The following is a 119372-nucleotide window of genomic DNA, read 5'->3' as shown; positions in this document are numbered from 1 at the left end:
CGGTTGCAGCGGTGGCGGTCCTTCGCCTTGCCGCTGGCACGGACGGCGGTGGCGCCAACCGCCACCGCTGCGGATGCTCTGAGTAATAAATATATGTATCTTAATGCCAATGCATATTAGTATTAGTGTTATTTTTGGCGTATTCAAATAATCAAAATGGTGTTTGAGCACAATTATTTATACTTGCGGACACCATACTTTAGTGACTTCGATTTAACATCCATCATTTATTTATATCCACGTATTCTAAAGATTCTACACTAGTATTTAAGTTTTTACGAAAGTAGCAATAAGATTAAGTTTCAATATTTTAGAATTTGTTGTGAAGTCATAGTCGACTAGCCCAACACATGGGCTTTTGGACTTTTGGTTATGCAAAATGGTTCTTCACTAATCACTATTGAACAAATTTTCTCTTTTGGACTACTATTTAAAATTTTTGAACCAATTTTCTTTTGTTCTATGAGAAAGCTAAATTTCTTTTGTTTTCAGTGTCACCCTATTTCTACAGATTTATTAAATTTGATTAATTCAATAAAGTAAAAATAAAATAGAAATGAAACATGCGTACAACAATATATATGTATACTAAATTAAAAGTATCGATTGATCCAATGATCTAAAATAGTACTCCTATAATATAAACAGTGCCCAAATCAATGTAGCAGTGAATCTTCACGAGTAAGTATAATGTCTAAAAAGACCAGAGTGACAATCCTAACACCAAAAAATCAACACAACATAGTAAAACTCGAAATGCAAAAACACACAATAGTATCACATCACGTCTGACCAACTTATAGCACTCATCATATCTGAAAAATATGAGCGCTTTAATGCACATGAAATTAGTCTAACATGTACTTAAAGAAACAATTCTTCTCTCGAACCACCAATAAATGCCTCCTCCTATTCGTTATTTTTAATTAATCGAGTGCTAAATAACTTACTCAAAATATCAAAATAGAATTCGACATTTAATTGTGGATTCATCTTTTCACAAATCAGGACTTTTTTTTACTACGGAAGAAGAATGAAGTATAACAACATTTAATAATTTGGATATTTTAAACTGTGATATAGTAGTATTTAGATTTTACATCAATATTTGAAGAACTAAGTAGTTGGTGAAAGGAATTTTCAATGAAAAAAAATGCCCCAACATGGCAACACCAAATACCACTTTAGGACCACTTTAGGATGTTGTAGAGATCATCAATTTAGTTCGTCTTACTCAATATTTCCACTTATATATTTTGAACTAAATCCTCCTATTCCCGTTCCTCATTCAAATATTCAACTATATTTTTTCTCTACTTACTTCACTTAACAACTCCTTCTAAAATCTGGTGTCACTCAAGAATGTAGATTTTGAGTGGGACGAAGGGAGTACATAATTGTTAAAGTAATAGGTAGATAAAAAGAAAAGGTGATTGAAGTATTGTTAGTGGAGAATGAATCCTCCATCACTAAAGAAAAAATGTTTTTTAAAAGAGAAAGTTCATAATTTAAAGGGACGAGACAATATGAAAATAGTTCATATTGTTAAGGGACAGATGAAGTATTATAATAAGATAAATTCCAACTGACCATAGTTTACATACAATAATATCTTAGTCTTAAACATCTCGAAGGGAAAAAATCAACATGACATCGACCACACGTACCAAAATTGATCGCACCTTGACTTTGTATACAACAATTAAATTTTCTAAATTGGAACCATGTATACCAAAGTCGAGTACCTCGGGCCTTTGCATTGCCCAACCCTCCCCCAGTACCCATATAGTTGGGAAAACCATGCTTATAGAAAACCATTTCTATAATTTTGTATGAAAAATAAAAGAGTACAACTCCTTTTTTGTCCAAAACATATGGTCAAATTACGAATTTTGTCCATAACATTCATTTTCAGGTTTTCGGGTCCATAACATACGAAAATCGCTCTCGGTTAGGTCCTTTTTGGACGGCTCCGTTAAAATACGCAAGTCAACCGTTACTTAGCAAAAGTTTGACTAAATTAAACAAAAAACTAGATTATTAGTGACTAAATAATTTGCTAATTATTTTCTTAAAAAACACCAATGATCTTTTTTTCTTAAAAACCAATTATCTGCCTTCAACTCTCATTTTCAAAAGAAGAAGGCAAAGCGTCGTTCTCACTTTCAGGGCGATACATTCCAACTCTTAGGCGATCTTCCGGCGATTCGAGGCGATATACCATTGTTCCAGCCATGAGTTGGGAATCGCCGTCGCGAAACCCACCTGAACCCGAGAATGAAGGCGAGAAGGGTCATGGTTCGTGTGTAGCTAACCCTAGTCCCAAAGATGGGTTGGCCTCGTTGAACCTTAGCCCCGTCGCGGAAGTCGAAGTGGAGCTACATTCCGGTAATTACGGGTCTATGTCAAACCCTAATTCTTCGAAGGCTGACCGACGACCTCCGACTGACGCCGATTTTCCCAAAGTAGAGAGGAGGACGAAGATGAGACTCGACCACTCGGTTTCTCTTAAGCCGCCACTTCCTCTGAAGGAGAAGGCTGCTGCTTTTTCTTCGAAATTCAATTTGAGTTCGCTAGTTGAAATCTTTAGAGATAAGCCGCCATTTGAAATTCCAGTTCCACGCCCTCGAAATCCACTTCGAGAAGGTTAGTTTCGAACTGGGCATATGAGTTATTTGTTGCATGTAAAAACTAGGGTTTGCAATAATTGGAATAGATTGAATTGTGGTCCCATAGAATATGTATGTAAGTGTGGTCCCACCGAATATAGATTGAATTGGTGGTGAGGAAAACAAGTGGATGGTCTGGTTGTAGGGAAACCAGACGACAAGGATGAATTTTTTTGTCTTGATATGTGTTGGACTAATAGGGTTTGTTGTGTATAAATGTTGGACCACTTTATGTTTTTATTGTTTACTTATGGTTGACACCTTTGCTTACAGATGATACATTCACTACGAGGATCCACTACAATGGTGTTATGGAGACATTGGAAGGGGGTAGAAAGCGGTATGTAAATGGTGAGTGTGATTACATTCATAAATGCGATATGGACAAGTGGTCAAAACTGGAGGTTGATGATGCTCTGGAGAAACGGGGGGTAGATGTCAGTGGTTTGGAGTACTTCTACCTGTGGCCAAGGATGTCTTTGTGGTGAAAAAGGACACAACAAGAGGAGATGTCCCTAAGCCACTGATGCTGCCGATGCGCCTAATGGTATTTCACTAACATTGACTCTTCTTGAATTCTGAGTTTTTTATTTGTTGTGCTATAATCTATTCACAAAATTAGTTTGATTCATTGATTATTGTTTTATAGAGCCAACTGTGAGAAAGAAGCGGAATCGTGCCGAGGAACTACCAAAGTGCAGTTTGTGCCGCCAGCCGGGACACAATAGGGCACTTTGTCAAAGTACGATCGCGAACATGCTTCCCGAAGGAGGTGCCTCTTCCTCTAACCCTCTCAACAAGAAACGTGGTTCATCCTCACTCACTCGGAAGAAGAAAGGAGGGAAGAAAACAGATTGATGAAGAAAACAGATTGATTTAGTGTGATCGGTTTTTTGTCATGTAACATATACAATGAATACTTGCTGGTTTTCTTGCCTGTTGCTGGATTGTTGGTTTTTGGATTTGAGTGTTGTTTTGTTTTGGTATGTGAAGATGCAACCAGCTGCAAGTAACGTAACGTTTGTTTAGGACCAGTTTGAAGTACTTTATGAATATGAAGGATGGCTTTCGCATGTATATTTTTTGCATATTTATGCCCCAAATTCCAAACCCAATTTCAAACAAGAACATGTTCGAATGCCAAAGAAGAAGAAGCAAGCAAGCTAGCTCAAAAATGCATCGAACTCAAAATACAAAATTCAGACAAAACGGTATGTGAAGATGCAACCAGCTGCAAGTAACGTAACGTTTGTTTAGGACCAATTTGAAGTACTTTATGAATATGAAGGATGACTTTCGCATGTATATTTTTTGCATATTTATGCCCCAAATTCCAAACCCAATTTCGAACAAGAACATGTTCGAATGCCACAGAAGAAGAAGCAAGCAAGCTAGCTCGCAAATGCATCGAACTCAAAAAACAAAATTCAGACAAAACTAGGATTTTCATCAAATTAATTCACCATACAAAATAACCCAACAATAACTACAAAACATAGAGCATATACAACAACATACACTAATTTCTCCAATTTTGCCTTCATTTCTGCTTAATTTCGTCCAACATCAACTCTACAACCTCAATGTTTTCATTAATTTCTGCTAAAACCAACCCTAAATCAGAAGCAACAACTGAGGTTGACGAAGAAGAGGCTTCGCCTTGATTAATGTCGCTACTGACGATTCGGAGTGCCGCTACCTCCTTACAAAAGCAGCGCAGACTCCTAAATCGAAGGTCGCACCAACCGCCGTTGTCGCCGGAATTGCCGCTGGAAGTCGACCGATGCATTTCAAACGGTTTGTCGGTGTGTTGCAGAAATGAGGGAAACCAGACGAAGAATTAGGGTTCTTCGCTGATTGTGTGGGGAAGAAAGAGAGTAAGAGTAATACAAGAACAAAATGTTAGTGTTTTTTATTTTTTAATACAATTAATAAATGTTAGTGTTTTTTAAGAAAAAAAGAAAATTGGTGTTTTTTAGAAAATAATTAGCAAATTATTTAGTCACTAATAATCTAGTTTTTTGTTTAATTTAGTCAAACTATTGCTAAGTAACGGTTGACTTGCGTATTTTAACGGAGCCGTCCAAATAGGACCTAACCGAGAGCGATTTTCGTATGTTATAGACCCGAAAACCCGAAAATGAATGTTATGGATAAAATTCGTAATTTGACCATATATTTTGGACAAAAAAGGGAGTTGTACTCAAAATAAAAAAAATGAAATGTTTATAGAAAAGAACTTTAATTATAGAAATCGTACTAGTACATAAAAATAGCGCAGTCATTCTGCGTCACAAGTCTGTCAAAAAGTACTCACATTGTAACCCTAGTGTGTCTTTCTCTCTCCACAAATACCCTCCCGCCACCTCTCCCCGCCGCCGCCACCACCACCAAATTCACCTCACTCTGTTTTTACCTAAATTCATTTCCAACAATTAATTCGCCCGCATAACTTTGATTGTTGATTCCCAAGCAAGGAAGGGGATGGGGGAGAGTGACGGCAGCATTAGTGATCAATTCGATAGCCACAACGACGTCGTTGTCGGCGCCCCCTCCAAGTCGCCGTGGAAGACCCCCGCCGCTGTTTCTCCAGCAGCGGCCTCCGATTCCGAGTCCTGGCCCGCGCTTGGCGACGCGCAACAGCGCCCCAAGTGCAACGGGGTTATCGATTTCAACTCCGCCAAGTCGCCGCCAGCTCAACCACAGGCTGATGCTGATGGTGGTGAACCTCCGGTGATGCGGCCGGTGAGTGTTGTAGCTTCGCTGCTTCTTAATTTCATTTTTATCTCTCTCAATGCAGGTTGTTTTAGTCCAAATTTGTTGTGTCATTGTGCATGCAGTCTGATCGGGAATAGATATTATATAAAGTATGAACATCGGAAACAAGACTTAGTATTGTGAAATGAGGAATAATTTTGTAAGCATTTGAGGTTTCATTATCAATATAGCCGATAAATGTATACTGTTTGAATATATAGTAGTTACTTATTTTTAAGTTGGAAAATGAGTAAATGTATAAAATAAATCCTTTTAAGTCCAACAAAAACCTGAAAAAGTTTTCTATTTCAATTGTAGCAAAACGTTTTGTTAACATTGCCGTGAGTTGAGCTATTATGGGCCAATATTAAAAAACTACTCCCTTCGTCTCACCTTATTTGATGCGTTTGAGCACATGATTTAAGAAAATGGTGTTTAGTGAGTTTGCTGAGTGAGAATAAAACTGGAGAGACCAGCTTTGCTTTGGATTGGAATCACTCACATTTGAATGTTGTAATTTTCCTGCTCTTTTAAAAAGCTAGCCAATTAAATACACATATTATTACTGTATTAGTTATTGCAGCAGCTTCCCTGACAGTTATTTGCTCGTCTTTCAGGCTCCAGAGCAGCAGAAGTTCCATGGACGAGGCAATATCAGATCCCCCCGGAAGCCCACTTATCAACAAAAAACTGGTTCCAAGCACCATGGCCCAAATGGTGCATCTCCATTACCTGTGCCCTTACCCATTTATCCACCACTTTTTCATACTATGGTTCCCATTCCCCCTAATTCAGCTCCTGGATACCCTTATCCATTCCCTCCTGGAGGTTTTCCCAGAGTTGATGGTCGGTTGGTAAAGCCTGGTGGTGATGCTACTTCAAAACCCTTTGTTCCTCCAGTAAATGGGGACATGCAGACTTTGCCACGTGCTAATTCAAATTCTCATGATTTCAGTTCTGTTGAAAGAAAGCCTAATGTAAAAGAACAGGATGGCCAAATGAATCCTTCGTGGAATAATCAAAGGCCAGCTGGTTTTAACAACAACTTCCATTTGCAACCACCGATGGTTCCGAGACCTTTCATAAGACCTCCATTCCTTGTCCCTGCAGGCTTCATTGATGGAGCAAACTTCCAAGGTATATGAATGAATTAATTAAATATGATGCTGTCAGTATGTGATAATTTGTAATCCCTAACAAGGTTATCTGTTGTACAGGTCCTCCAGGAACTGTATATTATTTTCCTGCTCCTCCTTCGGGCTCTGTGAGAGTACCGTACCCTCCAATTTTCGTTCCACATCCTTTGAGCTCTGGAATTCCAATGCCGCCGCCTTCACCAGTCTTAGCTTTGAGGGCTAAAATTGTGAAACAAATTGAATATTATTTTAGGTGAATTGAAAGATCCCATCCTTGCCAATGCTTCAACATTACTGCAATGCTAATGGATTACAAAATTAACATTTTCAAACTCCCCCATCCCCCCAACAACGTACAATTGGAAGAGTCTTATTCAGTCTGTGGAGTGGAGTATGTTATACTGCTTTACTGAGGAGTTATGATGTTAACCTGTTTGTAATGAATCGATGGATTGTATAATCGAACATGTGGAGTCTAGTTTAAAATTTTAAATACGTCAATATTGAGTGGTCATGATAATTATTCAAATGATGCATCTGTGTCCTGAACCTCCCACGTTTTCATTTGGAACAGTTCATAATTCAAAAGAAATTATGATGAGTAGGACGTGCTACTATCTTAGTGGAACTGTCCTTATGCTTTGCTAATTACACTAGTTAATTGTTTTTATGTCGCAAATGATGATGACTGAGCTTTCAGAGATTACTATTTTTGGCAGTGATGAGAATCTGCAGACTGATCCATACTTGATTTCCTTGATGGACAACCAAGGCTGGGTGCCAGTGTCAGTAATTGCTAACTTTAAAAGGGTAATATACTAAAAGTTCATGTACATGATATTGCATGCCACCGACACATTTTGGTAGGGTAAGCACAAGTTGGATTATGTTATCTAAATTTCTTTTTCAGGTTAAAAGAATGGATGCAGATGTACCGTTTATTCTGGATGCATTGCAGGCTTCAGAGGTCATCGAAACACAGGTCAAATAACATGCTTCTCTTGAGTTCCTCACAATCAGTCCCATACATTTCTTGCTTTTGCCTCATAAACTTTCCTTGTGATTTTCCTTTTGTATTTGGCCATTTCTCTGAATAAACTTCTCTTGCTTTGGTTTTCAATCACTGTAGGGTCAAAAGGTAAGGAGGCTCAATGAGTGGTCAAAGTGGATTCCGACCTCTGCTGATCACCAAATTTCTCCTGGTTCAAGTGATGGGAAGAGTGATGGTATCACTGAAAATAGAGGTGACTGCGCTGAAGGCTTAAAGGAAGTACCTTCATCAAATGCTCTGGGTCCCATGCAATTAGGTGAAAACTGCACAAGTGAATCAGTTGGTGACAACACTGATCAAAACAGGGGTAAGGCTTCTTACAGTGGTAAAACATCTGGAAATAATTCAATCATGGGGATGGATTTTCATCTTGATAATATTACATATGAACTGAACTGGATAATGAATAAAATTTACCAGATATCTCACAAGGGGCTGACTCAGCAAAGTCAAGTGTTGATAAAAACAGCAAAAACCAAAGTATGCAGACTAATTCGCGCCACAATGTGCACCTGAATGACTTATCTAATGATTTTTCAAGCACATTTTTGCTTGACGAAGAGCTGGAACTCGAGCAGGGAACAGAAAGAAGCGATAGACCTTCTACCTTGGAGAGGTAATTCCTGCTTTCTGCAGTCTCTTGATAAGTTTCTGTGTTTTGAAAAGAATATAGAAAACTCAGATTGGATTTTCTGCTTTCTGCAGTCTCTTGATAAGCTTCTGTGTTTTGGAAAAGAATATAGAAAACTCAGATTGGATTTTCTTAAAATTGTTCAAAACACTTAAGTTTGTTCCAAAGTCCAAATGGTAATTAGAATGGAACAGTTTAAGATATTTTGGTCTATCTTTAATGTACGGTTTTATATTTGTACCTGGAACAGTGTAATTTCCATTGGTTTGTTTATATGTTTATTATTCTCCCTGATTGTCATTTTGATACTAACAATTATAAGGGAAACTTTGTATCTATTATTCTTTCATTTTCACCTTTTCGACCTCGCTCTGGCGTTTTATTGGTATGGTGTCATCTTTTTAATTGCTACTCATTATTTTTTATATATTGTCAATTCTGAAATATTTTCAGTAATCAAATGTCATCCATATTGAACTGCACAATATTTTTTTGTTGTACAATTTTTTTTATCATTTCACATCCTATCAGTTGTGCTCAAGGGCGTTACTTGCCTCTACAAATCAGGTTTGACGATGAAGATGAAGAGGTCGTCATGGTTAACGATCAAGCAGTTGAGAAGCTTGTGATTGTCACTCAGGTAAGGCCACTCTTTTTGGATGCACAGGTTGTCTGCTGATCTAAGTGTGCAGAGATAATTGATGCCTGTTTTTGTGGCAAATTTCAATTTTTTTTGTTCCTTTAATTCACAATATTTCAAACTCATGCTAGGATGAAGACTTCCTCAAGGGTATTGTTCCTTGTTTAAATCTGATTAGCACTAGAGGATATTATCTTCCTTATGCAGCTCAGCTCAGCTAAATTTGCATCTTACCCTCTTAGGGATACTATCTGACCAGTATAATGAAGGCTAACAGCCTAACTCTAGGGGTCAGAATATTTACGTTCTCTGTAATTTGATTGTGTTATCCTCCATCAAAGGACATGGCCCTAACTATGCGTGTGGTCACCCCATAACTTTCCAAAGACTGGCCCTTCTTGCACCGTGGCAATATTGAGTGGATCATTGCAGAGATGTGCAACACCTTTGGTTTCAGACGAGTTGGATAACCTCAAAAGTCTCCATTACTTGGATAAATTTATTGTTTTATATAAGGCATCACTGGTTGAAATCTATATTTGTACTTGGAGTATGTCAGACTCAGATATATGTGTATGTAACTTAATTTTTAATGTAAAAGTCCGATTTGCCTTATTTAGTTAAGGGAATTGAATGATTTAGAACTAGCTCATGAGATTGTATGGTGCAGAATAGGCGAAAAGGTGAGAGACCTGGTGAGGAATCGGAGGCCGTATGCAGTGAGCTTCAATCTGCTATGATAAATGATGGGCTCTACTTTTATGAGCAGGTATTAAGATTGTTTTATCTGTTTCGTGTTGCTCTTGTATAAAAAGTTGCTGCAGCATTCAATGTCATCAATTTGCAGGAACTAAAATCCCATAGATCTTATAGTAAACTCAATGAGCCTATCATCGGCAGCAGAGATGAGAACTCCAAATACTTTGCTGGTGATACTTCTCTGATAAATCCAAGAGCTGTTGATTGCTCTACTGGGGGAAGTAGCAGTGAAGGACATGGAAATTCTAATTCTCGAAGGAAGCAAAACAAGAGCAATTCCAAACATCACTCCATTCATAAGCAGCGGCTCTTCCCTGGCAACTTCAAATCTCATGGAAGTGGGCGGAACTCCCATGGAATAGTTTCTGAAAGTTCTCCTAGTGATGCTATTGGCTTTTTCTTTGGTTCAACACCTCCAGATAGTAATACGTGAGCATCAAATTTCTGTCTTCTTCATTTTCGTTATAAACTATGCTATGTGAAGGAACGGTGAAGGGTAAGCTCTATTGTGATTGTCTTCTGACCGCAATGCTTCTACTTTTGCTTCAGAGTAACCATTTGCTGGCAAACTCCACTTGACTTAACTTGTGCTAAACTTTATTTTGCAGGCTGAGGCCTTCAAAATTGAGTGCTTCTCCTCACAGCCATTTGTTAGGAAGTAGTCCACCAGTTGGATCAGTGCCAAAGCCATTCCCACCATTTCAGCATCCAAGTCATAAACTTCTAGAGGAAAATGGTTTCAAACAGCAGCTGTAAGAAAATTTCACTTATTAAGTGAAATTGCTGCTCTAAGTTTGCATGCTTAAATTTACACTTCCCTGCAAAATTCCATGGTTGTGCCTAAGTTTTTCTCGAAATGTCCTCCAGTATTCAACTAAGTTTAAGAGCATTTTCTCAGGTACAAGAAGTATAACAAGCGCTGCCTTGCTGAGCGGAAGAGGATGGGTGTTGGTTGTAGCGAGGTATCTTCATTAACTTTTGATCTTGTGCTGTATATTTTTATGATCTTTTTCAAACATGCCCATATATTAAGAGATGTCTTCTTTAATTAACCAATCTCTCTTCATCTTGGAATACTTTTTCCTGCATTTTTATAAGTGTAACCTAGCCTAATTTAGAACTGTATGACATGACAAACTAAAATTGGCAAAGGGCAATTTCAGTGGTTGCTTTAGGTTTCGTACAATTTCAGATTGGCTGTCAACTGTAATTTTAGTCTACACTGGTGTTCCCAGATACTTTGAGCCCTTTTTTTCTACCAGGCTTCAAGATGCTATTTCTTAAATTTTTTGTAAATGGTATCCCTAAATCTGAAAGGCCAGCATATCATATATTTCAGAATTATGTCCTTTCAAGTTTCAGCATGACAACAGAGAAAATAACAAAGAAAAGAAAATAAGTCCCTTGGTTTGTGGTAAAAGATGCATGTAGCACCATCTTTCTAAAGACAGCCTCTGAAAACCTGTTCACCAGTCATCATTTCCCTGGTTGGTAAGGGTAATAGTTCATTTTTAATGCCAAAAGGTACCAGACTATATGAAAGGCTGGGGTGTGAATCGTCGTGTTGTTAAACAAATCGCGGTGTGAGTCGTGAGACCCAAAACCTGATACTTGGCTTTTCTAGTTTCATCTAAACTTTTCGTGTCATATCAAGTTCCTTGTTCTGATAGTTCATCTGTATATGTCTACTCCAATGTGCCAGGTGTTGCGACCAAAGAATCCTGTCACTAATGTAAAATGTATGATCTTTTCTCATGTGTAAGTACTGATGTTTAATGACATGGAACTCCATAATTGCAGGAGATGAATACTCTTTATAGGTTTTGGTCATTTTTTTTGAGGGACATGTTTAATCCTACCATGTATGCTGAATTCAAGAAGTATGCTATAGAAGATGCTGCTGCTGGTTGTTACTATGGAATGGAGTGCTTGTTCAGATTTTATAGGTGGGGTTTGAGTTTTGTTTGACACATAAGGATCCTTGATTTCCTTGCATTTTTCTCATGGGCAGTTTCTTGTTCAATGTAATTGCCTCTTGTATGCTGAATCTCAACTTACCCTTTTTGTTCTTATTTTATCTATGTAAGTTATGGCTTGGAGAAGGAATTTAGACGGGAAGTATATGAGGACTTTGAACAGCTTACACTTGATTCTTATAAGAAGGGGAGCCTGTATGGTTTGGAGAAGTACTGGTAATCTCGATTCCTTCCCTTATCATATTTCTCATACACCACATCACAAACACCTTCGATTACAGGGAAAAACTAAGTACCTTCCAAAAGGATGTCACGTCGCCAATTTCATCCCAGTCCGATTTTGTTACCTTAATTCATAGCCTTCACTTCCTTTTGATATGCAACAATAAGTTGGATGATTTAACTTCAAAGTCTTGTGCTTAAAATGATAGAATGAAGTGTCATGAGGTAGGTCATTCTGGTGTCACAATGCCATTTTCTTATGATGCAGGGCATTTCACCATTACCGGGCGGATGATGAACCAGTGGTGAAACATCCAGAACTGGACAGACTGCTTAGAGAGGAATATCGTAGCATGGACGACTTCAAACAGGAAAAAGCTAAGAGTAAAAGAGGTTAAGCATTCATATTATCACAGGTATGGTGAAGTGCCATCGCAAATTTTGGGAGAGAATTCTAACAGTCATATAGAGCAAATCTAAATCTGGTAGGGGTTCCAGTTTGTTTTTTTTACATGGGAATCAAAGCTGATTCCGTAAATACAAGTTGTCGACAAATCAGTCATCGAGATAAACAAGCTATTTGACCCCAGAACTTGTAACAGTTATTTTCTACTGCCTGCCTGTTGAGGGAGGCACTCTGTTTCTAAAGTAGATTTAACATGTACTTATAAATTACAACAGACGACTTGATGAGGTTTTTTTTATTAATAGAACATGAAACTCTTGTAACTTGTATCCTAATTTGTTGTTATTGGTTCGCAACATATAAACTTGTCATAACTAGCGATTAGTTGTTGTGAATGACAGATCGTTTATGTTAATGGTAACGTATATAGAATCTTGGCGCAATAATTTTCATAATATATTCGACATATACTAGAACTCAATTTCTGAAGAAATTCCCTGATTGCCTTCACATTGCAATTCAAGTTTTCTAATTAGTAGGCCCAACAGTGGTGATAGATGTCACACTCAATGGCGACGAGATTTTAAGAGATATATTGTGAGTTACGTGAAGAAAGAAAATACAGTTTTATAGTCTATTAATGTGATAACTTTTACTAAAAAAAGAAAATATAACATTTTTTTGGGGGTCATGTTGAAGACCTTGACTGACGAAGTAACCGCAAATTGGTCTTATCTCATGCTATTAAAGACACAAACATTGAGATCATCATAATGAACAGGCAACCTCCAAGGTAAGCTGAGCACTAATACGATTCCTGGAAAAACCCCAAGTGTGATACATAAACATGCCAGATCGAAGAATGTTTCGTGGTACTATGGAAATAGTTCCATCATAAAGGTGAAGTTGCTTTAGAATCAACAATGAGGCCTTCCTAGTGACAAGCAGCAGTTACCTGCTCTGCACAACAAGATCCGAAGCAAGCTCGTCCAGCACCAACTTTCAAACACTCATCAAGCCTTCGATAATTATGAGGCCAATGGATTCGCAACACAGATTTTAAGCATGAGGGGAATGAGAACATGATACCAAAAGTAAGATTTTTTTAGACCTAAGCTTGCCAAGAAGTATGGAAAGTAAATTTGAGAAATCAGCTCAAGGAAAACTTATCAAATCCACAATTTTCAACCAAAGATGGGGGACCATATGAAAGTTGAGGGGTCAGTTGAGAAAGTCAACCACCAGAAGAATTACTTTACTGTTTTTAATGAAGACTGTAACTTTTTAGACCCAAGCACATTACTCATTCAAAAGCATCTTTCTGAAAAATCTGATTCAAATAACAGAATAAATGATGTGGGGTTAGGGGGGGGGACCCTGAAAGTATTAGTCAACATCTCATGTGCAATGAACAAACAGCAAAGAATTGGCAGTTGCACTGATATGCTATTAGTTGCCATGCTCTATAAGTTCCTGCAACAAAGCTGTTAAAAGATCAAAGTATTATGAATGTTAGTAAAATTCAAGGCATTGAAGATGCTAATCCATCCAGTCATCTACTTAGATATCAATGTTAGAAACACAAACAAGGATTAGATACTAAATGTAGTTTCTCAAATAAATCAAACTGAAGTTGAAAGTAAAGATACATACTTAACCAACACCCCAAATCTCAAGAGACACAGAAGTGTGAATCAAGTCACTAGTTATCAACCTTTTCGAAAAGTTGTTATTAGACTGAAATAGGACATTTTAGAAAATATTCAACATATAGAAGTAATAGATAGAGAAACAAGGTACACATTTTAGATTCTAGTCCTTAGGCAAATGGAAACTTTTTGCTACAAGGAAAGACTTCATTAGCATGATTGCCCGAACTTCAGAAGAATCCCAGAGTCCAAAACTAAAAGATTGATGCATTTATGAAGAATCTGCACAATGAAAAAAACATAAAAAACTAATTTGAAAAGCAAAACAATTTTTGCTCATAGAAACAAAAAGGCTGAAGCTGAGTCATAGTAAAAGTTTAACCATAAGAGGCATATTGCAAACTCTTAAAATCATGAAAATTGAAACTCAACTGCATTAAATTGTGAAATCTGGGAATGTAAATTACTATCAGAAGCATGTAGACGGTTACCAAACTAAAAATCAATGAGACCTGGATGAAGAGAACAAATATAATTTTTCGGCACTCGGCAGTATAAGCATGGCAGGAGTTCCAAACATAATTACACAAACACATATAAACTTCCACTACTGTAATCTAAAAGATCTCCAATGGAGGAGATGATCAAGAATTTTTAGTCCAACTGATTCTTTCTTCACCTATTTGTTGGACCCCAAGTTCCAGATTGAAAGTCTCTCCACTATATGAATATCGGTCAATTTCAATCAACTTAAATGTCAATCCACACAGCTCCAAACATATTATGGGTATGGCTGCAGACGTCTTCCTATGGCATGAGAAAACAATATTCACATTTAAGGGAGATCAGTTTCCTAAGCTCCATATTTTCATTATCCAGGATAACTAAAGACCATGAGTGAATATTAAATATGTTGTTGAGATTTGCATTATAACCATTTCCATTGGTAATATGGAAACAGAGAACAATAACTAGTAGGGAAAAATCCCTGTAAAGATTACCTAGTGTTCATGTTGGTGCCTAGGTGGAGGGGCAGGATATAGATTTCTACAAAAATTTGAGAACTCCATTTTTTAAACTAAAGAAATCATTTTCATCTGCTTCCATTAAGCAACAGAATTTACTAAAAAGCAACTACTGTGTAAGACACTCTAGAGTCGGTATGTAATTTGGCACACTAATTGATATGCTCAGGCATCACAACGAAAGTTGCTAGAATGTACAGACAGGAGTAATATAATAAGTATGAACGTACCTCCGCTTACCTAGTGACCATGACCCATATAGGGTGCCCCACCCTGATGTGGCCTTACACCACCCTGACCCATCTGTGGCTGGCCACCATAACCCCCTTGCATACCAGGTTGACCTCCATAGCCACCAGCACCCTGACCTCCGTAACCTGCATTGTTCATCATAGGTGGTACACCCTGTGGATTTCCAATCCCCCCGAGCAAATTGCCAATTCCCAATCCAGCCCCTTGAGTGGCCAGCAGTGCTGCCACAGCCTGTCCTATAGCAGCAGGGGCAACTGCTGGATTAAACCCTACAGAAGGAACAGCAGGTCCGGCACTTGGAGCCATCAAGTGTCCACCTGTATGCCCCACACCACCACTACCAGCATATCTCCCTTTCTTAGCTTGATGATGATAATACCCTTGGTGCCCCTGGTGATGATGTTGCTGCAGCTGCGGCTGCTGCTGACCATGCTGCTGGTTGAAGTGACCCTTGCTGTGTTTTGGGCCATCAATTGCTTTCTGGCAGTGCAGTATCTGACCCTCAAAATGCTTGTGCGGCTCATCCAGTGCCTTTTGCGCACTCTCAATACTCTTATACACAAACAAACAGAAACCCCTAGGCTTTCCAGTCTGTTTATCCAAACCCAAAGGCCCATCCTCGATCTCCCCAAATTTGGAGAAGTAGTCCAAAAGCTTTTTCGGCTCAAGTTCGGCAGACACATTGCTAACGTATATCTTCCTCTGTGTGTACTCCGACGTAGGTGGTACAGAAACGGACGGTGCTGCAGTCTGCACGGGAGTCTGAACCGGCCCAGCCGACGCCAGTTGGCAAGAAGTCATCCGGCCTTCAATCAACTTCTGAGGTTCCTTTAGGGCGCGGCGAGCCCCATCGCGGTTCTTGAAAAGAATGAAACCATATCCCTTCGATTTCCCGGTATTCTTATCTCTAACCACCTTACAGTCCTCAATTTCGCCATACTTCCCAAACACCGACGTAATCGTCTCCGCATTGGCATCCCAACCAAGGCCGTGCACAAAAATCTTGCAGTGGGCAGGGTCGGAGTCGGCCATCCTGTGCACAATCTCAGATAGATCTGGGTGTTTTTCAAGCGCTTCTTTGATTAGAAGAGTGAGCTGGTCCTTAGAGAAGGGCTCGAGAAGCTTCTCCAAAGGCTCTTCCTCAAAATCCTCATCCTCCCCTTGAGCACCAGCACCACCGCCATTCTCTGAAATGACGTTCTCGGAGGGCTCCTCTTTAATTTCAGCTTTAATTTCGGCACTCGTCTCCGGAATATCCTCGTCCTTGTGTTCCTCCATGTTGTCCGATTGCTCCTCTTCCTCGTCGACCGCTTCTTCTTCTTCTTCCTCCTCCTCCTCCTCCTCCTCTCCTTCCCCTTCTTCCTCTTCCTCTTCTCCTACTGTTTGCTCGGGCTCAACCTCCTCGACCTTGACCTCAGGCTCGGGCTCGGGCTCCTCCTGCTGCTCGATCTCGGGGTCCTGAGGGAGTTCAGCAGCGCGGGTTTTCCGTTTCCGAGCCATAGAAATCGGTGGGTTAGGGTTTTGTTTGGTGGTGGCTAGGGTTTCACGATAAATGGATTATGACAATTTGGGGGAAAATGAAAAGGGGAAACTTTACTAAACATAAAGGGAGTCTTATATAGGTAGATAGCTGCGAGACTCAAGTTTTACCTTTTTTTCAATATCATATGATTCATATCCAATATAGTGACGTGTATTTGATTTCTTATCACTATAAACTTATAAATTGTGAAGGATTTCATAAATGATATTTATTCGACTATTTACATTAACACAATACAAAACAGCTCATAATTATCCAAAATTATACTATTCCTAACATAGTGATCAATGCATAAGGCTATCTGAATGTTGTCTCTTATACTTCCCTTAACTGCCTCTTAAATTACTATTCTTGGATCTCACTGTACTTTTTTACTCCATCTCTTAACTAAGGGACAGAACCTGCAACCCTTCATCTCTTATTCGTCCCTTAACCGTCTCTTAAATTACTATTCATTCAATTTCATTTTTTAATTTTTATTTCCAACAAATTCAATTAATAAAAACACACTTCATTAAATAAAATAAAATTACAACATAAAATAAAAATACAACTTAAAATTCAAAAAAATAAAAAAAACACATAATTAAAATCCTAAAAAAAATTACATAATTTAAAATACAATTTTATAGAAAATAAAAAAAACTACTCCGTTGGCGAATCATCCCCCGAAGGCAGTGGAGGTGCATTGAAGCCACCTGGAGGCGGAATACCAAGTTGTCTTGCCATAAACTCAATTCCGGCAAGATAGACTTGGTATTGGGGAGGCGTCATGCGGGAAGTGTCCGCCATTGTGGCGATAATGTACATGGACATTACGGAGTTCGAGGGTGCCCCCGAGCCCGCCTGGCTTGATTCGGCTCGGCCCCTCCTCCCTCTAGCCGCCTTCGCCTTGCGGCCGACGGCACCCACGGGAGGACCCCCCCGGCATCGTCTGTCGTGCCCTCAACCTCCTGCGAGGCAAACTCTTGTGCGGCGCTGTCCGAACCGCCCTCACTAGACGAGTATTGGCCACCCGTCGTGTGCTTCGTGCGCTTCGAGGTCGAGCCCGAGCTGGACCGGACACCGCCGGCCCACCTTTCCTCGTCTTTGACGACCTCCCAAACATCGACATGTTTGAATTGTTTACCGGTGTCGTCGAAGTAGACTCGCAAAGCCGACCTCAGAATGTCGGCTCCCGTGGCTCCGCTTTGGTAATGAGCCGCTTCACTCTTGTAGATGGCGCATAATTTTTTGACCTATCTGTGGACTCGGTCAAAGTAAGTGCGAAGCATCTTAAATGTGCGGCGGCGGGACCCCTTCGGCTTAATCTCGTGGTAGGCCTCAGTGACCTTTTCCCATAAGCACTTCCAGGATTGTTGATTCCCGACGATGGGATCGTACGAGGCGCTGATCCAGGCGTTGTACACAGCCAGCGTTTCCTTGGGGCTGTACGGATGTCGGCCTAGATCCTCCTCCTCCCCCTCCTCGTCCGCCTCCGCCCTGGAGCTTCCACCGCCTCGGCCTCCTTCCGGAGTGGGTTCAACCGAATAATCCTCCCGAATCTGGGATAATCCCTGCGAATACCTCGGGGACGGAGGGGCGGGCGTATGCATCGACATCAAAATGGGGTGGTTGGTACCCCCGGCGTCGACGAACCCTGGGTGCCCGGCGTCGACGAACTGGAACCACCACCCAGGACATTGTACATGCCCCCCAGTCGCCGAACGAGTTGATGTCAAACCCATTGGAGCCGCCACCGCCAGAGTTTCCGTCGCCGGACATTTTGTGATAAGAGGTTAGATGAAAATTGGAGAGGAAATGAAGATGATTTGGGAAGAATAGATGTGTATTTGTGTATGAAACGAGGGTGAATTAGGAGTATTGATAGAGTAAATAATAAAATAAAAAATAAAAATAAAAAATAAAAATAAAAAATAAAAATAAAAATGGTAATATTAACGGTAATATTACTGTTTTTCGATTTTTTATTTTTATTTTTTTTAAATTCAAATTTAAAAAAATAATTTATTGCGTCAACGTGACGATGCCCACTCGCGGGCCGGCGAGTGGGCGTCACGCATGGCGCCGGAGTGCGCCACACGCGCGGGCGCGTGGCGAGACGGGACGCTCGGCGGGCTGGGGACGAGATGGGACTCTGTAACGCGTCTCGCCGCCGTCTCGTCCCGGCGTGACAGGTTACGAGCCACCCGCGTTACGCGTTGCGGGTGGCCTAATCACATCTTGATAAATAATCATAGACTAAAACATGGAGTTCACTATAGAAGCGTTTTGGTGGTTCACTCCGTTTTCAAATTCGTGTTATGAACTAAAACATTCTTACAGTGAACTAAAATGTCTTTATAATGAACTTCGTGCTTTCAGATTCAAAATTTGTTAGAACTCAATCTCAACCTTCCATTTTTTAATCTTCTAGTTAAGATTTGATCTCTAATAATAGCGTATTGGATTTTGTGAATGTAGTTAAGTTTTGCAACGATCAAGATTTTTTATTTTGTCAAAGTTTTTCTTTTTCTTTTTCTTTTACATTATTCAAAATGAGCTGAAGAATCTTCAATTTTATTTTTCTTTTTCTTTTACATTATTCAAAATGAGCTAAAGAATCCTTGAAGAAGAGATTGATAAGGTAGGATTTATGTTCAAATAATTATTGATTAACATTTCATAAAAATAGACCATTTAGGGTTGACACATGAAAGAGAAGAAAAATTAGTTGAAATTGTGTAATGAGTGATGGGGTCCATAAATAATAAAATAAAAAGAGAAAGGCGAAAAAAAATATCATAAATGGATATGAACAATTTTTATGAGACGAACGAAAAAAGAAATAGGAAGAATAATATATACTCCCTTCGTTCCATGTTAATAGATGCGTTTCATTTTTTTGCACTTGTTTTGAAAAAATAATAGATTAGTTTTTCCATTTTGGACCGTCCCTCGAAATTAGACAACGTCTATATAAGGAAAGTTTTGAACAAACACATATCACTAATAATGTGGACCCCACAATCTACTAACATTACTTCTACTACTTTTTTTCCCTCACTATTTCTATCTCTTTCTTATTTTACCAATTGCATATTTTATTAAAACCCGTGTCATATATAACTTTAACAATTTTTGGAGGATGAATAGAGTATGATTTTTTAAAATGAGTGCAGAAAATGAAACGTCTTTATTAAAGTGGATCGGCGGAATATATTGATATTTAATAATCATTTTGTTTTTTTTATGTGTACAAGAAGTGTCTAGAAGTTAGCAAGAGGAATTACAAAAGTAGAGAAAAGAGAATTGGAATTCTTGTAAGTAACGTTTGAGTCTATCTTTACACAAGATTTTAGTAGTAGGCTTTATTTGGGATCACTTTGATTAATTTGTTACATACTTTGAGTGTTATTTGATGTGATCCAATTTGATGATTGTGTTATTGTTTGAGAGGAGTAGGGAAAGCAAAATTAATTTTTTTTAGATATATGATATGATGTTGGCATTGATTATTCAAATCAATAGATTTAATAGTCTGATTTCGATGCGGCTAGTGTTTTAAAAATCGAATCGGACCGGCCGGTTCGACCGCGAATCAGTCCGGTCCGGTTCACCCCTAAAAATCACTAGCACATTGAATCGCCGCGAATCGGTGGAACTGGCCGGTCCGACCGTGAACCGGAAACCGATTTTCCTCTTTTTAAAAATATTTTTTTAAGATTTGTTGTTGCTAGGACTTGACACATGACCTCATCTCTAAATACATACTTCTTTACCACTCTACCACATGGTCATTTTGAAATATTATGAACATTAATTATCCTTATACATTAAATCTGAAATTCTTTTTCCATCGAAACTAATAATTCATTTTAATTTTATATTCTTTTAAGAAATTGTTAATTATAATATATTTCTTATATTTTAATTATACTTTTACAATCACTAATATTTTATAATATAGGAGTTTATAATTATACATAGAGTTTAATACTAGTTTTTAATATTGTGTATTATAATTTATTATTGTATTTAAACTTAACGTCATTAAATATTCTAATATACTAGTACAAGACTTTTTTCTATAATAATACTATTAAATGTATAATACTATAATATTTATTGATAAAATATGTAATTAAATTTTATTATTTACTACTATATATATATATATATATATATATATATGGATGTATTCATTTCCTTTTCCTATATTTCCTCCTTTTTCCTTCTTAATATCAGCCATTAGATTAGAGAAATGGACGGTCAAGATCAACATTGGGTAATTAATCATGTGTTGCATTATTTGTCCTATTTTGTGCATTATGAGGGTACAATAGTAATCTAATAATGGCTGGAAACCGCTACGAATAATGCACCACATGGTCACGAGTAATGCATATAATTGCCTATATAATGCACAATATGTGAACTGCAATGCATACGAACAAGATGTGCTGTGTTATGATGTTTGACACACGTTTCTTGTTTCCCCTAAGGGTTTAATAAGCTTAGGGGCTAGGGTATAGTACGTAGACATGTATGTAATCTTCACATGGTAACGAGTAATGGATATAATTGACTATATAATGCACAATTTGTGAACTGCAATGCATACAAACAAGATGTGCTGTGTTATGATGTTTGACACACGTTTCTTGTTTCCCCTAAGGCTTTAATAAGCTTAGGGGCTAGGGTATAGTACGTACGCATTAATAACAAATTATAAAACGATACGAATAATTCACCAAATTATCACGAGTAATGGATGTTATTAACTATATAATGCACAATATGTGAACTGCAATGCATACGAATAAGATGTACCATGTTATGATGTTTGACACACGTTTCTTGTTTCCCCTAAGGGTTTAATAAGCTTAGGGGCTAGGGTATAGTACGTAGACATTACTAAATGCACGTATGTAATCTTCAATCCGTTGATTAACCCATATACACAATACCTCTAATAATGCATAATATACTGAGATAATGACAATTAACAGCTACATAATGCACTACCTAAACCAAATAATGCACATACGTATATTCCAATAACAACAATTTGTTAGTAATGTCTACGTACTATACCCTAGCCCCTAAGCTTATTAAACCCTTAGGGGAAACAAGAAACGTGTGTCAAACATCATAACATGGTACATCTTATTCGTATGCATTGCAGTTCACATATTGTGCATTATATAGTTAATAACATCCATTACTCGTGACAATTTGGTGAATTATTCGTATCGTTTTATAATTTGTTATTAATGCGTACGTACTATACCCTAGCCCCTAAGCTTATTAACCCTTAGGGGAAACAATAAACGTGTGTCAAACATCATAACACAGCACATCTTGTTCGTATGCATTGCAGTTCACAAATTGTGCATTATATAGTCAATTATATCCATTACTCGTTACCATGTGAAGATTACATACGTGTCTACGTACTATACCCTAGCCCCTAAGCTTATTAAACCCTTAGGGGAAACAAGAAACGTGTGTCCAAACATCATAACATGGTACATCTTATTCGTATGCATTGCAGTTCACATATTGTGCATTATATAGTCAATTATATGCATTACTCGTGACCATGTGGTGCATTATTCGCAGATACCAAAATGTGGCAGTTACTTTTCCGTCAAATGTCAATAATAACCCTGTAATGCATACAACCACCTTCTATAATGCAACACGGAACCAGTTTTATAGAATCAATCTGATCCGTTGATGCCTTAGATCTAACGCGTAATATTAAGAAGGAAAAAGGATCTAAGATGTGAAAAGGAGAATAACGCTCCCCTATATATATATATATAAATTGTATTCCGGTTCAACCAATGGTTCGACCAGTGAACCGGTTGAACCAGTGAACCAGTAACGACGCCGGTTCGCTTGCCGGTCCGGTTTTTAAAACATTGGATGCGGGTATAATCAATGGGACAGAACATGCTTCAATAAGGCCCAAATGTCTCAGGACAGATAGAGTCGATGCATCAACGAAACGAGCTTCAACAAGGTCCTAGGTCATAGTGTGGAGACTGAGCCGATGCATCAACAGAACCAGTTTCAACAAGGTCCTAGTACCTCTCAGCCAGTGCGGCTGATGCATCAACAGAACATAATTCATCTCGGTTCTAATGTCCCTCTGGAACGTGGTAGTACTTCTCAACAGGTTGGGCCGACGCATGAACAATACGTGACTCGTCTCAGTTTTGCAATCTTTCTTATACCCTCAGCAAGTGTGACCGATGGCCAATGCATCAACAAAATGAGTTTTATTCTGATTCTAATACCACTCTGGAATGTGGTAGTACTTCTCAGCATGTGAGGCAGATGCATCAACAAAATGAGTTTAATCTCAATTTTAATGTCAATATGGAAGATGGTAATACCTCTCGGCAAGTGGGACCAACGCATCAACACAAAGGGTTACATCTCCGCTATAATGTCACTCTAGAACGTAACAGTACTTTTCGGCAAGTGGAGTCGATGCATCAACAGAACGGGTTTCATCCACATTCTAATGTCACTATAGAGGCGATGCATCAACCCCACCTGCTGAAAGGCACTGCCACGTTCTAGAGTGACATTATAACATAAATGTAATCCATTTGTGTTGACCACACGTGGGATATGAGCAACCCCCGTAACACATTTTAATTATATGCTCTTTTGTTCAGTTTCTTTATTTAGAGGTTTTGTTTACCAAGACATTAGTTTTCTTTTAGTTATCGCGTATACCCAATCGGAGTTGAAAATTATCGGGTATTGGATACTCAATATCCGGAGTTCGAATAACATATAGTCAGATACAGAATCGGGTATTGATTTTTCTATAAATTCGATTATCAGGCATTACCAAATCACCCGATTTTGACCCAAGTCAAAATGAATTAAAGTTTAAATTAGGGCTTCTACCTTTACTTCATTTCCCTCTCCCTCTCCCTCTCCGACGGGACCCTTCTCTCAATTCCCATTCTTCTCTCCTCTCCCATTTCACGGCACCGCGCCGCTGCCTCTCCGTTTCACATCGTCTATCACTGGTCTACCTGCGCCGCGCCTCGTTCCATTTCGACGCCACCCGTCGCCCGGTTCTATCCATTTCGGCGCCGACTGCCGACGACGAGCTCACCACCAACTGCACTGTATTTATGCTAGCTTACTGTCTTCTTGCTTTTGGTTTTGGCCATTTTGTATGTTGTGTGATTTGGAAATTGGAAGTGTTAGGTTGTAAATTTGTAATCTAGAAATGTACATGTTCAATTTTTTCTTATAATCGGATTTTTTGGGTATTCGACTTTTTGGGATCGGATAACCGATCCGGGTATTTGGGTACGTGTTGGGAGTTTCGGTATCCGCGGTTACCTAATTGGACAGCCCTAGCTCAAATTATACCTGATGCTCAACCCATTTGTTGATGTTCCAATATTTGTATGATATTTTGTGATAATAGTTTAGGTGCTTAATCTGAATTTTTTCCCGAAGCTGTTGTTGGATCTTGTTAAATTGTTGATCAGATGTAGATGGATTCTTTTGCTTGCAGAGTTAAGAAATTGAACAATATAAATGTTGAAAGGGAGGAAAACTGCTGGTAGGGGAGAGACTGTGGCCGCGCACTATGCTTTTGGCCCCCTTGAGGATGACATTATAATCAAGCATAGGCTTCTGACCCGCACAACTACAACGAGAGGCGAACCGCCTTTGAAGAAACTTCAGAAGAAGTTTACAGCCTTCGCAGTAGAGGTGGAAAAGGATGCTGATAATCATGGCGACTGTGAAAGACTTGCCAAAGCTTTCTTGCAGGAGCTGAACACTTTTGAAATTCCGCTGCTCAAGAGTAAAGCGATCATCGATGCAAATGTTAGAGAGAAGGAGAACTTTAACGAGTTAAAAAATGAGATAAATCGACAGATTTTGCTAGCACAGGATGATATAGAAGATTTGAAGAAACAGCTGGAGGAGAGCAAGATTGAGAGGCAGCACAAAGAGGAGTGTGAAGCTATTAGGAAGTTAATTGCCATGCAGCCACCAAGATCAGCAACGCAGAAAACCATAACAGAACTTGAACAGGAGATTGCATCCCTGGAATCAGAAAACACTTCTGGCTCAAGGACACTAGAACTCCGCAAAAAGCAATTTTCGCTGCTGTTGCATGTGGTGAGTACTATCATTTGTTTGCACGACTTTTGTTTATATCTGTTCTTAGGAGAGATTATGTTATATTCTGCATGGATGTATGATTTTTAAACCTAGTTCGAGAATAAGTTCCATAAATGTTTCAGAAAGCATGGAATTTTGATGTGTAACTGATTATAGAAAGCTAGGACCTACCATTCCACTGCTGAAGCCAAGTTTTGCATGAGATTGAACAGTTTATCATGAAGGTAGTTGTGCACAAGTCTTGGGTGTTTGTAGAATTTCATCTGCCAAAACCATTGTAGTACACTGAAAAATGCGATTTTCGCTTTTCTAAGTCAAAACCCTGCAGCAGAAATTTATTTATTATTTCAACCTCTTCTGTATCATATCATTTTTATTTAGGTATCATTAGACTCACCACGAGGTATGTAATCACTTATCCTTCAAATGAAATGAAATTGTTCTGCAAGAACCTAAGCTTTTTTTTACTCCACTCTTCTTTCCTGTTTGTTCTTGGTTCACAAGTTCTGAACTTTGAGTACAGTTAAGTCAATATATGTGGTCAAGTTCCTTCATTTTGTGGCTCGTTTGGTAGGCTATTCATGTTTCGGTTAGGTAGGATAATGCCCATGATATGTATCATGGTTTGTGCTAGTTATGTATCTAGTTGGTGTTTGTAGATTCACCCCATCTTTAATTCATGTTTGGTGCAAAAGATAAAATACCATGTTAAATTTTGTGTGGACTAAATTACCCTCATAATTTGTTGAGAATGGGGAAAATGGAGAACAGCTTGGTAATTTTATCCCACTATCTAGGTCAACTCCCAAGTTGTTAGTGTAACCCACCAAAATGGTGGGTTAATTTCTAGGCTGAAACATGGGCTTCAAGGTGGGCTTCCCCGTGCCATAAAAATAACATGGGCCATTTACTAAGACTAACATATATACCAAACACACAGTTAAGGCCAAATAAGAATTCTTGACTTGCCCCAAAATAGCTATCAAATGCCCCATTAGTGTTTAGTAACCTCTGAGAAGTGAGAACCCATTGTGGGATCAAGCAATTCACAATCCAACATGGAAACTCTTTTGTGATCTCTTCTTGTTTGCTCTTTTTTTTTATGTCCACTTTTGAACATAATAATTTCCTATCCATCATTAGTTTTCTCCCTTCAGTCATATCATTCTCCTTCTCTCAACTCCACTTTATCTTGCAACATTTTCTTGCTCATAGACACAAATGGAAACGTTGATGGATTGAACTATCTTGTAAGAATGACCTTCTTTCTGTTTCTGTTATCAACTCCTTAGAGTGTACATTGTCATAAAGAATCAATTCTGTGTGAAAAAACCCCCTCCCTGTAGAGTGTTTCTCTTTGTTTTAGTAGTGTGCAAACGGTGGATATTGTTCCTTATTAAGAGTCATCACAAAACATAGATTTAATGGTTGGAAAATGATAATCACGAGTGAGGTTTGGAGTAATGTTGTTGACAGGATTAGATCATTCTATTTAGTCCTCAATCTCACTGTGTGGTGATTGCTGTACTTGATTACAGGTTGATGAATTACAAAACACCATTGAGGAAGAACAAAGGAGTTTAATGGAGGAAATGAGAACAGCAATCGATGAGCCTCGGACTGCGTTCGAAGATGCTACTGGGGGTCCTGAAGCTATGGCTCTTGATTAAATGGTATACTACTTAGCATCATGCCTGGCATTATTTAGCTTAAATGTACCTCTAAACCTTTTTTTTGGTATGCATCTGTTCAGGGACGAATGTTGTGTTTATATGAAAATACTGCTTAGATTTCAAATTGCAGCAATGTTATTCACTTTGTTGTGGGTTCCTAAAATGAAAAAAGACTGAGGCCAAAATGCACTAGAAAGCACTTAGGATCCATAAGATTTAAGGAAGATGGCCAAAATGTTTTTATTTTATTATTTAAGTTCGTATAACTATTTCATATTAATTGATTAATTAACAATATGATATTAACACGAAGAAAATATAATGGATCGTGCAACGCAAGAGTGCGGTGCTAGTTCATACAGCGACCAAGTCTCAAGGGAGATGCGCCTTATTGTTGTCCAAATTTTGACAACCAATGGTGAAGTTGAGTAATGCTACATGTCATCCCTGATGCTGATGTAGAACAACACATACACATGATGATCAATGTTGGCCCAAATTCTCAAGAATTTCAGTGAGAATGACGAGAGCTGATCCTGCTGTTACCAGTGAGAGCGTCACTTTTCCTCCGGGAACCAATGTGGGAGTCTCCGATGACCCCGAGTATCTATCCGACCATGACATTGCCGCTGGAAGGACTCCAAACAACACCAGCACTGCCCCATAACACACATATTTACATACATATGCATTATACTGCTAAAAACAAGCATGATCAAAACAACATAGTAAATGTAATGTAGTATATACCTCCATAAGTCCCTGCGAAATCCAATGCTTTGAAAAATATCTCTGGATCTAGCAAAGACAATATCAACGGAGGGACTAGAGTAAGGACATACGGTAGCGCCCTATTCTCCCCATTCTCGAGTTTCAGCACTGTCATATTTTCGCACACAAACTAGTTTTAGGAGTCGAATTGCTATGTTAATGGACGACGAGTTTAGTGGAGAAACAAACCACTTACAGTCAGCAAGGAAGTTGGAGAGGCCGAGAACAAAACCAATGTAAGAAGTTGCAATGGCAAGAACCGAGAACACATCAACTATAGGCTGCAAAAAAGTAGTATTAGAAACAATTTATCATGGAAGAGGTACGTCTAGTGTTTGCTCTCAATTGCTTCTTTCTTGATGGCTAAAACTAGTCCAGTATGATGATATTGTAAGTGTAAGGAACCGGTTGCTCACCCCAACGACCTCGTTAGTTGAGCGCAGTAGTTGTAGTGGATCGACAAAAGTATCTGATCCCGTTTCAGGAGTTGGAATGATACCAAGAATGACTGCGTTCCAGATTAGAAATAAGCCTAGCGGAATAGCAGTGCCCCCAACAATCGCAGTCCTGCAGATCAACCATTAGTACAACAAGTGCTATCCTGTGATTGTAACCATACTTTAAAATTCTCAAAATAAACAAATGGATCCCAAATATGATACACGGAAATTTATGTTGATCCTCAAGAATTCGAGCCAATGCAAGTCCGTTGCTATCAAAATCTTCGAAAAACAGTTAGAATATTCAGTCCACATACATGGCTTTATGCTAACAAGATAATTTAGCTTCTATGGAGACACTGATAAGTGATGGCTACTTGAACGACGCATGTTGGTTCATTCGATACAATGTGTGAGGACTTATACAGGAAAAAGTTTTACATGATACCACACTTTATCACCTTACTTTTGATAAGTCGCCTTCAAGATTGGTACAGAGAACGGGAACTACATTCTGCACGAGAAAGAGAAAGAGAGAGTTAATAAGAACCATAGTCTTTATAGCTATGAATGAAATGAAGTATAGTTGTGTTGTGGTACCTGATAAACAAAAGAAAGTGCTATAATTGGTATACTTTTAGGTGCAGCCTCTAAGTTGGCTTTTAGAAGAAAATCCCAGTGTAAGTCTCCACTTGCCACCACCTATCAATTTGAAAACACCAAAAAACAAACAGATAAAAGAAAAAAGAAAAATAAGAGAAAAAAAGGAGAAGAAAGAAAAAGGCTTTTGATTACCACAAGTGCGACGAAAGAAGCTATAATGCAAATTACTAGAGCACCATTCACTGCTCCAATAATACCCTGGCTACATAGAAATAAAACATCACATTGTCACTCATAAATTCTTTAAGATAAAAAAAAAGAGTTTTGAAAAAGCGATAAAAGAAGGGATATTATCAGCATGGAAATAATATATATTTTGCTGAGGTCTTTTTCATTGACAAGAGGGTGAGAATTTACCTGCAGAAACATGATATAATAAAAGAGCAGAATCACTATAGATCATGGCTTTAAGAGAGTAGTGAAAACACAAAAGAACAATTCCGTAAGTTTGTTGATGATGTGCCAGTGCTAAGGAACAATCACATAAAAAATGTCCAACTCGTTGTATGTAAAGGTGAGAGATTAAACAAACCTTCCAAAGTAGCATAGACCACCAAAAAGAATTGAAAACAGTGTCGCAGTTTCCCATCTGCAGTTTAGAATGCAGACAGTCAACACCTAGCGATCATGTGAAATTGCTGATGACATCCTCCCCCAATAGAAAAGCAAAGGGAAAGCTGCAGCTAGTGTTGGGAGGAGCTCAGTCCATGATTTAGTTTTCCATGGCTGACTACAAGTTTTTCCTTTTATGAACTCTCATGTCACCTCCACTACAAAGGCTAAGTCGGAATCAGGTGGATGAATGGGAAACACTATATTTGAAGAGATAAGTTTGGAATAGCCATCTTTATCAAACCTAATAAAAATTGATGTGAAGGGTGGGGAGAATATATGGTTCCTATGAAACATGTGAGGTTTTCGCACCATCCATCATATACTTCAAACATTCATTAATGGTTGCATATATTTGCCCTTGCCAAAGTGACATAAAACAAGAGATACACTTGAAATTTAGAAGATAACAAATCTGATCCATACATTGGAATGCCGAGGAAATTTGTCAGAATTTCTGAGGAACGAGCCACATAGGCAACGAGGAGGGCATAGTGGATGAAAATGTAGGACCAGCTGCAGTGGATGAAATGTTGTACTACTAATTAATAATATGATGAAGAAAAACAGATGGACAAAAGTGAGGAAAATTATGAAGGACAAAAGAACTGAGATTTAATCACTATCAAAAATGTAGTTTGCCATAAACCTACTACATGATTTGGGGGAATTTTCATACCAGGTAACCTGCACTCCAGCATTTCCAAGGGTTCTCATGGCCATTGATACCTGTGAGTGTACAACAAGACCAGTTGAATGAACTCTACAATACCATGAATTGATTATGAAAAAGTGAACCAAAGCTGTCGCTGAACTCCAATTAGAACAAAATTTTTGTTGTCAATTTTATATGATAAAATAAAGAAATCTGAATGACCTTTTATTTACTTGCTCTTTTTCTACGAACATCTAGGACAGTGTTGTATAGCCAAAGAGGAAATTTTAACAAGCAACATTCATACAAAAAAGGCCTATTCACTAAGATTTAAAAAAAAAATGAAAAAAGGAAAATAAAAATAGCAAAATACGATAAATGTTAAATTGGAAAAATGGGATGCGCTATAGCAAGCAAAACTATTACCATGCAAGCAAAACTATTATCACCATCAAGAAAAATCACTACATACATGATACATATGACGGTCAAATTTAGTCAAATATTGTTACAACATGTATATGCAGAGTGTATTATTCGCATCAATACATAAATCTAAATTACTTACCAAAGAAACACCACCAGAACCAAGCTTACGCATCGTATTCACATTTACTTCAGCAATGAGAAGTCCAGTGGTGACCTACACCATTTCAAGCAGAGCATATTATCACATTTCCCTATGAGTGAAAAACTGCTGCAAATAGAAAAAAAGCAAGGTCTTCAAAGAAAATAATGAATGAAGGAATCAGATCCAACAGTATTAAGGATCTAAATGCATTGGAACTCAAATGATCATTATGAGAGAATATTTTCAAGTTTGCTTTACTTACTAATTTCATCAAGTTAAGCAAGCAGACACTTTATCTTTGGAAGAGTATGATTCAAGAGAGAGACAATTTGTATTAGTTATTTTCTTCAACAGTTCTTTAAATTTCCAGCATTTAGTCACTAATATTTTCATTTTCATTCATCCGCCCAAAACACAACATGATAGACAACTCCCAATGCATATTCTTGCTAATAAAAACTCTTGAATACTTTCTATGAAAACTCTTGTCTCAAAATCTTCCCCAGAACATGCAGATTAAGAAAAGCAAATATGGTTAAACGTATTTGATTTGTGTCTGGGGATGTAATGAGATGGTTGAAAGTTTTATTTTTTCTAAACCCTTTAAGTCAGTCTCTATAGTAGATTACACGGCACAATTGAACTGCAACTTTCAGTTGATCTTTCAATTTTCATGTTCAATGTGGTGATCAAGCTCTCTTGCTTTTATCCGATTCAGTTGAACCAGAATTTGATGTCACAAAGTACCCCGATTCAACTATCCATCTCTGGAGGTTAATTAATACTTACAAGATTAGTAAAATAATAATTACCATAAAAATCCAGCATATGATGCAGGTTACTGCAGATGCCAGGAATCCAGATTCTTGTGTCACGGCAGGAATGGCAAGTATTCCTGCACCTATCTATTTGGAGACCACCGAAATTCATTATAAGGAAAGTGAAAGTTGAAGAAACAGAAACTTTAATTCATGACAAAAAATTGAAACCTCCAACGAGATTATTAGATCATACTAATTTTCTAAGTTGTAGATATAAAACATGTATACGGTTTTTTTTATGTTTATTTCACACTCAACAAATTTTGTCCATATTTTTTCTTTTATCAATTTTATGGTCCTTATGAATACGTTTGCTGTACCACATGTGTAACGCAATCAGGAATGGTATGTTTGTAATAACTGAAGACTGATAGTGGTCCTAAGGCTCTCTAATATTGCAATTGTAGCTTCAGCATAAATAGTACTAGTAAAATGTATCACCGGCATAAATAATTCATATGCAATTAAGAGGAAGCAATTCAAGCACCTTGGCCAAAAGGAATTTTGCCTCGCATAGACGTCACACCCATTTTTAATAGAACCGCATCTTCCAAAATAACTAACAGGGAGAAATGTAACTATTATTGATACTACCGCGTGGCAGATTGTGCGTCTCCCAAATTCATACAGGAAACTCAAATTTTTTTCTTTACACATGATCAGATTTGAGAAGGCAAGGTAGAACATGATAAATGAACAATTGGCATCTCTATGTTCAACAAGAAAAAGAAACGATCAAACTAAGCAACTGTAACTGCTAAGTACCATATAGTAAAATGACTTAAATCGATCTGACTGAATGAGCTGGTCGTTGAGGATACACTATATATCAGATGTTACGTAATGTGGCAGTTTGCTCTACATGAATGGAGAAATATTCAGCAATATAAAATCGAAACTTTGTCATTACTATAAAAACCAGGCATCCCAGAGAGTCGAAGAAACATACAGTGGTGCCAGCAACGAGGAAAATCGAACTGCTTAGGCTTCCTGGGAATATGGAAAGAGTATTCATCAAACATAAGAGATGAGACCATGACCATGTCAAGACAACAGATGAATACACAAAAGAAGTTAGTTAGTGACATAATATCTTTACAATAATATTAGCACATTTCTATAACAGAATTACAACACAAACAATACACACTTCAGTTCAGTTGAGCTGCACTTATACATCTCAAGAGCCATAAATAAAAAATTGCACCATTCTATTAATTATCTTGTTCTTGTTAGTATCCAATGAAAAGGTCAAATTTTGTGAAAGTCCCAAACTTGAAAAGAATAAAATGTAGTGTATTCAATAAATAGCAGGTTAGTTTGTACCAGGTTCCCTTTTCAATGTGGCTTGATTAAGGTTGGAAAACAGCCTCTGGAATTCATGAACTTCCTCACCATCTTGTTGCAGCAACTGCTGCTTTTCTTGCTGGGAGAAGCGCTTTAGTGATGCCCCCGGAGAAGAATCAATGAAGAGATGAGTGAGATTTGCTGCTCCAGAGATCCCAACAGAAAAAGGTGGATTCTTGATTTTGGTAATGAGTGTTGGGTTTCCATGAAGAAAGGAAGATTTACGAATGTGGGGCAAGGAAGAAGCTGAAAATGAAGAGAGCATCGTCGTTAATGAAACTGAAGAGTTTTGACCACGTTTGGGATTTTGATTAATGTGTTGAGTTTGTGTCCTTGATTAGGATGAGGTGGGCTTCTTACTTCCATTCATTTTTTAGAAATTGTTCTACTGCAAAAATAATCATTTGATCACCAAAATCATTTTTTTTAAATCGAGGGTATTTAACGAATTGGTTTTGAGCTCGTTTACATTAAAATAACTACTCCATTGCACTGCAAATGGTATTGAAAATTTAGTACTCCATCTATTGAATATATTTGTTGTAATTTATGAAAATAAATTGTAACGGATATCGTTATTTTTTTACTTAAATCATCTTCAATCATACTTCAAAATCCAATATAGAGTAGGACAAACGCTCCGATGGTACTTCAAAATAAAACCTACTTTATTTTATTTTTAGGTTTTGAGTAATATGAGTATTCATTTTTTAGATTTAGAGCATCCACATCCGTGCTCTTGCCAACGAGTATGTATGTGGGTCCGACCCCACTTTTTCTGTTTGCTCTTAGAGCATCCACAACGCGCGCCGTCCGCGTTTCGTGCCGGAGGAACGAAACGGGCGCGCGATGCGTTGCGGACATGCATTCCGTGCCCAGGCCGTGCCGTGTGCCGTCGTCGCGAGACGGGGCACGGCCTGCGTCGCCACGCGCATCAGCGACGTGGCGCGCCCCTACGTCGTGCGTGACGCCCACTCGCCGGCTCGCGAGTGGGCGCCGTTATTTATGACACAATAAATCTTTTTTTAAAAAAAAATTCAAATTTATAAAAAAAATTTAAAAATGTGTAAACGGTAATATTACCGTTTTATATCCATTTTTCTTTTTTTTTAATTTTTTTATTTTTTATTTTTTATTTTTTTACTCTATAAATACTCCTAATTCATCATCATTTCACACACAACTACACATCTATTCTTCCTAAAATCAACTTCATTTCCTCTCCAATTTTCATCTAACAGATATCTCATCAAAAAATCTCCGGCGACGGCAACTCCGACGATGGCGGCTCCGGCGGGTGGGATCTCAACACGTTTACCGATTGGGATACCATGTACAACACACTTGGTGGTTCCGGTTCGTCGACGCCGGGCACGGCGGGTTCGGCGACGCCGGGTGGGTACCAACCACCCACTTTCGACGTGGATGCATACGCTCGACCCTCCGCCCCGCGGTATTCGCAGGGATTATCCCAGATTCGGGAGGATTTCCCTGTTGAATCCACTCTGGGAGGAGGCTGAGGCGGGCGAGGAGGAGGAGGGGGAGGAGTCCGAGAGTGTGGAAGCTCCAGGGCGGAGTCGGAGGCGGGTGAGGAGGAGGAAGAAGATGAGGATCTAGGTCGGCATCCGTACATCAACAACGAAACGATGGTGGTGTACAACGCCTGGACCACAGTCTCGTACGATCCCATCATCGGGAATCAACAAGCCCACAAGCGCTTCTGGGAAAAAGGTCACCGAGATCTACCACCAGATTAAGCCGAAAGGCTCCCGGAAGCGCACATATACAATGCTCCGCTCTCACTTTGGCCGAGTCGACAAACAGGTCAAAAAATTCTGCGGCATCTACTCGACCGAAGCGGCGCACTACCAAAGCGGAGCTTCGGGAGCCGACATTCTGAGGGCGGCTTTGCGCGTCTACAACCAGGACACCGGCAAACAATTCAGATTTGTTGATGTTTGGCAGACTGTCAAGGACGAGAAACGGTGAGCCGGCGGTGTCCGCTCCAGCTCGGGCTATACCTCGAAGCGCACGAAGCACACGACGAGTGGCCAATACTCGTCTGGTGACACCGGTGAGGGCAGCGGCGGACAAGAGGGTGCACCGCATGAGTTTGCGGGTACGGCCGGCGATGACGGGGGATCCAGTCGTGCGCGCCGTCTGCCGCAAGGGACGAAGGCGGCGAAGGCGGCTAGAGCGAGGAAGGGCCGAGGCGAATCAAGCCAGGCGGGCTCGGGGGGGGGGGCTCGAACACCCTTATGGCGGTGTACATGTCCGCCACAATGGCAGACACTTCTCGCTTCTCGCCCTCCCAATACGCGGCCTGGTGGAACAGAATTGTGCATATGGCAGCACAACTTGGCCTTCCGACTCCCCCTCCACCTCGACCACCTTCGGGGGATGATTCGCCGGCGGAGTAGTTTTTTTATTTTTTTTTAAATTTGTATTTTAAATTATGCAACGTTTAATTTTTTAGGATTTTAATTGTGTGTTTTTTATTTTTTAGAATTTTAAGTTGTAATTTTTTTATGTTGTGTGTTTTTTAATGAAGTGTGTTTGTTTTAATTGAATTGGGTTGGAAACAAAAATAAAAAATGAAATTGAATGAATAGTAATTTAAGGAACGGTTAAGAAACGGCTAAGGAACGGAGGGTTGCAGGTTCCGTTCCTTAGTTAAAGAATGGAGTTAATAAGTACAGTGGGGCCCGCAAATAGTAGTTTAAGGAACGGTGGGGGAATAGCGTAGTGGATGCCCTTAGACAAGAGCACAACACCCATATCCGTGCTCTTCCGCAAGGACGAGCACAAGGGTCCCACCATTCCATTATTCAATTTAAATAAAAACATTTCCACAAAATTAAAATACATTAAAAATACCCGGAATAATATTACAAATTACAAAAAAATTAAAAATTACATAATTAAATTCCTAAAAAATAAAAATTGTATAATTAAAATACTAAAAATTAAAAATTACATACTTAAAATCCTAAAAAACAAAAATCACATAATTAAACTCCTAAAAAATAAAAATTATGTAATTTAAGCGTAAAAATGCCCCCGGGGAAGACTAGTCATCATCCGGCAATACCCCCAACGTTCTTTGGAGACCCCGTATCATCGCCACATATGATCGAAGTTGCTCGGAGGTCATATTTGTCCTATCGGCCAAATTGAGTTGGGCCAAAACCCCCCACAACGAGTTGGTGGGGGTTGAGGTGGTACATAGGGAGCGGGAGCGGGGGCGGATGGAGTCACGACGCGACGGCGGATGGCCGCCGGCTTCTTCCTTCCTTGCGGTCGGCGTTGGGAACCGCTCGGGCCGGCGTCGGGGCTACTCAAGTTAGCTCCGACAAGTTGGCTAGCCACGTCTTCGGAGCCGGCGTCGGATAGGGATACCGACCTTGACTGTTTGGAGGAGCCGCTAGAGGAGGATGTTACGCATCCCCTATACTTCGGATGAGACCGCGTCTCCTGCCAAATGTTGAGGTACTTGAACGGCTTGTAGTTCATGGATTGGTAGGTCGACAAGGCGGAATTGATGATGTCGACCTCGCTCCGGCCGCTCCCCTCCGACCGCTCTTCCTGCAGGTAATACCCCTGGAACTTTTGGATTTATTCGTTGGCTCTGTATATGGCGTTGCGCACCATACTCTCGTTGCGCTCGATTGTTCCAGCTGGCCGGTTTTCATTGTACCGGCGACAGATGCGCCACCAATAATGATCGTCGGATTGGTTCGTGCCAACATCCGGATCTTCAGAGATTGACAAGAACACTTTGAACAATTGCTCCATCTCCGCTAGAGTGTACGGTGTGCGGATACCGCGAGTAGGAGGAGTCGGAGTTTGGGAAGGGCCGCTCGACCTCGCTCTAGGCTCGGGTGTCCACCTGTATTGCTCTTCGGGGGCATCTTGGTCGTCGATCGGGTAAGGCCGGTAGCCACCCGGAACTTCCGAACATTGGGTTTGAGGAGGGGCTGGATATTCCGTTTCCGGACTAGGAAACGGTTGTGAACCGAACCAATCGGGGTTCCAACCGTGGGAGCCAGGGGGTGATCGCCGTGGCTGAACATTGTTTTGTTGTAAGAGTAAGAGTAAGAGTGAAAGAAAGATTGAGAATTGAGAATGGAAATGAGAGAATTTAGATGAGAACTGTGTAGTGTGGTGTGCTTTTTGGTGTGGAAGTGAGGGTATTTATAGATGAAAATGTGTATTTTTGGGGAATAAATTGAAAAATAAATTATAAGTGGGTAGAAAACGGATATAATTTTTTGGGAAGTGGGAAAATATATATTTTTTTAATCAGATTTTTTAATTAAAATCCGATTTTTTTTAAAAAAAATTTTAATTGCCAACGACTATCCGTTGGCCAATAGGAAGCTGCCACGTCGCCTGCTCGCTGGCACGGACGTGCTCGATGCATCGAGCAGCGCCGTGCCAGCGGCAAGAGCGCAGCGGCGGACAGTTCATCCGCGCCGCTGGCACGGACGGACGGACGAGCTTGTGCTCGCCGATGTGGATGCTCTAACAATCCAAATCAGTGATATTTTGTGAGTGTAAAATGTAAATAAATAGATAATACTTTTAAGTTTGAGTTTGGTATCTAAAATAAATTTGAATTTAGGATAAATAATCATACGTCAAATCTCATTTTTGGTGTAGAAAATTTTTCCAATCACACTACAAACCAAAACTCATTTTTACGTTTTTCCAAATAAGAGTATGTAACAGCTGAGTAAAATTAATTTTTAGTTTGACATATACTCAATAATAGAGTCTCATTTACATTATTCTATTTGTTACTTTATTTTTTCTCCACTATAGTTATTTGTTATAATTTTTTTCACAACAAGTGCGAACAAGCAAACGTTTCATATTTAACGAGACAGAGAGAATATTTATTACGAAGTAGCGCAAATATGCATCATAACATTCATCAGATAGTAAATTTGCATTTCACTTTTTTATTTAATAGCGAATTGCCATTCTTTTTCTATTTTTTCTTCGGTACCAATTTTTGTTTTTCAAAATTCAAACAAGATGAGCTAATTGCCTATACTATTGTAAAAAAATTGACTTCCTTTGCAAACCTACATTTCATTGCACATGCCATCACAAAGAGTATAGGGTAACGTGAGATATAATTAACTCTTTCTATCAAGAAGATTAAATTATAAGTACTCGGCCTTGCCTTCTAGTGATAAACATTCATAAAAAACTCCTGGTGTGATAAAATGTAATATTGACGCCGTTGTATTCGAGAGCTAAAGAAAAGTTGGTTGTGACTTGTGGGGCGGTTGTTTGAGATTTTGAAGGGATGTTGGTAGCGGCGATGTGTGAATTGGTGGGAAGGGTGGCTGACCCATCTATGGCAGAGCTCATTAGCTTGAAAGAGGTGCTGAATTGGGTCAAAAGAAGAGGATGGAAGGAGATAGAGTTTGAAATGGATGCCCAAACGGTAGTACTCGCGGTGACAGGTTTACGGAAGGATGAATCTATCTTTGGGGCAGTGGTAGAGAGTTGTCGTCAACTTTTGAAAGATGTCTCTGGATCCTCTATGTGGCTCGTAAGGCGATCAACGAATCAAGTTGTCCACACGCTTGCTCGGGCATCGGGTTCTATAGCCGAGAGCAAGTTTTGGTTGAATTGCATTCCAATTTTTATTCGTGATGTAATCGCTATTGATTTGTTTGAATAATATATCATATTTGGTGTAAAAAAAACTCCTGGTATGATTTTGGCACCAAAATATTTTAATTGAACTTTAATACTTAAAACATAGTTTTATTTTGACAGGCGAATTATTAAGGACTAAAGCTTTGTTTTAATCAGAGCACCCACAACCGTGTTCTTGCCAACGAGCACAGTTGTGGGCCCGACGACACTTTTTCTGCCTGCTCTTAGGCAAGAGCACAACACCCACAGTTGTGCTCTTCCGCAAAGACGAGCACAAGGGTCCCACCATTCTATTATTCAATTTAAATAAAAACATTTCCACAAAATTAAAATACATTACACATACCCGGAATAATATTACAAAATACATTAAAAATTAAAAATTACATAATTAAAATTCTAAAAATTAAAATTTTCATAATTAAACTCTTAAAAAATAAAAATTACATAATTAAATTCATAAAATTTTAAAAACCCACTACTCGTTGCCGAATTTAGCCCACATGTGTTTGATTAGGTCTTCTTGTAGCTTAATGTGGGTTCGGGTATCGCACATTGTGTGCCTTGTTTCGATCCTCTCACCCACCGTCGTATGGACACATCGGCGTGGGGGAGACCTCGCGGTTGAGCTTCCGGCTTCATCCTCGTCGTAGAAGCTAGCCGCCCTAGGTCCTTCGTCGGCTATAATCATGTTGTGTAAGATAATACACGTGTACATGATGTCGGCTATATTATTCGCGTACCACAGCCGAGCCGGGGCCTTCACAATGTTGAATTGGGCTTGAAGGACCCCAAAGGCTCTTTCGACGTCTTTCCGAGCGGACTCTTGACGCTGTGCAAAAAGAACTCGTCTTGGGTCTTGCGGGTTGCTGAGCGTCTTCACGAAAGTCGACCACCTTGGGTAGATACCATCGGCGAGATAGTAACCCATATGGTATTTCCGTTGACGGTGAAGTCGATCGCCGGTGCTACACCATTCAACACATCATTGAAGAGGGGTGAAGAATAGAGCACGTTCAAGTAGTTGTTGGATCCGGCAACCCCGAAATATGCGTGCCAAATCAGTCGACGACCGCTTCAAGGATAAGTGTTGGGCCGCCGCCTTTGTGGCCGCTTAAGTGTTGCCCCCTCCAAGCTGTCGGGCAATTCTTCCACCTCTAATGCATGCAGTCAATGCTGCCAAGCATTCCGGGAAAGCCATGGACTAATTCGTGAAGACGAAGCAACAATTAGCAATCATCTGTGGTGGGTGCCCGAAGGAATTCATCACCGAAAGCTGTACGAACGCCCTCGCAAAAAATTTTCAGACAAATGATTCCAGTGGACTCACCGACATGCAAATACTCGTCGAAGAGGTCGGCCGTTTATCCAGTAGCGAGTTGTCGGATGACACACGTACACTTCTGCAACGCCGAGATACTTTGCCGACCGGCTGCATCTGGGCCTGTTTGGAAGAATTCAACACGGGCGGACAATGTGATGACAATACGCATAAACAAACGCTTTGACATGGGAAAACGACGCCTAAAGTAATCTGCCGGAAACCGCGGCGGGTCGGCAAAATAGTCGTCAACGAGCCTTTCGTGGGCTCCTTCCCGGTCACGATGGATGTAGCGGCGACTCTAGTTGGTTGAGGAGGAGGGGCGGGGGTATTCGCTGCGACATATGCTTCATAAGCGGCACGATGTTGTTCGTAGTATTCTTGTTCTTTGCGCTCCGCTTCCGCAATGAGATGGTGAAATCCATTTGAGGTTTTGAGTGAGAGATGAAGGTGTATATAAGTTGTATGAAAAATATGAATGAGAGATGAATGAGAGATGATTTGATGTGAAAAATGGATGATGAATGTATGTATTTATAGATGATTTTGGGGGAAAAAAATAAAAAAAATACATAAAAACGGGCAAAAACGGGTATTTTTTTGGGATTGGGAAAATATTTTTTTCATTTTTTGGTATTATTTTCGATTTTTAAAAAAATAATAATAATAAAAATTTCCAACGGATATGTCGTTGGCCAATCACACGCTGCCACATCGCCTGCTCGCTGGCACGGACATGCTCGATGCATCGAGCAGCGCCGTGCCAGCGGCTCGAGCACAGCAGCGGACGACGTCTTCCGTGCCGCTGGCACGGACGGACGGACGCCGTCCGTCCACCGTTGATGCTCTTTATTATGCTCAATAATCAACAAAGAAAATTTAAAAAATGTGTATATGGTCAAAAGTCGCATTCACAGATTAAATAAATATATAAATCGCACACAGGAGAAGAATCTCTCTCCTCTCTCTCTGTCACTGGTCTAAAGGTAGGCAGCAGCTGCAAAATTGATTCGAATTGTAGAAGATTTAATCTGTTTCAACTTCCAAATAATTCAATGCTATTTATCTCCACATTAGTGTAGCAGTCAGTTCAATTGGTTTTGGTGGGCTACTAGCTCTTGTTTCTCTCTCCATTGCAAATGGCTTCCTCCTCCCATTTCCTCTGTAGTCACGCTTCCTACAATCACAAACCACATTTCAATTCATTCACCAACGCCACCCTTCCTCAATTCTCATCCTTTAAGCCACATGGCTCCTCTGCTTTCCCCAAAAAGATCCAGTCTTCAAGAATCAAAGCCACGGCTTCTGATTCCACCACCGGCAGAAAACAGCTAGAGGTATCAAAATTCTGAAATTACAACTCAATTTTGATTTTCACAAATTCACTCAACATTTAATTGTAGTTTCTTCTTTGTTAGTTAGGGCTTTGCTTATTTGAAATTGTTTCGTCATGTTTTTGTGTTGTGATATGTATTTTACTCCTAATTTGCCTAATTATTTGGAGTGGGGGAATTTATGGGTTCTGTGATTGCGGTGGTAGGTGGTATATGATCTTGAGAATAAGTTAAATAAGTTAGCTGATGAAGTGGATAGGGAAGCTGGGATTTCAAGACTCACTCTTTTTTCGCCTTGCAAGGTAAGATAAATCTGTTATTTAGCCCCAAATCGCTTTTTCGAGGATGTTATTCAACTTTAGTCTTTTGTGATGCACAGATTAACGTTTTCCTAAGAATAACTGGCAAACGAGCTGATGGATTCCATGATTTGGCTTCTCTTTTTCATGTAAGCTTGCTCGCTCCTCTCGATTAAGCAACTAACTGTTTGTTGTCTCGTTCGTCTTAAGGTGATATGAGAGAGCTTCTGATATGATATGGTTATTGATGAACCATTTCTTCTTTTAAACTTCAGGTTATCAGCCTAGGAGATAAAATAAAGTTCTCATTGTCCCCATCTAAATCAATGGACCGTTTGTCAACCAATGTGCCTGGAGTTCCTCTTGACGAGAGAAATTTGGTATACTGATATCCTTTTTCTTCCTTGCCATTTCATTTTTGTAAAGAGATCTTTTCATTTCATTTTGTTGTTCCATTTTGCAGATAATAAAGGCTCTTAATCTCTTCAGGAAAAAGACAGGGATTGACAACCACTTTTGGGTGAATTTTTGTAATTTAAAGCTATTGACTTCTTAATGGAGTGTAATTCACCCGATTTGAGCATGTCTTCCTTGTGTGCATATCTAGATTCATCTTGACAAGAAGGTGCCGACGGGAGCTGGCCTTGGTGGTGGCAGCAGCAATGCTGCTACTGCTTTGTGGGCAGCAAATCAGTTTAGTGGTTGCGTTGCTAGTGAAAAGGATCTCCAGGAGTGGTCGGGTGAGATTGGCTCTGATATTCCCTTCTTCTTCTCTCATGGTGCTGCATATTGTACGGGTAGAGGAGAGGTAGGTCCTAAGTTTGGGTGAATTCAAACTGCCATCTGTTGTTTATGTCTTTCAGCTTTTGATATCATCGTTTATAGTATGTGTCAATTTTGAATAAGCACAAAACATTTAATGACAATTAACATGCTTAGACATCTGATTCTAGTTATTGGAAACTATATAACTGAGTTCTTAGTCAAGGTAAACCTGATATTCCTCACTTAGTGCAATTCACAAATACATAATGCTGGATGCAAAAGCATTCTCGAGTAATGAGGTTTTCCTATGGTTTTTGAGAACCAAGCATTTTGTGGTAGTGCACATATGCTTAGACATCTGATTCTGGTTACTGAAATCTATAGAAGTTAATCAAGGTAGACTAGGATATTATATTATCTCTCACCTAGCACAGTTCACTTGCATATAATGAATCATGTGGATTAATATGTTCCCAAACACTATGTGAAGCGTACGACATTCATGAAATGTAGTATACTAGTACTTATTATCTCTTAATTGTTTAGGTTGTCAAAGATATTTCTCCACCTGTACCTCTTGATCTTCCTATGGTTCTCATCAAACCGCAAGAGGCATGCCCCACTGGTGAAGTTTACAAGGTAGTATAGCTCATTAAACTTACTGGATAAAGCAAAACTGGCAACGGACTGACTTAACATCATACTCATATTACATTGTTTCCAAATCTCAGCGTCTTCGGGTGGACCAGACTAGCCAAATTGATCCTTTGGTGTTGCTAGAGAAGATATCAAAGGGTGGAATCTCTCAGGATGTTTGTGTTAATGATCTTGGTATGAACTAGGAACACTTTCATGTCTGTTTTATTTTCTATTTCTTCAAGTGCAAGCCTAGAAAATTTTCATAGAATGGCTCAGGACTTTTGGTTTTTGAAACAGAACTAGTCCATATAAGAATACTATGCAACGTTTTATTGTTATTTGTGTTTACTAAATCATAAATACTCACAACATACATAAAAGGTTTCAGGTAGGTAAATGAGCTCACTTTGAGTCTCAGAATAAAAATTGGCGGTGTCTTAACGCCTTCCAGAGTCGTATTTGTATCATCTGGTTTTCAGGTAGAGTGGTGAGAGTTGATTTGGCTTCGTTTTACTGCAGAACCTCCTGCTTTTGAAGTTGTTCCATCACTAAAAAGACTGAAACAGCGCATAGCTGCAGCAGGTAGAGGGCAGTATGACGCGGTGTTCATGTCCGGAAGGTATGTTTCATATATCTAACTAACTGAGATTACTTGGTCAGGAGGTTCTCATTGTAAAGTGTTTTCTCATTGTGCGACACGTTGTTACTAATATGGTTCCTTTGATTCAGTGGGAGTACTATTGTGGGTGTGGGTTCTCCCGATCCACCTCAGTTTGTTTACGATGATGAAGAGTACAAAAACGTCTTTTTATCAGGTACGTGACTCAGTAATGCCATGCCTTACTACATTTGTGGTGGGAAATCTTGTTGGCTGTATACCAAGCTGAGAATTTTGATGACAAACTCCATGAGTTGTTACTATTGACTCGAGAGAAATTTGCATGTATTTTTATGTGGAATGGATGATTTGAATGCAGAGGCTAAGTTCATCACGAGGGCAGCTGGACAATGGTATTCGGAGCCTTTTTCAACCGATGATGAATCAATATCCTTTGAGAAGCGCGTGGAATAGTCTGAAGTCGGGCTTGTACAAGTGTCGTGCTGCTACGCGAATAATACCCCAACAAATTCGCCTTCCTTCCATACAAATGCAATAAACGTTGTACTTCTCCATGGATCTCAAAATTGCGATTCATTCAACACCCAATGCAAGTTGCAATCCCATTTTAAATTTGGCGATTTCTATAGACTTCATTATATTCTTTTACTTCTTAGTAATCTGAAGTCAAAGGTAAAACAACACAACACAGCACAGCTGAGATATGGATTAGGGGGGTACAATAAAAGAAACAGAAAATGACATTAAAAGAATTTGAATTTAGATGCCTCTTCTTTTGTCCTGTAAGATTTGGCAATACACAATAAGAGAAGCATATTCATTCCTTGTCTTTGTTTTTTTTTATTCTTTAGTTGTCCTCCCCCACTCCTGTTTATAGCGTAGGGGAAGAAACAAACTGTCTGGGCAAACTGAAAAGGTCTCTCTCTTCAAACGGAGAAGTCCACTCCCAAGAACCACCGCTACCAGCTGCATTCGGTTCTGTCGCCTCCTGAATTGATGATGCCCCGTTCCCACCAGATACAGCCGGTCTGATCGCGGACTTGACACCCATTCCATAACCAAATGTATCCAATGTATGCGTCGTATTGTTCTGCAAAGAGTAGTTTGTACCATTCCACAACCCATTCAGCCGGGGCCCAGGATCTAGACTCCAATCTATGTTGGTATAATCACATTGTAACATCGAGCTTCCTGTGCTCCAGTCCACCGGAGACGAAGACCCCGATGAGCCACTTGCACCCAGCCCTGAGAATAGTCCAAGGGATGAAGCAGCCGAAAGTGTTGGTGAGGCACCACCTTTATTCCACGAACCATTTCCTCTCGTGCTCCCCTGGGGATCCATCGAGCTAAACTGCGTCTGTGACTGGTAATGCCCTGGGTTGTACATTAGATTTGATCCAACACCACCAGGACTAATGCTTCTAGGTGGTACCAACCCATTGGGCTTCCCCACGTCAACATTGTTAGGATACCAACCCATAGCCGTTCCGGGAGGAGATGAGCTGATACTTGAGGTGGGAGGAGCCTGCTTTGAGTTGACAGATTGGGGCCGCTGCATAACAATGACTGGTTCTCTCACAGACCCAAGCTGCAAATTCTTCAATCCATTTCCCACAGCAAGAGAACGTGCTTCCATCTTGACTGGAGGTGCCGACGCCTGCAAAGGCGAGGCTAGCGAACAAGAGGCTGAAGGATTGGGTCCTGAACCAGGCCACCTTTTATCTGCAGGTCCAGCAATCTGCTGTGGCTTGGTCCAATCTATTTTAGGTGGAATCTTCTTTAACACCTGCATACTTTTCATCCCAGGATCCATGGGAGCCCCTACTGTCACTGGATTTTTGGTATAGTTGAAATCTTTTTCATCCCTTTTTTGTAGTGTGATAGAAGATGAAGTCGGTTTGGCCTGTACTCTCATTGCATTGTGACTCGTTGCAATAGCTAGCTTGCCATTGGCTATAGTTGGAGGATCACCAGTTTCTTCGGGCTTGGAAGGGATATCAGGAAGCTCTTGTTTCTGCGTTTTCAACATTTCTTCAGCCTTCTCAAGGTCACCCTCAAAAGTAACAATAGCCCTTTCCACCTCCTGCTTCGAGGCCTTATACCTTGACTCCATGTCAGTAATTCGTGCAAGTTCTTCTGATAAGTCAATTTTCAAATTCCCCCCACTATCAAGATTATGTTCCATAGGCTTGTCTTCTTCACCTCCTTCAAAAAGCCACGCTACTGATTCCTCTACTTTACCTTCATTTAGTATGAGAGCCATTGTAGCCCGTTCATGAGAGAAACCCATGGAAACAAGCTGTTGAGCAAGTGCTTCGAGCTTTCTCGACATGAGATAACCACTGCAGCGCTCATGTAGTTCTTGAGCTCGTCTCTCCTTTTGCCGCTGATGTTTCCTCTCATTTTTCTGGCGTATTTTTTCTCTTTTGTCATTATCAGCCCCAGGTACTGAGTCCTGCCTTGATGTGGGCCGAGATGCTTTGTCTTTATGGTCTTCTGACTCACCGGACCAACTGCCATTATTGGAAACAGAGTCATACTCAACGCCAGTTACAGATGTATTCCCGTTCTGATCATCCGTATCGTCTATATTACGAAAACGGCTATTAACATGAAGTGAACTGGTAGAAGGCACTGGTGGAGCCTCAAATGTATGGAAAGTTCCCAATAGAGGATTGTAACCACTTGATGGGATCCCACCGTTGGTGCTAACCTGTCCTGAAGGCTTTGAAGAACCCTTTGGAGGTTCCTTGCCAGGCTTTTTGTCTTTGGATTTAGATCTAGATGCAGGAGACATGGCTCAACTCGTAGTTCTAATAGCTGCAACAAGGACAAAAACTCCATTAGGAACCTACCCCAAAATAAAAAAAAAATACTCCTACAGTAAAATGAAATTAAATGGTACAGAGAGGACAAATTTTCTTTGATACTTAGTAAATAAAGCACCATCTTCAAAATGTTATTACAGATGTGCAACTGTAACAGGTATAGTGACAGCAGAAACATAAAAAAGAAAAATATCCAGCAAAGGCAGAAATCTACCACATAAATTCCCCAAAATGAGAAAAGGATCCCAACTACACATATATCTCATCCTGGATACATAAAGAATAGTAAATAAACGAACAGTGAGGAAATTCAAAATGCATCTATCAAATGAGTAGGTCAATGCGGCAAAACAACAATAAATATCTCCACCATGACCTCTAGAAACAAACAAAACTAATCCCACATCAAGTATCATAAGTAAATCTAACCACAACAAGTGCATCTAATGCTTAAACATAGAAACTGGGGAATGAATATGATGTTGAACCAATTGAACTTTCATGCAATTCTCCTAACATGAATAATATTACTAACATGACACGCTGAGAGTGAAGCTAACACAAAACATGACTAATATCAGATATTGTCCTGTCGTCCTCTTAAGATGCATTTAAGATCCCTATACCTACATTAACAAAGTTAAGAAGTTAAATAAGGAATTTTGTCACTTGCACAATTATCTTAATGGCATTTAAAATACAATTACAAGGTTAATTACATCATGTTGTCCATTCCAGATCTGATAATACTGTTAAGCATCTCAAATTTCCTAATATGCTACTCAGCAGTCAGTAACAAGAGTTCCATCATTTTTCTTCCATACTTTTGCAGCTGAGCAAAACTCCTTCAGATTGATCCTTCCATGTTGTACATTTATCTTATGATACGAAATGTCTCAACAAAACACATACTCATCAAAATTCAACATTTATGATTGATGTACTAAAGAGTTGGCAAAATCAAGTTATGAGAGCCTTAATTCGATACCACATTTTTATCTCTCTCCACATACACTTAAAAGACTCAAACCAAACATTTCTTGGTCTTTATAATCACATTAACTTCTCTCTTTTCATCTTTCCAATCAGTTCCCCATGCGATAATCCTAGACTATAAAACCCAAAGTTAAAAAACAATGAACACATAGATTTTATTCCCATTTTATGTCATCCACAAAGCATTTAACTTCGAACTTTCTGATGTTAAAAAAATGCATCAAAGCAGAAATCAATCTCATGACCGAAAACCAAACATTAAAAACACCAAACCATTGCAATGTACTGTATACTATTTCATTAAAACGGAGAAATCTAATCTTCAAAAAAATCTAGAAGGAGACATAAGAGAGCACAGCAAATCTGAAAGCACGCCCTGTATCAACACCCAATGCCACATGAAGATTAACCAATCCCAAAATCCAACGCATCAATTGGCAGGGGTAAAAAAACTATCGAGCTACCAAAATTCACCCGGAAGAGGAATCGACAAAATCAAACGCCCCTAGCCAATTTCTTTCATTCAGAGCCCCATTCTATGAAGAAAATTCACATTTTAAAGCTAGGAAAATATAAAGCAAGGAGAAGAAATGCTGCCCCCTCCCAACCCTAGGCATATGCATCGACCACAAATAGATTCAACGCCTCACCTCTAGCGGATCGACAGATGGAGACAAGGAAACTTGTCAATTCAAAGCGTTTTCGCTCGGAAAATGGAGACTCGGATTTGGTTTCAGAGGGAGAAATCGCGAGAGAAATTTAGAGAGAGAAAGAGCAGAGTTGCGAAATGGATGGGATATATATATATATATGTCCTATTACTCTAGAGAGAGAGAGAGGCTGAAAAATGAATTGAATCAACCCGGGATTAGGGTTTTCTTCTTCATATTTTTAATTACGAAAAACAAAAATAAAAATAGAGGGACGGCCACGTTGCCATTGTGGATGTGGGAAGTATCCAGTGTAGCCGCACTCTATACAACTCCAAATAAGGGCTTTCCCGTGGCTTTCGCCCACCAATAATCCAATAATAGCCCAGCCACAAACTCCTCCGGTCACATCATCAGCACTAAAAATTCTCCTGCCATATCATCAGGACAAGCAAATAGCCCATTAATAGCCTAGCCACATCATCCCTAATTATATAAAACAAATAATTCACAATCACACAAAATAAGGAATTAAATTTACGACACAAATACGGGAAAATCCAATTATTTTATTTAAATTTTAAAAAAAGTACATTTAAAAAAATTACATAATTAAAAAAAACTAACGCCGTGCAATCTTCCGCGCCCACAACTCTTCAATTAAATCCTTTTAGAGTCGAATATGAGCATTCGTTTGGCGCATGTCGGCATGTGTTTGGAGGAGGCCGGCTTCATCGTGCGGGACCCCATTTCGTACGTTGGGGGCGGCTATGCCGTGGCTTGGACCGGCTTCATTATCGTCGTTGGCCCAACTAGTCAGTCGTACACCTTCATCTTCGACAATCATGTTGTGCATGATAATTGCCGCCCATCGAGACTGGAGCACACCAAATGCGCACTCCACGTTCCGCAAAGTAGGCCTTCCCCTCATCCGATGCGCATCTGATCGTCTTCACAAAGACGGGCCACCTATGGTATATCCCATCCTCCAAGTAGTAGCTCATATCATGTTGGGTCCCGTTGACAATAAAACTGATGGCCGGACCGACGCCCTGGCACTGCTCGTTGAAAAGGGGCGACGGGTTGAGGACGTTGAGGTCGTTGTTCGACCCGGCTATCCCAAAATACGCATGCCAACTCCATAGTCGGTAGTCAGCAACGGCCTCCAGGATCATCGTGGGATTCTTTCCCTTGTAGCCGGTCGTGTGGAACCCCTTCCAGGAAGCGGGACAGTTCTTCCACTCCCAATGCATACAATCTATGCTGCCTAACATACCCGGGAACCCATGCTTCTCCCCGTGCATCTGCATCAGATACTGGCAGTCTTCGAGAGTAGGGCTTCGAAGGTACTGATCACGGAAAATTTCAATCACGCCCTGATAGAAATACTTCATGCATTCAAGGGCAGTCGGCTCACCGATGTGGAGGTACTCGTCCCACATGTCTCCCGCTCCTCCGTAGGCCAACTGCCTGATTGCCGTAGTGCACTTTTGAATAGGTCTGTGGCCGGGTATGCTAGCCGCATCGTGCCTGAAGCGGAAATACAGATATCGCTGCTCCAAGGCGTTAACAATACGCATAAACAGGGCTATGTTCATCCTAAAACGACGCCTGGAATGGTTGTCGTTGAACCGCGGCTTCTGTATGAAGTAGTCTGCGTATAGGCGCTGATGTGCCGGCTGCAAGGCCCTCTGCAGCAGCCGATCAATCTCACGGTTCGTATAGGCCTCTAACGCTTCGTTCATTCGACGATCGTACTCCTCATCATCCCCACCACTACTACCACATTTCCCGTTGTTGATTTTGTACAGAAATTAAGATAGAGAGAGTACTCGTTAAAACAAGTGGTGCGAATGAAAATGACGTGCAAATCGCGTATGTATAGTGTTTCGAAAATTAAAAAAAATATATTAAATTCGTTCGCCGATTGCTCGCCGGTCCTGAGCCTGCACTCGCGGCGAGCAGACCGGCGAGCGCTTGCGAATCGGCCAAAGCTCGCCGATTTTTTCGCCGAAATGGCTCTCGCCGGTTCCAATGGTTCGGCGAGCGGACCGGCGAGCACTGGAAATTGGCTAGCCGGCCCGCTCGCCGCCATTGGAGATGCTCTAACTGATTGTACATTTCTCACATATATACACTCCAAGAGATGGTACAACCATAAAATGGTTGTGTTACAAGAGCTAAGCTAATGTGGGGGTTCCATTTGACCACAACTGAAATTGGTAAGAAAAAATATATGAAATTGGATTAACCGATAACTGACGTGAAAATATACTCCTATACTAGTATTAAAAATTATATTTTCAAATTATATACCGATGTCAATTACTCTCTCCTTCCCACAACAATATTAACGTTTTCCTTTTTAGTCTATTCCACAAGAATATATACTTTTTAATTTTGAAAATAAAATTCTTTTAATATTTTTATTATTTTTTCTCTCTATCTTTCTCTTCAATTTGCTATACGTCATTAATATAAGATGGCAGGTAAATATAGATTGCATTCGATAAATTTTATAAATGTTATTATCAAAATCATATTTTTCATATCATAAATCATTTAAACCATATAAATACTATATGATCTACTTTTATTGATGGTAATTAAAAAATTATTATTGATTCAGTTTACTATACATAATAAGGATAGTAAAATCAATTTCTACTATTACCTATTTTTGTCCTTTGATTTATCAGCATTTTTATTTTAGTCAGATCACATCAGATCAGTTTCATTTTCCGCCATAACTTAAATTACCAATTTAATCATTTTTCTTGTTAATTTGATAAAAAAAATGAATTCTAAAACAAACAGATAGAGTTTGTTTGTTCAAAGGACTAATAAATATGAATCTTATTGGTGTAAGAAGCATAGACATACCCAATATATGTTTTTGCATTTCTCAAATAAAGCCTAGCACATATCAACCAAAAATGAAACATAAAATGGTGACAAGGAAAAAGACGAAGAAGGTGCTATGAGTTAGATTAACATTTGGCTGTTAGAATTTTTAGGCCTCCACATGACTAATTTAATGTGTATGGTTATCTTTCAGTTGTCCAATTAAAGTGATCCAATAAAGATTAAGTTTGGGCTTAAAAGTGTATTTATTTGTTATGGAAATAAGTGTAGATACCATGTGGATTTTCTATTTGATGAGGGACCGAATAGAAAATAAATGGGTTTATATTTAATATAAATATAAACTAGGGTTATGGTCCCCAGACGTCAGAAGAACGTTCAATATCTCTGTATTCTCTCGGCAGACTATTGTGAAGGACATCTCAGATCGTTTGGAAGATCCATAGCCGCTGCAAAGCAATTCCACCGTTTAATTCGTTATGGATCAAGGTATGCTTCCGCTCTACAGTTTATGCTCCTTCTCCGTTGTTTTTGGTTAATCATCATAGAGAGCTTTATGTAATTGTTCACTCAATTATTCCAACAAGTGGTATCAGAGCCACTCTATTAATGATTCTCTGATAATTGAAAAGGGGGAATTAGGGTTTTATATTCTTATTCGTATTTTAGAATTCAAGAAATTAAATTTCTTGATATTAGGGTGTGTGGAGACTTTTCTTCAATTCGTGAATTAAAAATCCCAAATGATTCGCGTTTATATGGTTTTGGAAATTTTCAATTCCAGTTTATAATTATGCGCGCATGAGAATGAATTGTGATTTTGTATTCACTGGTCTATGGTATTTTTTAGTTAAGAATTTGAGTACGGATAAGCATGCTGTTTTGAATTGGTTGGTTTCTATGATTTTATATGGCCGCCGTTTTTCTTGATATTAGGGCTCAGGAAAAATAATATGGTATGCATGTTTCGGTGGAATGAATTAATTTAATTCATAGTTGATCATGCGTGCTTATCGAGATGGTAGAACGAATAAGTTTGATTTATGGAGAATTGATTAGGTTTGCATATGGTGAACCGTGATTTGAGATTTTCTTTCATGTTTTTCTCGGTTAGTATTATTTGGCTAATCGGAATTGAGAACTTAGAATTCATGATTATTTGGTTAGGTTAATTCTGTCTCAGTAAAGAAATTCACAAATTGTGTTTTCTTGTTTGGTGACTAAGGTTCCGTTCTTGCTTGCTTTGGTGAATCCATAAAATCCATGGTTTGTATTTTATGGATTTATTTGGTTGATTTTTGACGTTGCTTTTGGTAGTTTATATTCATTATTTTCGTTGTTGGGAACATCAAAATTTGGATTTTATCGATTTTAATGAAAATCGGATTTGAAAAAATTATACGGAATCCCATTAGGAGTCGGCAATTTGCGATTTGCTGGGGATTCATTAGACTGGCCGTCAGGATTCAACGACTTTCTGAGTTCGTGAGGTATGCGAACCCATTGACTCGTTGGCTAGCCACTGTATTCCAAAAAGTTATCAACGACTTGCTTGCAAGCGTTTGTATTCAGTTTTAAAATTATAAATTCAAATTTTTGGGTACATCTCATGTTCCTTATTTTCTACTAATGAGTGTGTATTTTAATGCGGATATTAGTCGGCCAAAAGGAAGATTAATATTTGGCACGAAATATACATATACTTGTGGTAATAAATACGTGACAATTATTCAGTTTCTTGTGAGTGATGTGATGCCAAAAGGTGGACGCTACTTAACAAGATCTTATTGTCAGTATTTAACCACTGTAAGGAGGTCGCCATTTACAAGTTCATATTACTGTCAAAAGACTTGATGTGGATGTTGTGCTCGGAACCTCGTAATGTTTTACTAATATTCAAAATAGATTAGTCAAAACATGACGTTGCCAAAGCAACCTCTCTTGTCTAGACTTCTTTATTGCGAATATTAGGACGGTGAAGTGTGTGTATTTTAATGCGGATATTAGTCGGCCCAAAGGAAGATTATTATTTGGCACGAGATACACACATACCTGTGGTGGTAAGTACGTGACAATTATCCAGTTTATCGTGTGAGTAGTGTGATGCCCAAAGGTGGACATTGCTTGACATGATTTTATTGTCAGTTTTGATCACTACAAAGAGGTTGCCACTTACAAGTTTATATTACTGTCCAAAGACTTGATTTAAATGTTGTGCCGGTACCTCGAGATGTTACCTTCTTATTTGGATTTTAGAATGTGAGCATGACAACTATTTTGGTTCTCTGTTCAATTATGATGTCTGCTTTTGCAGTTTCTTCCAACATGAACAATATGTTAGTGTTGAATGGGTCAAATTTTAAGGATTGCAAAGATTATATTCTAATTACTCTTGGATCTGGATTACGTGCTAAGGACCGAGCAATTTATTTCTCGTATGGATAATAGTACTCTTGATCCAAGGAGAAACTATGAGAAGTGAAAATGCATAAATCGCGTAAGTCTAATGATCATTAAGTACAGCATCCTAGAAGCCTTTCGAGGCACTACATTTTAGAATATTACTGAGGTCAGGCCAATGTATACCTTGTCAAAATTAAGGAACGTTTTGCGAAAAACATTAAGGCTGAGACAAGCGTGTATGATCTCAATAAAGTATAAAGGCAAAGGCAACATAATGGAGCACATTATGAAGATGTCTCACGTTGCTTCACTTAAGCTTGAATTCTAAAGACTTGCTTGTGCATTTGGTGTTGCACATCTGGTCAATGTATCAAGAAATAAAGTAAAGGGCATTAAGAAAAAGTGTAATGAGAATGCTGCTATGGATAAGGGTTCATCACAAAAGAAACAACATAAGGATAATGATAGTTGTTTCGTTTGTGGTAAACAAGGATATATAAAGAAGAATTGTAAATATCACGCATGGCATGCAAAGGAAGTTACAATTCTTGTTTTGGTCTGTTTTGAAGTTAATTTGAATTTAATCCCTAATGATATTTAGTGGGTAGATTTTGGTGCTACTGCTCACATAAGGTTATTAATGTAAGGCTTTCTGAGCTACCAAAAGGTCAATTGATGGTGAAAGATACATCTATGCGAGATATGACAAGTCGGTGGAAGTATAGACTATTGGGCATTGTAGATTGTTATTAAAGACTGGAATTATTCTGGTTTTGAAGGATACTTTATTGTACTGTCTTTAGACAGAATTTGGTTTCTATTTCTGCTTAGAACAAATTTGGTATCTCTTGTTCATTCAGAAATAGTAAAGTTCCTCCTTCAAATAATTCTAATATTGTGGGCACTGTTTCCTTAAGTGCATATAACAATCTTTGTATGCTCAATTATGTTACTTCATATTCAGAAGCCTTACATGTTGAATCAAAAGGGACTAAACAAATTAAATAATGAAAATTTGGTTAATTTATGGCACAAGTATGTAGGTCATATCTCGAAATAAAGGATTGTGAGGCTTGTGTCAGATGGTATATTGAATACACTTATCTTTTCAGATGTTGATTTGTGGTTCAATGTATTGAAGGAAAGCAGACCAAACATAAGAAATTAGGTGCCGATAGAGGTATAGACGCCCTAGAATTGATATATACAGACATTTGTGGTCATTCCCTTCACATTTTCGGAATGTTCAACAATATCTATATCAATTGTAGACGACTATTCTCATTATGGGTACCTATATTTAACCAATGAAAAGTCCGAGGTTCTAGACAAGTTCAAAATATTCAGAGCTGATGTTGAGCTCCAACTCGACAAAGGCATTAAGAAAGTCAAATCTAGCCCATGGTGGCGAATACTATTACAGAAATGACTGCTCAGGTGAACAATGTCAAAGACCTTTTGCCCTCTATTTGGAAGAGTGATTGTCCCTTAGTACACCATGCCGGGATTGCCTAGAATGAGTGGTGTAGCTAAAAGACGAAATATAACTCTTAAAGATATGTGAAGGAGTATGATTTGTCATTCTTTTTTTTAACACCTTTGCTTTGGGGAGAGGCATTAAAGACTATAGCATATATTCTCATTTGGTCATCCAGAAAAATTTAGGGATTTTTTAAATTTTATGATCCCACAAAAGGAACTAATTTGGGTCGAGATATATAGTATTCTTTGAGGATGTTGAGTTTGGGGGAAAGAATGTATTAAGGAACATTACTTTTGAGGAGGAGTCTGTATAGACACCTACTACTGCTTCTGATAATGTTCAGGTATCAATTACTATCATTGAAGAAGAAGCAGATTAAGAATCTCAAGATGATAATGTTGTAAACATTCAATCTCATGTGGATGATGTCATTTAAAGTCAATCTCAACAACCTCAATTAAGACTCTCGTAAATGGTACCACAAATTTTATAAAGTAGTTCTTTCATTTGGATTCAGAAAGAATGCTATTGATAGTTGTGTGTATCACAAGTTCAGTGGGAGCAAATGCATCTTCTTGTGGGGAATATTGCACAACACCAAGAATCACTCTCGAAGAAATTTGAGGTGAAAGATCTTGGGAGAACCTCTTTTGTATTTGGAATCGAAATAAATCGAGATAGCTCTCGAGATATTATTCGGTTGTCACGAAAGGGATATATTGGAAAAGTGCCTAAAGTATTTGAGATGCATACTTGCAAGTAAAGAAATGCCCCTATGACTAAGGGAGACCAACCTAGTCTCATTCAATGCCCTAAGATAAATCTTGAGATTTAGAAAATGCAGAAGGTTCCATATGCTTCGGTGATTGGGAGCCTAATGTGTGCTCAAGTGTTTATTAGACCCAATTTGGTTTAAATTGTTTATATGTTGGACAAATATCTCAATAACCCGATATGGATCATTATGAAGCAGCGAAACGGGTTATGAGATATTTATAGAGAACTAAGCATTACATGCTCGCATACAGAAAATCAGATCATTTGGAGAGATCTTAAGGCATTTTGATTCTGATTTTGTTAGATGTCAATACAGTAAATGATCTATTTTAGGTTACGTGTGTCTGTTGGCCGTGGAGCCATTTCGTGGAGAAGTGTTGAGCAAACACTTGTAGCTACTTCTGCCATGATAACAGAATTCGTAACTTGTTTTGGGCATCTAGTTATTGAATATGACTGTGAAATTTTGTCACTAAGCTGCATATTGTTAAAGGTATTGAAAGACCACTAAAGTTATGTTGTGACAATAACCCTGCAGTATTATATTCCAAACAACAAGAGCTCTGCTATGTCATAGTTTCTTGGTTGTAAATTAAAGTTCAGAATGGACAAATACCTATAGAGCATAAGGGAACGCATTTGATAGCAAATTCGTTCACTAAAGGACTAACACTCTAGGTCTTTCATGGGCATGTAGCCCAAATGGATGTTATGTTGTTTAAGGATACTTCCGTTCAGTGGGAGTAATTTTGGTTATTGCTCTATATTGTGTTTTGAACATGCAGTTATAAAACTCATGTTATTCTCTGCAGAAATAAAGTATTATGTTTTGTCCATTTTTTGTGTTATTTGGTTTTGGTTTGATCTTATTAAGAATTTGGGAGGACCAGTTGGAAATAGGCATATGTATGATCACCTTGCATGAAATTTTCATGCTACACTCCATAATTGATCCGTTGTTGATTATATTTGCATATGTGATTACTGATGGGTTTAATCATGAAAAAATATGGTGACTGCCTCTTTAGTCCTATGCCGGTATGGTTGATAATAAGATTGTTCGGGAATACACTATGTGATAGCATATTTGAGCGCTCATTCGGTTTGTACACATTTATTTGGTGTCATGTGTTGCCCAAGTGGGAGATTGTTAGAATTTTTGGGCTTCCACATGACTAATTTAATGTGTATTTATTTGTTATGGAAATAAGTGTAGATACCATGTGGGATTTTCTATTTGATGAGGGACCGAATAGAAAATAAAGGGGTTTATATTTAATATAAATATAAACTAGGGTTATGGTCCCCAGACGTCAGAAGAACGTTCAATATCTCTGTATTCTCTCGGTAGACTATTGTGAAGGACGTCTCTGATCGTTTGGAAGATCCATAGCCGCTGCAAAGCAATTTCACCGTTTAATTCGTTATGGATCAAGGTATGCTTCCGCTCTACAGTTTATGCTCCTTCTTCGTTGTTCTTGGTTAATTATCATAGAGAGCTTTATGTAATTGTTTACTCAATTATTCCAACATTGGCACCTTGGACTTTCTTAAATAGGATGAAGACAATCCAAAGACTACTTTCACCAAAGTAAAAACCTAGTGGCTCCATTAAACTAGTAACACAAGAATTAGTAAAACATACTTTAACATTTAATCTTACATCGACAAAAGATTGAATGTAACCACAAGGGATTTCGATAAATCTTCTAAGATGAAGGAGGATGCTCGATGTTGAGACTTTTGAATGTTTACAAAATGTTCAAAGTTTCCATGGAAAAATAAAGAGAAAAATAAAACAAGTCTTGGTCAAAAAGTCAAATCACCCGATCAGGCGTTAGTCGATTGCCCAATCGCCCGAGTCGGGCAAACCTTCTGGAAAGAAAACACGACACGTCTGAAACGCCCGATCGGGCGTTCCCTAGTCGGCAAATCGCCGATTTGGGCGAACCTTATGTCAGTCTACTTTGTTGTGCTCCCATGTGATCTCGAGCATAATTTTCGACTTTCGATTATCCACGACTCGAGCTTATTCTTCAATGCTGATCCGACGGTGAGCGTGCTCAGGACTCCTTGCATTTTCTTGGTCATAGACCTCGTCCGCAGCAAATGTAAATCCTTGATCGAGTTTGCCACATGATTTGTAATGATCAAATTCGCATCAGGTGAGACTTAACGGGCTGGCAAACTGGGAAGATGTGGCTTAACAACCATAGTTTTATCCAAATTATTTAGAGGATCTCTTCTATGAGGAGGAAAGAAAGTTTTCATGTTCTAGGACATCTATACACTGCTCCAGTGCTCCATACAAATCCCAAATTTAGCAGTGGGTAAAGGCTGGAGTGACACGCTGAAGAGGACCAAAGTCTCAGCCAATGGCGATTACTTGGCGAGCGGGGAGCTGCGTCCATCAACTTAAACACGATGAGGGAGGACCCGCACCCAACTGAACCCGCCTCGACTCTGGATAGGGTTGTTATCGCTGTGAACAAGATGAATAAAACTCTCTAACTCCGGTAGTTGGAAGTGCAGATGGAGAAAGATATGTTGGTAGTGTTCGAATTGGCAATGGTGGTGCTGTGCACAACGACATTATTATTGAACTCCATTTCGACTTAAAGTCGTTGTCGTACTTAACTTTTAGGAATTTAAAATTTTAATTTCTAGGAATTTAATTTTTTTGGATTTTTAGGACTTGTAATTTTAATTTTATTAATGAAGTAATTTAGTTATTTATAGTGTTATGTATTTAATTATTGTAAATTAATTGGTAGTTAAAAAATAAAATTTTAAATTAAATGGCAGATGTATGATCCATTGTAGGAGTTGTGGTAAAATCGTGATGGGAAATAGCAAGAGGTATGATAGAAGGTACCCGTTGTGGATGGCCTAACGATATGAATAATTAAGTGGATACCCATTTTTTAAAAGTGCTTAAAGTTATAGCTTTAAACTGTTGTTACCTCTTTTTATTTTTTGGACGAAAAATATAAAGCATAGCTTGAAAATGTAGGCAAACTTTTTGGACTCGCGATTCAAAAATAAAATATCATTGATGACTATCTTACCATCAAAGTAAAATATCTCATGGTTCATTTCCTATCACGAAAAGATTAGCTCGTCAGTCATTATATCTTTTGACAATCATATATTCTAAAAAAAATACTTATCTCCACTACATTTGTTGATGCTTGAATGAACAAGAGATATGTTTAGGCTCATTATAATTTTCATTACATTTTTAGTGGATTATGCCAACATAAAATATATTTTCACACATGACCAATATTCTTATTTTCATATAGTATCATTTAATTTCTCACTGGAAGTAAACAAAGCTAAGTTATTTGATTCTTAAATGTGATTATCCCATATGTCCATGGCCTATTCATGCTAATAAAATTCATCAAACCCTATTGTTCAAAGATTATTTTCAGTTTTTCCTTCCTTCACGATTGATTAATTAATTAATTTGAGAATAGATTATAGATATATCTAACATTGCAAAATAAATGAGGCATGGTGGTAGATCCACAGAATGAATTCGAAGCTGGCCTCAATTTTGATGCAGAGACACAACACAAATGCTCAATTTATAATGTGGGGGGAAAAGGAATCATGTCATGCATCAAGAGAAGAAGAAGTAATAGTAATACTATATCATTTACTAGTTCATGATCACGATGGAGTGGCGAAATAAGACAGATTTGGTGGACCTTCAAAGTTGAAACAAACTTACAACATTATTCAAGTTAAGGGAGATGTAGTATGGTAGGAGTAGGATTGAAATCAAGCGTCGCCGACGTGCTTGAATTCCTGAACTTCCTTGAAGTTCATCCATGGCTTCACCCAAACCTTTGCCTCGTAAACCTTGTTGTGGCCTCCGTCGGCCGCCTCCAGCGTTATGTAATACATTGTGCCCGCGACTACTTGCTCCTTCACTCGACACCTTTTTGAACTCCAGCAGAGAATTCTGAAACCAATCAAAAATTAGGATTTCGATCAACAAATCGAGCAAGGAAAGCAAATCAACCATAAATTCACTGAATTGCGAAATAGTACTAATCAAATTACAGATCTAAACCCTAGATGTGTGAATTTCTCAAAATTGGGGAAGAATGAGCGAGGTAGTAGTAGTAGTAGATGTTGATGTGAGATGATTAATAGTCCGAAAAACAGAGAAATGGAACAGAAATGCGATGGAAATCACTCCGAAAAACAGAGGCGATGAGAGAGAAAAATACCTGCTTCTTGTTGTGATCGTCGAGGGCGAAACGAGCAAGAGCATCGATTTCAAGGCTGTTGGCTGATACCTCGCTCTCGCGAATCGCTCCGATTGTTGCCATTTTCTCGCCTACAGAAAATGAAATTGGATGGTCTGTTTGTGTGAGTGTGAGAGAGAGATAATTGAAAGAGGAGTGAAAATTAAATGGTGCGGACGGGCATCTCATAGCAATCATGTCATGTATTTATTCGAAACGCTGAGGAAGAAAAAGCTATGGATAATTTGCATCAAACTGAGGCAACAAGATTCCTCTAAAAAGAATAATCAATATTTGGAGATTGATTACTTGGTGTCGTCCGTTTTCATTTTTCTGTGTCACATTCTTTGGATTTTGCTTTTTTGGACGGTATGATATGAACACAACAATGTAAAAGGTCTACCGCTCTCCTCGATACGTTGCTAACGAAGAAGCAATCAGTCTCGTACACATTTGCCATTGAAGGCAACGCACCGCATTGACATGTGTTCGCACAAGACCATGACGATCGTTGCAATCAATCGTGTGGTGCGTGCTCACGAAAATTTGAATTGTGGGGGGTGGGATTCTAAGTAGAGACGTGTGATACTTTTAGTAGGTCAATTTTGTATCCGCTACCACTTAACCTACCCTACTTCCTTATTTTCTCTTTTGAGTTGGCCTATTATGCTTCATCCTTTCACCGTTAAAAATTGGAAAAATACCACTAAATTATAATTGAACAAACTACTACAATTGAAGCATCAAGAACTTTACAATGTTCACATCGTTTTCAAGAATCTCCAGCGTGAAAGTGAAAGTGAAACTTGAAGAAGCAATGAATGAGAGATGCAAAGACTTATGGCACAAGATTCTCAATGTACAACAAATGCAAATGCACTTCACCAACAATTTCACATGCTATCCCTGTAACTGTTACTACTCTCAGCATCAAAATCCAAAAATCAACAACAATTGTCAACTACCAGTTCATTCCAAATCCAAAATTGGCCCACTCTTGAGGCAACATAAAAAAGGAGCAGTGGCAACAGCACACGAGAGGGCTATCAAAACTAAATGAATGACTACAGCTTTTCCTTCTTCGCCAAGGCTTCCCCCTTGTATTCACCCCCTGCACTCACTACGAAACCTGCTCCTACCTGATTCAACACTGACTCGTTATGCAAGGGAAGGCAAATAAAAAAACATGAACTGGAACAGAGATTGGCGTAGACAGTGTTTGTTACCTGGCAATCCTTCAACACGGCACGCTCTTGGATCTGTACATTGCTGCAAATAATAGACCCTTGAATAGAGCAACCATCCGCAATGGAAACATGGTTCATAACAACAGAGTTGACAATCTATCGAAATCAGTGTGCAATAAGTTAGCACAAAGCAGATTCAGCATATGTTAGTAAGGAAATTAAAATATTATACTTTGAAGGTGGAGCTGCCAGAATAAAATCAGCTGTCAGCAAATTAAAAGCTGTCAAGTACCTTCACATTTGAGCCTATCCGACAATGGCGACCAATTACAGACTTCTTCACACTACTTTTGTCGCCCATTTGTGAACCTTCACCAAGCATGCATTGTGGTCCCACCTAAACCATAATTATATTCACACTTAGGACATAATTAAATGGAGTGAACTAAAAAAATGCACCCTACATACATCAGCTTCCATCCTTTGCACATATATAGAAGGCTAGTGCCAAATTGATAATGATTTGTGAACCAAGATGTCCACTGTAACTCACCGTTGTCTTAGATCCAAGTACAGCTGATGGATGAATTATGTTATTCTGGGCAGAAAAGGTATAGCCTGATAAATGACTGGCTTCTCCTACTACCTGTGGCAATGAATCAAAAGGCAGAATATAAGAAACAGTGAGGGTTTTGAGGAGGAAAATAACGCTCAAGAGTTTCAAACATGAAAAGTTACATCTCGATTTATGTCAGTAAAAGCTTGAATGGAGTTCATCCGTGCACAATAGTTGCTCTTGTTTGCAACATAAACACAGCATTTATGTGTTTTCCTGATAGGAGCAGACCCAGCCAGACCCAACGCGTAGATTTCATGAAAATTTGGTGTAGATGAATTAGCCAGAAGTTGAGATAGCAGAATTTTACTGTCCTGGGGACCATTCTGGCCATTGCTATTTTCATCCGATTGCACTCCATTTGATGATAATTCAGATCTCTACAATGTGAATGAGAACATGTATCTCAGACGTGGACTTGATGTCACACATAGATAATCATGGTGGAAAAGGTAGAAAAAACTAACCAACTGAGACCTAACAAGATATGGCAATACGTCGCGTCTCAGACTTTGAAAATTTTCTTTCTGGTTTAGAACATCTTGCAGAGCAGATCTGAATTCAAACAACGAGGAATTACAACTTTATAAAAGGAGTAATCTACAAGGAAGAAGCAATAATTGCTTAAAGCATAAAGCAAAACTTCAAACCTCTTGAATGCATACATGTGAGTATCAATTAGATCAGAACGAATTTCCATCTGCATAAGTAAAAAAAAGGACCATAGGAGACAAAAAGTTAAGGATAAAAAACGTTACAAGAAAATAAGCTTATAGATTTTTTTCCTTGCATTAGGCTGGACATATCATGCTAAACAATGACGCAGACCTTGTTGTATGCATCTGAAATGGGCCTTGCCACTCAGCCCTCATATATAATATCAAGACCTAACTAAAAATAGTTTTGATTAGTAATTAAGTACTAGCCTTACGAACATTCTGTATCAACTTAAAATGAATTTCCTATTTGAAAAGAAAGGAGGACACCGGTGTAATTATATAGTTGTCCGCAGTTCTTGCATCTACACCTCCGTCTTACATAAAACACTTACCCTGCCCTCTCCCAACAGTTGGGTGCAAGTGCCACATCGAATGCCAAGAATGTCCTAAGCCTTATGATGCAAACAATGCATTGAACTAATTAATGGATGCATAATAGTGTACCATGCCAACTGCTCGAAGAATGCTCTTTTGAGCTCGAACATCTTTGTCAACTTCAGCTCCTGTGACAAATAGCACAAATTTCTAGTGACAGCAAAATATAAATTGTATACCAGAGAAAACCCACACATGCGAAAATCTTACCAGCTGCTATATGCAATAAGAACTGCTTCGTCGGATCAAGGCTTACAATATTATAGCGGCTTGTTTTCTTAGATTTGTCCTTGCCACTCGATGACCCAGATTCTGACAACCCACTAACAGGAACTGGACAAAGCATTGCAGTAACTGCTGCATCATGACGTCTATGTGTGGCTGCCACTGCCCCAGGTGGTATCTCAGTTACCAAATCACCACTCATAACCTTCATAATAATACAAGTTAAGGTTGCTGAACATATTCTAGAAACTCGAAAAAGGTTGTAACAGAATAACTCAAACCAAGATATCTTTCGCAGTCAAGCGGTGATCGATAGCTCTAAGGGCACCAGCTGTACCAACATCCTCTGGAACTGCAATGACCTGCAGAATTACAGAATCACATATCGGGATCTCTATCAATCAGCAGCAACTGAATACCATGACTCTACAGTCTACACAAAGTTATGAGCTAACTAATAAGATAAACCCCTAGACTTGGCTAACATGAGTGGTGCCAATAGTTGAGCACCAAACATACAAACAAACACACAAAGAAACCAAAAAAATCGGGTTAGTAATTGTGTATGAAACTTTGAACACATGGCTTTATACTTTAAAAGGATTCAAATACTTCAACTATTACTATATTGACCAAAAAAATGGAAATAGAGTGGTTTGATAGTTTGGAACTAACAAATATCATCACTTCAAGCACCCTACACATTTTAGAAGAATCAATCAGCAGAAGACTATCATCATTTCACAATCATCATAAATGGTGCAAAATGTACAGTTTCAAAATTTACAGGAGTTAATGAAACAGAAATTTGGATTTTCGATATTTAACTTATTTACATCTGGACAGTTCATGTGATCAAGATGATTGGCGCATGAAAGAACTTTCAAACAAATAATTGTTTGGAGGTTTTCCGAAGAAAAATGAGGTTTGGAGGTTTTCCCAAGAAAAATGAGGGCTGATCAAGCATCCCTTGGCCAGTGGCACCATAATACAACCGTCAATTTGATCAGCAGGGAGCTCAAAATTTTGACAGCTTTTCATTATTTCCATAATTATCCAGCCGCCTTTCCAAAACACAATTATCCTGCCTCAAACACCAAGCCCGTAAATTTTTATAACACAAGGAATGGGACATCCTAGTTTATGCTAAGAGTTGAGATCCCCACTCACGTTGCATCATGTCTATTCATTTCAACTGAATTCTTCTACAAGTTCATCCAATTCCTACTTTTATTGATACATTACTTCATACTCACATGCCATCGGATAATTCACGCCTTTTCTTTCATGTCCATTTTCACAGCAATGAAACAAAAACATGCAAAATATTTCAAATACATCATACTCAGAACCTGCTCATAAATTACATAGTCTTAGACTCCTGGTGCTTCCATTCAATCATATCAAGAATTTCAATTCCATTGTTTTGCCTCCATACTTATAACATTACAATATCATCAGTATTGTCAACCTTAGGAGCAGTTAACACCACCCTCATACAATCACCACAAGACCATACCTAAAGAATAACAAATAAACCAGTTCCACAGCTACAATGTGTTTTTTTTATCTTCATTTTTAGTATCACAATTTGTGATAAATCAGTTTTAATTTCAATTTCACAAGAGCGAATCAATTGTTATGTTTACACTTTACCCTAAAAGGAATGTTTTTACAATTGCATAGGCAATATTCAAGGTTGTCACCTCAACATGTAATCGGTCAACAAAATTGATAGAAATCCAGGAACTGATCAAAAGAGCCGCACTCTCTCCTTCAACAACCTAAACAGAAAAGAATCACATATTCAAGTTCCTGTCATCCAATACCAGCAACAATATACAACACAAACGCAATTAAATAAAAGAAAAATAGATCCTCACCACAATAGCATTTTTGAGGTCGTTTTGATCAAGCAGTTCCAGAACATACAAAATAACTGGCTGGTTTGCAACTGGCAGAAGAGCTTTTGGCACCTCCTGCGCATATCCCCAAATTTCTCATCAACAACAAAAGTGAATTCTGTTTCCATTAAACAAACATTGGATGGAAAAGAAAGAAATTACCTTGGAAACAAGTGGCACTAGGTTCTTCGAAAACCCGCCTGCTAACACAACAACTTGGAAATCCATCTGTTTATCTATCTCCCCCACACAATGAGTGTGTGGGTGTGGTTTCTAGAGAGAGAAACCAAGACCTGAACCAGCGATTGCAGGAGAGATTATCAGAAAATTAAAATTCCGTAGCATCTTATATAGAAGCAAATTCTTGTTAGCTACAGGTAAGGGTTTAGGGTTCAATCGCAAACTGCGCATCTAAAAACCGAGAATCAAAGATGACATCTGAGAAATTGGAGTGAAGGGTTTACCTCAAGGTTTGCAAAATTAGAAGGGAAGCGGTGCACACGTAGCTTGGATAAAATCTGCAATTGCGGCACTAGGAAATTCCCTCCAATTGAAACGAGGGAAGGGAAGCGGTGGCGTTAGCCGTGGGGAGAAGATGGATGAGAAGGGACGGCGGCGGATCAAATGGGCGTGCGGTTGAAGTGGTGTCTTGTTTCTGTACCTAAACCAAATATTTTAATGTTTAACTTTCACGACACAAAATATTTCGATTATGTTAATTAGATATTGTGAATAAAATAAAATAAAATAAAATAAAATAAAATAAAATAAAATAAAATAAAATAAAATAAAATAAAATAAAATAAAATAAAATAAAATAAAATAAAATAAAATATAACATCATTACATAAGATTTAAAACAATATGTTAAATAATTATAAATATAAAATTTAATAAAATATAAATTAAATCAACATGAAAATATTTATTAATTACTATACTTATAGATCTCTATATAGCAAAGAGAAAAAAAAATAATCTTTTACAACATACTACATACTTAATATACAACTAAAAAATATAATGAGGACAATGATGTAGCCATACAAATATAAAATGATGGAACTTTAAAAAAAACACACATATAAACATTAGAAAAATACAATAATAGTAGTTCACAAGCCATGAAAAAATTTATTTGTAAACAATCTTAATTTTACAATAATAAGAATAGCAAAATAAAGAAAAAATAAATACTGATGAAACACAAACTCCAATCTCCCGTTGTCTCCTCTTGTCTTATTTTCTTCATTTATCTCCAAATTAATGATTTGTGCATATGCGCGAAAACAAATGTGATAGTTTATGATCTTCGTCTTTTTTGCTTCCTCTGGCCAATTCGTTGACTTTAGGTGTTTTCTCTGCATGGTGTTTTCTCTGCATCAAACTAAGGAAATGACGAAGTTGGCAACAACTATGCAAAGTTATAGCTTCAAACTATTATTAATAATCAGCAGCTTAAGAAAACCCAAAAAAATAAAATAAACTAACATTAAGAAAAAATTAAATATGAACTAACATAATTGATACAAAATGATCTCATACAAATGTACAATTATTGCAGAGAATTCGTGATGAGGAAGGTAATGTGGAAATGAATCTATCTATACGTATATAAAGGGGAGTTTTGGGGGTATTTATGGAATAACAATTAGAGTTTTAGGGGTATTTATGGAATAAGCATTTAAGCTTAAAGCTATAATTTGTGATGTCATAATCTTGTCATTTAAGAATAAAACCTACTATAATATAAACGTTGCCTTCCAAATTTTGTAGATGCAGGCCATGAAGCTTTAAAATAATTTTAGCCTGGGCAGTTACACTATTAAAAAATTCATTTAATTAAAACTGATTATTGTTTATGGATTTATACATTTCAACTGCCAGTTTCACATCTTTAATTGAATGTGATGACTATTTAAAAATCGAGTGTTCAATATGATTATTTATACATTTCAATCGACGATTTCACAATTTTAATTGAATATGTAATTTGTAAATTGTAATAAAGACTTTAAGTCTTTTGTAATTTATAATTTTTAAGTTGTAATTTGTAAATTTTAAGTTGTAATTTGTAATTTTAAAGTTGTAATTTGTAAATTTTAAGTTGTAATTTGTAATTTTAAAGTTGTAATTTGCAATTTTAAAGTTGTAATTTACAATTTTAAAGTTGTAATTTGTAATTTTGAAGTTGTAATTTGTATCAATAAAATTGCATTTGAACATCGCTTTATTCTAATTTTATTTATGCAAATATATTTACATATTTTACTTGAATTACAAATTTACAATGTAAAAAAAAATAAAATGAACCGGACGAACCGGCGCGGAACCGGTTATGCACCGCCGGTTCCGGCGGTTCACGGTTCAGGAACCGGAACCGCCGAACCTTGGCCGGGCCGATTCAGGTTCACGCCTTTCTTGAACCGGAACCGGTGGTTCCGAACCGTGAACCGCCGGTTCCCGAACCGTGGTGACGTCTAGATATTCCCCATTTCCTTCCTAAAGTCAGTTGTTCGAATCTTGGAAACAACAGGGTTTTTGTTCCTTTTTATTTTAGTAGTAGTATTTTATTTCCTCAAAATAGCTCATTTCAATTACTCTTGTATCTTAATATATACCATTTGTATAGACTTTTGAAAGCTTTATCACTTATTAAATATTAGACTTTATTTATAGTCTATTTTTTAATTTAGTACTTTATTTATAGTAGTTATTATTTATTGTGGCTACTTTTTAAAAATACTTTAACTATAGTAATTAGTTATTATTCTAGTCTATTTTTTAAATTTTTTATGAATGATAAATGTTGTAATTATTTTAAAACATAAGTACATTGTTAGTCTACTTTTTAAATCACAAATATTTGGTTAATTTGAAACATAAATTGATCGAAAAACATGAAGAGCTCTACCGAAAAGATACTATAAGCTTTCGAATAATGGATATGTGTGAAAAATGATATTATATGCTTTATTTGATGTTACGATTTATAATCGTTAATAATAAAATGTTATTAATAGTATATAAGATGCAAATACAGTCATTTTCACGACATTGTGCAATTTTGATGTCGGGATTATTTTTACTAAAGTTGTTGTATTTGTATATATCTCTTGTTTCTATCACTAGTATTTATTTCATTACCATCTCCATCCTTCACTATTCCTTCCACTTATGTTGCAGTTGTTTATGGGGATATTAATGTCGATGTAAAAAATAGCTCACAATTATAAACAGTTTTTGGGCCCCCAGACAAAAAAATCTTGGCTTCGTCACTGTGGACGGTGGACGAGTATGCTAACATTTGGCCTTTATAGTTTACATAGAAGGTTTGACAGACTGCACAAGAGTCTTGCGAAAACAGCCAAAACATGGCTGCACTTACCCTTTTTATACATAGATACAGATATTCTATCCAAAATTAGTGGGTTTCCACTATACTACAATCTTTACTCTTTAGGTAGAAGACTTGGTTGCCCAGACATGCTCACATGCATTTCTGTTTATTGTCTTCTGTGTTGGGTGATCCAGACTGTTTTTTGGGGCTTATGCATGCAGTTTAATGGCTGGTCCAAAACTCAACAAGAAGAAGGGTGGTAGGGCAGTTAATCCTCCGCCGAAGAAGAAGCAGAAGTCCTTGCCTACTCTAGAAAAAGAATCTAAGAAAGAGGAAATTATCAGTGATTCTGAATGCTCCGAAGAGCATGAAATGCTTGAGAACTCAGATGAGGAAGATCATGGATTGGACTCGGACTCGGAGTCGGATATGTTGTCAGATGGTGATGATGTCTATGCCAATGACATCCTCCAAGGGAGTGACGACGAAGGTACTGCTTTTGTCATTAGACCTCTATCGGGATAATGATTAGTTCTCTTAACTTTCTCACATAGTTTCTTTCTTCTGTTTTTTCAGAGGGGAGTGACAACAAAGGTACATTTTCAGTTGGTGACTGGACGCACATCAAGACCAGTCTATAATCTCTCCACTGTATTATAAATTATAGTATTTACTTATTTTTGGCAGAGGGGGACTCAGATTCCGATGTATCTGATTTCCAGAAGGAAGCAAGAGAAATTGATGAGGAAAAGGCTCGGGAAGAAGTAGATGCAGAAGCAGAGTTAGAGCTTAATATAAAAAATGAAGCTAATGAGTTTTCTTTACCAACTGAGGAGGTTCAGCTTATGAGATTACGGAACATAATCCTTACAATTTACCATGTCCTTTTAACACTTTTCTTAAATAACTTAGGAGCTCGAAGAAGAAGCACATAGTCCCCCGGATCTGTCCAATCTTCTAAGAAGGATAAAAGAGAGTATGTTTAGCTTATTATATTTTGATAGTTTAGATACTCATTTAGTTTGTTTAAACTTTGGGTTACACTTTCAGTTGTACGGGTGCTTTAAAATTTTAAGTCTTTGAGGCAAGAGGGTGCTACATGGAAAGATTATGTCGAACAACTTAAAAAGGATTTAATATCTTACTATGGATACAATGATTTTTTGGTCGAAGCTCTGGTTGAGGTAATGTTTTTTTTTTCTTTTCAAGACATGGTTTGTTTTGGCAGTCCTTCCTGATGCATTGCTTGTAACTGCAATTTGCCATGCTTATGTAGATGTTTCCAGTTGTTGAACTCATGGAACTCATTGAAGCTTTTGAGAAGCCAAGGCCTATCTGTCTTCGTACTAACACTTTAAAGGTAAATTATCATTTTGAATCCAACAGTCTTGTGCTTTTTATAATTTCCACTGCCAAACTAATGGCTTCCTGTTGACGCCTCTGTTTTGTATATTAGACTCGACGGAGGGACTTGGCTGGTGTTCTTTTAAACAGAGGAGTCAACCTTGATCCATTAAGCAAATGGTCCAAAGTAAGATTTTACTTTTAGTATGCGAGCAATCGGCTGGGATATGAACAGTCCTTATCCATAACAATAAAGCACTAATGATGAGGTGTTGATACTCCTGTTTTGTTAGGTGGGTTTGGTTGTATATGATTCCCAAGTTCCTATTGGGGCTAGGCCACTCCAGAATACATGGCTGGTCATTATATGGTATTCTCATATCTCTATTATCTACCCTTAGCTTATCATATCCAATAAAGCTAATGGTTTGTTGCCTTGCAGCTTCAAGGTGCAAGCTAATGGCCATTGCTCCTCAGGAGAAAGAGAGAGTTGTTGACATGGCGTGAGTATTTGTCATGCATACAACTACCATGCAATTGTTTATGTTCTTTGTGGTCTTTACTCTCATTTATTATAGTTTGATTCCTGGGGAATCCATTTTTAACGTTAACTTTTTATTTCATTCCCTCATTGCACTTTCAATTTTATAATCAACTTTTCATAAGTCCCGTTTATACATGAAGCAAAAATGTTTGTTTGGTACAAGTTTGTTAATCCTGTATGCTCTTCCCTTCCTGACTTAATTGGTGCATTTATAGGGCTGCCCCTGGTGGTAAAACTACATACATTGCAGCTCTTATAGGCAAGAAATGGATTTGTTGTAAAAATGTGGGTTTATGTTATATCTGTTATATCTTCACTGTATAGAAAACTGAAAAAATGCCTCAACCGAACTTTGTAGAACTTTCTTATTTCTGAAATATATTCTACAATAAAAATCTGTATATCAAAACCACTGAGGATCCATGATCCTATGTTCGAACATGTTAAGGTTTATAGTAGCTTATAACCAAATCTGTTTTTTGTAAATTAATGGTAAGCTATCGTTGTTACCATTGCGATTCTGTATCAAGAAAGAAAGTGATGTTTTTTATTACAAAGTTAGTGTTGAATCCTATTTTTTATTACATATGCTAAGGTAATACCTGTTGATAATGCTACATGTGACTGACACACGATCTTTTCTGAAAGGTATGATCTATGCAAATGAGATGAAGGAGTCCAGACTCAAATCCCTCACTGCAAATATACATCGGATGGGTGTAACAAACACTATAGTTTCTAACTATGATGCGAGGGAGGTATTAATCTTAGCTCACTATTCCTAATTCTCTTAGAAAGTTTTAATGCACATTTGTTTGTCTGTGTTTTTTTTTCGTCCTGTCTCCCTATTACCTTGAGGTGAAAATAATATTCCCTTCTGCATCAAATTCAGCTGCCCAAAGTCCTGGGAAGCAACTCTGTCGATAGGATTTTATAGGATGCTCCTTGCAGTGGCACTGGTGTAAGAAGTCAAATGTATTCTAGAATGCGTGCAGCTTGTTTTTGGACGTGGTATGATGAAAATCAATGTGATTTACACTTGTTGCAGGTTATATCTAAGGACGAGTCTGTGAAAACCTCAAAAAGTGCTTTAGACATACAAAATTGTGCTCATCTACAAAAGGTGTGCTTGAATTCGCAATTCAAAATTATTTTTAAATATGAAACCATCCTCTCCTTCCACAGTCATTACTTATGAACCTCAAACTATATATAACACTATGACCTGTCATTGTAGCCCAATCGGGTTGTTGGATCTGAAAGAATCCGTTAACCTTTTTTATCCCGTATGTAGTCTGGAGTTGATTGCAGATGTTAAAGTTTAATGAATTAGTTAGCAAAACCTATCTACCAGCAATACTCTGCTAGTTTCGTTTAATGCATTGTGGTGAATCAGCTGCACTTTGAGGCATCTCTTGTTTTATCTGTAACTTTAGGTAAGAATCTTGTGCTTTTCCGCTGCACTGATAAGAGAATCTAATTCTATTAGATTAAAGTGTTGGTGTGAAAAGTTATGTTATATGTGTTTCTACTGAATAATTGTGCATACTTTTTGGCTTTTTACTGAAAGGCTTAGGAATGAGTGCCTTTTTTCCAAGAAAAAAATGGTGTTACTATCCACAAAGGCCATTGTTTTCAGTATGCAAAAATAATTGCTCCAAAAATAATTTATTTCCTTTTCTCTTGCAGCAATTAATTCTTGCCGCGATAGATCTTTTGGATGCCAGGATACATTGTCTACTCCACATGTTCCATAATGGTTGCTGAGGTTTGTAGCTTTTTGAGTAGTACCTACTAGATCTCCTGTTGCATTCTATTATCTTCTTCTCAGCTTCTGTAGTTTTGAGAATGAAGCAGTCATCGATTATGCACTCAAGAAGAGGGATGTCAAACTTGTTCCTCGTGGCCTTGATTTCGGACGTCTTGGGTACTTCTCACTACATATTCTATAAAGAGATTACTATAATTAATTTTTATGATTCTGACAATCCTTTGTTTTGGTTCAATGGATCGAACCCTTATGTCTGTTTCACTGAGTTGAACTAGAACTTAATACTTGAGACTCTGTTCATATAGTCCCGGTTGAAATACTCTTTTCGCCAAGACTCACTTTTTTTCGTGTATCTGATTTACTGTGCAGCTAAAGAAAATGAGTAACATGAAGCCAGCATCTCAACAGTCTAAAGGTGGGGAGGTGGAGGAACCTTAGTTGATGGAAAACAATGACCTGGAAGAGATTGTCAACGAGAAGAAACAATCGACTGGCAAAATTGCGACAGAAAAGGTTGTCAAAGGGAAGAAACAATTGAGCAAATCCTCTAACGGAGTTGGGACAGGGAAGCAACCATCTTTGAAGGTAAAGGAAAAGAGAGAGAAAAGGGAATGGCCTTCAAGAGAGGAGATTGCAAAAAACAGGTGCTCCATATAGTAGTAATTGTGTGATAAATGCTTGTAAGAAGCTTTTTTTTAGTTTTCTTATTTATTTGTGTTGGTTTTCAGGGAAGAGAAACGACAGGCTTTATGGGAATCAAAGAGAAAAAGGTGAAGGTGGAAAGCAGTCATCCTATTCTATGCACAATTGAAGTTTTATCAGGACTATAGGTTAGGAGTGGGGCTAAATTCCACGAATGTACGTAATGGGAGATGATATCCGCCATTTGTACCCGGAAAAAAAACATTTCCAGTGATGGGAAAGACGCGTGAGCCTGTCGCGTGTTTTAACCAAACACGCGATAGCCTCTTGCGTGTTTCAATCAACAATGGCGTTCATCGGCTCGCCCTCGAAATCCGCCTCCAACCGCCGCGATTTCCTCACGAGCCTCCCGTCGCACCTCATCATCGAGATCCTCTCCCGCCTCCCCGCGAAATCCCTCGTCCAGTGCAAATCCGTCTGCAAGCAGTGGCTCGATCTCACCTCCGATCCCTACCTCGCCAAGCTGCATTTCATCCGATCGAAGCCCGGCGTCGCGATCCACCAATCGGAGCCGTCGAAGAACCTCCTCCGAGTCGCCGATTTCGACGATTTCCACGCTCCGACGGCCGAGATCGACCTCGCGTGTTTATCCAAGGCAAACACGCAAGAGCGTCACGCGTGTTTAATCAAAGACGCGAGAGCGTCATGCGTGTTTATTCAAGGCACGCGAGAGGCTCACGCGTCTTTCCCATCACGGGAAATGTTTTTTTTCCGGGTACAAATGGCGGATATCATCTCCCATGACGTACATTCGCAGAATTTCCTTAGGAGTGGGGATATGTATGCTTATCACAATTTTATTTATAACTCCCATCTTCCAATATTTTGTTAAATAGTAGTATTAAATGTGGATTCACTGTTTCTCATTTTCTTGGTTTGAATTTTTAGCATAATGAGATGATATAAACATATAAACTTGGACGACCCAATTTTTTAAATCTATATGTGACGCTTTATATATATGCATGTCATTCATAGAGCTACAACTTTTTTAGGTTGAGTAATGATAGTAATGTAGGTGGATGTGGACAACTTCACCAACCATATTCACCAACAAATTATTTTAGGATTACTATTACCAATCAATGAGTAAAAAATGCAAATGCAATTAATTTCTCCTTAATAAAGATTACGAGAAAACCAAGCCAAGCATACTAGATTGTGACACTTTTAATACCGTTAAATACCTTCTTTTTCTGGTATTTTCTTATTAATTGCAATAACGATGATTGTTGTTAGGGTTTGATTTTATAGTTATAATTTTGGAACGACGTAGGCTTGAATTGCTGAATCTAGTCAGCCCATTTGGTATTTATTGCTATTTGTGTGATTTAACATAGTACAAAATACGAGGAAAATATTTATTGATATTTGTGATTTTATATAGTAGTACCAGGAATCTAGGAAATTAGTGGACGGCTACAAGATATAGGATTAGTAAATAAATACGAGAAAGCAAGCACACGTTCATATTAAAATTCAAACTTATCCATCTTAATATCTCTTCAAACTATTCCTTATCAATGAGTAAAAAATGCAAATGCAATTAACTTCCGATGGAATCTAAAAAGTCCAACTTTCCTATGTTTCGAGTTATTTAGTAGTATTAAAATAAATCATTTTATATTAGATTGCTTCCATGAACATCATCAATTAATGACAAGTATCAATTATTTATTGAAACGTAACACAAAACTGATACTGCAACTAATAATTAAGTCTAGAGGGTTGAAGAATTAAAGCAAGTTGCTAGTAATTCCATTAGTTTGCATTTTTGGTTTTATGAGTAAATTGTAATCAAGTGCCGATCGATTAGTGAATCACATTTCTCAATTTAAAGTATATTCTTCTCTTAAGTTTTTGTCAACGTCTGGGCTATTTTTATTACTAAATCACATTATATACCCGATAAAAAAAATTTATTACTTAAAACGATGTGTTGAGTTTTTAACTTTGTGATATTTTTATCTTTTCTAATTTTTTGGTTTGACGAACAAAATTATTCATTGAATGTATTCACTAACATATGTCATTTAGAGTGTAGGTGAAACTATAATATTTGATATCTTCTTTATAATTTAATTCAGACAATTTTCACTTTTTCTTTCAACTTAAAAAATGAATTCGAAATTGAATTAATTATAAAATTCAAAATTCGCTAATTAATTAAGCAAAATAGTCAATAATTAGGTTAATGAGGACTAATGCCATCAACCTCAATCAAACTAATACAGTTACAAAAATTCTACAATGAATAGGTGAATCGACAAGTAGTGTAAGTATGCTATTTTAGTTTGATGTGTATATTTTATTTGTAACTATATATGTTTTGTATTGTTACTTTTAGAATAATATTAATGTCAACACATTATTTTTGTATTTTATTGAAGTTTATGTGTTTTTTGGTATACAAACTACTAAATAATTTAGTATTTAATTTAATAATTACTCCGTACTTCTTAATTTTGGATCTTAGATCCACATATATATATGAAAAAAATAATATCATCGAACCTTTCAATCTAGCCAAATATCTAAATTATGCAATTAACTTTATGTTAATGATATAGGTAATGAAAATTTTACCTCATAAGCAAAAAAAAAAGTGGACAAACACGACCCAAAGAAGAAAGGACCTCAAATAATACTCAGTCCAAATTTGAATTGTTTATCCCCACATAAAATAATCAATAATCAAATAATAGTAATAAAAAAAAAGAATAAATTTTACACCATGGTCAATATGAATTACCAGCACTGCCCTCGGACGAAACACCACTCTCTGCCTCGAGACTCCAAAAAAGTCAAAAAAGAATCAGCAACACCACCAGCGCACGTTAGCACTCCACGCAGACGCAAGCGGCGCGTCGCATCAGGTGCGGCATGTCCGCCGCTCTACTCCACTCGTCCCCGCCGCAATCGTACACTAGCACCAGCCCCTCCTTGAGCCCCCTCTCCACCCGCCCGCTCCTCCTCAGCAGATCATCGATGCACCCGACCACCTGCACCAGCACCACCCTATCCTCCACCCCCACGCAGCTGAACCTCACCGCGCTGTCCAGTCTAACCTGCGCCGGCAGCGGCGGGCTCCTTATCCTGCGCCACTCCCCGAAACCCTCCCTCCTCCTCGACGCGCCGAACCTCCAGAACGCCAGCTCCACCGCGTGGCTCGTCAGAATGTACACGTCGCCTCCCGCCGCGCACGCCGCCACCACGCACCCCCCGCCGGGCACCGATCTGCTCCTCAGCCACCCCCCCGCCGCCGCGTCGTACAGATCCATCGATCCGGCGTAGACGTGCGCCGCCCCCGCCGAATCGTGGCCGATCTTCAGCCCACCGATCACGTAGAACACGCCGTCGGCCGAAGCGCCGATGCAACCGTACCTCCGGCGCGGCGCGTGCGACACCACGCGCCACGCGTTTTCGTCGGGATCGTAGGCTTCGACAGCCGACGTCCTGGCGCAGCCGCCGGCGACGAGGATCCGCCCGTCGACTGCCGCCGCGGCGAATTTCTTCCTCGGGAAGGTCATTCCGGCTTTAGGCACGATGGTCCCCGTCCACGTGTCGCAGCGCAGCATCGCGGCGCGGTCGATTATGTAAACCTTCCGGCCGAGCGAGACCAGACGGAAATGCGAGAAGAGGGAGAAATCGTTGTCGATTGAGGGGACGAAGGAGGAGAGCCTCCAGGAGGGGTCGGGGAAGCGGAGGGTGGCGGCGAAGAGGGCGGAATTGGAGATGGAGATGGAGAAGAGGGTGTGGAGGAGGGTGTGGTGGCGGAGGCGGAAGAGGTGGAAGGAGGGGGAGTTGAGGAGGTGGGCCCAGCGGCGGCAGACGGAGGGGAGGGAGGGGAGAGTCGAGTGAGGGACGCGGCAGAGGCACTCCAAGAGGAGGTCGTCGGGGAGGGAGGAGATAGTGGTTGAGGTGTCGGCGGCGGGGATGGTGGTGGGGGAGAAGGCGGAGGGGTGGTGGGGGTGAGGGAAGCAGGATTTCATCAGCCATGAGAAGTGCCGGGAGGAGCATGAATCGGAGGTGGATGCTGCTGACATGTAAGCGGCGGTGGTGTGGTGAGATAGTGTGATAAATGAATGGATCTTAGTCAGTCACACTCAAATTCACAAGGGTGCTATGCTAATGATAATGGTTTCTAAAGTTATAGACAAATGTAATGGTATTTAACTAATTATGCATTTTAATATCGGTGATTTAATGTTACTCAAATTTTATTTGGATTGTGGATATTAAATGGAACAGGATTGGGATTTGGGATTTGGGATTTGGAATTAGGAATCCACCCAATCCACACATCTCGATTTCGTATGAGACTGGGGACCTCATGCTCATTTCCCAAGCCCCTATAAAACTACTGCAATTTATATTTTTATTTGTTTTGTGTAAGTACGGAATTATAAAATATTTTAAGAATTCCGATTGGATTCTGAACGAATCCACTCGAAATGTTAATAAAGCAAAGGATTCAATCTTTAATTAGCAGGATATAATAAGTGCAACTGATGAATTACGTAGATTGTAAGAGTATGACAATTGTATAAGAATAAAATATGAGTTTGTAAGAGTATGACAATTGTATAAGAATAAAATATGACTCAAAATGTATGGATAGTGACCACCAATTTCTCTATCAACCGAATCGTTTAATTGGTCATTACTGGTCTTATATTAATGTAGTCGCTATCATTTAGAGCATCCGCAGCGGTGAGTAGGACGCTGTCCGCCGCTGCGCTCTTGCCGCAGGCGCGGCGCTGCTCGATGCATCGAGCACGTCCGTGCCAGCGAGCAGCTGACGTGACGCGTTCTGATTGGCCAACGGCATTTCCATTGGAAATTCAATTTTTTTAAAAATCGAAAATAATACCAAAAATAAAAAAAATATTTTCATAATCCCAAAAATTTGGCCGTTTTTTTACCATTTTTCTAGATTTTTTAAAATTTTTATTATCCCTGAAATCATCTATAAATACACACATTCATCATCCATTTTTCACATCAAATCATCTCTCATTCATATTTTTTCATACAACTTACATTTACATCTTCCTCTCTCACTCAAACCCTCCAATGGATTTCATCCATCTCATTGCGGAAGCGGAGCGCGAAGAATAAGAATACTATAAACAACATCGTGCCGCCTATGAAACCTATGTCGCAGCGAATACCCCCACCCCTCCTCCTCAACCAACTAGATCAACTCGCCGATATATCCATCGTGACCGGGAGGGAGCCAACGAAAGGCTCGTTGCCGACTATTTTTCCGACCAGCCGCAATTTCCGGAAGATTACTTTCGGCGCCGTTTTCGCATGTCAAAACGCTTGTTTATGCGTATTGTCAACACATTGTCCGCCCGTGTTGAATATTTTCAAACAAGTACAGACGCAGTCGGTCGGCAAAGTCTCTCGGCGTTGCAGAAGTGTACGTGTACCATTCGATAACTTGCTACTGGGCAAACGGCTGACCTCTTCGACGAGTATTTGCATGTCGATGAGTCTACTGGAATCCTTTGCCTTAAAATTTTTTGCGAGGGCGTTCGTTCAACTTTCGGGGATGAATTCCTTTGGGCACCCACCACCGATGATTGCCAACGGTTGCTTCGTCTTCACGAAACAGTCCATGGTTTTCCCGGTATGCTTGGTAGCATTGAGTGCATGCATTGGAGGTGGAAGAATTGCCCGACTACTTGGAGGGGCCCAACACTTATCCTTGAAGCGGTCGCCGACTACCGCCTATGGATTTGGCATGCATATTTCGGTGTTGCCGGATCCAACAACGACTTGAACTTGCTCTATTCTTCACCACTCTTCAATGATGTGTTGAATGGTGTAGCACCGACGATCGACTACACCATCAACGGAAATACATACCACATGAGTTACTATCTCGCCGATGGTATCTACCCAAGGCGATCGACTTTCGTGAAGACGCTCAGCAACCCGCATGACCCGAGACGGGTTCTTTTTGCGCAGCGTCAAAAGTACGCTCGTAAAGACGTCGAAAGAGCTTTTGGGGTCCTTTAAGCCCGATTCAACATTGTGAATGCCTCGTCTCGGCTGTGGTACGTGAAAAATATCGCCGACATCATGTACACGTGTATTATCTTACACAACATGATTATAGCCGACGAAGGACAGAGGGCAGCTAGCTTTTACGACGAGGATGAAGCCGGAAGCTCAACCGCGAGGTCTCCCCCACGCCGAGGTGTGCATACGACGGTGGGTGAGAGGATCGAAACAAGACACACAATGCGCGATATCCGAACCCACGTTGAGCTACAAGAAGGCCTAATCAAACACATTTGAGTGAAATTCGGCCATGAGTAGTGATTTTTTTAATTTTATGAATTTAATTATGTAATTTTAAATTTTTAGTATTTAAATTATGTAATTTTTAATTTTTAAGATTTTAATTATGAAAAATTTAATTTTTAGGATTTTAATTATGTTATTTTTAATTTTTTATAATTTGTAATATTATTTCGGTTATTTTTAATGCATTTTAATATTGTGGAAATGTTTTTATTTAAATTGAATAATAGAATGGTGGGACCCTTGCGCTTGTCCTTGCGGAAGAGCACGGATGTGGGTGTTGTGCTCGTGCGTAAGAGCAGGGAGTAAAAGTGGGTGCGGGCCCACATCTGTGCTCGTTGGCAAGAGCACGGATGTGGATGCTCTTATATCCAATAATTGTTGTCGCTTTCAAGGCCAAATTCCAAATTCTAATACTGATACCGGAATTGAAATTAAATAATTCTAAATCCTCGTTTGGTAACTCAAAACAAAGGAGTTGGAATTGAAATTGAAATTGAAATTGAATTAGAATTCAAGGTAAAAATCACTTTTTTTGTAAAATAATTACTTTTTAATAACTAACATATTTGTACTTTTTTTCTCATGCTCTAAAATTCAAAAGTTTTCATTATATAAGTAAAAAAAATAACTAAGGAAGGATAATTAATTTCTATTATCAACATAAAATATCTATATAATTTAAATGCAAGATATATATACATGAATATGATGAAAACTCATATACTCCAACTCATATAGGAGGACTACTGTGTGACAGTTTTTGATCTACTGAAGTAGGTGAATTGTTAATTTAACCACTTCCCTCTTAACCCAAATTTTTTTTTAGTAACAATGAAAATCATGTCAATATTGCATCTCTAAACAGTCTAAACAGAAATCACATGTAGAAACAACAGCAACAAAGATCAAATCAATTCAAGAAATGGAGTATCTCCATCTTCTAGTAGTTGGCAACTGGGATCCATTTCCATTGGCGTCTGTCATCTTCGTGAGCTTGCTGAGTTTCTTCCATCCTAATCTTCATGCCGACGTCTGCTTGGGCTTGGCCAGCTTGTTGAAGTCGCGCTGCAACGTCTCCATGTAATAACACATTGGCATTGTTAACCGACGCAGCGTGCCGCTCCGAATTCCGAAGCCCTTAATTTTAGGCATCAACAAAAACTCCGTCTTAATTTCATGGCGGAGGAGCGTTGAAGCTGGAGTGTGGCGGCGGGCGACTAAATATTTTTCATCTAAAAGCTTTTAGGCGATGAATCAACTTTCTTCTTATCGCACCTCCAACTTGTAGGCACCAATGTTCAAGTTAAAATGCTAGAGGACAAATGAAAGAGAACATAGAAATGCTATGAGTTTTGTCATGTGATATCCACCTACAACTCCTTGCCTTTTATAGGCACAAATTGAAGATGTAAAGAAATAAACTACTAAAAGTAACGGCCAAAAATGTCCAAAATTGAAATTACGAAATTTTTTTATCCAAAAGAGCATTGATTTTAGACCCCCTAACTCTCGTCAAATATAGAGCATTGATCTTCCAGCAAAACATTATGAATCATAATTATTGTTAATAGAATGCTTAATTTTGATTTCAGTTACAAATCTCACAATTAGAGCAACCGCAAATTTGAAAATTTTAAACATTTTCCAATGCAACTGTCAAATTTTTAAATAATTAACTTCATGCCCATAATTTAAGCATAACTATTTTTATAATTTTCGTTTTCAAGTTTCATTATATTTACTATAATCGATGAAGAAATGTGCACTACAAAAAAATTCCATTTACTAGCCGAAAATTTTGTTGCTAATTGTCATAATATCGCTGGTAAAAGCAGCGGATTAACAACAGATCAACGCCGCCGCTACTAAGTAAGAATAAATGTGATTGGAGCAATAAGATGATAATCAATTACTTATTATTCTCTTTTCAAAACAACACACAATTAGTTGTTACACGGAGCAAGTGGCGCACCCCAAAGCCGGAAAATCGAATTTATGCGGCGGAATCTCCCCACTCAACCGATTCCACGAAACATTAAACTCAATGAGACCTTCATGATTCAAGATTCCCTCCGGAATCTTCCCCGTGAGGGAGTTGCCAGAAAGGTTTAGAAATAAGAGGTCGCTCAAGTAGGCGAGTTGGGGCGTGGGATCGGGCCCGAAAGCCGCCCTCTCAATTGTGCTCGGGATTGATCCTTCGAGACTGTTTGATTAGATGTACATTTCGCGCAAGTTAGTAAGCTTGCCTAGTTCTGACGGGATGGGGCCCGTTAAGTTCTTCAGATCGGACAGTATGAAAGATTGAAGGGAAGAGAGATTCCCAAGAAACGGGGACAATGTTCCAGACATTGTGGTGTTTATGGGCTTGTCGACGGCAGAGAGCCCGCAACGATCGAAATTGATGACTCAGCCTGTTAAAGGGTTGCACTTGATTCCATTCCATGATGTGCAACAATCTTTGCTAGGAATCCAAGAGCCAAGCAATTTCGAGGGATCAGAAGTGATTCTTCTCTTGAAATCGAGGAGTGCCTCTCTGTCCATAGGGTGGCAAGCTCGAGACTGTCAAATCCCAAACCCGAAGAAAATGGAGTGGAAGATGAGGAGGACAAGGAGGTATTTGGTTCGATAATTCGTCATTAGGAATTTGAAAAGAAGCGACTTGGAAAATAGCTGTATAGTTTGGCTTTTAGGTACCTCTATATATAAATACAATTATCCTTGACTGTATATTAAGGAAAAGATTTAATTATTACTACTAAATATCTTGCCTTAGTTAGAAGATATGTACGTGTAAATATTTGTAGTGTAGGATTAATTAGTGGAGCAATTTCCGCTATATTCTTATATTTTATATACACGATAGTTTCTAAAATTTGGTGTTTTATTCATTTTTCTTTTTCTTCTTCTTCTTTTTAGTGTTCTTTTTTCTGTTTGATTCAATTAAATTTATTTTATTTACACTATAATATATAAGATGAATAATAATTTATACAATATCTTGTGTCTTGTGGCCTGTGAAATAACAATATAGTACTCTATAATAAGGAAAAGATTCAAAGTAATTATTACTTATTAGTTAATTAGAAGATATATGAGGGTAAACATTTATAGTTTAGGATTAATTAATGGAACAATTTCTGCTATATTATTGTTTACACGATACACTACTTAGTGGCAGTTTCTAAAATTAGTTGTTTAATTTTTTATTTATTGTATTTTATCTACACGATACACTACTAATGTAAGAAAAAAATATAAACAAACTAAATTCATTTTAATTAATTAAATGATTTAATTCCTATATAAATGATTTCATTTAGGTTTAAAGATCCAAAGAAAACACAAATAAAGTGTGAGAAATACAAATAATCAAAATAGACAACAGAAATCAATAAATAAATGAGGCAAGACGCGCGAAGTAGGAGTCGGACGCGGTTCTCTGTCAACATAAGCATAAGCAGCATTCCAAACCATTTATGCTATAGATAGATACATTTCAAATGGCTAACCCCATGCCCCTGGTTTATAATGGTATAGCCAAAATTTTGACAATGATGACTCAAATTAATGTTAATTATTGTGGGTGAATAATGGTGGACAAATAATATGATGGTTATTAGAAAAAAGCTACTACGTATACGCATATCAATTACTAGTTGAAGCTTTCCATTGTTTTGGAGCCTAGGGCTCATGAAGATCGACCAATGCCATATATATTAGTATGCCAGCCGATGCCGAATTGAAGACACCTTCAACGATGAGGGCCATCGAGCTCGTCTCGCTATAAATGTTGGCTATTCCAATACCTACGGGCGTTGTGAGGGAGAAGAAAACTGCCATTGTTACTACGGACCGTACATTGAACTTTGCCTACAAATAACAACAAAAGGTTGGATAAATATGTGTTTCAAACATGTTTGGAAATAATAATTATGTACCTCACTTATGCATCCTCCAAGACCAATGCCTTCGAAAAATTGATGAAAAGTTAGTGTAGCAATCAAAGGCTTTATCGTTGATGGACTTTGGGAAGCACCTAGTGCAATTCCAATAATTAAATCCCAATTCCAACACCTAAAAGAAAAACAAAATACCTAATTAGCAATGAATTATCAACTCTAACAATCAACAATTAATTAATATCATGCAAATTAAATACAAAATAAGGACTCATTTTTCCTTTTTTGTTATGCCGCCAATAAATGTCTCATTTTATTTTTACTATATTTGTTAAGTGGAATGTTACTATATTTGTTAAGTGGACCATACATTCCACTAACTCATTCCACTCACATTTTATCATAAAACCAATATATAAAAGTAGTTCCCACATTCTACTAACCTTTTAATTCACTTTACTACATAAAGTCAAACAATTTCTTAAAATCTATGCTAGTCAAATATGAGACATTTAATCAAGGACGAAGGAGAGTAACTCCTAATAAGACTAGTGTAGATAGTCAATGTAAAAAGAAACTAAAACACTAGATATTGATATTGAGAAATTTAGTATGTTTAATCATGGTAAAATTGAACTATATAGAAAAAAAAGTGACCTGAGAGATGAGACGGTGGCGAAGAAGCTCGGAGTCGTCAGAATCTGAGTCTGACGACACCAGCCCGCCGCGGTGCGCATGACCATGTGTGTCGTGGTCATGCACTGCGGCCAACATCTCCTTGTTACCGCCTCCATCGGCGGCCTTGGCTTTAGCCCGATGCCTATAATACGGTCGCGTAAGTATCGACCATGAGCGTCCCGATCGAGGCCACCATCGCGATAAAGCCGGTAAAAGGAAAATCCCCCCACGGGTGGCCGGGGACGCACGGGGACGTCAGGCTCTCGAAGGCGTTGGGCAGCACATGGATGAAGCCCGTGGAGGGGATCACGCCGGCAGCGAACGCCTTCACAGCGAAGAAAAGGTTGCTTTTAGGGCTCAGCGCCGGAAACCGCTTCGCCGGGGGAGGCACACGCCGGCGGCGCTCACCACCAGAATCGAGGCGAGAGCCGCCAGCTTGTAGCGGAGAGCTAGGGCTTTGTCGCGGTGTTCTTCCTCCGCCTCGCACGTGCAGTCGGCGAGGACTGCCGCCGGCAGCGATATTGTGACGATGGCGGCGAGGAGATGAGTCTTCATTGGGGAAAAAATAGAAATGTTACTGAATTTGGGAATTTGATTAATTATATTTATTGAGGTTATTCTAGATTGAATCGGTTTATATAAGATTGAATCTAGTCTGTCGAGATATATAAGAGTGGAAGAAGTAATAAAATATTTTAAGAATTCCGATAGGATACTCAACATAAAATGGAATCGACTCGAAATGTTTATGAGCAAAGGATTCAATTTTTAATTTAGCAGGATATAATTGATGCAAGTGCAATTGAGGATTCTCCATGAATTACGTAGATTGTATGATAATTGTATAAGATAAAATAAGACTAAAAATATATACTACTAGTTACGGCATGTATTTCACTAAACCAATTAACTTAAATCTATAAAAAGTTATGAGTAAATTGATCAATTTTAAAGAATAACAAACTAAATCACAAATTCAAAAGAATTTGTATTTGATCTTTCCGACATAGAAACACATGAACGTCAAGCTCCAAAGTCCAAACTCTGACCAACCAGAGCGATGCTCACAAGGAGGCAAAAAAATCACCATAAAAATTAACAGCGATTGGAATCTTATATTCAAAAATAGAAGCTATAAACCACATTATAACAAAGCTAATAAAAGTAAATTCTAATGAGCAAGCGAGCATGTGTTGAAAAAGTATCTAAGAAGTTAAGATGCGAGAAGAGATATGTAAAAGTATCTAAGAAGTTAAGATGCGAGAAGAGATATGTCGCTGCCCAATCATCCCAAGCCACAGTCGCTATGTAATGATAAAAATTTATCGGTTCCATCCTAAAATCAATTGATAATATGAGAAGTGACCCTTCAATATTTATTCTTGTTTCACACAAATAGTTTTTATTTGCCATGTCACTTTCAATTTCTCCTCCAATATTTATAGGTGAAAATCAAACAAATTGAAAGCCTGTGTAAGTTAATTTTTTTTAAGGGAAATACCAGAAAATATTAAAAGTTTCTGAAATTTATACAATAATAAATCGTCATTATATTTTATCAATCTATACATTAGAATATTTGAAATTGGAAAAGGTAATTTTATAACTTATCATTACTTGGGCACTAAATTGCTAAGTATTAATGCAATTAAGGCTCCCTTTGCCCAGCCAACGGCTAGTCAATATTCTCAATCTGCAGCCATAAACCAAATCTCAACCGTCCGCTACTCACAATCCGACGGCTCCTATTCAAGCTGGAGAATATGACCGTTATTTGGCAATACGCTGCTCTCCTCTTGTATATATAACAATCACTCTGTCCGCGCTTAACTCTCTCTTTCTTCACCGAAAGTAGATAAAGAAAGAAGAAATCTTGAGCGAGAAACTGTGAATCGAAGTAATCCCAAGTTTGAGGGTGAATTTTGTCATCGATTTGTGTAGCAGAGATGGCTTCTAGGGTTGTTATTCCGGAGCAACCGAGGGGTAAATCAACTAACACAGACTATATTTGTTTCTTATTATTTGATGATATTTGACTGAATATGGAAATTCTCGTGAGTTCTTGACATGGTGCTCTTCAGCTATATCATGATAAGCCCTTTCTTGATTGTTGTCATAAGTTTAAAGATTCGGTTTTTATTTGGAGATGGCTTTCTTTAAATTTCTTGAGTATTGAGGTTTGGTTAATCAGTAGGTGGTGGAAAGCAGAAGATTGTGCAGGCTGAGGGCAGAAATAGGCGTGTTTTAAGAGATATTGGAAATTTGGCAACTAAACAAGCTGCTGTTGTTGAGCGTAAGCCCCAAAATCAAATCACTCGCCCTGTAACCAGGTTCCTCCTCTCTCTCTCTCACACACACACACACAATAATGTAGGGTGTTCTTGGTACTGATTGTTGTGTGATTCTCAGGAGTTTTGGGGCACAGTTGCTGGCAAATGCACAAGCAGAGAAAAACATCTGCAAGGTGGGAAATTCGAGGGCATGTACCAGTTATTCAATGATTATCCATTTAAATAGATTAGGGCATTAACATGGAATTTGATTGCAGAGGCCGCTGGTGGAAAGTGGAAAAGATTTGGTGGGGAAAGATGATGTTGTTGCTGCAAAGAAGGAAGCTCTGAAACCCAAGGAGGAGGCTGTGGTTGTAATCAGTTCTGATAAAGGAGAGAGTTGCAAAAGTGGAAGAAAAGAGAAGAAGGCTACTAAGGCTTTCACTTCCATCCTATCTGCTAGAAGCAAGGTAACACACATATATACATTCTTGAATTCAACTCAATTCAAGAATTACAGTAATTTGATGGATTAATGGATTGGTGCAGGCTGTCTGTGGGGTTACAAAGAAGCCTAAGGATAAGGTCGTGGACATCGATGCAGGGGACTCGGAGAATGAATTGACAGCTGCTGAGTATGTTGAGGACATGTACAATTACTACAAGCTCACTGAAGTATGTATACATACAAGAAACTCTTGTGTGTTTTTGGCATTTTCAAGAATCAAATTTATTTATATGTTTGATTGTTAGGGCGATGGTCGAGTTCATGACTACATGGAATCACAACGAGAGATCAACTCGAAAATGAGAGGCATTCTGGTGGACTGGCTGATTGAAGTGCACAAGAAGTTTGAACTGACCCCTGAGAGCCTGTACCTCACAGTGAACGTGATGGATCGGTTCCTCTCCCTCAAGGCAGTCCCGAGGAGGGAGCTGCAGCTCGTTGGGATAAGCTCGATGCTGATTGCCTGCAAATACGAGGAGATATGGGCACCGGAGGTGAGTGACCTGATGGCTATATCCGACAATGCTTATGCGAGGGAGCAAGTGCTGGTGATGGAGAAGGAGATTCTCGGGCAGCTGGAGTGGTACCTTACTGTACCGACCCCTTACGTGTTTCTGATTCGATATATCAAGGCCTCTATTCCATCTGATAAGGAGGTGAGGACTGATTTGAATGGATCATTTTGGTGGTTTTAGTGTTGATGATGATGATGATGAAGTATGTGTTTTGTTTGTTGAGTGCAGATGGAAAACATGAGCTTTTTCTTTGGTGAGCTTGGTTTGACAAGCTACTCGGTCATGACACGGTACAGCCCCTCGGTGCTTGCTGCTTCTGCGGTGTACGTTGCTCGTTGCACTCTCGGGAGGAGCCCCGTGTGGAGTGAGACGCTTAGGCACCACACGGGATACTCTCAAGATCAGCTCATGTATGTATGTTTGTTGTGTTTTTTGTGATTATTAAGAATTGAAATAACTTAATAATTTGTGTTTGTGTTTGTGTTTGTGTTTGTGTTGTGTGATTGTAATAGGGAGTGTGGGAAGGTGTTGGTTGGATTGCAGAGTGGTATGGCTGAGAGCAAGCTGAAAGCGGTGTGGAGAAAGTACTCTAATGCTGCGGTTGCTATGTTTCCTCCGCCCACAATTTGATTGATTCTTCAGCATTAAGTAGTTGTTTGGTTTTGAGTTGTGTTAACCAATTTATTCTGACAAAATTAATTGTGTTGTGATCTTCTAATTACGTATATAAACTCATTAGTTTGATTCATTCTTCTCTTCAGCTGTGATTTACTTGTTGTAAAAAAGCACTATTGAATTAGATTTATTGAAGAGATGGATTACTTTGAAGTTTTAGTCTTTCAAATTAAACCAAACTAAAACTGATTACTACACCAAAACAATCAAATTTCAAAGAGTGAAATAGGTAGGGGTAGAATCGTAACTTCAAACTTTGTATTTCGGATTAAAAATTACAGAAGAAATCATCTTCTCTCTCCAGCCGAAGCAAATTCGCCCAAATCTCAATTCCAAATTCCAAAAAACCCTAATCACCCAACTCTCTCTCCCACCAGCTTCATCCTTTCACCTCAATCGCCAGAGCAAGCGCAATCACTCAGCGCATCCTACAATGTCGGAATCGCCGGACCCAGCGCAGAACCTCCTCATTTCGCCGACCAGCTCACGCTCCGTCACCGAGACGATAAACGGGTCGCACCGCTTTCTGATCCAGGGCTACTCCATGGCGAAAGGAATGGGCGTCGGCAAGCATATCGCCAGCCATGATTTCACCGTTGGAGGCTATAAATGGGCGATTTACTTTTACCCCGACGGTAAAAATCCCGAGGACAATCCCACTTACGTCTCGGTTTTCATCGCGCTGGCGAGCGAGGGCACGGATGTGCGGGCGCTGTTCGAGCTTACTCTTGTTGATCAGAGCGGGAAAGGGAAACATAAAGTGCATAGCCATTTCTATAGGTCGCTTGAAAGTGGGCCTTACACACTTAAATACCGCGGCAGTATGTGGTAAATTCCTCTTCATTTCGCTACGACCGTGTTTTCTGATTCTTTACATTTGCTGCTACTGAGTGTTGCTATTGCTGACTGTTGATCACTTTGATTAGACCCAATCCGAGACGCTGCTAGTGACTGATTGTCTTATGTTGAATAACATTTTCTAGATAATTTTGAATCGCGTCTGCCTTATAAAATTTTGAGTGTATTTGCACCTCAAGCTGTTTTTCTGTGTTGTGATTTACTTAAAGTTGAATTGTACTGCATTATTTATGAATTAGGATTAGTAGTGCCTGGTTATATGAACAAAATACTTGCATTCTTCAGCTTTCTATTCAAGATCAAACAATACAAATTCTCATAACATTCGTCAAATAACCTTAATGTGTATTGTATATGATTAATCGCATCACCAGTTAGATATTCTATCAAATGTGCATTTGAGCAATTTATTTGAATTTTCCTCAGCAATCATGCTATGGTTTCAGAACTGCTACATATTTAGTATTTCTTCTTTTATAGCACTCTAATTTAAAGAGTCCACCTTCAACTCCTTGTATTTGTGAATTTTTTTGATGATATTAGTTTTAGTGTTATCCATTATATGCTTTCAATGTATCTCTACTGATTGTTTGTGATCCTTTTCGTATTATAATTTTCTTTCGGTGCTTCTTGCCTCATTATAATTGATACTATTTTCTTTTGGCTATTTTATAATTGACACTTAATTTCCTTGTGTTTTGATTTGGATGTATGTTCATGTTGTCATTAGGTGATTTTATCTTGTACGAAGAATACCTTCATACCTTGGTTTTGAAGGTTACATAGAATGACTTAGCATTTCCTAATGAATTTTGATACATATTTTGGCACTTGGATTTATTTTGGGGATGTAATTACGTTTCTTAGTTTTGGTGTTTAATGGGTTGAAAATGAGTGTGCTATGAATCTCACATGATATTTGAATGTGGTATCACTCTGCAATAGCCAATAGCCATCCCAATGCAAATATCCTATTGGCTAGTTATAGGCATTTGAACATTGAGAGGAAGGGACAGAGGTGCTGGGAGATGCAAAGCAATGACAATATAAAAGATTAAACTCAAGTAATTGATAAGAAAAGAATTAGCATGCATTTTTGTTGAACCATCTGGTTTCATGCCTTCTGCTTTCGTGTATTCAAATATGTTCAGGCCACCGATTTCTAATGATGAGTGAGGTAAATTGAGTAAATTTGTCATCAAATATTCACCGGAGACAATTATAGAATCACTGCCGGTTGTATCATAAAACAAGTTTTTTTTGTACATTATTTAAGAAGTGAGCTGTACAAACATTGTTTTCAACACATTTCATCACTAAAAAATAAATAAATTAAATACAGGGGTTACAAGCGCTTTTTTAGAAGAGCCATGCTGGAATCTTCAGATTATCTCAAAGATGACTGCCTGAAGATTAACTGTACTGTTGGGGTTGTGGTTTCTGCCATCGACTGTTCAAGTTTACATCATATTCATGTTCCAGATTCTGACATTGGATCAGATTTTGGTACGCTTCTGGAAAATATGGAAGGTTCTGATGTAACTTTTAATGTGTCTGGGGAACAATTCCATGCCCACAAATTGGTATTGGCGGCCCGTTCTCCAGTTTTTTGTTCTGAATTTTTTGAACTTGATAGCGATGGGAAAGATATTACAGTGTCAGACATGGAATCTAAAGTTTTTAAGGTTAGTATGTTTATGTTTTCCAGTTGCTTTTAGTACATGAATCGTTAATCTATTTGCCGAAAAGAATGTCATCCTTATATCTATTTACTAAACAGTGGAGTATCTTTTTTAGGCTGATGAGATAATTGTTTCAATGTTTCAAATAGCATGCTGAAGTTCCTTTTGCCCTTTTTGTCTGACAGGCAATGCTGCACTTTGTATATAGAGATGCCTTGGATGAAGATGAGATGATAGCATCTAGTTCTTCTTCTCCTTTGATAACTGATACTTTAATTGCAAAGTTGTTAGCTGCTGCTGATCGTTATGATTTAGGAAGACTAAAGCGGATGTGTGAATCTTATCTTTGCAAGGACATATCCGTAAATTCTGTTGCACGTATTCTGTCTTTGGCAGACCGTTATCATGCTGCAGAACTGAAACCAATTTGCCTTAAATTTGCAGCTGAGAACCTAGCAGGTAGACAACATTTTGCCTTTAGAAAGAAGGAGCTCAACATAATGTGTGAAACCCTGTACCATAAAAAGGAGGATAAAACAATTTAAAACCCCTACTTTACTTTCTTTTGAACTGAGACATGACTGACTCTCTTATGATTGTACTGCAGCTGTTATGCGTTCTGATGGTTTTGAGTACCTTAAGGAGAACTGCGCGGCTCTGCAGTCTGAACTCTTGAAAACGGTGGCTGGCTGCGATGAAGAATGTAGCAGCGGTGGTGGCAAGTCGAGAAGTGTATGGGGCCAGCTCTCCGATGGTGGTGATACCAGCGGCAGGAGAGTAAGGCAAAGGACTTGATTACGAAATGCTTGTTGTTGTTGTGTGTAATGGAATACCATGTAAATTTGAAATTTCAATGGATTTTAGTTTGTCGTTATGTTGTCTGTAATCTGTTGTATTTATATCCATCCAGACATTGGGTTTGTTTTGACAGCATATTTCGATGCGCCGATTCTAATTCCATCAATACTTTTAGAACGTGAATTATTTTAGTTTTATAAGTATATAATTTTGGTTATAGTTTTCAGAAAATTCTGTAATTTAGGTTTGATTATCTGTATTAATAAAATTGTAATAGTGAGTATTTTTTTATATTTTGGTGGTAATATAGAAACTACTAGTACTATATCAGTAATTAAAACATGTCAGTTGCCATCTCAATTGTGAATTTTGGTTGGTTGAGGTAAAACATAACAAACGATACTAAAACGTGCCTTAAACGAGCATGATGCTACACAAGGTACGTAGCATATCGTTCCTCATTACTATTAATTAATACTCCCTCCGTCCCATGTTACTTGCATTTATTTCCTTTCTGGGCATCCCAAGTTATTTGCACTCTTTCCATTTATAGTAAAAATTATCACCTACAGCCGCAATTGTTGACTTTGTTATACACTTATTCCTTAATCCCCGTGCCGAAAAGCAAACGTGCGAGTAGCACGGGACGGAGGGAGTAGTACATAATTTTACCTTCACGATTAAACCGAATACTATTTTGTTTCGATTTAGATTATATGGCTCAATTTTGATTGATTATATTAAGAAGTTCCGATAGCAATTTGGTAAGCAAATCACCCATAGAAAACAAAAAATAGAAGCTAAGATCTTCAAACATTTTCACACGATTTTTATACAATACTAACAAACACAATTTCAGTATTATGGGGGACAAACTTTTTCTTGTTGCTAATGTCACAAATCCGATCAAACACTTATATTCGGATGCACACTAGTAATAAGTTGCTTGTAGCATCTGCAATTATTTATGATAAATTCAATGATTTACACTAAACTAAAACTAAAAATAATATTTTCTAATATTTAATTAATTGGCCCACTCAGAAAAATGTTAGCCCAATTATTTTAGGCCCAACACTTAACCATCGATTACCTCACTCTCCTTCCCCAATCTGTCAACAATTTCCAGTAAAGCAATCTCAACAAAAAATTTCAATTGCCAAATCAGAGATACAATCTCTAAGGGTATCCACAGTTTTGCAATAGCCCAACAATAGCCCAGCCACAAACTCCTCCTGCCACGTCATCAATACTAAAAATCCTCCTGGCACATCAGAAATAGCCTAGCCATAGCCCAGCCATATCATAAATAGCCCAGCCACATCAATAGCCACATCACTAAATAACACCATATACGGAATTTAATTTACGAGACATATACGGGAAACATTAATAATACTATTTCACTTTAAAAAAAATACAAAAAATTAAAAAGTACAATATATTAAAAAAAGTACTAAAATTTTAAAAAAGTACATTAATAATAAAAATTACATTAAAAAAAGTACATTACTTAAAAAAAATCACTCGGTGGCTCCCTCGATTCCGTCGTAGCATCTGCTGGTCTGCATCCCGGGTAGCATCTGCTGCCACGGGTACATGTTGTAGTACCCGGGCATCTGATTCCATCCGCCTCCAACATTAATTGGGGGAGTTTGAGAACCACTCGTCCCTGAACTCGGCTCGTTGTTTAGATCCATTTCTCGGTGTTTTTCTTGTATAGAAATTTAGATAGAGAGAGTACTCGTTAATGCAAGTGGTGCGAATGAAAATGAAGTGCAAATCGCGTATATATAGTGTCGGGAGAATTTAAAAAAAAAAAAAAAAAAACCGCTGGGCGATCCCGACGCTGCAATGGCGCCGAGCGGATCGCCCAGCGCCCGAAGACCGCCTAGCGCTAGGCGATTTTTAAACCGCGCCTCTCTCCTCTCTCGGACTCTCTCTCAATCCCAATTCCCCAAATCGACACCCAGTCTCATCTCTCTCCCTCTTTCTTTTATATTGTTGTCTGATTATTTGGTTTTCATGATTCACCTAATTTCTGCCATTACTTATGATGATGATTTAGGCATGAATACCACAATTATAATAAACCTATTTTGATATGGCAGAAAAAGGAGAATTTTGGGGTATGTATGTGTAATGTTGCTCCGCTTCATCCATAGCCGCCAACAATGGTGTACCCTCAAATTCTCCCTCTCCCCTCTTCACACACTATCTCTCCTACCCCAAAGAAACAAACCCCCCCAAAAAACCACTGCTACTAACTGGAACACAACCCACAAATTTGTACTCTCTAATCCCACTCTTTCTATTCTAGAGACCAAATGCAAATCCATTTTCCAGCTCAAGCAAGTCCAGTCTCAAATGATCGTCACTGGCCTCGCTCTCGACGCCCTGGCTTACAGCCGCTTGGTGACTTTTTGTGCACTTTCTCAAACGTGTGATCTTGATTATTCCAAAAGGTTACTGTTTTCGATGCCCAATCCAAATGCTTTTTCGTGGAATGTCGTGATTAGGGCGACTGGTGAGAGCCAGTCTCCGTTTGAAGCTTTGATTTTGTACAAGAAAATGTTGGTTTTCTCGAGTTTCGGTGGGGTTAGTTTGAGGCCCGATAACTATACCTTTCCTTTATTGTTCAAAGTTTGTGCTAAATTCTTGCTTTCTCGTTTGGGGCATGGGATTCTCGGCCATGTTGCCAAGCTGGATTATGATGGAGATATATATGTGCGTAATGCTTTGATCCATTTTTTGGCTGCTTGTGGGGAGTTGGAAGCTGCCCACCAAGTGTTTGAGGATAGTTGTGTGAGGGACTTGGTTTCTTGGAATTCGTTGATCAATGGGTATGTGAAGAGTGGGAGAGGGGAGGAGGCTTTGAGGGTATACAGTGGAATGGAGATGGAGAGGAGTGTTGATCCGGACGAGATCACCATGATTGGGGTTGTTATGGCATGTGCTCAGTTGGAGGATTTGGAGCTTGGGCGTAAGTTTCACCGAGATATAAGAGAACGAGGGTTGAATGTGGGCGTCCGGCTTGCTAATGCACTTCTGGATATGTATGTCAAGTGTGGGGATCTTGAGAAAGCGAAGGAACTGTTTGAGAGGATGGAGGAGAAGACGATGGTGACTTGGACTACCATGATGGTGGCGTATGCAAAACATGGCTATTTAGACGTTGCACGTAGGCTCTTTGATGAAATGCCGGAGAAGGATGTTTTCCCATGGAATGCAATGCTGAGTGCTTATGTCCAAGCCCAGCATTGCAAAGAAGCATTGGCATTGTTTAATGAGATGCAAGAGATGAAAGTGAAACCGGATGAGGTGACCATGGTTAGCTGCTTATCTGCTTGCGCACAGCTAGGAGCACTCGATGTTGGAATTTGGATTCACCGTTACATTGAAAAGCATAATCTCTACTTGAATGTCGTTCTTGGGACAGCTCTGGTAGACATGTATGCCAAGTGCGGTAATATCACAAAGGCACTACAGGTTTTCCGTGAGGTTCCGGGAAGAAATGCTCTAACTTATACAGCTATAATTGGCGGCTTAGCACTTCATGGCGATGCACAAGATGCGTTGTCCTTCTTTCACGAGATGATTTGTGCTGGCCTAGTGCCGGATGAAGTAACTTTTCTTGGGGTTTTAGCAGCTTGCTGTCACGGAGGTTTGGTGGCAGAGGGACGGAAGATATTTTCACTCATGAACTCCAAGTTCAACATCCCCCCCAAAGTTAAGCACTACTCGTGCATGGTCGACCTTCTTGGCAGGGCTGGTCTTCTTAAGGAAGCTATGCAACTTCTCGAAGGCATGCCTATGGAAGCAGATGCTGTGGTTTGGGGAGCCATGTTTTTCGCTTGTCAAAAGCACAAAAACATCGAGTTGGGGGAGAGAGCTGCAATGCAACTTCTCCAGTTGGATCCTTATGATAGTGGGATTTACGTGTTGCTTGCAAGCATGTACGTTGAGAGAAACATGTGGCGTGAGGCCGAGGAGGTGAGAAAGATTATGAGGGAAAGAGGAGTGGACAAGACCCCCGGTTGCAGCTCCATCGAGGTTAATGGAAATCTGTACGAGTTCATAGTTAGAGACAAGTCACATTCTCAATCTGACAAGATAAACGAATGCTTGGCTCGGTTAACTAAACAAATGAGGCTTGTAGAATGCATGGCCGCGCTGCCTCACTGACAGGGCGAGATTATGTTTGGATCGGATATTGGCAGCTAACGCATCTGGGAGCCGAACCGTGTTTAAAGTAGATAGGGATAGACAAGATATCAAAGTACCAAACCAGGAATCAAAAGTTTAAAAGGTTAGTTTCATAGTTTTATCTTTGGGAGACATGTGGAAAAAGAATCCCATGGTTTCTCTCAAATGAATTCTTCTGAATGCTTCAAATAGCATTTTGATTGACAGGTAACCCTATAGAGATTAGCTTATTAAGCTGGAGATGGGATGATAGCCTCTTGCTCTTCACATTCCATAATTGCTCACTACTGCTGATGGTTGTAATTTACATCTTCTGTAGCATAAGTAGATAACTGAAAGCTATTGAGTGAGAACCTGAAATGAGGTTTTCCCATATAAAATGAGATGTGGTGTTAGTGTTACAAATGGTTGATGATGCTTTCAAAGTGTATAATGCCTTTTCAACTTATGAACCTGCTACAATTTTTTCATTTCCCTTTCTTGGGCGGCACGGGACTTTATGCAACTTTATTTTGTGGGTTAAGTGGAGAGAGTAAGAGTAAAAGTAAAAGAGAGGGAATTAAGTAGAGATAAATGTGTTTCTATTTTTAGTAATGTGTCATAAACTAAAAAAGTGGGTCATTTTTAGTGAGACGGGGGAGTACATATTAGTCTACAGCAAATAAACCAAGTCATGATATCGACAAATTTACAAATAGACAACTTAAAAGTAATTTTGGTATATTATCTTCAAGGAATGGGAGTCATGTGTTCCAAAACATTTCCTACCTCTTATTCTATTTCAATGCATTGCTACTTCGATTGGCTGTTAATCAGTTTTTAAATATAAAAACAATTGAGTGACATATAAATAATAAAAACTAAACTAATTAATTCGTTTTAGTAACAGAGTACTGAGCTACTGTCAATCCAAGCTAGCCAAGCACCATAAATTCGTTACTTCCTCCGAACATTATTAATTGGCATTATTTAACTTGATATTAATTTTAAGAAATATAATAAAAAAATTGGATAGAAAAAATTAATGAAATTTAAATCCTATTTTTATATACTACATCCGTCCCATATTATTTTATTTGAGACAGTAAATTAGGAATTAAGTAATTAGTATAATGAGATTAGTATTTTAATGTAATAAGGGAACGTCTATTAAAGAAAACCTTAATTAACTTTATTAAATTAATAAGATACTCTAATTCTTACCCACTCCGTCCCTAATAATTTATCACCATTTGACGTGACACGATTTAAAGAAATGTTATAGAAAGTGAGTTGAAAAAGTTAATGGTGAGTCATACTTTTATATACTCCTTCCGTCCCCAAAGAATATGCATTTTGGGTTTAACACGAGTTTTAATATAAAATTGGTAAAGTAAGAGAGATGTAGAGAAAAAAAGTATTTAAAGTATTGTTAATGGAGAATGAGTCACACCTCAATAGAGAGAAAAACCTTTCCAAAAATAGAAAATGCATATTCTTGTGGGACGAACTAAAAAGGAAAGAATGCATATTCTTGTGGGACGGATGAAATATTAGTTTTATAATAAAATGTGATTGAAAATGAATTAGTGGAATGTGGAGTCTACTACCAAAAATGGTAAAAGTTAAAAATGACAAATTTTTATAGACAGACGAAAACGGTAATAAGTAACAAACTTCATGGACGAATGAAGTACTTAAAATAGAAATAGTGCAACTAGTTCGGAAGGGCCGAAACAGAAAAGTGTGAATAACATAAGACGAAGAAATCATAAAAAATAGTATTATTAAAAAGCAAGTGTGTCAATTAATTACGGATGAACGAAAAAAGTAAATTGGTGTTGGGGAGTATGTAATAATGAGAAGTAGAAGGGAGTAAATGCAATTATTGTAACAATAAAGGGGCGGCTAATATTGTAGAATTATGAAAAATGAACGCCACACCGCTTCCAAATTCCTAGGGCATAGATTATCCCAGTTTTCTCCCTCAGCTTCTCCGCAAATTGCTTTAACAAACTCACCAATTTACTTCTCATTTTTCGAATCCACTATTTTTTTATTCAGTTTGTGTTTTTGCGAAGCGTGAAAAGTCGTCGCCTTCGTCATATTCGAGGTATTTACCGTCCAATCTTAGTCACACCCTTTTTTGTTTTTCAAATCTGATTTGATATTCTTCTTTTGTTTGAAGTTTTTAGAACCGATTCCTTTTGGAAAGCCAATTTCTATCGCAATCAAATTTCCGATTCGTTCTTATTCTGTTTCTGCAGACTCCAAATCGATTTAGAGCTTGAGTGATTAGATTTTTTTTCCAGGTCTGTTTGCGGGTGTGATTGAGTTGGGCTTTCGCAAGGTTTTTGGTGCTTCCCTGTTTTTCCATTTATCATTTTTGTGATATTTGAGATTTTTGTGATAATTCGGAAAGTCAAATTATCAAGGTCAGATTTTGGGTACAAGCATCTGAAAAATATTCAGGCAAATAGTTTTATGGCATTTGAATGCCGACAAGATACGGAAATCGGCTTAAAGAACTGCTCAAAAAAATGCGTGGATGAACTTGGGAAGTTAGAACTCCTTTCCAATCAAATTGTTTTTGTGAAGAACGGAAAAACTGAATCTTTGGGGATTGGGAAACAGCTGTGTATATCGAAATCAAATTCTGAAATCGGGTTAAGTTTCTCTGAAGCTTTGCCCAACCAGCATTGGTCCTTTTCTGATCTACCTCCAGCATTGATATCTGAAATTTTTAATTACCTAGATCCAAAGGGACTTGGTATTGTGTCTTGCGTCAATACATATTTGTATAGGCTTGCATCTGATCACTGTTTGTGGAAGGACTTCTACTATGAGAGGTGGGGGCATCCGGCAACCGCTGCCAATTTGGGGCCAGGAGGTTCGGATGAGAACTCATGGAAGAAATTGTTTGTGGAGAGAGAATTCCGGAGCAAGACATTTATGGGACGTTACAGCATTGATACTCTGTATGGCCACAAAGAAGCTGTGAGGACCGTCTTTGTGCTAGCTTCCAAAAAGCTGGTCTTCACATCGGGATATGATCAGGTGGTGAGAATGTGGGATCTTGAAGAAGGTTTGTCTATAACGTCGTCTCGACCTCTTGGTTGCACCATTCGAGCTGTTGCAGCTGATACAAAACTTTTGGTTGCTGGGGGTACTGATGGTTTTATACATGGTTGGAAGGTTGAGGATGGGAACCCTCACTTGTTTGACCTTAGGGCACCGCACAATCAGAATATGGAGTTCCGAATCTGGGGACATGATGGTCCTATAACTTGTCTTGCTTTGGAATTCGGGAAAATGTACAGTGGTTCCTGGGACATGACTGTGCGTGTTTGGGATCGTTCTTCTCTGAAATGTTTGAATATCTTGGTGCACAATGACTGGGTTTGGAGCCTCGTTCCTCATGATACTACAATTGGGAGCACTGCAGGTTCAAGTGCTTACATTTGGGACACTGCTTCTGGATCCCTGCTTTCCATCATTTACAGTGCCCATGCTGGTAACGCATATGCCTTGGCACGAAGCCACTCAGGGAAGCTTCTGTTTACTGGAGGGGAGGATGGCTCCATACACATGTTTGAGGTCACTAGAAATGTTAAGTGCAATACGCGAAGGATTGCAACTTGGATTCCTCACACTGGATCTGTTTATTCTCTTGCATTTGAGTTCCCTTGGTTAGTTTCAGCTTCCAGTGATGGGAAGATATCGCTTATTGATGTGAGAAAGTTGCTGAAGACCAGCAAAATTTCACCTACTGGAAAGATTTTTAAGGGTAGCAATGCGGACCAAAAGAATGTGGAACCCCCACAGAGAATGCTACATGGGTTTGGATGCAATTTGTTCTCTGTGGGTATTGGTTCTGATCGAATTGCTTGTGGTGGTGAAGATGGTGTTATCAGGATCTGGAATTTTTCTCAAGCTCTTGAGATTGAACAAAGAATCCAGAGTTTGAGAGGTATGAAGCTTGAGAATCGAATGAGGCGCCGTAAGCTCCAAATTGAGATGAGTAGTGGTAAAGGGAATCCAGGCGAGCAGTGTTCAGCAGCTGCAAAGAAAAACCAGATGAATAGTGATAAGAATGGGTGGCATAACAGGCGTAGAGTAGGTGGGAAGGTGAAAGTGTAGTTTCTGACTATTATTATTTCCTTATCATCTTAGTTCTGATTGGCTAGGTATGTACTAAGGAATAGTTCAATTAGTAGCTTTGTAGTTTCAAGTTGTTTACTGAATGTTTAGCCTTTATAAATTCTCTTTCCATTATGCCTCTTGCAACTATATACACCTTTATGTCTATGCATATTTCTATTTTCTATTGTTTCCCTTTTGTTCGGACTCTTTTCTTTTGGAAACTTTCTAATGTTAATTTCAGTGTGTTAAAGATTGCATAATTACTAGTTATTTCGTAGAATAACTAACAGAGTCATACTATATGTGTGATTTTTGTATCTGAACTAGAACTGATCTTCACCTACTAAGGCAGAATGATTCAATCTGTTTTGCCAACAACTTCCTACCAAATGGATAGCTGACATCTATGATTATCTGAAGCTGATTTGGTGCTAGATCGATCTTGTATAAACTTAAGTCTCTCTGTAAATTCTGGTGCCATGGCGTGTTGGGTTGAAGAACTTGATTTTCCTAGACTAGAAATCCCAGTAACCATTGATGGAATATGCCATGTATTGTCGGATTTTGACCTTGCTACAGCACACCAGGATACTACTCTTTACCTCTCCAATCTTGATGACATGATTGGAGTGCGCCTCTTCACTCCGACGGTCTACTTCTACCAGCCACAGGGCGATGAACCTGTTGTTCAGATACTCAGGGACGCGCTGACGAAAGTTCTAGTGCCTTACTATCCTTTCACAGGCAGGCTAAGAGAGACGAAGAATGGGAAGCTGGAGATTTTCTTTGGCCCCAATCAAGGTGCTCTGCTTGTTGAGGCCCATTCGGACGTCCCCTTTGCAGATCTCGGTGATTTATCAGTGCCAAATCCTGCCTGGATGAACTTGATCTACCGATTTCCCAATGAAGAACAGTACAAAGTTGTGGACATGCCACTGGTGATAGCTCAAGTAACCAAGTTCACCTGTGGTGGCTTCAGCCTTGGTTTGAGAATGTGCCATTGTCTCTGTGATGGCCTCGGAGCAATGCAGTTTCTCAGTGCCTGGGCTGAAACAGCGAAAGCTGGCTCTTTGGTGGTGAATCCGAAGCCTTGTTGGGATCGAGAGGTATTTCTGCCCCGCTACCCCCCCAAGATTCAGTTCTCACATACTGAATTCAAGAGAATTGTCGACGGTTCCACCTTGGCAAAGACACTGTGGCAAGGCAAGCCTGTCCAGAAATGCTACCGGATGAGCCGCGAATTCCAAGCCCGTTTGAAGATACTAGCACAAGCAGGAGAGTTTTCATGCACAACCTTTGATGCAACAGCAGCTCATGTGTGGAGATGTTGGGTAAAAGCACTGAATGTGAAGCCTCCCGACTGCGAGCTTCGCCTCACTTTCTCCGTCAATGCTCGCGAGAAGATGAGAGATACTCCTCTGAAAGAAGGTTTTTATGGTAATGCCTTGTGTGTGGCATGTGCTACGAGCACCATAGAGAGCCTTGTGAAGGGATGCCTAGCTGACACATCCAAGTTGGTCCGCGAGGCTCGGTTAGGGGTCTCGGAGGAGTATCTGAGATCAACAATCGACTACATTGATCTCTATAGGCCTAAGAGGCTAGAATTTGGTGGCAAACTGACAATAACTCAATGGACTCGGTTTTCTATATACGAGGCAGCTGATTTCGGATGGGGTAAGCCAATATATGCTGGCCCTATCGACTTAACTCCAACACCACAAGTGTGTGTGTTTTTGCCTGAAGGAGGGGCTGAACCAAGTGGAACAATGTTGCTATGCATATGCTTGCCGGAATGTGCTAGTCATGGATTCAAAGAATTGTTATTATCAAATTGATTTTTGACTAGCACGTTTCGTGACTGTATAGCAGAATCCAGCATGTTTAGCATGATCTAGCTCATTACATATTTGCCTGTAATATATGCAATATTAAGAAGGCATGTGTTCATTTGGATCAGGGTTTTTATGTGCTTTTCCCTTTTTTTTGGAACCTAGAACAAGATAAATGTAGAATGTGTTGAGATTGTGAAGCACAGAACTTATGAGTCAACCAAACAGGAATAAGTTGGCAAAGTCACAATTCATAAAAACTCATATTTTGCTGTTGTTTTGATACTCAAATGCTGCTACTTGAAAATAGCAAGCTATACACAGCACAGGAATGGCGAGCGGCAAGTGTTTTCGTTATCTGATATTTGTGTTGACCTCTGTTTGTGTTGCTTCTGTGAAAATAGGGCTCTCTGGTGTTGAGACACCACCAGGCCCGGCTATGTTTGTATTGGGGGATTCATCGGTCGATTGTGGAGACAACAATCCGTTCAACGGTCTCTTCCACAAAAATCTGTCGCGATTCCCTTGTAATGGCTCTGATACAACTCTTCTTCCACAGCTTCTTGGTACTCTCTCTCCAACTCTCAAAGTTTTGTAGGATTAAGAATGAGGGAGCAGTAGTTTCTAAGCAAATGAGCTTTTAACTTTCTTTCTTTCTATCAAGAACTTAATATGCTCTCTGTCCAGAAATGCTATCATGTCTAAATTATTTATCTGGATAAATATGTATTAGTAAGTTAAATTCTGTGATGCAGCGAAGCGGATGAAGTTGCCGTATACCACACCATTCTACAGTCAAAATGGCTCAATTGATCGGATCTTAGGTGGTCTAAACTTCGGGTCAGCAGAAGCTAGCATCCTCTCCCCTCGTAGTCGAAACTACCAGTCCCTCAACCAGCAGCTCCGCCAGGCATTCGAGACTATTCAGTTATTGCAGCTCCAGCTTGGTGAATCAACTGCCAACGCATTCATCAACTCTTCTATCTTCTACCTCTCCTTTGGGAAAGACGACTTCACCGATTTCTTCCACAACAACTCGTTAGGTAACAGTGGCTTCGACTTTGCCCACATTTTGGTTGAGCAGATGACAAATGGCGTGAGAAGCCTGTACGCCTCTAATGTGAGGAAGATAGTATGTGCTGGTGTTGTGCCCTTGGGGTGTGCACCGCAAGCGCTGCTGCTCAAGTCTGGTGGCAATGGCGTGAGGAAAGCATGCTTGGACGATGTCAACAAAGTGGTATCGTACTATAACAGGCGACTGGAGGGGAACATAGCCGGCATGGACCGACAACTGGGAGACGCGCGCGTTGTCTTCTGCGATGTTTATGAGGGCGTGATGGAGTTCATCGATCACCCAGACAAATACGGTGCGAGCGTGATTGGTTCTTGTGTGGCGTTGTAAATGGCGTGGTATTTACTATTGAGGTTTGTTTGTGGTGCAGGCATAAAGGATGTGAGGAATGCGTGCTGTGGAGTGGTGAGGGACGGAAAGGTGAGTGGCTGCGTGTCAACGGAGATGGCCTGCCAAGAAGCTTCGACTCACGTGTGGTGGGACTTGCAAAACCCCACCCCGGCCGTGAACTCGCTCTTGGCTCAGTCCGCATGGTCTTCCCCTTCCCTTTGCCGCCCCTTTTCTTTGAAACAACTCTTCTGAGTTGTATAAAGAGTCAAGAATGGGGAATAAAAGAAGCATTGAATTGTGGTTAAATAAATGTAGTACAAAAAGCAAAATAAGTGTTAATGACACAATAATTAAGCGTGTAATGAATTCAATTAGCTACAACAACAATACATAGTCCATATATAAATGAAGATATGAATCTGCATGGAAATGTGAATTACACAGAGCTTAGAATGAGAAGAAATATATGGAAAAAACAAATCCAATGAGGAAATGGTGGATGGACACTAAATTGGTTGTGCTTCCAGCATCAGATGATGGTGATGTTGTTTCTTCTCCACCTGAGGAGGGGCCTTCAGTTGGTGTGAATGCTGCTGATACAGAAATTCATCAAACACAGGTTGGGACAAAAAATTAGAATAAAAACCTTTTTAGTGTGTGACAAGGAAAATAAGATATATACCTGGTGAAGGGGCTTCAGTTGGTGTGAGAGCTGATACTGGAATACCTATGGCTGCATGCTCAATAAATTAGTCAAATTCATAAAGTTATACTGCTATTCCTATAATAAAAGCCTAGCCTAGTTTACAACATCACTCAACCTTGTAACAGAATGTCATGTGAAGGATTAATTAAGGTCTAAATAATCTCGGAAAGGAAAGACCTACCTAGTGCCATATGTTACTACTACTAGCTAATTACTCTTATTTATTTATCAACACTTAGGCGGTGTTCGGTTTGCAAGATTGTATCCGGGATTAAATTTGTAGTGTGTTTGGTTCATGAGATTCAATCTCTTAACTCAATCTTAGATGGATAATCATGAGATAATTAGTCATAGCTAACCCCTATGACTAAAATAATCTCACCACTCAATCTTAGATTATATCTTGGATATTATTTTATCTTGACAACCGAACAAGTAGTCCTAGATCTTATACTATATTGGTTTATAAGTATTCATTTATGTTAATGACAAACAACATTGAACAACAAATTTACCACCCACAACTTACACACTATGTGATTAAGTTTTGTGTAATTCAGACCTCTATTATCAAGAAACTTACTACTCTCCCCGTTCATGAAAAATAGTTTTGTTTTATGATTTTGAAATGTCCACAAAAAATAGTTCTATTTCAAAAAACAGAAAGTTTTTCTCTCATATTTTACCTATTTTTTCTCTTCTTTTTACTTATTTGTCATTAAAACTCGTGCTATCTACAAATAAGACTATTTTTTATGACTTTATTTACTAAATAATGTCGTGAGAATTGAATGGATAGTAAAAACAATATTTATAGTGTCGTGAGAATTGAATGGATAGTAAAAACAAAGGGACTACCTATATTAATAATTTGAGAGTGACAAGTAGTTGGATGGGCAATAATTATCATTAATGAGCAAAGATATATAGTTGGTCCTTCGGTAGATTTTAAATATTTATTACTATGAATATTATTGCACCTTCTAATGCTTATTTTATTTTATTATCACACTAAGATTTTATTCAAATTTGGGGAAACACAATAATTGGATCGGCCCATAAATCATGTTTGATTAAACAAATCATTACTACATCTCAAGTGGCCCCCAAAATCACACTAGATGTTTTGAATTAATATTATTTAATTCTTAAAAAAGTAGTGTTGTCAATCTTGCTAATGAAATAATCGTTACCATTAGATATTTCAAAATTAGTGGTTTTCTATAGTTAAAAGTTAAAACCACAATTTATCCAAATTAGCGTGCATTAAAAAAAGCGTAGAGAATTAAGAAGGAATTGCAAATACCTGCACACAAGCTAACCGGAGGGGTAGTGACATTGCAGAGAGAAGGCAGCTTAAGAGCTCTGTTGAGATCGACGGCGATCCCAACCTTCGAGGGGTCCCCCAACAGCTGGCACAAGCAGATTGGCTGCGTATCCACCAAGTTCCCCAGCTCCGGGCAGCACCCGCCGGCGGGTTGGGTCAGATTACTCCCCTCCTCCACAAATGTCAGGCAATCCGACAGGTTTAGTAAATACGGGAAGCAATCCAGCGTCGGCGCCGGCACGGGCGCCTCCGGCGATGTCGGCGCCGGCACGGGTGACTGCGCGGTCGCCGTCGCCGAGATAATGACGGCGATCATGAGTGAATATGCAATGGTGGAGGAGGACATGGCTGTGGTGGTGAAATTAGGTCGAAATAGGGTGGATTTGTGCTGAGCTTGCTTCGGTTTGTTAATATATAGGCGCAAATAACACAACACCTAGCAATTGGGGAAAATTGAAATTGTGTGTGTAAAAAGATGAAGAAATTGGAATGGGCCCAACCGCCAAATTTATTTCTTTCACATTTCAAACTCTGCTACATTTATCTCTTATTTTTAAATAAACTTTTATCGGTTGTTTTGATTTACACTATACATAAACACAATATTTGTCATCCACATGTCTAAGACGTAGTAATAATAATGCTCTTCAATTTTGATATATATATATTTTTCTAGTGAATGAATATTTTCAAAATTGTCTCACCATAATTACGAATTAATACCAATATTTTCTATTAATTTAAAAATGGTATAAATATCATAAACTGAACATTTCGTGTGTTATTTCCCTTAGTGGGTTAATCGTCATATCTGACTGGCATATATGACTTTTTTTATTCTACTTGGTACAACTAAATCAACGTGGACGTACTTTTTTTTCCTTCTTGCCACAAACTTTTAAAGTGGTACTAGTATAAAAGGACGCAAACGTTTCACATTGCGGATATAGAATGAGTTTTCGCAGCAAATATCTTATTCGGGGTTGGGAAATAACACGCAAAAGGTTAAAATGATGATATTTTAAATTACTTTTAAAGGTCCTAAAAAACATCAAATTTAGGCCAAAGTTTGTTGTTTTAAGTACCAATTTCTGAAAGATGAATGAATGAATTAAGTTGGCAAAATTGAAAAGCAATTTAATCTTCCGCATTAAATAGAATTGACAAATCACATTGTGATTTTTGTATAGATAAATAAAAACGTAAGGAAATTAAATATTGAAGCAGTTGGAAGGTAGACATAAGGGGAAAGGCTTTGGAATAACTTTCTCAATTTGCTTTATATTAACAACATCACATTTTTAATTCGACGTATGCAAAGTAAAAATGTTGTCGCATGTGACAATACCACACAATATTCTAGTCCACAAGTTTGAACAAAAAGCATGATGCAAAATTAGGTTTTTGGAATTAGATGGGAATTTATGGATGGATCACTCTAATAAAATGGGTTGCATTTATTGTTGGCAGATGGAAAGGTAGTGCCAACTGTTATCTTAAATTCACAACTTTGAATTAGGAAAATAATTGTGATAAATTAGTATAAAATGTACTATATTCGAATTTAGTCTTTCTTTATAATATTAGAAAATCATGAATAAATTCAATTTTAATAAGAGTGAACGGCACAAAAGGGCCCTAGCTTTTCGCTGTGTAAAGGCAGAGACCCCTAACATTTAAAAATCTCATCACATGTATCTAACAAAATATATAATCACAAATCGTGTTTTTTCGGACCATAGCACCCTCAGGGCTTGGAAGGGCAAAATTGCCCTTTTGTATGGCCGCCACTGCATTGGCTGTTGCATGTACTGTTGACGTGATGGCGAAAAGCAATTGATGTGACAGAAAAGCATGTCTTTTGTCCCCTATTATCTTCCCACGCTTCAGACTTGCATTGCAATTTCTAAAAATTTTGCCAATTCGCCAAAACACTTAGGCGGTTGCTTCTCTTTCTTATTTCCCTCCAATCCACTTTCACTTCATCATTTTCGTCTGGCATAACCCTATCTCACCACAATTTTCTACTCATTCTCGGAAAACGCCGCTACCTTTCACGCCATTTTCATCAATGCCTCCAAAACGGAGACGAAGTTCCGCTGGAGCGGTCTCCGGCCATAGTTCTTCAAGGCGCAAAAAGAAGCCGCCAACGCCATCGTCTTCGTCACCATCACCTCCAGCATCACCTAGATACGGTAGAAGGGGCCGAGGACCGGAGATAATAGACGTAGACCCAGAAACATGGAGCATTCGCGATCCTCGGCTGGATTTCTTTGTTCCGGAAGAAGAATATAGTAAGTTCAAATTTAAAATTCCAAGCAAGCTATTTTGACTGTGATTTAGGGCTCTGAAAATTGGGAGGTTTTGTGAAATTGTTTTGATGTCGTCGCGCTTGAGAAATTGTTTTGACAGTGATTTAGGACTTGATATGTGAAATTTGTTGGTTTAAATTTGGAATTTTTCTAACTATAAACAAACCCTAACAGGGGACCGTGCCAGGATATTTTCCGTCGCTTTTCATCACGGAGGGTCAATCTTCGAAATCAATGGACAGAAGAAGTATATTGGGGGCAATTGACATTCTTTGACTATAGCTAGATTCGCCAATTCGAGCTCTTAGATCTTTCCAGCATGGTGTTGCGGTTGGGGTACAATAGGAAAACCATCTGTGAGTTCTATTACGTTCATCCAAGGTACAGTTATGGCTGTATGGGCGTGGAATCCCGTGCACTCATGCTATCACAACAATCAACAAGAAGGGCGACGACGTGACGCGATTCGTTTCCCACAATTATTTGATGAAATCATATTTCCAATCTACGTCGATTATCAACTATTCCCGCAACAAGATTGAATTCTAGTATTAACGATGTTAGCAACTTAGCATCCAATCCATGTACAAAGAACTTTGTGAAAGATGAAAGAAAATAGGAGAATGGAAATATGATTACTATTTTGTTTGAGAAGACAGGACTTACACATGCAGGCTATGTGCAACATAGGGTGCAGGTTTAGTGGGTAAATTGTCTAAATTGCCCTTCAGCCCATTTGGGCATTTTCGTCCTGAAAATGACAAAATATACATGATTTGTGATTATATATTTTGTTAGATACCTGTGATGGAATTTTTAAATGTTAGGGGCCTCTGCTGTTACACAGCGAAAAGTTAGGGCCATTTTGTGCAGTTAACTCTTTTAATAAATTTATATTTTACATCGTAACTCTTTAGGGTAATTAAGTTCAGGATTGTGGTGTTTTAATTTCAATTTATAAAATAAAATGTCTGATCTTTCTTTAGCAAAAAAGAGTTTATTTCCATTAACTAAATTAAATAGTTTCATCCATTGTGGAAATATGGAAACAAGCCAAGGGAAAAACACAAAACTGACCATGAAAATGGACATAATAGTATATATCTTAAACACCAAAAAATGAAAAAAATTGAAAAAATGCTCGGATTATGTAATCTAATTTGGGTGGTAAATTGATAACGATACTAATTAATACTCCCTCCGTCTGAGAATAGTAGTCTCATTTTTTCTCGCACAGATTTTAAGAAATGTAAAAAAAAGTGGATGCAAGAAAGTTAGTGGAATATGAGTGTCATTTGTTTATAATAGTTTTAAATGACGAGTAGAATGAGTTAGTGGAATGTGAGATTTGTTTATCATTTATAGTTATGAACCGTGACTCATATGCAGACAGATCAAATTGAAAAAACGGGACTAATATTCACATATCAAGGTTGAGTTAATGAAGCAGAAATCTATTATGATAAGATTCATCCGATTTCTCATAGATCTCTAACCAAGCTCATTGAATGTTCTTTACAGAGAATCAAATTATATGCAATACATGAAAAATAAAGTGTATTAGATGAATATTGGATACATATCACAGATATATGCAGAATTAAAATAATGAGATAGATCCATCTCTCATATGAAAATGGAATTTTGAGTCCCACCAATATCTAAATGGGGGGTTGGGATTGAATTCCTCGTAGTTGTGATATTTTACCTCATCCAGATTCAAAACTGAATAGTTTATTGTCTGTATAATATTCAAACTCGTGAGTAAAAGTAATTGATTGGTTAGATGATTCAAGGTCGAATCTAATTGGTGGAATGATGGGAGTAGGAAGCTGATACGATCCCTATATCCTAGTATTTAGTTATCTTTTGATTCACTATATCTTTCCATATATTATTTTCTTGGTCAATAAGTTAGGGTAGTAATTCTAGTATTATATATAGGATAGATTGTTATCATTTTATGCAATGAATGAAATACAATATTATTTGAACCCTAAAGAGTCTCACGGTTCCCTCACTTCTGATGCCGCTGCCCGACGGGAAGCCCCGCGCACAGTCGCCCAGATTTATCTGAACTTGATCTTGAGCTGCCCGACGGAAAGGTTTCCGCGCACAGCCAAATCTTGCCTCCGCAGATCCTACGATTGGACGCCGGAGAGGTTATCGATCGCTGAGTATCCTCGTCGATCATAGTTAAGGGAATAGCCCTTATCAATTGGTGCTTTTATCCTGTACTCATCCTCCGTCTTTGTTCATCCGTATCCCCCACATATATCTCCATTACCAAAAAAAAATTAGAAAAAAAAACTTTTTCAGCCTACACCTCCGATCTGCAGCACAAATTCTCTACATCTTCTTTCATACATCAATTCAATTCATAGCCGCTCCCCGGACGTGTTGGGACCCGCCATATCGATCCCACCACCAGCAATTGGGGCAACAGAGACAGCCCTGGGACCTGCCACGACAAAGACAATCAAGGGGAGTCCAGCCCTATGTCCCACAACAGCCACCACATCTCCGAGTGACGCCCTCTCGACTCGAGATGCCACAGCAGCACTACTCTAGAGTGGGGCGTTATGAACAATTGATCGATCTCTTGGATACCGCTACCTCCAGGTTGGAATCACAATTTGAAGAAATCGATCATCGTTTGACAAAATTGCAGGCATCGCCTAGGCGTCTTCCAACTTGTTGGGATCCGCCCTTCCAAACTTCCAGTAGCCGCGTTGGAGAGAGTCACGCTCCTCGGCTGCACAACCCACCACTATATGGGCAGCCGCCCTACACCAACATGGATTCCTCATATGTACCGCCGAGGCAATACAAGACCTCGACTATTAGGCAACCCACCTATACGTCGGACGTACCACCACGAAGTCCCCATGCTGAATTTCACCAATAGCGGCACGAATACAAACCCTCGCGGTCTACATCACCGCCGCAGGCAGGACACCGCTGCGTAGCAGCGCCACTGACAGTTGCTGCTGCACCGCTGCCACCAATGCGATCAGATTGTCCGCCGAAGCAACCAAGTCCAGCATTACCCACAGAGTTGCCGCCCTCCGCCACACCGGGGGCTTACCGACCTTTGCAACCACTGCCCGTAACAACTCCAACATTGGCCGCTAATCCACATCCACAAGCTGGTGTCCCGATCTCAATGAAAAGGAGGGGAAATTGTTAGATGAGGTGCCGTCCCCACCAGTCGTGTTCTCGGCATCGTGCAACCCCAATATTATTGTCAAGAAAGAGACTTTGTTAGAAGATGGTGTTGCGAGGGAAAGGAACACCGTAGATGGAGAGAAGTCAACTGCGATCGTGAAGGAAACAATTCTACTCAATGGTGATGAGAGTGGTTTGATGGAAAAAGCTATGAATTGCCTTCGTGAAGTATCGTATCCATCTGTCATGGTCTATGCACTTACTTGCGCTGGAGGATCGGAGATTACTAGGGAGGAGGCCTACAGAAAGAATGATGATATAATTAAGAGGGTCACATTGATTCGTTTGTGTGCTTTTGACCCTGGCATATGTGTCAGTTTTAGCAAACGAAATTGGGAATTTCTTGCTCTACACTTGGAAGCAATGGATCTCCAGGTTGAGGATGAGAAACTGCACATTGACAATGTTCTCTGGAATGCTTTGAATATGCTGTCGGATGATGATACGGGGCTGCCACATGGAGGATTTATGAAGTGCTTGCTAGCCACAAAGACATTTAACATCGGGATAAACATGCCGGCAAACCCTGTTGTCTTCACTAATGTTCAGAAATCTGATGGGGATTATTATGTCAGGAGACGTTTGCCTATTTGGCGTGCGTTCGATCCAGGAGGGTATAGCTCGCCAACGCTTTTGGTCGTGATGCTCGTCATGGTGTCGTGGATTCCCACCTTGAGGACAAGGTGGATTTCAACCGTGGGGGAGTTGATACGATCCCTATATCTTAGTATTTAGTTATCTTTTGATTCACTATATCTTTCCATATATTGTTTTCTTGGTCAATAAGTTAGGGCAGTAATTCTAGTATTATATATAGGATAGATTGTTATCATTTTATGCAATGAATGAAATACAATATTATTTGAGCCCTAAAGAGTCTCACGGTTCCCTCACTTCTGACGCCGCTGCCTGACGGGAAGCCCCGCGCACAGCCGCCCAGATTTATCTGAACTTGATCTTGAGCTGCCCGACGGAAAGGTTTCCGCGCACAGCCAAATCTTGCCTCCGCCGATCCTACGATTGGATGCCGGAGAGGTTATCGATCGCCGAGTATCCTCGTCGATCATAGTTAAGGGAAAAGCCCTTATCAGAAGCCCCGTCTATAATATTTATCTATTGTTTGTACTTACTTTCTAGATTAACTATTATTTCTTAGAATTAATTAAAGTATTTTCGAAAATCATCCTATGAGATATTCAGGATTGGAGATCTTTGATATATCGGACCGAAGTGTGGGGGCCGCCAAGGCGACGAAATCACCTTTGCTGTAAGGATGGAAGATTTTCGTATATCTCCAATAATTGGAATCCAAGCCAGATCATAGGCTCTGATTTTTAAAATTGTGGCAATTAAATCACTATCATCTGCTTTGTGGATGTTGCCAAATGCAATTTATTTTTCTATTGGTTTTGTCAAATGAATAATTGTGGCTATTAAATCAGTATTATCTGTTTTGTGGATGTTGCCAAATGCAATTTAATATTCTATTGGTTTTCTCAAATGAATATTTGTAAACCCATGAGGGTTGACCTTGGTTGACTATGATTTGTAATTGAATGGGAGAAGAAACGAAGAAAACGAATGAAGGTTGAGCCATTTTCACCATTTCAATTTCGAAACCACACTTACATATTATATTTCTTCGAATTATGTATATTAAACTTACATATTGTAGTTGGTTTATCATAACACAACGATAGACAACATTTTACAGCAAGTAAACATAAATACATATAAATTAGTAGTAGTACATTTTTACTGTCATATTTATCCTCGCGAACCTGTCAAAATTTAAATTTTTTCTGATATTTTAAGTTTTCTACTTCAGTTGAAAATTACATTGAACGGTCAAGATTTGAAAAATTTACTGATTTTTAACAATGAATGACTTCATTATAAATTGCATCTACAACATTGTATAATTACTCCATAGCTACCACAAAATTAATACCAATTGATGTGGTTTGCAGCCGATGGCCGCACCAGTGGAGAAATGACCGGAAAATGTGTAAAAGACGTGAGGCAAATATGACATTTCAGTTAAAAAAAATAAAAATTTCTCTATTGTTTAAAGACTACTATTAGATTGTTATGTATGCAAAAATTAGAACTCAAATCAGTTACAAAAAGCATTGCAAATTAGACTGAGCTCCCATACCAAATTAGAAGCAAGCGACATTTGTTCGGTCGAAGTAGCACCCGGTGGGGCCTCCATCGGGCAGTAGAGCCAGCATGACGGAGCCTCGAGCCCCCTCTTCCACCGTCAATGGTCCCGTGTGCCAGTTGAGATCGGTGTCCACGTATCCCGGGTGCACACAGTTCACACACATATCTGGATGCTTCCTAGCAAATAGTCTGGTGTAGGCATTTAGAGTTACCTTCGATATGCTGTAAGCCGGTAGCATCTTCTGCCATCCGTTGGCTTCAATCGCTCCCCGTTGCACATCCTGGAGAAACTGTCGCAGAATCCTTTCGATTTTCTCCTCCGTTAGAGTGTCTATATCCCCGAGTTCTCTCCTTCTCCGCTCATCAGGGACACGCTGCGTCATCACAACACACTCCGAATCTCAACTCCCAACAAATCAAACAAAGCAATCGACTAGATTATGCAAACTATCGTCACGAGTTGCCCAACTCACGGATAATTCTCCCCTCAGGGAACTGACATTGACGACCCGAGCCCCTGAGATGGAGCGCTGCAGCAGAGGAAGAAGGCCCTCGGTTAGGTTCTTGACACCGTAGTAATTGGTCTGTATGTATTCTTTTGCTGCTTCGTAGGTGGTTTTCATAACGTCTTGGATCATGTCCACCGCCTTTCCTGCTAGCTGCATTGCCGGAAAAACGAGAAACGAGAATTATGTAACAGAGGTTCGTCGAGAGCTGCTGCGATACTATGGCTTACCCATATTTCGGGATCGATATTTTTAGCCCTTAGGCCATCTTCATCAACTTCTACCCCAGTAGCTCCAGCATTGTTAACCTGTCAAAACAGTACTACTCCTTCAGTCATATTAGAAATGAAACCGTTTACTAAAATAGAAACTTCATATCTCTACTTTTTTCCCTCTTTTACTTACTCTCTCTTCACTTATAAAACAACATTACATAAAATCCCATCGCTGAAAAATAAATATTTCATATTTATTTGGACGAAGGGAGTATAAATCAGTCTTCTTTGCCCTCAAATTTTAGCAATACAGGTAATTGGCTTTAAGGGAATGATACGAAATAATTATTGCTACTACTACTTATTACTACTTTCTACTCAAAAAGCTCTCTCTAGCTAGTTCTTTTGTTTTTCTAAACACGAACAAAACTCCCACTGGTTCGTGTTATTCATATAGTTGTTTGTGTTGTGTCGTTATCACAACAAAACTAAACACGAACACGATTCAATTAGAATCTGATTCAAACTATGACTAGGAAATATAGTATGGTAAATGTAAGAAGAATAATAACAAAAAATACTCATTTGATAAGAAAACATCACCATCAACATATCTTTATCTTTGTTGATAAGATAAAGGACACAGCACTACGCCATTAGCTTCGTTTTCGTATATAACAATGCCGTGCTTTCTTTAAAAAATTAGTCCCTCCTTTCCATAATCGACAATAGACTTTCCACTTGGAGTAGTATTGTTTTGTGTGTTAAAAGATAAAAAAAAATTATATATTAATGTGAGGGAAAAAATTTTCTAAAAAAAAGAAATGTGACATTTTTTTATGAAATAAACTAAAATGCAAAGTGTGACATATATTAAAGGACATAAAGGAATATTAGCATGTAGTATCATACATTTATCAATGTTACCCACTATTTTTTAGCTTGGAGAAATATAACACTCATAAAATTTAAAACTCACATACAATTTTCTATAAACAAATTCAGAAAATTATGCACATTTAATAAGTGAGATGAAACTCTCTCCTTGCAATGGATACTCGTTTAGTCGTCTATAGTAGACCGTATCAGTTTCAATGTAAATTGACAAAGTAAAAGATAAAAATTATGGAGTAATTGCTACATCCATCCACGAAAAAGAATTATATTTTCATCTTAGCCCGTCCACTAAAATTAGTATTCCCTTCATTCCATTTTCGTTACAATAATGGAGGAGAATACACTAAAAAAATACAAAGAGAATAAAGTAGTAGAAGATAAAATAAAGTAAGAAATGATAAAAGTATTGCGTTTTATTAAAGAAAATTGATAAGGAAAATTAATACTATAAATCATTTTGGGAAATGGGAGTATCTATCTATCTATAGTAAGTCCATCTCTATATCGTGGTGTGTACCCATTTCAGGAGTCTAATTTAACTTCAGCACAAATTTTAAGAAATATAAGTGAAAATGGTGAAAAAAATATTGTATAGATCTTATTTTTAAATATTAATTTCATAATAAAACGTGTATGGGAAAAAATTAATGGAACGTTTCAACAAAGATGAACCAGTTTTATTTATTTGTCCCAAATACCATTCCCTCTCGACTCTTGTTCCAATTTCGACGTCCACTTTTTTTAATCTATCAACAAAGATGGGCTTATTTTTCTGTTTTTAATTAAGATTAAACATCATATGCTGTCAGATGTGATATTGATTGAGACGAGAGTGTATTAAATTTTGTAAGTACCGATTAACGCAATATTGGCTAGCATTCAAGTGGACCCACTTTTCCGTGAAAGCGAAACAATAAAATTGATTGCTCAAAAAATAAAAAAACACAATTAAAAGTGAATGAATGTTACCAAAATATCGAGGCTCTGGAACCGCCGCGTTTGGATGAATAGGGCGAGGGAGTGTATGCTTTGCGCGTCTTGTACATCAAGCTGATGGAATAGTACATTGGAGAGACCCGATCGGTGCAGTCGATTGGCGGCTTCCACGCCTCGTTTCTGATTTCTCGCAGTCAAAACAACGGTGGCGCCGGCAGCCGCGAGCTGCCGGACTGTCTCGAAACCGATGCCCTTGTTTGCTCCGCTAACCACCGCGTATCTGGAAACACGAAATTAAATAGATCTGCATTTTATCTACTTGAAAGTATTTTGGATTTGAGGGAAAAAAAAGCATCCGATTTATTATCTCGTGGGCGGGTGAATCGATGCAATTACTGAATATTTTGTATTTAATTATGCCTGCGGCTGAAATTAAGAGATGGTTTACCCAAATCTGCTTTGCAATTGCGCAGAGCCGCAGACCATCGGTTGAGCAGCTGCCACTCAAATCTCAATCCAACTCAATTTAATTTCTATTTCCTCCAAATTATTATTCACATTATCAATATTCGTTCAACTCAATTTTTTTTACTAATAACCATCCGGACTAGGCATGCACAAACCGGCCCGGCCCGCCGGTTAACCGGCGTTCGGAACCGCCGGTTCATGAACCGGAACCGGGCGCGGAACCGGAGGGTTGAACCGGCAGAAGGGTCGGCGGGTCGTAAGGGACGGTTCAGGTTCGACAATATCTTGAACCGTGAACCGGCGGTTCGGCGGTTCGAACCGCCGGTTCAAAAGGTCGCACAGTGTAAAGTAGGCTAGGGGTTCGTAGGGGTTCAGGTAGGGTTTAGGTAAACCGGCGGTTTTCGGTGGGAACCGGCGGTTTTTCGGGAAACCAGCGGTTTTCGTCAGAAACCGCCGGTTTTCGGTCAGAAACCGCCGGTTTGGCAGCCGGTTTCCGCCGGTTCCGGTGACTTTTCAGAGGCTAGGTCGTAGGTGCAGTGTTTAGGCCTGCAAAACCGGTCATAAACCGCCGGTTTTCTGACGCAAACCGTGGACGAACCGCCGGTTTATGCTGAACCGCCGGTTCCGGCGGTAAACCGGCGGTTCGGCCGAATTCAAATTTCAAATTTTTTTATCCAATTTTACTCCTTTAAATACCTCACTTCTCCTTCATATTTCCTTACCCCATTCTTGTGTTAACAAGGATTTCATTCTCAATCTTCATTTCTCTATTCTCTCCTCATTCTCTCTAATTGTGCAAGTTTACGTTTCAATTCTACACTTTCTACTCACTACTAATCTACTATATATGTTGTTGTGCTCATAATTTATCACTTCTTTTATACTTCATACATATTTCATTCCAAGTCCATACTACTTTCATTTATCAATATGTCTTCTTCTCGTGGTGGATCGGGACGTGGTGATCGGGGCAAGGGAATAGCCCAAGATCAAAGTACTACGCGTCCCTCAAAATCTCGACGACCTAGTCGTCGAGATGTTATGGAAGAGGTTTCCCGATTGGCAGCCGAACGCATGCAAGTAAGTAATGAAAAATTTGTTTTCCAATTCATATTTTAAAATTTCATTAAATTTTTTTTTGCATTCATACTTTTAACTTCTACGTACATAATATTTGTAGATGTAAGAAGATCATAGGACCGCCATGCTACTTGCTGAAATGCAACAAGGTGGGGGTAGGGGAGGTCGTTCCCAACAAGATGAGGAGTTCGACGTTACTATATCGTCGGACTCGGACAACAACGAGGATATATCGCATTCTCGTATTCCTTCTAGCACCGGCGGAAATGAGGAGATGCCTCCCCCTCCTCCACCCGCTACTAACCCGGCAAAAGCTTTGAAATCGGACATTTTTGTCAAACACTACAAGAGGGTCCCGGTGGTGATTCCAAATCCTCACGATCCGAACTCTCAAAAAGAGACTTCGGAGTTTCATGTTTACTGCAACTATTGCGATAAAGTGTACAAATGGTCCGCCGGTGGTGGATATGGCACCTTCCGTCGCCATTTGGTGACAAAGCATCCGGTAGAATGCGGCACTACCTCTACCCAAAGCCAACTAAACTTCCAACCCGCCGGCTCGGGTTCGTCAGGTACGCCTCTATTTAAATATGAGAAAAAGAATTTTGATGATACAATGACTAGATGGGCGGCTATGAAGCATTTGCCCTTTAATGTTTTTGATGACAAAAGTTTTGAGGTTACTATGCAAAGTGGTTTGAATGTAGCAATCAAAAGAATAGGTAGAATGGCCGTGCAACGATCTACCGTTCGGCAATGCTTGGAGAAAAAAGTAGAATTATCACGTTATTATTTTAGTTAACTTGGGCCACAGGGTGAACATTTGCTCAGATGTTTGGACGGATTGTTTTAACCGTCATTCATACATGGGTATTACGGTTCACTTTGTGGACAATAGTTGGACTTTGAACAAGTGTTTAATTGGTTTTAGAGAATTTGAAACTCCACACAATGCACCCGAAATTGCTTCTTTTATTATACAAGTGTTGAATGAGTTTCAGTTATGCAACAAGATATTTTCTATTGGTTTTGATAATGCAACTGCCAACACCGCAAGGTAAGTATTTTCATCAAAGATGCATTTGCCATATTTTAAATTTATGTGTACAGAATGCGTTTGAATTATGGCAAAAGCATGTTTCTCCTATTAGAAATGCAGTTAGATTAATCCATCAAAAGCCACCTATTGGCAAAGCATGGAAGAAATATTGCCATCAAAAGAATGTCAGGTACACGAATTTTACTATGGATGTGTCTCATAGATGGAATTCGACATATGATTGTCTGAATTCTACTTTGACACATAAAGATGCTTTATGTGATTTTTATAGAACTAATCCCTACCGTGATTTATATTTTTCGCATAGTTGTTGGGATATCAGTTTGGCTTTATTAAAATTGTTCAAATATTTTAAAAATGCTACTGTTGAATTGTCGGGTGTTTATTATTGCACTGCTGTTCGTGTTTTGGAGCATTGCATGTACATATCCCTTGGTTTTAAAACTGCAATGAAAAATGCTTCCTCTTCTCCCGAGTTAATGTGCGTTTTGTATTATATGATTGAAAAATGGCTCAAGTATTTCAGTGAGATTCCTAACGTGTTTTTGATTGCAAAGGTATTGGATCTAAAATGGAAATTAGCAGGTACCTCTAGAATTTTAGATTTTTATTATAACAATTTGAGTTCAATTGATCTTAGTCCCCTTCAAGCAATCCAATCCGATACCAGTGACGAATTTGGAGTTGACCTCTCAGAAACCTTTCAAATAAACCTCCCGGACCGGTCAGTTGTGCAACAAAACCTCGAGTTTAACTTGCGCTCTCTCTACACCGAATATGAAACCAAGTATAACACCACTCACCAAGTCAGAAGACCCCCTCCTCCACAACATAACTATGGCTTTGCATTTCAAGCCGATTATGATGACTCCGATGCGCAATCCCAACTAGCCGACCTATACAACTACAGCACCGGCGGAAGGTCCTCAGGTATGGTCAGTGAATTAGATTTATATTTTGATTCACTCTTTTCCTTTGGTGATGAAGGTCCTACTCCTCCCGCCCAAATCGACGTCCTCGATTGGTGGGGAACCCACGAGAAAGATTTTCCCATCCTTGCTTCAATGGCCAAGGAGATTTTTTCTGTTCCGGCTTCCACCGTAGCCGTCGAGTCCACTTTTAGTGTTGGCTCGCGCGTGTTGGATGAATCAAGAAGTAAGCTCTCGACGAAAAATATGGAAGCCGTGATGTTACTTGATGATTGGGCCAAAGTTGACATCCGAGAACAAGAAAATGATTGGGATGATCGTCAAGAGGGATCACAAGATGAATTCACTGGGGATGAAGCTTAGGCCAACCGTCAACCGCCGCCGGCCAAACCAAATAGGTAAGTAAGGTAAGAGAACTACGTGGACTTTGATTCCCTAATGCAAATGAGCAATTGGGATACGTAGGCACCTCAACTTAAATTTTAAATTTAAGTTGAGCTCAAGTCCTTTTTCTTTTATTTCTTTTTTTTCCCATTAATTCATACTTTAAAAATATGCAAATACAATTACATAATTGTATTTGTATATACTCTAGTCGATGAAGTATATTTCTCTATACGGCTAAATGAGGGAAACTTTTGACAATTCTACTATAATTGTTGATTGTTAGACGAAACTCAACATTTAAAGTTGAATTGCTAAAGGTGTCCTTAATTTAGTTATGTATAGGGATGTCAATAAAGCCCGCGACCCGTGGGCTGACCCGAATAACCCGCCAAATTTATAGGGTTAGGGTTGAAAATTTCTAGCCCGATAAAATTACAACCCGACTAGCCCGCACCCGATTAACCCGCAACCCGTTAGGGTCAGACCCGAAAACCCGATGGGCTGACCCGAAAACCCGATAAAATTTCTATTGTTCTATTTATTTGACTCCTAATTGGACAATTTCATTGATTATTTTTATAATATAAATAACTAAAAAAATAACATTCAATTTTATATTAAATATATAAATTATATATTAAAATTTTATTAATATAATAATAAATAAATAAATTATAAACTTCTAATTCATTAATAAATATTTAAATTCGTAAAACATGTTTTAAAACATGCTTTAAAATATTTTAATTTATGTTTTATTTTACACAAATCTCAAATATTAGTATTTGATCATGTTTGTGTTTGAGTTAAAGTATATATCTCAAATTTATCATAATTAAATATTTATATTTTATAAATATAACTAATTTTCGACATTATTTATTGGATTGATCGCATGTTAATTTTATCGGTAGCAACTCGATTAACCCGTTGGGCCAGCCCGAAACCCGAGCGTTTAGGGTTAGGGTTGAACTTTTATAACCCGAAAAAATCTCAACCCGATTAGCCCGCACCCGATTAACCCGCAACCCGAAACCCGGTTGGCCGGCCCGATTGACATCCCTAGTTATGTAGAAAGATCTTCTTCGCCGGTTAAGAGTATATATATAATACACTTATACGTTTAAGAACTTCAACGTCGTTCTTGTCATTTGTAATTAGTTGTTGACTAGTAGTCTCATTTGTATTTAAATTTTGTTTAAGACTTCAAGACCGGCATATGTTTTCGATTTGTAATTGTTGTAACTTATAAACATGCAATTTCAATAAAATTGCAACTTTAGTCGTATTTTTTTTCAATTTTATTTACTCACATTTCATACATA

At 38.8% G+C, this 119372-nt stretch overlaps 16 protein-coding genes and 3 pseudogenes across 24 annotated transcripts; 10 read left to right on the top strand and 9 right to left on the bottom strand.

The window, feature by feature from the left end:
- Positions 1-4962: 4962 nt before the first annotated feature.
- Positions 4963-12576, top strand: LOC121751876 (la-related protein 1A-like). The gene is made up of 15 exons (XM_042146673.1): positions 4963-5414; positions 6044-6563; positions 6644-6815; positions 7282-7372; positions 7473-7544; positions 7692-7920; positions 8034-8229; positions 8812-8884; positions 9555-9653; positions 9732-10072; positions 10252-10395; positions 10542-10605; positions 11444-11589; positions 11731-11835; positions 12110-12576. The coding sequence occupies exons 1-15, from the start codon at positions 5154-5156 to the stop codon at positions 12237-12239; spliced, it is 2643 nt and encodes an 880-aa protein (XP_042002607.1). The 5' UTR covers positions 4963-5153; the 3' UTR covers positions 12240-12576.
- A 386-nt stretch (positions 12577-12962) lies between these two features.
- Positions 12963-16768, bottom strand: LOC121751877 (UBP1-associated protein 2B-like). Of its 4 annotated transcripts, none has more exons than XM_042146677.1 (2): positions 15162-16768; positions 12963-13731 (listed from the first exon to the last, which is right to left on the bottom strand). In XM_042146677.1, the coding sequence occupies exon 1, from the start codon at positions 16671-16673 to the stop codon at positions 15162-15164; it is 1512 nt and encodes a 503-aa protein (XP_042002611.1). In that variant the 5' UTR covers positions 16674-16768; the 3' UTR covers positions 12963-13731. The 4 variants fall into 4 exon arrangements, with proteins under 4 accessions (XP_042002611.1, XP_042002608.1, XP_042002610.1 ...); XM_042146674.1 differs by having other exon boundaries at positions 13042-14178; positions 15152-16768; XM_042146676.1 differs by having other exon boundaries at positions 13042-13731; positions 15152-16768.
- A 6805-nt stretch (positions 16769-23573) lies between these two features.
- Positions 23574-26667, top strand: LOC121751377 (THO complex subunit 7A-like). Its single transcript, XM_042146110.1, has 3 exons — positions 23574-23855; positions 24254-24867; positions 26409-26667. The coding sequence occupies exons 2-3, from the start codon at positions 24277-24279 to the stop codon at positions 26538-26540; spliced, it is 723 nt and encodes a 240-aa protein (XP_042002044.1). The 5' UTR covers positions 23574-23855; positions 24254-24276; the 3' UTR covers positions 26541-26667.
- A 178-nt stretch (positions 26668-26845) lies between these two features.
- LOC121751376 (tyrosine-specific transport protein) lies at positions 26846-32734 on the bottom strand. 2 transcript variants are annotated; one of them, XM_042146109.1, is made up of 15 exons: positions 32403-32502; positions 32026-32066; positions 31842-31934; positions 31068-31160; positions 30253-30327; positions 29709-29758; positions 29456-29545; positions 28950-29006; positions 28550-28619; positions 28355-28456; positions 28216-28268; positions 27731-27881; positions 27511-27595; positions 27294-27422; positions 26846-27199 (listed from the first exon to the last, which is right to left on the bottom strand). In XM_042146109.1, exons 3-15 carry the CDS (start codon positions 31842-31844, stop codon positions 27027-27029), a joined length of 1131 nt encoding a protein of 376 aa, XP_042002043.1. In that variant the 5' UTR covers positions 31845-31934; positions 32026-32066; positions 32403-32502; the 3' UTR covers positions 26846-27026. The 2 variants fall into 2 exon arrangements, with proteins under 2 accessions (XP_042002043.1, XP_042002042.1); XM_042146108.1 differs by lacking the exon at positions 31842-31934 and having other exon boundaries at positions 32403-32734.
- A 7636-nt stretch (positions 32735-40370) lies between these two features.
- On the top strand, positions 40371-43688 carry LOC121751905 (4-diphosphocytidyl-2-C-methyl-D-erythritol kinase, chloroplastic). Its single transcript, XM_042146720.1, has 11 exons — positions 40371-40757; positions 40961-41056; positions 41134-41202; positions 41329-41433; positions 41517-41573; positions 41661-41861; positions 42365-42457; positions 42550-42649; positions 42977-43076; positions 43187-43272; positions 43435-43688. Exons 1-11 carry the CDS (start codon positions 40560-40562, stop codon positions 43527-43529), a joined length of 1200 nt encoding a protein of 399 aa, XP_042002654.1. The 5' UTR covers positions 40371-40559; the 3' UTR covers positions 43530-43688.
- On the bottom strand, positions 43432-47739 carry LOC121751904. The gene is made up of 2 exons (XM_042146719.1): positions 47551-47739; positions 43432-45896 (listed from the first exon to the last, which is right to left on the bottom strand). Exon 2 carries the CDS (start codon positions 45871-45873, stop codon positions 43948-43950), a length of 1926 nt encoding a protein of 641 aa, XP_042002653.1. The 5' UTR covers positions 45874-45896; positions 47551-47739; the 3' UTR covers positions 43432-43947.
- Positions 47740-58702: 10963 nt separating this feature from the next.
- On the bottom strand, positions 58703-59900 carry LOC121750524 (annotated as a pseudogene).
- Positions 59901-60162: 262 nt separating this feature from the next.
- LOC121753230 (translation initiation factor eIF-2B subunit gamma-like) lies at positions 60163-65034 on the bottom strand. Its single transcript, XM_042148441.1, has 14 exons — positions 64831-65034; positions 64529-64659; positions 64346-64441; positions 64169-64246; positions 62744-62824; positions 62448-62667; positions 62307-62365; positions 61794-61843; positions 61611-61698; positions 61266-61523; positions 61081-61173; positions 60820-60924; positions 60567-60683; positions 60163-60479 (listed from the first exon to the last, which is right to left on the bottom strand). Exons 2-14 carry the CDS (start codon positions 64592-64594, stop codon positions 60405-60407), a joined length of 1386 nt encoding a protein of 461 aa, XP_042004375.1. The 5' UTR covers positions 64595-64659; positions 64831-65034; the 3' UTR covers positions 60163-60404.
- A 2897-nt stretch (positions 65035-67931) lies between these two features.
- On the top strand, positions 67932-72933 carry LOC121750671 (annotated as a pseudogene).
- Positions 72934-74690: 1757 nt separating this feature from the next.
- Positions 74691-76289, bottom strand: LOC121750439 (F-box/kelch-repeat protein At5g26960). Its single transcript, XM_042144976.1, has one exon. The coding sequence runs from the start codon at positions 76111-76113 to the stop codon at positions 74905-74907; it is 1209 nt and encodes a 402-aa protein (XP_042000910.1). The 5' UTR covers positions 76114-76289; the 3' UTR covers positions 74691-74904.
- Positions 76290-81892: 5603 nt separating this feature from the next.
- Positions 81893-83520, bottom strand: LOC121752742 (annotated as a pseudogene).
- Positions 83521-84815: 1295 nt separating this feature from the next.
- On the top strand, positions 84816-87006 carry LOC121752450 (G2/mitotic-specific cyclin S13-7-like). 2 transcript variants are annotated; one of them, XM_042147531.1, is made up of 8 exons: positions 84816-84948; positions 85160-85295; positions 85375-85429; positions 85514-85705; positions 85785-85910; positions 85989-86399; positions 86487-86668; positions 86771-87006. In XM_042147531.1, exons 1-8 carry the CDS (start codon positions 84912-84914, stop codon positions 86886-86888), a joined length of 1257 nt encoding a protein of 418 aa, XP_042003465.1. In that variant the 5' UTR covers positions 84816-84911; the 3' UTR covers positions 86889-87006. The 2 variants fall into 2 exon arrangements, with proteins under 2 accessions (XP_042003465.1, XP_042003464.1); XM_042147530.1 differs by having other exon boundaries at positions 85157-85295.
- A 218-nt stretch (positions 87007-87224) lies between these two features.
- On the top strand, positions 87225-90457 carry LOC121752451 (BTB/POZ and MATH domain-containing protein 4-like). Its single transcript, XM_042147532.1, has 4 exons — positions 87225-87761; positions 89134-89476; positions 89659-89932; positions 90081-90457. The coding sequence occupies exons 1-4, from the start codon at positions 87367-87369 to the stop codon at positions 90266-90268; spliced, it is 1200 nt and encodes a 399-aa protein (XP_042003466.1). The 5' UTR covers positions 87225-87366; the 3' UTR covers positions 90269-90457.
- A 1771-nt stretch (positions 90458-92228) lies between these two features.
- Positions 92229-94925, top strand: LOC121751307 (pentatricopeptide repeat-containing protein At2g22410, mitochondrial-like). The gene is made up of 2 exons (XM_042146028.1): positions 92229-94580; positions 94685-94925. The coding sequence occupies exon 1, from the start codon at positions 92414-92416 to the stop codon at positions 94454-94456; it is 2043 nt and encodes a 680-aa protein (XP_042001962.1). The 5' UTR covers positions 92229-92413; the 3' UTR covers positions 94457-94580; positions 94685-94925.
- Positions 94926-96376: 1451 nt separating this feature from the next.
- Positions 96377-98731, top strand: LOC121751020 (F-box/WD-40 repeat-containing protein At5g21040-like). Of its 2 annotated transcripts, none has more exons than XM_042145714.1 (2): positions 96377-96569; positions 96769-98731. In XM_042145714.1, exon 2 carries the CDS (start codon positions 96941-96943, stop codon positions 98594-98596), a length of 1656 nt encoding a protein of 551 aa, XP_042001648.1. In that variant the 5' UTR covers positions 96377-96569; positions 96769-96940; the 3' UTR covers positions 98597-98731. The 2 variants fall into 2 exon arrangements, with proteins under 2 accessions (XP_042001648.1, XP_042001650.1); XM_042145716.1 differs by having other exon boundaries at positions 96724-98731.
- A 166-nt stretch (positions 98732-98897) lies between these two features.
- On the top strand, positions 98898-100546 carry LOC121751021 (omega-hydroxypalmitate O-feruloyl transferase). Its single transcript, XM_042145717.1, has one exon. The coding sequence runs from the start codon at positions 99079-99081 to the stop codon at positions 100432-100434; it is 1356 nt and encodes a 451-aa protein (XP_042001651.1). The 5' UTR covers positions 98898-99078; the 3' UTR covers positions 100435-100546.
- Positions 100547-100622: 76 nt separating this feature from the next.
- LOC121751022 (GDSL esterase/lipase At1g71250-like) lies at positions 100623-102192 on the top strand. 2 transcript variants are annotated; one of them, XM_042145719.1, is made up of 3 exons: positions 100623-100955; positions 101184-101795; positions 101871-102192. In XM_042145719.1, exons 1-3 carry the CDS (start codon positions 100760-100762, stop codon positions 102080-102082), a joined length of 1020 nt encoding a protein of 339 aa, XP_042001653.1. In that variant the 5' UTR covers positions 100623-100759; the 3' UTR covers positions 102083-102192. The 2 variants fall into 2 exon arrangements, with proteins under 2 accessions (XP_042001653.1, XP_042001652.1); XM_042145718.1 differs by having other exon boundaries at positions 100623-100994.
- On the bottom strand, positions 102181-104375 carry LOC121751023 (non-specific lipid transfer protein GPI-anchored 11-like). 2 transcript variants are annotated; one of them, XM_042145720.1, is made up of 3 exons: positions 103843-104375; positions 102513-102563; positions 102181-102423 (listed from the first exon to the last, which is right to left on the bottom strand). In XM_042145720.1, exons 1-3 carry the CDS (start codon positions 104207-104209, stop codon positions 102278-102280), a joined length of 564 nt encoding a protein of 187 aa, XP_042001654.1. In that variant the 5' UTR covers positions 104210-104375; the 3' UTR covers positions 102181-102277. The 2 variants fall into 2 exon arrangements, with proteins under 2 accessions (XP_042001654.1, XP_042001655.1); XM_042145721.1 differs by having other exon boundaries at positions 102181-102420; positions 103843-104361.
- Positions 104376-111443: 7068 nt separating this feature from the next.
- On the bottom strand, positions 111444-114665 carry LOC121750567 ((+)-neomenthol dehydrogenase-like). Its single transcript, XM_042145127.1, has 5 exons — positions 114572-114665; positions 114157-114403; positions 112306-112383; positions 112043-112228; positions 111444-111943 (listed from the first exon to the last, which is right to left on the bottom strand). The coding sequence occupies exons 1-5, from the start codon at positions 114607-114609 to the stop codon at positions 111566-111568; spliced, it is 927 nt and encodes a 308-aa protein (XP_042001061.1). The 5' UTR covers positions 114610-114665; the 3' UTR covers positions 111444-111565.
- Between the last annotated feature and the right edge of the window lie 4707 nt (positions 114666-119372).

Source organism: Salvia splendens, chromosome 10, assembly GCF_004379255.2.
Source record: "Salvia splendens isolate huo1 chromosome 10, SspV2, whole genome shotgun sequence".
Taxonomy (NCBI): domain Eukaryota; kingdom Viridiplantae; phylum Streptophyta; class Magnoliopsida; order Lamiales; family Lamiaceae; genus Salvia; species Salvia splendens.
Note: the sequence above shows the minus strand (reverse complement) of the source record. Positions and strands in the feature narration are given on the sequence as shown.

What these genes read in the sequence shown, in the direction of transcription:
- LOC121751023 (XM_042145720.1), bottom strand. Translation starts at nt 104,209, where the DNA reads ATGTCCTCCTCCACCATTGCATATTCACTCATGATCGCCGTCATTATC. An exon ending in TCCGGTTAGCTTGTGTGCAG is followed by an intron (nt 102,564 to 103,842) that starts GTATTTGCAATT and finishes TTGAGCATGCAG; the next exon opens with CCATAGGTATTCCAGTATCA. An exon ending in AACTGAAGCCCCTTCACCAG is followed by an intron (nt 102,424 to 102,512) that starts GTATATATCTTA and finishes TTTCTGTATCAG; the next exon opens with CAGCATTCACACCAACTGAA.
- LOC121751021 (XM_042145717.1), top strand. Translation starts at nt 99,079, where the DNA reads ATGGCGTGTTGGGTTGAAGAACTTGATTTTCCTAGACTAGAAATCCCA.
- LOC121751904 (XM_042146719.1), bottom strand. Translation starts at nt 45,873, where the DNA reads ATGTCTCCTGCATCTAGATCTAAATCCAAAGACAAAAAGCCTGGCAAG.
- LOC121751020 (XM_042145714.1), top strand. Translation starts at nt 96,941, where the DNA reads ATGGCATTTGAATGCCGACAAGATACGGAAATCGGCTTAAAGAACTGC.
- LOC121750439 (XM_042144976.1), bottom strand. Translation starts at nt 76,113, where the DNA reads ATGTCAGCAGCATCCACCTCCGATTCATGCTCCTCCCGGCACTTCTCA.
- LOC121752450 (XM_042147530.1), top strand. Translation starts at nt 84,912, where the DNA reads ATGGCTTCTAGGGTTGTTATTCCGGAGCAACCGAGGG. An exon ending in CAGAGAAAAACATCTGCAAG is followed by an intron (nt 85,430 to 85,513) that starts GTGGGAAATTCG and finishes ATTTGATTGCAG; the next exon opens with AGGCCGCTGGTGGAAAGTGG. An exon ending in TCCTATCTGCTAGAAGCAAG is followed by an intron (nt 85,706 to 85,784) that starts GTAACACACATA and finishes GGATTGGTGCAG; the next exon opens with GCTGTCTGTGGGGTTACAAA.
- LOC121751307 (XM_042146028.1), top strand. Translation starts at nt 92,414, where the DNA reads ATGTTGCTCCGCTTCATCCATAGCCGCCAACAATGGTGTACCCTCAAA.
- LOC121751876 (XM_042146673.1), top strand. Translation starts at nt 5,154, where the DNA reads ATGGGGGAGAGTGACGGCAGCATTAGTGATCAATTCGATAGCCACAAC. An exon ending in AGACCTTCTACCTTGGAGAG is followed by an intron (nt 8,230 to 8,811) that starts GTAATTCCTGCT and finishes TCTACAAATCAG; the next exon opens with GTTTGACGATGAAGATGAAG. An exon ending in AATGGTTTCAAACAGCAGCT is followed by an intron (nt 10,396 to 10,541) that starts GTAAGAAAATTT and finishes GCATTTTCTCAG; the next exon opens with GTACAAGAAGTATAACAAGC.
- LOC121751376 (XM_042146108.1), bottom strand. Translation starts at nt 32,688, where the DNA reads ATGCTCTCTTCATTTTCAGCTTCTTCCTTGCCCCACATTCGTAAATCT. An exon ending in AATTTCCTCGGCATTCCAAT is followed by an intron (nt 29,007 to 29,455) that starts GTATGGATCAGA and finishes TCTAAACTGCAG; the next exon opens with ATGGGAAACTGCGACACTGT. An exon ending in GGTCTATGCTACTTTGGAAG is followed by an intron (nt 28,620 to 28,949) that starts GTTTGTTTAATC and finishes ATTTCTATGTAG; the next exon opens with CCAGGGTATTATTGGAGCAG.
- LOC121751022 (XM_042145718.1), top strand. Translation starts at nt 100,760, where the DNA reads ATGGCGAGCGGCAAGTGTTTTCGTTATCTGATATTTGTGTTGACCTCT. An exon ending in TCTTCTTCCACAGCTTCTTG is followed by an intron (nt 100,995 to 101,183) that starts GTACTCTCTCTC and finishes TCTGTGATGCAG; the next exon opens with CGAAGCGGATGAAGTTGCCG. An exon ending in CGATCACCCAGACAAATACG is followed by an intron (nt 101,796 to 101,870) that starts GTGCGAGCGTGA and finishes TTTGTGGTGCAG; the next exon opens with GCATAAAGGATGTGAGGAAT.
- LOC121753230 (XM_042148441.1), bottom strand. Translation starts at nt 64,594, where the DNA reads ATGGATTTCCAAGTTGTTGTGTTAGCAGGCGGGTTTTCGAAGAACCTA. An exon ending in TGACTGCGAAAGATATCTTG is followed by an intron (nt 62,668 to 62,743) that starts GTTTGAGTTATT and finishes ATTATTATGAAG; the next exon opens with GTTATGAGTGGTGATTTGGT. An exon ending in TACTTGGATCTAAGACAACG is followed by an intron (nt 60,925 to 61,080) that starts GTGAGTTACAGT and finishes ATTATGGTTTAG; the next exon opens with GTGGGACCACAATGCATGCT.
- LOC121751877 (XM_042146677.1), bottom strand. Translation starts at nt 16,673, where the DNA reads ATGGCTCGGAAACGGAAAACCCGCGCTGCTGAACTCCCTCAGGACCCC.
- LOC121751377 (XM_042146110.1), top strand. Translation starts at nt 24,277, where the DNA reads ATGTTGAAAGGGAGGAAAACTGCTGGTAGGGGAGAGACTGTGGCCGCG. An exon ending in TTTCGCTGCTGTTGCATGTG is followed by an intron (nt 24,868 to 26,408) that starts GTGAGTACTATC and finishes ACTTGATTACAG; the next exon opens with GTTGATGAATTACAAAACAC.
- LOC121751905 (XM_042146720.1), top strand. Translation starts at nt 40,560, where the DNA reads ATGGCTTCCTCCTCCCATTTCCTCTGTAGTCACGCTTCCTACAATCAC. An exon ending in GGATTGACAACCACTTTTGG is followed by an intron (nt 41,574 to 41,660) that starts GTGAATTTTTGT and finishes GTGCATATCTAG; the next exon opens with ATTCATCTTGACAAGAAGGT. An exon ending in TGTTTGTGTTAATGATCTTG is followed by an intron (nt 42,650 to 42,976) that starts GTATGAACTAGG and finishes GTTTTACTGCAG; the next exon opens with AACCTCCTGCTTTTGAAGTT.
- LOC121750567 (XM_042145127.1), bottom strand. Translation starts at nt 114,609, where the DNA reads ATGGTCTGCGGCTCTGCGCAATTGCAAAGCAGATTTGG. An exon ending in CAATTGCAAAGCAGATTTGG is followed by an intron (nt 114,404 to 114,571) that starts GTAAACCATCTC and finishes TCGTGTTTCCAG; the next exon opens with ATACGCGGTGGTTAGCGGAG. An exon ending in ATATCGATCCCGAAATATGG is followed by an intron (nt 112,229 to 112,305) that starts GTAAGCCATAGT and finishes CCGGCAATGCAG; the next exon opens with CTAGCAGGAAAGGCGGTGGA.
- LOC121752451 (XM_042147532.1), top strand. Translation starts at nt 87,367, where the DNA reads ATGTCGGAATCGCCGGACCCAGCGCAGAACCTCCTCATTTCGCCGACC. An exon ending in TGGAATCTAAAGTTTTTAAG is followed by an intron (nt 89,477 to 89,658) that starts GTTAGTATGTTT and finishes TTTGTCTGACAG; the next exon opens with GCAATGCTGCACTTTGTATA. An exon ending in TGCAGCTGAGAACCTAGCAG is followed by an intron (nt 89,933 to 90,080) that starts GTAGACAACATT and finishes ATTGTACTGCAG; the next exon opens with CTGTTATGCGTTCTGATGGT.